This window comes from Eumetopias jubatus, unplaced genomic scaffold (genome assembly GCF_037043125.1).
Source record: "Eumetopias jubatus isolate StellerSeaLion01/CBP00866 unplaced genomic scaffold, mEumJub1_p1.0 scaffold_13, whole genome shotgun sequence".
Classification (NCBI taxonomy): domain Eukaryota; kingdom Metazoa; phylum Chordata; class Mammalia; order Carnivora; family Otariidae; genus Eumetopias; species Eumetopias jubatus.
The window spans coordinates 41,539,130-41,680,823 of record NW_028274819.1 but is presented as its reverse complement, the minus strand read 5'-3'; the positions used below and the strand labels follow the sequence as shown (position 1 = coordinate 41,680,823).

The window sequence follows — 141,694 nt, the reverse complement described above, 5'->3', positions numbered from 1 at the left end:
CTTGTCAAGTGCACAGAGAACATTCTCCAGGAGAGATCCTGTAATAAGTCACAAAACAGGCCTTAGCAAATTTAAGAAGACTGAAATCATACCAAGTACCTTTTCTGACCCCAATGATGTGAAACTAGAAATCAATAACAGGAAGAAACTGAAAAATTATCAAATATGTGGAAATTAAATAAAATACTCTTGGGGTGCCTGGGTGGCTCAGTCGGTTAAGCGTCCAACTCTTGATTTCATCTCCAGTCATGATCTCAGGGTCGTGAGATAGAGCCCCATGTCAGTGGGGAGTCTGCTTGAGATTCTCTCTCCATCTGCCCTTCCCCCTGCTCTCACTCTCTCTCCCTCTCTTTCTCTCAAATAAATAAATAAATCTTAAAAAATACTACTGGAGCACCTGGTTGGTTCAGTCAGTAGAGCATGCAACTCTTGATCTCCAGGTCATGAGTTTGAGCCCCATGTTGAGGGTAGAATTTACTCAATTAAAAAAATATATTTTAATAAATAAATAATATACTCCTGAACAAGTATGAGTCAAAAAAGAAATCAAAATAGCAAACTAAGGGGTGTCTGGATGGCTATGTTGGTTAAGCGTCTGCCTTCCACTCAAGTCATGATCCTAGAGTCTTGGGATCAAGCCCTATGTTGGGCTCTGCACTCTGCAGGGAGCCTGCTTCTCCCTCTGCCCCTCCCCACTCATGCTGTCTCTCTCTCTCAAATGAATAAATAAAATCTTTTTAAAAAAATAGCAAACTAAGCCCAAATTTAGCAGAAGGAAGGAAATAACAAAGATCAAAGTAGAAATAAATGAAATAAAGAGAGAAAAACAATAAAAAAGATCGGTGAAACTGAGAGCTATTTTAAAAAGATAAAATTGACAAATCTTTACCTAGACTAAGAAAAAAAGAGAAAAGACTCAAATAAAATCAGAAATGAAAAAGAGGACACTACAACTGTACAAATACAAGGAATCATAAGAGATTACTATGAACAGTTATATGCCAACAAATTGGATAACCCAGAAGAGATGATAAATTCCTAGAAACATACAAACTACCAAGACTTAATCATGAATAAATAGAAAATCTGGACAGACCAGTAACAAGCAAGAAGTTTGAATCAGTAATCAAAACTCTCCCAACAATGAAAAGCCCAGGACCAGTTTCCATGGTGAATTCTACTAAACATTTAAAGAAGAGTTAACACCAGTCCTTCTCAAACTCTTCAAAAAAATTGAACAGAAGAGAGCACTCCCAAATTCATTTTAAGATGCCAGCATTATCCTGCTACCAAAGCCAGATAAGAAGACTAAAAGAAGGGGACCTGGGTGGCTCAATCCATTAAGTGTCTGCCTTCAGCTCAGGCCATGATCCCGGGGTCCTGGGATCGAGCCCTGCATCGGACTCCTTGCTCAGCCAGGACCCTGCTTCTCCCTCTCTTTCTGCCTTTCCCCCCAACTCATTCTTGCTCTCTGTCTCTCTCTCACAAATTAAAAAAAACAAAAACAAAAACAAAACACTACAAGAAAGCCACAGGCCAATAGCCTGATGAATATATACATGCAAAATTTCTCAACAAAATATCAGCAAACCTAATTTAGCAGCACATTAAAAGGATCATATACCATGATCAAGTGGGATTTATCTCTGAGATGAAAGGATGGCTCAACATATGCAAATCAATAGATGTGATACACCACATATTAGAATGAAAGATAAACATTGGGGAGATTACACACACACACACAGTGGAATATTACACAGCCATAAGAAAGGATGAGATCATGCCATTTGCAACAGTATGGATGGACCTAGAGGGTATAGTAAGTGAAATAAGTCAGACTGAGAAAGACAAATACTATATAATTTCACTCATTTGTGGAATCTAAAAAACAAAACAAATGAATAAACAAACAAAAAGCAAAATCAGAACTATAAATACAGAGAACAAACTGATGGTTGCCAGAGGGGAGGGTGATGGAAGAATGGGTAAAATGTGTTAAAGGGAGTGGGAGATCCAGCTTCCAGTTATGGAATGAATAAGTCATGGGAATAAAAGTCACAGCATAGGGAATACAGTCAAAGATATTTTTTTAAAGATTTATTTATTTGAGAGAGAGCACAAGGGGGAGGGGCAAAGAGAGAGGGAAAGAGAGTCTCAAGGAGATTCTGTAGAGCCCAACGTGGGGCTCAATCCCACAACTCTGAGATCACCACCTGAGCCAAAACCAAGAGTTGGACGCTTAACCAACTGTACACCCAGGTGCCCCAAAGATATTTTAATAGCATTGTATGGTGACAGATGGTAGCTACACTTGTGGTGAGCATAGCATAATGTATATACACTTATTGAATCACTATGTAATATGTCTGAAACTAATACAAGATTGTGTATCAACTACACTCAAATAAAAATTTTTTTTAAAAAAATTAAAAGGGTCATCTAGCTGGCTAAGTTGGTGGAGCATGTAACTCTTGATCTTGGGGTTGTGAATTCAAGCTCCATATTGGGTGTAGAGATTACTTAAATAAAATCTTTTAAAAAATAAAAAATAAAGTAAAAAGACATAGGTAGTAAACAGAAGGAATGCCAGTCATAGTTCTAGAATAAGGCTCTGGATTATCCTACCTGATGATATCTTAGTTGTTGGATCCTAGGTAAGGTCTGGAAATATTGGGGGGAAAGACTAAAAGTCCTACACCAAAATCTTCACAAAGCAATTATCTTTGGGTGACATGAATATTCTTATTTTCTTTGTGTGTGTGTGTGTGTGTGTGTGCATACTTTTACTTTCCCTCAATTATAAAATGGACATAAAAAAAGAAAAAGCAGGAGCGCCTGGGTGGCTCAGTCGTTAAGCGTCTGCCTTTGGCTCAGGTCATGATCCCAGGGTCCTGGGATCGAGCTCCGCATCGGGCTCCCTGCTCCGTGGGAAGCCTGCTTCTCCCTCTCCTACTCCCCCTGCTTGTGTTCCCTCTCTCGCTGTGTCTCTCTCTGTCAAATAAATAAATAAAAATCTTTAAAAAAATAATTAAAAGACTTTTTAAAAAAAGATAAAAGTCATTTGACAAAGTACAACATCTTTCCATGATTAAATACTCTCAACAACTTAGGTACAGCAGGAACATACCTCCACATAATAAAGGCCATATATAACAAACTTATGGCTAACATCATACTTAACTGCAAAAGGTTGAAAGCTTTTCCTCTAAGATCAGAAACAAGACCATGGTGCCCACTTTCACTGCTCCTATTCAACATAACACTGGAAGTCCTAGCCAGAGCAACTAGGCAAGAAAAATAAATAAAAGGCATCCAAATTGGGAAAGAAGAAGTAAAACTGAACTGTCTTGTTTGCAGATGATATTATCTTGTCCAGAGAAAATCCTAAAATTTCCACCAAAAAAGAAAAAAAATTGTTAGAACTAATCAAATTCAGTACAGTTGCAGGATACAAAATCAACATACAAAACTCGGTTGCATTTCTATAGAATGACAACAAAATATCTGCAAAAGAAATAAAGAAAACAACTCCATTCACAATAACATCAAAAGCAATGAAATTCTTAGGAATAAATTTAACCAAGGAGATGAAAGATCTTTGCATTGAAAATTATAAGGCTTAAATGAAAGAAATTAAAGAAGACACAAATAAATGGAAAGATATCCCGTGTTTGTGGATGAGAAGAATTAATATCATTAAAATGTCCATACAACCCTAAGCCATTTAGAGATTCAATACAATCCCTACTGAAGTTCCAATGGCATTCTTCACAGAAATTGTAAAAACAATCCTAAAATTCATATGAAACCACAAAAGACTCTGAATAGCCAAAGCAATCTTGAGGGGGGACAAAAAAAAAACAAAGCTGGCAGAATCCCAGATTTCAAGCTATACTACAAAGCCATAGTAATCAAAACAGTATGGTATTTGCATAAAAAGAGACCAATGGAACAGAAGAGACTGCCCAGAAATAAACCCTCACATATATGGTCAACTAATATTTGACAAAATAAGCCAAGAATACTCAATGGGGAAAGGGTGGTCTCTTCAATGAATGGCGTTGGGAAAACTGGATAATCACATCCAGAAAAAATGAAATTGGATCCCTATTTTACACTACTCACAAAAATTAACCTAAAATGGATTAAAGACTTAAGACCAGAACCATCAAACTCCTATTAAAAAAAAAAAATAGAGATGGGGCACCTGGGTGGCTCAGTCGGTTAAGTGGCTGCCTGCGGCTCAGGTCATGATCCCAGGGTCCTGGTATGGAGCCCTGCGTTGGGCTCTGCTCAGCGGGGAACCTGCTTCTCCCTCTCCCTCTGCCTGACACTCTGTCTACTTGTGTGCTCTCTCTCTCTCTCTCTGTCAAATAAATAAATAAAATCTTTAAAAAAAAGAACATAGAGAAGAAGTTCCTTGATGTTGGTCTTGGCAATGATATTTCAGATATGCTACCATATGCATAAGCATCAAAAGCAAAAATAAGTGGGACTACATCAAACTAACAGCTTCTGCACAGCAAAAGAAGCAATCAACAGAATGAAAAGGCAACCTACAGAATGGAAGAAAAAATATTTTAAAATCATATAGCTGATAAAAGGTTAATATCCAAACTATATAAGGAACTCATACAAGTCAATAGCCAAAAACAGTCCAATTAAAAATGGGCAGAAGAGGACTCCTGGGTGGCTCAGTTGGTTAAGCAACTGCCTTCAGCTCAGGCCATGATCCTGGAGTCCCGGGATGGAATTCTGAGTCAGGCTCCCTGCTGAGCTTCTCTCTCTGACCCTCCCCCACCCCATGCTCTCTCTCTCTCTCTCTCTCTCTCTCAAATAAATAAAATCTTTTTAAAAAATGGGCAGAAGATATGAATAGATATTTTTCCACAAATGGCCAACAGATAACGTGAAAAGATGCTTAACATCACCAATCATGAGGAAAATGAAAATCAAACCCACCATGAAATATCACCTCACACCTGTTAGAATGACTCCCATCAAAAATACAAGAAATAATCAGTGTTGGCAAGGATGTAGAGAAAAGGGAAACCTTGTGCACCATGGGGGGGAATGTAAATTTGTACACTCCACTATGGAAAATAATATAGTGTTTCCACAAAAAATTAAAAACAGGGGAACCTAGATGGCACCGTCGGTTAAGCATCCAACTCTTGATTTCTACTCAGGTCCTGACCTTGGGATCCTGAGATCGAGCCCCATGTCGGGCTCTGTGCTCAGCGGGGAGTCTGCTTATGACTTTCTTTCCCTCTCCCTCTGCCCCTCCTCCCCCACCACTTGCGCTCTCACTCTCTCTCTCAAATAACTTAAAAAAATTAAAAATAGAACTGCCATATTATCCAGCAATCCCACTTCTGGGTGTATATCCAAAAGAAATGAAAACATAGAAAACTATCTGCACTCCTATGTTAACTGCATGAACTGTATTTACTGTAGCCAAGATATGGAAACAACCTAAGTGTCCTTCAACAGATGACTGGATAAAGAAGTTGTGAGACATATACAGACACAGGTACTATATCTGAGAATACAGATATATAGAGCGAATATATAGAATATCTATATAGAATATAGATATATATTCAGTCATAACATGCCACTTGTCACTTAATCTGCAGAATCTAAATTCATAGGTGAACTCCTAGAAACAGAGAGTAGAATGGTGGATGCCAGAGGGTAGGGGATATGGGGAGATGTCAAAGGGTACAAACACCAGGTTTTAAGTTCTGGGGATCTAATATACAGCATGGTGATTATAGTTAACAATAATCCCTAAAGTGGCTGAGAGACTAGATCTTAAATATTCTCACCACAAGAAAAGAAATGGTAATTATGTGAGGTGATGGAGGTGTTTACTAATGCCACTATGGTAATCACTTCACAATATGTAAGCATCAAATCAACACGTTGTACTTGTTAAGCTTACACAATGCTATATGTCAATTTTATCTCAATAAAACTAATACATAAATAAATGTAAATACAAATATATATAGTAGATGACAACAAAAGAAACAGGTAAAGTGATTTTTTCAGTGGTAGTGATGGGAAGAGACTTACTTTTCCTTGTGTTCTTTTTGTACTGTTTGATATTTTTTTCCCGTTTAAAACATATATGTGGAACTGGCAGTGAGCGGAGCCTGAGGTGGCTGAGGCTGGCTGGTGGCGCCTTAGAGGTGGACAGCCAGAGTCTTTACGATGACTACCTGGCGGTTTTCCTATCAGCCTGTTAGAACCGCCACCCTCCCCCCACCCCCTGCCCCCAGCAGGGATTCCCCCGCAGGAGAGGGTATGCCATGAAGCCTGCAACAATGAGTTGACCCGGTTTCTGCCCCCAATCATCACACTGAAGAAGCCCCCTGGAGCTCAGTTGGGATTTAACATCCAAGGAGGAAAGGCCTCCCTGCTAGGTGTCTTCATTTCCAAGGTGATTCCCAGCTCTGACGCACATTGAGCAGGACTTCAGGAAAGAGACCAGACCCTAGCTGTGAATGATGTCGATTTCCAAGAGATTGAGCACAGCAAGGCTGTTGAGATCCTGAAGACAGCCAGCAGAATGAGCACACGTGTCTGTGTCTCTCTGTACAAGTATCATCACCAGAAGGAGAGGACTGTGCACTGGAGAGTTGCAAGCCATCACCCTACACTTGGAATCTGTTGGGAAAAGCTGGCTAGGCCTCAGGGCTGCCGTTTGGGACACTACTCTTAGCCCATCCCTGGCAGAGTGGAGTGGGGAGGACAGGGAGACAGTGAGACCCTGCACTGAGCCAGCTAACTAAATGCATCATCCAAACTACTGTACAACATGTTAGTGCAATGGTTTTCCAGGTGAGCCTCATTCCTGGAAAGGAGAAGGATGATGATGTCTAGGTACAACCTAGCCTGTGGAGAACCCTGCTAGGAAAAGCAACTGACATTTACTAAATACCATGTTTTAGGCACTTAAATATATTTCATATTATTTTCATTAGGGTATAGAAATCAGAAAAAAGGGCGCCTGGGTGGCTCAGTTTGGTTGAGCGGCTGCCTTCGGTTCGGGTCATGATCCCACTGGGATCGGGTCCCGCGTTGGGCTCCCTGCTCGGTGGAGAGCCTGTTTCTCCTTCTCCCTCTGCCTGCCTCTCTGCCTGCTTGTGCTCTCTCTCTCTGTCTATGTCAAATAAATAAATAAAATCTTAAAAAAAAAAAAGAAATCATAAAAAAGAACCTTGGAGGCCTTCCACCCAATCTGCCTAGCCATCTCCTCCCATCTTTGTACTACCAGTCTCATACACTTTGGAGATTCCAGTGGGACCCTGTTTACCCCTCTTCTTCCTCCTCCTATTATCTCCCCCCAAAAAGGGAAATGTGACATTGGAGGAAAAAAAAGTATACGTATACTTAAGGATAAAATAATGCAATTCATCAAGAAAGCAATAAGAGATCCCATAAAATTATCTCAATAAATGCCAAAATATATATTTGATAAAATCATCACTGATTTTTAAAATTATGTTAGAATCTAAAATTAAAAATAGTGACAATGTCAAATGCTGGTGAATATGCAGAGAAACTGTATCTCTTACACTTTCCTAGCGGGAATGTGAAATCTTAGAGCCATCCTGGAAAATAGTTTTGGCAGTTTCTTTAAAAAATAAATATTCACTTACCATATGACCTAGCAATCCTACTCCTGGACATTTACCTCAGAAATGAAACATATGTTCACATAAAAATTTGTGAATGATTGGTCACAGCAGCTTTTTGTATTAGACAAAAACTGGAAACAAAATGTTCTACAATAGGTGAATGTTTAAAAAACTGTGGCACAGCGCTCACTTTAGCAGCACATATACTAGAGTTGGAACAATACAGAAGTGAGCGTGGTTGCTGCACAAGGATGACATGCGAATTACTGAAGTGTTCCATATTAAAAAACAAAACAAAACTATGGTACAGCTGTACCATGGAATACTACTTGTTAATGAAAAGGAACATACTATTGATACAACTTGAATGGACTTCCAAGCATTATGCTGAAAAAGCCAATTTGAAAAGGCTACATATTACTTGATACCATACATCCTCAAAATTAAAAAAAAAAAATTATAGAGGCAGAGAACTCACTACTGGTTGCCAGGCATTAGGGATGGTGGTGGGGAGGGGAAATATGTGGCCATAAAGGAATGGCATGAGGGAGGTCTTTGTAGTGATGAAACAGTTCTGTATCTTGATTGCAATGGTGGCTACGCAAACGGATAAAATCACTATAGAAATATACATTGTACCAATGTCAATGTTCTGCTTTTGTTATTATCCTGCAGTTACATAAGATATAACCACTGGGGAACTGGGTGGAGAGTTAAATTTTGTGTTTGCAAAATTCTGTGAATCCATACTGTTTTTGCAAAATTCTGTGAATCAATAATTATCTCAAAAAGTTTTTTAAAAGTATTAGAAAATTACAAATAACCAAAAAAATTTTTTGAGAGTCTCTCTCTCTCAGAAACGCTTTAACAGGGGCGCTCAGTTGGGTGGCTCAGTTGGTTAAGCATCTGCCTGTGGCTCAGATCATGATCTCAGGGTCCTGGGATCAAGCCCTGCCTCGAGCTCCTCATCGGGCTCAGGCTCCCCACTCAGTGGGGAGTCTGCTTTTCCTTCTCCCTCTGCCCCTCCCCCCTGCTCATGCTCCCATTCTCTCTCTCTCAAATAAATAAAATCTTGATAAAAAAAAGAAAAAGAGGGATGCCTGGGTGGCTCAGTCAGTTAAGAATCTGCCTTCAGCTCAGGTCATGATCCCAGGGTCCTGGGATCGAGCCCGACATCAGGCTCCCTGCTCAGTGGGGGAGTCTGCTTCTCCCACTTCCTCTGCCCTGCTCATGCTCTCTCTCTCAGTCTCTCTCTCAAATAAATAAATAAAATCTTTATTAAAGAAAAAAGAAAAAAGAAACATTTTTCTTTTTAAGATTTTATTTATTTGACAGAGACAGACACGGCGAGAGAGGGAACACAAGCAGAGGGAGTGGGAGAGGGAGAAGCAGGCTCCCCACCGAGCAGGGAGCCCGATGTGGGGCTTGATCCCAGGACCCTGGGATCATGACCTGAGCCGAAGGCAGAGGCTCAATGACTGAGCCACCCAGGTGGCCCAAAAGAAACATTCTTTAACAATGAAACATTTAAAGACATTCTCGTTAAAATAAGAAAACATTAACAAGAAAAGAACAAGCATACCTATAGTGATGCTATTATTTCATGTTGTTTTAGAAGTTTTTGCTAATATAAGAAGACCTGAAACAGAAATGAGATTTAAGTATTGGGAAGGAAATAAAATTATCTTTATTTGCAGATAATTTGGCATGATGCTTTAAATGTGGAAAACAACCCCAAAATCTTAGAATTATAAGGGAGTCCAGGACCAAGATAATATCACAAAATCAATAGCTCAATAATCAGTTGCTGAACTCTTCTCCCTTATAATAGTAGCAAATATACAAACAACTTAGGAATAATCCTAATGAAAAAATATATGCAAGACATATATGTATAAAACCTATATGATGGGGGCGCCTGGGTGGCTCAGTCGTTAAGCATCTGCCTTCGGCTCAGGCCATGATCCCAAGGTCCTGGGGTCGAGCCCCACATCAGGCTCCCTGCTCGGCAGGAAGCCTGCTTCTCCCTCTCCCACTCCCCCTGCTTGTGTTCCTCTCTCGCTATATCTCTCTCTGTCAAATAAATAAATAAAATCTTTAAAAAAAAAATCTCATTCATAATTGTGTTGATTACATGTTGAAATAATATTTTGAATGTATTGGGTTATGCAAAATTTATTATTAAAATAGTGGTTACTACAAAATTTTAAGTTGCATATATTTGCTCACCTTTGTGGCTCACATTATATTTCAGTTGGACAGCACTGTTAGAGCTTTTTCATTTCACACTTTCATGTACCTATAGACCTTACTGCCCATTAAAATTACCTAGTTGCTTTAATTTTTTTTAAAGATTTTTATTTATTTGAGAGAGAGAGAACAAGCTGGGAGAGGGGTAGAGGGAGAGGGAGAAGCAGGCTCACTGCTGAGCAGGAAGCCCAACACAGGGCTGGACCCCCAGGACCTTGGGATCATGACCTGAGCTGAAGGCAGACGCTTAACTGACTGAGCCACCCAGGCGCCCCTATCTAGTTGCTTTAAAAAGAAAAAAGCCCAAGGGTGCCTGGGTGGCACAATTGGTTAAGCAAGCATCAGACTCTTGGTTTCGGCTCAGGCTGTGATCTCAGGGTCGTGGGATTGAGCCCTGTGTTGGGTTCCATGCTCAGTGCAGAGTCTGCTTGAGATCGTCTCTCCCTCTGCCCCACACATGCATGCTCTCTCTCTCTAAAATAAATAAATAAATCTTGGAAAGGAAAGGAGGGGGAGGGGAGAGGAGGAAAGGAAAGGAAAAAAGCCTGGGCCCTACCCCCAAGAAATACAATTGGTGTTGGTAGCATTGGTATGATCTTCAATCTCCCTAGGCAATTCAAATGTACTCCCGAGGTTAATAATCACCACTATTGACCTCAAGCTATCAAGCCCTACAGAATTCTTTTTCACATTTATCATTTCATACAATTAAGGAAAGGTACTCACTAGGCTAAGAAGTAGCATTTGAATCTGAGAGCACAGATGTGGTGCCAGTTCCATTCCAGATAGATACCTCTTGTGATTGACAAAACAAGATGTGAATTTTTCCCAGTCTGTGGCCTGATCATGGCAAAATTTTCAGTTAATAAGAATGAAGTAATTGATTCTTTTTTTTTTCAAGTTTTACATGATTCTCAGAGCACAGTTACTAATATTTGAACTGGTTCTGAGAGGATGGAGTATATGATGGATTTAAAACATAAAGGTTTGTGTGCTTTCTCCCCTTTCTGATCACAGCATCTCTAGGAGGTGGGCAAGGCAAGAGCTTTTTTGTTTTTGTTTTTAGGATTTCACCTATTTATTTGTCAGAGAGAGAGCACAAACGGGGAGCAGCAGGCAGAGGGAGAAGCAGGCTCCCCGCTGAGCAAGGAGCCAGATGCAGGGCTCGATCCCAGGACCCCGGGATCACGACCCAAGCTGAAGGCAGACGCCCAACCGACCGAGCCACCCAGGTGTCCCAAGGCAAGAGTTTTTAATGCCCATTTTTAAATGAAGACATTGGGGCCCACAGAGGGCAAGTTGTGTGACTAGTTACATAACATAGCCTAGACTGGAACACACCTTTTGACACCTGTCCGAGGCCCTCCCTTTCCAACCAATTCATCTCAGGACAAATCACTACCACCTATGATAAAAGGAGTTTTTGTGCAGAGACTCTTTCCCTTGATCAGCCACAGTGAAGGACTTCAGTTTATACTAGATAGTCCTGATGTGCTTGGCACTAAGCCAGCAACTTAAATGCAAAATAGTTCATGCTCAAAGATGAATCAAAATGCAATTCAGTCAACCAAACACGTGCCCCCAAACGTTCAGCTTCCAGATCACCAATAATACATTATTCTCCTGTAAAAAGTCTGCTTTGCTATCAAGAAGACAGTACGGACTTTGGGGTCTGTCAGACCTGCGTGAGATTCTGGTGCTGGCCCTCACGAGGCTGTGCAGCCTTGGGCATGCCACTTCTCCTATTTATTGAACACCTATTGGCACTTCAAAATCCTAGAGCTTCAGTGGAACACACACCACGGTCCCTTCCCCTGAAGTATTCTCATTATGTGGAAGAAGTATGTCCTTTAAATGCTAGGAGACCAGAGTTGCTCTGGAGCAGCTGGGGGAGCATTGCAGGAGCCTGAAGGTAATGGTTCGGGAAAAAAATAGAGATATGTAAAGAAAGATAAAGGAAATGTGGCAAAAGGTTAACAATTGATGAATCTAGGAATATGAATATTCATTGTATATTTTGCAACTGTTTATAGATTATAACATTTACAAAATAAAAATTGGGTGGAAAAGTTAAAAAAACAAATATTAAAATAGCTGGCAATAAACTTATTAGAAATGTGAAAATTCAATGTGGAGAAAACCAACACATATATATATTTAAAATAGCGGTTACTACAAAGTTTATAAAACTTGAGTAAATGGGAGAGACATGCCTTGAGGAGGAAGACACCAAACTGGGCAGAAGGACAGGAATAAGAGATATTATGGACTGAATTATGTACCCCCCGAATTTGTATATTGAAATCCTAACCCCTAATGTGACTATTTAGAGATAGGGTCTTTAAAGAAATAATTCAGATTAAATGTGGTCATAAGGGTGGGGCCCTAATCCATTAGGAATGGTGTCCTTATAAGAAAAGGAAGAGAGGGGTTCCTGGGTGGCTCAGTCGGTTAAGCGTCTGCCTTCGGCTCAGATCATGGTCCCAGGGTCCTGGGATCGAGTCCCACATCGGGCTCCCTGCTAGGCACTCATGCTCTCTCTCTCTCTCTCATAAATCAATAAAATCTTAAAAAAAAAAAAAAAGAAGAGGAAGAGAGACCAGAGTACTAACTCCCTGCCCGCTCTCCGAACCCCCACCCTCCTCTCTCCATCTCATCTCTTCACAGGTACAGAGGAAAGCCTGTGGGAGGGCTCATGGAGAAGGCCGCCATCTGCAAACCAGGAAGAGAGGCCTCACCCTGCTGGCACCCAGATCTTGGACTTCCAGCCTCTGGACTGTAAGGGAATAAATTTCTATTATTTAAGCTGCCCAGCCTGAGGTACTTTGTTATGACAGCCTGAGCAGACGAGACAACAAGTAAACTGCTGTACCCAAGGTCAAGGTCACAAGATGAGGGCATAGTGGATCCTCGATTTGTACCCAGAACTATTTTTTTTAAAGATTTTATTTATTTATTTGACAGGGAGTGGGAGAGAGAACACAAGCAGGGGGAGTGGGAGAGGGGAAGCAGGCTTCCCGCTGAGCAGGGAGCCCAATGAGCAGGGATCCCAGGACCCTGGGATCATGACCCAAGCTGAAGGCAGATGCTTAACGGACTGAGCCACCCAGGCACCCCTCTACCCAGAACTATTTGGACCCTCCCCCATGTAGTGATTGTGTGAGTCAGGTCAGTGCTTCTCAAACTTTAGTGGGTATCAGAAATGCCCGGGAGGCGGGGCACCTGGCTGACTCAGTTGGAAGAACATGCAATTCATGGTCTCAGGATTGTGAGTTGGACCCCACGTTGGGTGTAGAGATTACTAAAAAAATAAATAAATAAAACTTGAAAAAAAGAAAAAAAGAATGCCCAAGGTAGTTTGTTAAAATCAGGGATTCCCTTATCCTGATTTTGGTGGTCTATGTGAAGCCTCAAATTCTGCATTTAAATAAGTGATAGCCCCACCGGGTGATTCTGTTGAAGGTGGTCCCAGAGCGTACTTTGAGAAATGCCACTCTAATAGCTTCTCGGCCTTTTGGCTAAGATCAAGTGGAGAAATGCCACTCTGATCTCAGCCCGGAGGTTCAAAGAGATATGGCAGGGAGCAGGTGACCCACAAAGGACATGCATATAAAAGTTCTACAAAGATATGCAAAAAACATTGTCAGCCTCTGAGGAGGCTTGAGGGTCAGGTATGAGAGGGAGGTTTATTTTTAATTTTTAAATTTTTTTGTATTTTTTATTTTACTTATTTAAAGATTTTATTTATTTAAAGATTTTATTTATTTATGTGAGAGAGAGAGCACGAGCAGGGGGTAGTGGGGAGGAAGTCAGAGGGGGAGGGAGAGGCAGGACTCCCCACTGAGCAGGGAGTCCCATGTGGGGCTCTATCTCAGGACTCCCCCATCATGACCTGAGCTGAAGGCAGACACTTAACTGACTGACCACCCAGGCGCCCCTATTAGTATTTTTTACCCTTAAGAATGTACTATTTTTCAATTAAAACACTAACTTGAGGGGCACCTGGGTGGCTCAGTCGGTTAAGTGTCTGCCTTTGGCTCAGGTCATGATCTCAGGGTCCTGGGATCTAGCCCTGCCTTGGGCTCCCTGCTCAGTGGGGAGCCTGCTTCTCTCTCTGCCTGCCACTCCCCCTGCTTGTGCACACGCTCTTTCTCTCTCTATCAAATAAATAAAACCTTAAAAAAAAACTTACTTGAAAAGAGAGATCATGAACTTAAAGAGCTTATTATTGGCATATTGCCTAACAAACAGGTGCTCAACAAGTAAAAATTCCTTTGTTTTTTGTCTTCCACTCAAACATTTGCCATCCCTTTCCTTCCCCCCTCCCCCACCCAACAGTATCTCCATTTGTGCATTTGATTAACAAATATTAATTTAATGTATATTGTATTCCAGGCACTGTTCTAACAGCATAGCTGCTCGCATAAAACAGACACAGTCCCTCCCATCCTGCACAAAGCTTAGTCCCCATCCTCACCTCTGGCAATTTTGACTTCTTAATTCTTGTCTCCCCAAGCTTACACAGGCCCTCCCCATACACAAACCGAAACTAGTGTTTCCACTCCCCTTCCTCAGAACCTGACCTAAATTCTCCTCTATGGAGCCTCCAGACCCCCAGTGATATTCTTAGCAGGGGGACTCCCAAGAGCCTTTGGGCCAGCTTCCTGCTGCCCGCTGCTGGGTCTCTTTAGGGCTCACGTCCTTCTTCAGGGCCTACCTCTTTGCACTTGGCATCTACTCCATCTTGGGTGGGTAGGCTTCAGGGAGGACATGTGCCCCCAGAATATACTGGCTTTTCCTGGCCCTGGTGGCTCCAAGCTGGGATCTGTGTGATCATAAGTCTGAGCCAGAATGTCCCTAAAGGGCTTAAAAGAGGCAATGCTGTATGGGCGGGCAGTAGAACGTGTGTGTGTGTGTGTGTGTGTGTGTGTGTGTGTGTGTGTGTGTGTGTGTGTGTGTAGGAGTGGAGAGGGGTGTGGGTCCTTCAGGTGAAATGCCTTTAATAGGATTTTTTTATTATTTCTTTTACTCTGTTTTTTTTTTTTAATCTTCTGCCAAAGGCAATTTATATTCCCTCAGAAACATCAGAAAACAGAGATATGAAAAAGATTTAATTTCACCTAGAGACCACTTCTGCTCATACCTGGAGCAGGAACAGAAGGGAAAGGTACTAGGCCAGGAGCCAGGACACTGGGCTCTAGTCCTCACTGTCCTCTCACTGTGTGACCCTGAGCAAACCCCTGTTTTCTTGGAGCCTCAACTTATCATACACACACAAAAAATGAGCATCCCAATAAAGTGCCTGGCTTTCCTCCTCTGAGATTCTTTTTTTTTTTTTTTAAGATTTTATCCATTTATTTGACAGAGAGACAGTGAGAGAGGGAACACAAGCAGGGGGAGTGGGAGAGGGAGAAGCAGGCTTCCCGCGGAGCAGGGAGCCAGATGCGGGGCTCGATCCCAGGACCCCGGGACCATGACCCGAGCTGAAGGCAGACGCCAATGACTGAGCCACCCAGGCGCCCCATCTCCTCTGAGATTCTAAGTCAGTGGCCCCAAGTAGTCCCCTCATCAGTTAGACCCTTAGGCTCTTCCAACTTTCAATCACTACAAATATTGAAAAGCAGTAAAAGTAGGCTAAAACAAATTACAAATACTTAGGGGGGAAAAACTCGGAAAAGTTCTGAAATGGACAAAAATGCTTAAAAACTCTTAGAGGGTTTGGAAATTGCCTTTTGGAGCATGAAAACAGCTGACACTATAGGAAAAAACAACAACCAGCAACTGGGGAATCTTTATTTTCAATCAAATCATTGTTTCAATCAAAATGCTGTATTCATGAGAATGCTTTCTGAAAAACTGCTTTCAGTCCCATCACGGATCTGTGTGAGGCAGCCGCAAGCCGGAGCTTCCGTCCGGCTCCCCCCGAACCTCGCGAGCAGTCTGAGATCCCCACTCTCGGAGAAATAAACATCAGACCAACCGCAGGCTTGCATGTAGCCGGCAAGCGTCTACCGACGCTCTCCTTGTCGGGCTCTGTGCCGGGCGCCTGGGATCCGGGGCGACCAGGCCAGCGAGGCCGTCCTCCTCCCGCGGGGGCTCCCAGCCAGCCTGACAGGGCAGACAGACATGTCCCCATGTCATTCCAATCAGGGTGAGACAGGCGAGAACTGGAAGTCACGGCAAACGGAGAGAGGCAGGGAGGCCACCGCCCTGTCCCTCCACTCAGCCCCCTCCCCCTCCTCAGTAAGGTGTTCTGGTTGTTTTTGCTGTGAAACACATTATCCCAATATTCAGGGTCTCAAAACAACCATCGTATTTTGCTCAGCATTCTGGAGGTCAAGAAATCAGAGGGGGCGGCAGGAACGGCTTGTCTCTGCTCTGAAACGTCTGGGGCCTCCGCTGGGAAGATCAGTGGCTGGGGGTGACTCCAGGCTGGGGGGCAGGAGTCTCGCGGAGGTATGTTCACCCGCGTGCCCCAAGGTTAGTACTGCCTATTGCCCGGGCTGTAACTGTGGCGGTTTTCCGGAGCGCCTACGCATGGCCTGGGCTCACACAGCATGGAGGCATCGGGGTCCCAGCTGCCCTGCGTGGCGGCTGGGGACCCCACACAGGAGTGTCCCAGGCAACAAGGCCTCTCCTGCCCTCACTACAAAAGTCCTCAGGTGTCACTTCTCAGAATCCTACTGGTTACAAGCAAACCACAGGCCTGCCAGATTGATGAGGAGGATTAGACGCCACATCTTGATTGGAGAAGAGTAGGGTTCCAAGAAGACAAGTGGGGCAGGGGGTTTTGTTGTGGCCATCTTTGACACCGTTTACCACACGCGGGGTGATCCAGGCACCCCATTTACTGCCCAGCATGGGAGGGCAGGCCAGAGTGGGGCCCTGCTGGGGGTGGGGTGGAGGTAAGAGAGGAAAGAAGCTAGACTCCTCTCCAGGGGCAATTCCATTTGACCATGGCTTCAGTTTCTACTCCTCCCTGTGTGTTCTTGTGAACAATGCAAGCACCGATACTCTGCCTCAAGCCTAACACATGTAATGCCCAGTAAGGGGTAGTTATTATTTGGCATGTCTGTGTGGCGATCTTAAAGACAGTCCAAACCCAGTGTCTCCAACACTGAACTCGTAATGTGCTGCCCATGCCTGCCCCTTCCTTGGTGTCCTCTACCTGCAGGAGTGGACCACCGTCCCTCCTCTTGCCCGTGTCAGAGGCCTGGAGGTCATCTCTCATACCTCACACTCTCTCTCTCTATCGCTCCCCACAGCCAACCTGACCCCAAGTCTTGACAGATTTACTTTCTAGATGTTTCTCTAATTTTTCCACTCTTCTCCATCTCTACCCTAACACTTAGTCCAAGCTTACAGTCATCTCTCCTTTGGACTCTGGCCTCCTTACTGGTCTTGCAAATTCACTAGGCCCTTCTAACCGCCCACATCCATTCTTCACACAGCAAGTTGACAGAATATTTTCAAAATGTAAAGCTGATCATGTCACTCCCCCTGATTAATGCCCTCTATCCCTGTTGCTCTAAAGCAAAGGCAGATCATTTAAAAGGCCCCCAAAGTCCTGCCTCAGTCCCTCCCTCCTGTCAGCCCCACTCTCCCTCCCCCACACTCACTGTGCTCCCTTCTGCCACAAGGCCTTCATATCCCTCTGCCAGCAATGCCCACTCTGTTCCCCCTTCCTGCAGATTAACCACTCAAGGGTCACCTCCTCAGAGAAGACTTCTCTGCCTACCTGGCGAGATTCACCCACCCAACGTTGGTAGGCTCTTGTAGCACCAGGCAAATCTCCTTTGTAGGACTTGTTACAGTTGGCATCAACATATGTATGGTGACTATTTGAATATCTTTCTCCAAAACCCTGCAGGCTCCATGAGGGTAGGGACTATGTCTGGTTTTGTTCACTCTTGTATCCTAAACCTTAAAACAGCACCTGACACATAGTTCAATAAATATTTGTTGATTGGATAGCTGGATGGATGGATGGATGGATGAGAGAGGAGAGGAGAGGGGCCAGGGCCATTGGAAGCCTTTAGAGAACGTTGCTGAGTGAAGAAATGGGCAGGCTGGGCAGAGCCCAGATGACTCACAATACACCTGATTTTCCAACCTTTAGGCAGATGCGAGGCCAGAAGGGCATCTGTTAGGCTGGAGGAAAAAGTGATTCCGTTAGGACTGGAAACACTTATTCTCCCTGCCCCAGGGCCTGTCTTCTGGAGGTGTTGGAGACTTGAATAGTTTTACCTGCTTCCAGAACTTAGCATGCCTACCTGGTCCAACCTCCTTTTCCAGATAAGGATCAGCCCAGCAATGAGACTTGGTCACCACTGGGAGGCAGTGCAGGGATGGAGAAAACTGGGCTTAGGCCCTGACAGACCAGGGGCCATCCTGACTGTACTAGTCAGAGACTCTCCAGCCCGGGCTCTTCCCCCTGGGGTAGTGGGACCTACGTCTCGCCACCTGAATGGCTAACTGACCACACTCCAAAGTCCCAGTTCAACTTCCTCAGTGACCTCCTGCGATGATCTCCGGATGCCTTCACACACCCACCCATGATGACTATGGCTTCCCTTTCCAGCCCCCACCCATTCTTCACCAGGCTTTCAGAAGTCGGAGACCTGTCCTTCAACAGGGTTGAGAGTGTCATACTCCAGGCTGCTTTGAGAAAATAAGAAGAAATAAGCCCTCTGTTTCTAAAATCTAATGTCCAGTCTTTGTGGCCTCATATTGGTCATGTGACCTTGGGCCAGGGACTTTATATCCAGTTTACAGGAGGAAACGGAGGCAAAAAGAAGTTTAATAATTTGCAGCACAAGGTTGCTATAAAGCTGCAGTGAGATTATGGAGGCAAAAGGTTTTATAATCCTGAACTCCCTGATTCTGAGTTAGGAGTGGTTAGTGCTCAGGGATGATTTGCATCGATGATGACATTTTACTTAAGAGTAGGGCATTAACAATTTACAAAACCCACACCCTTTGAAATCTGTGAACTTGTTAATAAAGAACTGTACTAAAGTAGGCTCTCAAATAATGTGCCAGACCCTCTAGGAAATGTGTGTGCCTCTCTGGTGATGGGTTTCAGGCACTGCAACAAGTTAGCTGGAGAGATCTAGGGCAATGGGGAAGGTTCTGATGACCTTCAAAAACCTACCTAATCAGTCTTCCTTAGGAGACCAATCTTTGAGCCTAAAGCCATATTGGTGGAGTGTGAGGGCCAATGTGACGGCTCCTGGTGAGAGGATCCCAGATCAGTTGAGACTAAAAGAGGAAATGCCACCAGAGCAGGACCCGCAGGATGACACAAGACTGCCCCACACCTGCACTAGATGGTCTCTCTGTCCGAAGGCCCCCCCTCTGCCCCCCGTAGGTAGGGCATACCAATCCCAGCACCATGGCATCCCCTTATGGGCACCACAAAGGCAATCCACGAGCCACAACCTCCAGCCTGTTGGTCAATGACTAAAGGAACACAGCCCCAAAGCAGCCTCTCCCCGTTCAGATTTCCCAGCTGGGCTCGCCCTCAGGCACACTGACGACCAGAACCAGAGAGGACAGTCCCTCGCAGAGATGGATAGCATGCTTTCTGTTTTTCCAAGTTCCTCCTCTTCTACCTCCTTCCCCCCTCACTGCGCTCCAGTGCAGTGGAGTTCCATGTGAGACCTAGTACACAAATGAGGGACTACTATCCAGCAGTAAAAACCCAAATCGTGCGTAGTGACCTTCCCATCCCTGGACGAGTTCAAGCGGACTCTGAGTAACCACCTGGGAAGAGCACTCCCAACCCAAACTCAAGCAGCTGCCGGGTCCTGTGGATTCTACTCCCATCTCCCACCTGCACCTGTCTCAGCAGGTCCCGTCTGTGCCCACCCAGGAGCCATTCCCCTGCCCTATCAGCCCTTACTAACAGCAAATAGCTCTTGGTCTCCTACAGAATAGTCTAGCAACTTGGTCTGGACCTGGGCCCTCTGGGAGTTGACGTAACTCCTTTTCCAGACTTTACTACTGAGTTCATCAAAGTAAAATACTTACTGGACCCTCACACTGCACACTCTCCACCCCCATCCTTTGCTCATGCAGTTCCCTCTGCTTAGGAGGCTCTTTGTCTGCAGTGCACCCACTCTCTCCTTGCCCATGTCCTTCCTGGCCCAGCTTAACTGCCATCTCCCCATCTCCTCTGTGAAGCCCTCCAAATTCTGTGATTTTTCCTTAACACTTACCTGCATCTCTCTTCTGAAGCTCATTTCTGTCTTGTGAGGTTTGCATACTTCACGGACAATGTGCCCCACCCCGTACTAGTCTGCAAGTCTCTTAAAGCGCAGGACCAGGCATGGGTCATCTTATCAGCATCTGGTGCATTCAGTGTGCATTGTGAATGAATTAGCGATGAATCCAGACCCCAGCTAGACTGCTGTTCACTGCTGTATGGAAGAATATTTGTCCCAGAAGTGCTCAGTAAGTATCTACTGAGTGAACAAACTGTTCTTAATAATTGTAGACCTCACAGAGACTTTTTATGTTGCACATACAAAAAGACAAAGAGACTATAACAAAAACCCCTTGTACCTAAACCTAGGTTAGAAAAGAAAGCATTACAGGGGCGCCTGGGTGGCTCAGGCGGCTAAGCATCTGCCTTCTGCTCAGGTCATGATCCTAGGATCCTGGGATGGAGCCCTGCATCGTTGGGGGTAGCCTGCTTCTCCCTCCCTCTGCCTGCCCCTCTCCCCGCTTGTGCTTTCTAATAAATAAAATCTAAAAAATAAAAATAAATTTAAAAAAATAAAAGCATTACGGACACAGGTGAACCTGTCTGCATGGCCCCGCCCACTCCTGCTCAGCTCCTCCCTACTAGAGAGGCACCACTCTCCTGATGTGAGGCTATCATTCCCAAGCTACCACTACATATGTCACTGTATTTGGAGCTACAGCAACACGCAGCAGTATGAGTGCAGGTGAGGTTGGGATGCTTGGCAACACGCTTGCTTGGAGCAGAAAGGCAACTCTTATCCTGAGCTTGGGAGAATGTGAATTTTTACTTATAGGTAACAAAATTAGAGAGAAACAATATAAAAGAAAGCAGCGCCTAAATTCACTTAGACATCTGGAGATTTTAAAAGTTGATTTCTCGGACAGCTGGGTGGCTCAGTCGGTTAAACATCTGACTCTTGATTTCAGCACAGGTCTTGATCTCAGGGTTGTGAGTTCAAGCCTGGCACTGGGATCCACACTAGGTGTGGAGCCTACAGAGAAAAATAAAATAAATTTGATTTCTCTAGTGGATATATTTCCATACATTAGGAATTAGCTAAAATGTTACTACTAATAATTTTTAAGTTGATTTGTCTGCAAGAACATGGATCGTTTTTTTTTTAAAGATTTATTTATTTATTTTGAGAGAGTGAGAATGAGAGAGAGAGAGAGAGTACATGAGAGGGGGGAGAGAGGGAGAAGCAGGCTCCTCACTGAGCAGGGAGCCCGATGCGGGACTCGATCCTGGGACTCCAGGATCATGACCTGAGCCGAAGGCAGTCGCCCAACCAACTGAGCCACCCAGGCGCCCCTGGATCGTTTTTTTTTTTAAACCTTTGTATGTATGTGTTTATTATTTTAACTAATCTCTATGTGCAACATGGGGCTTGAACTCAGGACCCCTATATCATGAGTTGCATGCTCTACAGACTGAGCCAGCCAGGTGCCCTGAACATGGGTCTTTATTATTTGCACTCCTCATAAAAACAAACAAAAACAAAACAAAACAAAAACACTTGAAAAAAGGATTGCAAGAGGCATCGAGATATAGTGATAGGAACACTAGACCTCCTAATGGTCTTGGTTTGAGCTACCTTTTTTGAACCTCAATTTCCCCATCTTTTTTTTTTTTAAGTAGGCTCCACACCCAGTGCAGAGCCCACTGTGGGGTGTGAACTCACAACCCTGAGATCAAGACCTGAGCTGAGATCAAGAGTCAGATGCCCAACAGACTGCGCCACCTAGGTGCCCCTCCCTACCTTTAAAATGGAATATATGTATTTTTGAATCTATGCCAAGCCTCCTTCCAAGAATATCTGGAGTTAACTTTTGGGAAGTTGTGAAGATCAAAGAAATAATAAATGTGAAAGCACATTTAAATTATACGAAGTTGCAGGTTATAGGGTAAGTGTTAGCACCAGCAACAACACAATATGTGCCACCTGGTGGCAAAAAAGAGTAACTCATCAGGGTACAATTCAAACACTATACACTATAGGCATCACAGTTCAATTTCTTGCAAGGACAACTGGATATTTGAGGAAACTCTCTAACATAAATGACAAACAAGCAAAAAAGGACCTCAGCAAAACCTAACAATGTAGAGGCAGAAAGAGTTGAGAATAAGAAATATCTATGAAACAACAGGTTTCTATTAAAAAAAAATTAGGGGTGCCTGGGTGATTCAGGTCATGATCCTGGGGTCCTGGGACAGAGTCAAGCTCCCTGCTCAGCGGGGAACCTGCTTCTCCCTTTCCTTCTGCCTGCCTCTCTGCCTGCTTGTGCGCTCTCTCTCAAAATAGTTTTTAAATGTGCAACTATAAGCACTTAATTTTATTTAAGATTTTTCTTTAAAGATTTTATTTATGGGCGCCTGGGTGGCTCAGATGGTTAAGCGTCTGCCTTTGGCTCAGGTCATGATCCCAGGGTCCTGGGATTGAGTCCCGCATCGGGCTCCCTGCTCCTTGGGAACCTGCTTCTCCCTCTGCCTCTCTCTCTCTCTCTGTCTCTTATGAATAAATAAATAAAATCTTAAAAAAAATAAAGATTTTATTTATTTATCTGAAAGAGACAGAGGTAGGAAGGAGAGGGAGAAGCAGGCTCCCCACTGAGCAGGGAGCCCGATGTGGGGCTTGATCCCAGGACCCTGGGATCATGACCTGAGCTGAAGGCAGATGCTTAACTGACTGAGCCACTCAGGTGCTCCTCAAATAAAGAAAATCTTTTTTTTTTTTTAAGATTTTATTTATTTATTTGACAGAGCGAGCGAGGCACACAAGCAGGGGGAGCAGCAGGCAGAGGGAGAGAGAGAAATAGGCTCCCTGCTCCACGGAAAAGGGAGCCCCATGTGTGGGACTCGATTCCAGGACTCCCAGAATCCGAGCCAAAGGCAGATGCTCAACCGACGGAGCCACCCAGGCGCCCCTAAATAAAATCTTAAAAAAAAATTAAAGGAACAAAAATGAGCTCTGAACAGTGGTGAACTGGATCTGGCTCATAAGGGATCACAAGAGCCAACTGTTAAGTTTTCAAGAATTCTGCAAGCCGGTTAAACACAGGCATTATTTAAAAATAAAATATATAAACTCAAAAGTAAATAAATTACATTTGAAACAAATATAATAAATACTCAAAAGCCATTATTTCCTGATTGTTTTATAGTTTTACTATTATACATGGTCTGGAAATCACTTACGTTTATCGCTTCTGTATAGGGAAAATCCTATATAATGGTCTACTACTGAGCATCTCTTCCCAGCTCCACATCATGATAGCCTGCTGGTAGCTTGAAATAGGCTATAGTGGGAGTTTTTACACCACAGAAGTAGTAAACACTACAAATCAGTGTTGTCATCTCCCTCACAAGAGTTAAACATTCGCCAACATACATGTATGTGTATGACACACGTGTACACCCAACATACATGCATGCACACATGTGTATACACACACAACATACATTTGACACTTAACAATATACCACTGGCATGGAAATTTAAAATATGTAGGAAAAGAGATGAACAATAGTTGGTAAAAGATGAAAAAAATAAGAGGATCAGTCCAGAAAGAGCAAATAATGAGTTCCAGAAAGATAACACAGAAAACAGTGTGAAAGAAACATTAAAGGAATAATTCAAGAAAATCTCCCAGAACTGCAAGATAATTTTGAGACTGAAATAGCTCACTGAGGGGGCGCCTGGGTGGCTGTCAGTTAAGCATCTGCCTTTGGCTCAGGTCATGATCCCAGGGTCCTGGGGTCAAGCCATCCATCAGGATCCTTGCTCAGCGGGGAGCCTGCTTCTCCCTCTGTCTCTGTCTGCCGCTCTGCCTACTTGCGCCCTCTGTCAAATAAAATCTTAAAAAATAAATAAATAAAACCAAGGTATTGTTGCAAAACTGAGAAAACTAAGCAATAAAGAGGTGATCCTAAAAGCGAGTCCAAAAAAAAAAAAAGAGAGAGAAAAGACAGGTTACAAACAAAGGAATGGGAGACAGAATGACGCCTGACTTCTCAATGGCAGTTTTTTAATCTACATATAATAATCACTAAACATTTTTAGGAAAAATTTCCCACCTAGATTCTATTCCAAGTCAGGTTCTCTATCAATCATCAATGAGGGTTGAAAAAAAGCCTTTTTCCAAGATCTCCAAAAATTTTTTCTACTCTCGTGTGCATTCATTTAACATTTATGTGCATTAATATTGAGAACCTAGGACGTACCAGACATTATACTACTAAACACTAGGGATATAGCAGTGAACAAAATAGGTCCTCGATCTAATGGGTCTTATAAACTGAAAATATCCACATAATGTGTCACGTAGTAATCGGTACTCTGAACTGCAGGACTGAGGGGAAGGAGTGCTGGGTGGGAGGGTGCCCCCTTTTAGATAGGGCCTATGATGTTACAGTTGAACACACCTAAAGGAAGGAACAAGCCACGTGGACAGCTGGGGTAAGAGCCTTCCAGGCTGAGGAATTAACAAGGGCAACGGCTCCGGGAAAAGTGTCTGAAATCATGCCACCAGCACGTGAACAGAGGTGGCTGGGGGAGGCCAGGGTAACAGGGGCCCTTTGTGCTGGATACTCTCTCATCCCTCCAGACCCACTCTCCACCCTTCTCTGCTGCCTGGGAACCTGGTGTTCATGTACTATATCAATAGGCCCCCTCGACCTCTGGCTTCCTGTGAGATTTGGCCAATGGAAAGCTCCTGCAATCAGTCAGAAGGTAGGAGTCCTTAGTGAGGCTCACAGCTTCTGTCAGGCGACCCTCCCCAGCCCTGAGTTCCCTTGCAGTCTTCAGACTAGGGGTGGAAATGCCTAAGGTCTCCCCAAGGTTGCTAGCTCAAGGGAATCATAGGCAGTATGCCCTGTGGCTTCCCTAAACCCCACTCACATCTTTGTAAAACGTTCCTTTAGTAGATTCTCTCCAAAGTCCTCAATGTGAGTGTGACATCTATCTGTTTTCCACCAGGATCCTAACACTCCCTTAGAGGGCAAGATGAGGATTTCCAATTTTATTCTGGATGAGATGGGAAACCACTGGAGGTTTTTGAACCTATGAGACATCATGCGACTTACATTTTATCTTTTAATAAAATAAAATGTGTGTGAGTAGGGGGCGCCGAGGGTGGGGGAGAGGGAGAGAAAGAATCTTAAGTGGGACTCCACGCTCAGCGTGGAGCCTGATGTGGGCTCAGATCTCATGACCCTGAGCCAAAATCAGGAGTTGGACACTTAAAAACAAAAAAAGAGCTGGACACTTAACCAACTGAGCCACCCAGGCGCCCCAATAACTTACATTTTAAAAGATCACTCTAGATGCTGGATGTACAGAATGCCTCAGTGGGGCTTACAGGTGGAAAGAGAATAGTTAGGCAGCTTTTAGTGTTCTAAGGGTAGAAAGTGACTTGGGCTAGGGTGGTTGTAGTAAAGGTCCTAAGTGCTTAAATGTCGGCATATGTTGTAAAGGTAGAGCTAAGAGAATTTGGTGATCAAGTATATGTGGTGTTGAGAGAAAAAAGTCAAGGACTTAGGTTTTTGGTCTGAGGTTAAGTTGCCATTTACTGAGATGGAGATGTCTGGGGGAGAGTGCAGGTTTGGGCTGCAAAAACCGAGTTGTGTTTGGGATAAAAAAAGGTCCAGGTGTTTATTAGAGATCTAAGTGGGGATGTTGAATAGGCAGATGCACATCTAAGGCTGGAGTTCAGACTGCGAAAGATTGTTTTTAGATGTCCTGTAAAATCTTACTTCTAAAACCACACATATGCATAACTTTGATAAAAAATAGTAAGGTGGGGGTCAGTAGAGCATGCAACTCTTAATCTCGGGGGTCCTTATGAGTTTAAGCCCCACGTGGGGCATAGAATTTACTTAAAAAAATATGAACAGCTGTCACTTGAAGGAAAGATGATCTTTAAGTTGTTTTTTTTTTTTTTAAAGTAAACTCTATGCCCAACATGGGGCTCAAACTCATGAGGACCCTGAGGTCAAGAGTTGCATGCTCTACCGACTGAGCCAGCCAAGCATCCCAAAGAAAAGACGATTTTTAAATGAAGAGAACAGCTGAAGGAAACCTTCAAACCCTAGCTGCTCACATATGGGCAGATATGGACAAATAGTATGCATATGCTGTTTCCAACTGTGTCAGAAAAGATACTACAAAGAAAAGACATTTGGAAACTTGTTTAAAAAGGATGAATAAATGTCTAAGTCTGAAAGGCAGGTGAAGACCATATTAAACAAGGGGAAGCAGGAAAAAAAATCAATTTAATTAGACTAATCCATTTTTTAAAAACAGATACTAGAAAAATCATTAGGGACAGTACCAATAAAATCTTAAACTTCTAAACAAGATGAAAAGACAGAAAACTAGGAAAAATATTTGTAGCACATGATAAAGGGTTAAGAATTCCAATGTTCCAAGAGACAAACTAGAATAAGGTATGAATAGGAAACGTAAGATATTCATTAATCAAATTAAGTAAAACAGTATAACGAAATAAAAACAGTATCATTCTTTCAAAACCAATTTTGAAAGAATGTGAAATGACATTCTCATGCACTTTTTTGAGAACTTTATCAGACTTTTGAAATACAGTTTTGCAAAATATACAAAATATAAAAGATACATGCCAAGTTCCCATTCCTGAGTTTCTGAGACAACTACAAGGCAAATTACAGTAGGTGACACCTATGGAATTGCAAAACAAGGACATAATCAGTAAAAAATAATGGAATGATACATGTAGTATGATGTCCATGTACCAAGAATGTCTTTGTGAATATCTAAACAGGTAGTTATCTGAAGGAATGTTCACCAAATAATGTTTATTTCAGTTCAGTTCATTTCAGTTCAAACGTTCAGTTTCTCTCTGAATGATTTAACTACTACCATGTATTAAGTACCTCATGTAATCCTCACAATAATTTAGATTCTTGAGATTTTAGCCCCCCTTTAAGTGGCAGGGCTGTTGCTGAAAACCTAAGTTTAGCCCCCTCTGCCCACTACTTAAAAGGATTGCATATGTTTTTACATTTACTATCAAGTATACTAATTTTTTAAGGCCTTAAAAACCTCCCACATGTGGTCGTATTTAATATTTGCAATAATTCTGTTGGCTTGATGGCAAGAATCACACACAAATGTTTTTTTTTTTTTAAAGATTTATTTATTTGAGAGAGAATGAGAGAGAAAGAGTACATGAGAGGGGGGAGGGTCAGAGGGAGAAGCAGGCTCCTTGCTGAGCAGGGAGCCCAATGTGGGACTTGATCCTGGGACTCCGGGATCATGACCTGAGCCGAAGGCAGTCGCTTAACCAACTGAGCCACCCAGGCGACCTACACAAATGCTTTTTTAAGTGGACTCCGTGCCTAGTGTGGAGCCCAATGCAGAGCCCAAAGCAGGGCTTGAACTCATGACCCTGAGATCAAGACCTGAGCGGAAATCAAGAGTCAGGACCCTCAACTGACTGACCCACCCAGACGCTCCACAAATACTTCAATTAAAAAGAAACCTAGATGCTTTGAAACATCAAATGCCCACCACCTATCGACTACTTTTTGGTCCAGAACCACTAATACCATTTGCATCAATGCAACATTTGCATAACTACCTAGGGATCGCAAAGGACCATGCTGGGAGTTACCTTGTTTTACTTGTTCATCACTCTTGGAAATGTTTGCCTTATTATTCAGTTTAATTCCTGGTTTATGATGGTTAGCCACTTCTAAGACATGAACACAAACACAAGGGATTTAAAAATCTAACACCAGGCAAAAATTAAAATACTTAAGACAGTTTCCCATTATTTGTGAGCCCATGAGGAAGGGGGGACTGAGTCAGCCTGCATACCCAGCACAGAGCACACAGTGCAGGGTAGGTGAATATAGGAAGTGCCCTGAGGAACAAGGGAAGTCACTTAGGGTCTGTACCCTCAAAGCACAGCACTCACAAGGCTATCAATGCTAGCTGATACTGGGCTCTTGAAAACAAGAGACTTTGTCTAATAGTGTGATTTCAAACTCGTCTGATTATTGCTTAGGGTAAAACTTAAAAGCTTTTTAGTCTACTGTCTTACAATCTTACTCGTTCAAGACTTGCCTCTTTAAAAAAAAAAATTTTATCTCAGGGCGCCTGGGTGGTTCAGTTGGTTAAGCGACTGCCTTCGGCTCAGGTCATGATCCTGAGTCCCAGGATCGAGTCCCGCATCGGGCTCCCTGCTCAGCAGGGAGTCTGCTTCTCCCTCTGACCCTCTTCCTTCTCGTGCTCTCTCTCTCTCAAATAAATAAAATCTTTAAAAAAAAAAAATATTTATCTCAGAGCAAGCGAGCAAGCATGAGCGGGGCAGGGGTACCAAGAGAGAAGCAGGCTCCTGGCTGTGGGGCTCGATCCCAGGACCCTGGGATCATGACCTAAGCCAAAGGCAGATGCTTAACTGAGCCCCCCCAGGCACCCCAAGACTTTCCTCTTTTAAACAGGGATACCCACATACCTCATGAGGTTGTTTTAAAGAATAAATACTCTGAAAACACCCAGATGAGTACACTTTAACACATCCGTAAGTCACAAGGCTCAGTCACCTGAATTTATCTCACAGTTCTTCCGGTTCCCTCTACTCCAGATAGAACTGTGCTTGTTACTACCTGAATTTCTTCTTCCTCACCTTTAAGCCTCACCAGCAAGACTGGGATCAAATACCAGTTCTTCCTGAGGTCCCTCCATATTAAAGATGCTCCTCCTACAGAGGAACTTTAGTATACTAGACTATACTACTATATACACTACCTGGATGACATTTATCACAGGTCCAGCTCAGTATTTTTTTTTTAAAGATTTTATTTATTTATTTGAGAGAGAGAATGAGATAGAGAGAGCATGGGGGGGGTCAGAGGGAGAAGCAGACTCCCTGCTGAGCAGGGAGCCCGATGCGGGACTCGATCCCCGGACTCCAGGATCATGACCTGAGCCGAAGGCAGTCACTTAACCAAATGAGCCACCCAGGCGCCCAGGTCCAGCTCAGTATTAATATCGAATGTTATCAAGAACACTTAGAAACGGGGCACCAGTTGTCTGACTTTGGCTCAGGTCATGATCTCAGGATCCTGGAATGGAGCCCTGAGTCAGGCTCTGTGCTCAGTTTGCTTGTCCCTCTCCTTCTGCCTGGGCTCTCTCAGTAACTAAATTAACATCTTAAAAAGAAATACTTAGAAACATTTTTGTCATGACATCAAAACAATTAAGTCACAACTTCCTTCTCTTCCAGTCCTGCCACCCCCCTCCCCATTTAACAACCACCCAAGAAGTTATGAACTGCTCAACTAGTTGAGCAGTGAAGGGATGAAAAAGAAGGGTGCTATCTCGTTGTTCCCTGTGGAATCACATGCTTCTCATTGTGCTAACACACTTCCACATCAAAAAAGATCAACACGTATGAGTCAATGATATGTTATTTTTAGGGAAAGAAATACAAAATATGCTTCTAGTTTGACAATAATTTTATTGCTTGAATACATAGTCAAATTTATGCGACCAGGGCAGAGGCTGTGGATGATTCGCTGAAAAGGAAGAAAGGGAGAAGAAGAGCTCATTAAAATAGGTCCTCTATATTCATTCACAGACTCACACCTAATGGAGCTACTTCCAAATAGCTAAAATAAACCACAAATATATAAAAGGCACGAAAATGCAAAGTTCCTGAATTAGTTCATTGTGCTCAAGCATAGGAATGAAGATGCCACTCATCTAAGGGAGAACTGGCTAACATAAGGGAAAGCCCTTCTGGTGGAAAACTGCATGTTCAGAAATTATTATACTGAGCAATCTATGCAAAACAGGACAACATAAACACAGGGAGCAGAGGTATGAAATGAAACTCTACCCACTATCTAGAAGTGAGTCAAAGGGCTTATCTGTGTTTTAAAAATCAGGGATCTGCAACCATGGCCCTTTGCTTGTCTTTGGAAATAAAGTTTCAGTGGACCACAACCATGCCCGTTTGTTTATGTACCGTCTATGGCTGTATTCCTCCTAATAATGGTAGAGTTGAAAGGGTAGCTGACCACATAGCCATGGCCTAAAACATTTACTAACAGGCCTTTTGCTACAGTTGCTATTCTATTTACTATATGGCTAACGTCTGTTCTTATTAACAAAAAAGGTTAATACATACTATTTCCAATTGGGGGGGAGGACTCGCTTAGTCTTGTAATATCGAGCCAACCGGTGAATACGGCTCTCGATCAGAATCAGTCGGAATTTAGCATCCTTGTCCTAAAAATAAAAATTGACAGAATTCAAGAAAACCACTCAAACATTATCAAATATTATTTTAACAAAAGAATGTATAGCTACCATGCACTCTAATGAAGTTACCCAATGCCCTGTAATAGAATCACAGACTAGGGTTCATGTGGCTAGAATTAAGTCCTTAAGGGAATTTAAAGCTTCCAGAAATCTTAACATGAATGATTTGCAAAACTCTGCAAATAAAATAAAAAAATAAAATAAAATAAAGCAACAAAACTCTGCAAATAAACACCTCAACATTTCCAACCAACTGAATATACTGCATCTAGTGGAGCAAAAGCCACTCCCCCACCCCAATTTCTTCTGGTACAATTTATTTCAAAGCAAGTGGAGTGTGACAAGTTTGTGCTTTATGCCTCTTTAGGTAGTTTTCACATCAAATGCACTATACTTTACTGAAATAAGTTCATATAAGCAATTCTATTCTCTTACCTTTCTGTTCCTCTCAAGATGCTTTCGAACAGCAACAGCTTTCTTAATCAAATGGTAAAGATCCTCAGGAAGATCAGGAGCAAGTCCTTTGGACTTAAGAATTCTCAAGATTTTATTGCCTGTCACAAAACGTACTTGTGCAACACCATGGGAGTCCCTCAAGATCACACCTGAAAAAGGAGTAATATAAATTCCCCCACCAAACACACAGCTGAAGCATGTGATGTCAAAGCTCTGAGATCAAGTCATTTTCCAAGTTTTCCTCTGTAAAATGGGGTTACTTATGTTATCACAGAAACTAACATGAGAATGCATGCAAAGTTCAGTCATCCAAGGTTGGTTTACCCAACACTAAGAAAAACCCTTCTGGAGGAAACTGTGAATGCTGGAAGACCATCATCATAGCAAACTTGCTGGATTATAGGCCACCAAAGAAATCAGTGAGATTCCTGCTATGTATATTTACTCAATAACTAAAACCCACCACCATTTATTAAGAAATTGTATCAGACATTCTTGTAAAAACTTCATTATCTTTTAAATCTCAGAATAGCACCATCTGAATACCTGACAGTCTATTACCTATTTCCTGTAGCATGTAATACCTCTGCTAGACTATATAAGCTCCAAGAAGGCACATATTTTTGCCCTTTTCTGGACTACTGTATTCTCAGGGTCCAGAACCACACAGCAAGCAAACGTGCTGAATGAAACCGCTTGCACAAAGTTACACATAACTGAGATTCACACCACAACGTAAGAGTGTGACAAATACTCTGAGCTGTCAATGCCAACTCCTCCACTTAATAGGTGAGTGATCTGGGGCTAGTTGTATAGCTGCTCCATGCCTCAGTTTCCTCAACTGTAAGATGGCAAAAACTTCGCATTTCAAAGTACAGCGGTCAGAACGAAATGAGGTCAGTATATATAAAATGTTTAGAACCATTCAGGCGGGAGAGCGCCAAAGCCCACAGTAAATACTCATTATTATTTTGGAAAGCATTTTACTAATTTTCTCCTCTTCCACATAAGAACTTGCACTAGGCCCCGATCATCAGGAATAAAGCCAGGGAAACGAGCAAAAGGTTTTCAAAGCACATATGCGGCACATTTCCCCCAGCGACTTTTCCAGCGAGTTGCACGAGGGCAGGCGGAAAAGAGCTACGTTACACAGAAACACCCACCGATTTGTGAGGGAGTCAGGCCCTTCTTGGCCAGTTTGTAGATCTGCTCCTTCACGTCGTCAGACGTCAATTTCAGCCACTGTTTATGGAAAAGAAACTGGCCTTAGGACGAGAAACCAGGGATGGTACCGAAGTTCAGCCGTCCTCGCCATCCTCTGCGGCGCTCCTCAGGCACACACGGCCCCACCCGGCACCGAGTCTCCCCTCCCCGACTTCTCCCGCGTCCCCGCACGCTACTTACGGTGGGGACGCTGCGGCGGTAAGGCAGAGCCGACTGGGACAGGCCCTTCCTGGGGAGAGAAAGAGTCTCCGAATGAGGGGGTCAGTGCCAACAGCCTAGAAAATCATCCTCTCGACTCGCTGCCCACACGCTCCCCATTCCTCCCGACCCCGCAGCCCAGCCCTGCAAACCGCTCAGAAACCCGAACTCACCCGGGAGCGTGCATGCGACCCATGATGGCGGCGGTCAGGCAGCGAAAAAGAGAGCGAGGGTAGGAACGCTGCAGGAAACCACCCAGCACACAGGAAGTGACCTCACACACGTCCGCGCTCCTCGCGTGCAGGAGGCGGAGCTATGCTGCGTGGCCCTCGGCGCCCGCGAGCTGCATATCCCGAAGTGCACTTCTTGTTTGGACTGCAAGAGGTCTCAATCCACAGGACTACACATCCCAGCATGCGTCAGTCTTTGAGGAGGCTCGTGGCCGGAGCGGAAACTTAAGACCGCGGCCGGCGGACTTTCTGGAGGAGCTGCCAGCGCTAAAATCGTGCAGGTTCGAATCACGGCCTGGGAGACAGCGTGGAGCCCCTACTGCAGCAGGGGTTGGTGGATTTGGTCCCTGCCCTAGGAAGGCCGTTAATGTGCGACACCGCCGCTCAGCGAATTTAGGTGCCTGAAGTTCAGCCACACACAATTGTTCATTCATTCACCAGCGCCAGGTCTTGCTTGGGACTAGCTACCTCAAAGCCTGTCCCTGCTCGTAACAAATGCACTGGTAAAATATCATGCTGATAAGTGCTATACTGGAAGTCATGGTAGTTACTGCCCAGCCACTGCTACGATTTCTTCTTCTTTTTTTTTTTTTAAGATTTTATTTATTAGAGAGAGAGCACGCGTGCCGGAGCCGGTGGGCGGGGAGGGACAAGCAGACACCCCGCGGTGCAGGGAGTCCGGTCAGCGGCTCCATCCCAGGATCCTGGGATCATGACCTGAGCAGACGCTTAACCGACTGAGCCACCCAGGCACCCCCCCCCCCCATTTCTTCTAATCCTAATTTAATCTCTTGGGGAGAGATTACAGACCACAGAGAAGAACCCAGGAATTTGAACTAGGCCGGGGCGAACCGCCTACCCACTACCTACCCCTCCACCTGGTAAACTTCCACCTTTCCCCTACGAGGGGCTGTGCGGCGCTTGGCTGGGCAGGGAGGCGTGTTGGGCGGATCCTCATAGGGCTGCGTTCCCCAGTGAGAGAGACTGGCTAACAGGGAAGAGTTTGGAAAACAAGATTGCAAAGGCAGGAGCTGGGTGTAGAGATGAAAGAAGGGTGGAGGATGAGAAAGAAAAACAGGTATTGAACTTCCTGGCAAAAGGGAACTGCCCCTGAAACTTTAAAGACTGACTCAGTGCTGGTATGGAGAACGAGTTGAAAGAGTGGGCAAATGAAGGGTCTTGTTCAAAAAGCAGCATGGCTCTGGGAAGGAGGGAAGTCAAATCAGGAAACATCTGTCAATGTTTAAAGTAACTGGTGAGACTTAGAAACTAAAGTACTAAAACACCCACCTCCACTCTTTCAACCTATCATTGATGAGTAATTTTCTTCTAAAGCATTAGGAATTCCATTCAAATTAGGTAATCTCTTTTTCCTAGCAAAGATGCATTCTTACCATTAGCCAAATTTACATCTTTAGTGCAAATATGGAACAGATATCTCAAAATGAACAAGGCTCCAATTCCTAAGCCCCGTCCCTTAGCCACCTGCTCCAAACCCCTTGATTTCAGTTAAACACGACCCATTAGCTTAAACCACAAACCTTGGAATCTCATTTTTTCCTTTTTGTCTTGTTCCCATTAAGAGTCATCTCAGCTTTACCACAAAAATATATCATGAATACATTCGCACTTCTCCATTCCTGCTGCTACTTCAATCCAAGCCACCATCATCCTTCATTTGGGCAACTCAGTGTTATCCCAGCTATTTGTGCTTTCACTCATGTGTCCACCTCAAACAAATGCAACCCATTTTCCACCTAGCAGTGATTTAAAAAAATTATTTTTTAAAATAATTTATGTATTTGAGCGAGAGAGCGAGCGTGAGCAGTGGTGAGGGGGCTGTTGCAGAGGGAGAAGCAGGCTTCCCACTGAGCAGGGAGCCCGGGGCCGCACTCCATCCCAGGACCGGCTCCAGCCCAGGACCGCGAGCTCATGACCTGAGCCAAAGGCAGAGGACGTTTAACCAACTGAGCCACCCAGGCACCCTTAGCAGTGATCTTCACAAATTGAGGTCGGCCTGGGTGGCTCAGTCGGTTAAGCTTCTGCCTTCACTCAGGTTGCGATCCTAGAGTCCTGGGATCAAGTCCCACATGGAGTCTTTGCTCAGCAGGAAGCCTGCTTCTCCCTCTGCCACTCCCCCTGCTTGGGCTTGGGCACTCTCTGTGTCAAATAAATTAAATAATAAAAACATAAATCGGATAATCTATTACTCCTCTGAGTAAATCACTCCTACGTTCTCTGCATTTAGAATAAAATCCAAACCCTTGATCTTGCCACACCCCTTGGTTCTAAACACTCCAGCCACATTTACCCCTTTCTGACCCTCCGAGGTAACAGGAGTGTTCCTTTACTCTTGCGGTTGCCACCACCTGAACTGCTCGTCCCCAAGCTCTTCTCAGGTCTGCCTTTCAGATCCTGAGCTCTAGGTCATCTCAAAAGAAGCCTTTCCTGAGGAAGACCATCTAAAGTAGTCCTCCCTTCCAACATAACATCCTATTATCTTCATAGTGCACAAATCTCTGACATTTTCCTTCTAGTTGTTTGGTTGTCAGCCTCCAAAAAAAACAAAACAAACAAAAAAACAACAACGCTGAGAATAGACTGACTATTCATTCCTTTTTCATTGCCTCCAGCAACCAGAACAGTGCCTGGCAGGCAGGAAGTTAGGCACTCAGTAATTATTTGAAGGAACCTAAATAACTTTTTCCCCATTTGAAGATGTCTAGACTACTAACTTTATTTCAGGAGGCAGAAAATAGTGAGAATTAAGATTTGGCAAACTAGACCAGATCACAATACATCTGTATGTGATTTGGATCAGGTCAGTTACTTAGTCACATGGGAGTTTAAGCCCTCAAACATTGCTGGAATGATTTGCCTTGAGGCCCAGACTTGCCATCACAGTTATGTCTTATAGTGGAATTGACTGAGGGATTGATATAACCAACAGTAATGCTAGATAGTTTTTTGAGAATGTCTTTCTGGTTAGAAAAAAGAAATCATTAGAATCAGTTGCTAAAAAGACCATATAACTTTTCTAATAAGGAATGTTGACTCAAATATTCATGGAATAGGAATTATAACTATTATTTCAGAGGGAGAAGCAGGCTGCAGGCAGAGGGAACAGGCTCCCTGGGGACTCGATCCCAGGACCTTAGGATCATGACCTGAGCCAAAGGCAACCAATTAACCGGCTGAGCCACCCGGGTGTCCCGTTCCACCAGTTTTTAATTCACCTTATCTGGCTGTTTGTAGATTCAGTAATATCAAAGGTAAAATGTGTGTGCTGAATGTTAATCAAATGGTGTTTACCTTCTATTATAGCATGTCCTATTGCCTTTATATGTGGCATACTTTGAGATCTTTTGTAAATCAAAACCTGATTTTTTTTTTAAGATTTTATTTATTTGACAGAGAGAGAGAGCAACAGCAGGAACACAAGCAGGGGGAGTGGGAGAGGGAGAAGCAGGCTTCCCGCTGAGCAGGGAGCCCGATGTGGGACTCGATCCCAGGACCTTGGGATCATGACCTGAGCCGAAGGCAGACGCTTAACAACTGAGCCACCCAGGCGCCCCAAAACCTGATTTTTTTTAGACAAGAATTCTATCTAAAAAGATCATTAACAATTACTAAAAAGGGGTTCAGTGATCAAATGGCTTTTAAAGATTGTACTTTTAAGATTTTATTTGAGAGAGACAGCGTGCGAAAGTGGGGGGAGTGGCAGAGGGAAAGGGAGAAACAGAATCCCTGCTGAGCGAGGAGCCCAAGGTGGGCTTGATCCCAGGATCCTGGGATCATGACCTGAGCTTATGTCAGACACAACCGACTGAGCCATCTAGGCACCCCTAAGGATTGAACTTTTGTTTTAAAAAAGATTTTATTATTTGAGAGAGAGAACACGAGCGCTTGAGCAAGGCGGGGAGGGGCAGAGGGAGAGGGAGAGAGAGAATCTCAGGCAGATGTCTTGCTGCTGAGCGCCGGGGGCCCGACATGGCTCAATCCCACGACGCTGAGCCGAAATCAAGAGCCAGATGTTCAACCAAGTGAGCCCTCCAGGCCCCCCAGGATTGAACTTTCAGGTTTTTTTTTGAGGTAAAATTCACATACTATAGAATCTATTTTAACCATTTTAAAGTGTACAATTCAGTGCCTTTTAGTATTTTCACAGTATAATTAATCACCACCAATTCCAGAAATTCTCATCACCCTCAAAGAAGCCTTGTACTCTTTAAGCAGTTAACTCTCCTGGCAACCACTAATCTGCTTTGTCTCTATGGATTTGCCTGTTCTGGACATTTCATATAAACAGAATCATACAGTATGTGGCCTTTTGTATGTGGTTTCTTCATTATCATGTTTTCAAGATTCATCCATGTTGTAGCATCTATCAGTTTTCCATTACTTATTTTAAGTAGGCTCCATGTCCAATGTGGGGCTTGAACTCAGGACTCTGAGATCAAGAGTCACATGCTCCAGTGACTGAGCCAACCGGCGGTCTCATGCTTCATTACTTTTTATGGCCAAATAGTGTTCCACTGCATGGATATACCACACTTTACTTACCCATTCATCAGTTGATGGACATTTGGCCTATTTCTACTATTTGGCCATCATGAATAATGCTATGAACAGTCACGTACAAGTATTTGAGTACGTGTTTTCAATTCTCTTGGAAATTATATATAATTATATTATGAATTGCCAGGTCATAGGGTAACTGTTTAACTTTTCTGACAACTGCCAAATGTTTTGAAGATCAGCTGCGCCACTTTTTCTTCCCACCAGAAATGGATGAGGGCTCCAGTTTCTCCATTTTTAATTCTAGCTATCCTAGTGGGTATGAATTGGTATCTCATAGTGGTTTTTTTAAAGAATTTATTTGTCAGAGAGAGAGCGAGCAAGCATGGGGGTGGGGGCAGAGGGGGAATCAGGTTCCGAGCTGAGCAACAAGCCCCATGTGGGACCCGGTACCAGGACCCTGGGATCATGACCTGAGCCAAAGGCAGATGCTTAACCGACTGAGCCACCCAGGCGCCCCTCATAATTTTGATTTGTATTTTCCTAATGACTAATAAAGTTGAGTATCTTTTCATATGATTGTTGGCCATTTTGGAGAAATGTCTATTTACAGTTCTTTGCCCATTTTTAAATTAGGTTAGCTTTCTGTTGAGTTTTAGAGTTCTTTAAATACTCTGGATACCGGAGCCTTATCAGATACATGATTTGCAAGTATTCTCTCTCATTTGGTGAACTTTTTTACCTTAACAGTAAAAAGTAGTAAAAACAGTAAAAAAACAAAAAACAAAAAAAAAAACCTTTGATGCACAAAGTTTTTAATTTTGATGAGCCAATTTATCTATTTTTCTTTTGTTGGTTGGGCTTCTTGTGTCATCCTTACGAAACTCTCGTTTAATCCAAGGTTACAAAGATGTACACCTATGTTTTCTTCTATGAGTTTAATAAATTTAGCTATGTTTAGGTCTTCGATGTGTTCTGAATCTTTGTATATGCTGTTTATAGTCCTACACTTCATTCTTTTCATGTGGTTAGCTAACTGTCCCAGCACCATTTGTTGAAAAACCTCTTTCCCCATCGATGGTGGCAGTTTTGTGTCTCTCCTGGTTCATGATGCAAACAAAAATAACCAAATAGTTGTTTTAGAAAATAAAAATACAACAACCAAAATTAAAAACTCAATGGATGAGTTAAACAGTTGAAGAAAGAAGTCGTTAATTGGAAAGGAAGTCATAATAAATTATTCAGAATTGAAGAAAAATTTAACAGCGAATCCTAAAAAAATAAGGATTTTTATACCTAGGCCCATCCTAGCTAATATGGATAAAACAAGATTAGCCCTAAGGTAATAACTATTGAAGGTATGTGATGGATTCATTCATGGAATTCATTACACTGTTGTCTAATTTTGTATATGTCTAAAATTTGCATGATAAAGTATTTCAAAAAAGGGTGAAATAAAAGGTTTTGTTTTTCTGACAGAAACCCAGTTTTTGATGGAGGTGATAACCCCCCCCCCCCCAAGAAACTAGCTCTAATTGTTTATTACTCTTTCACAGTCTTTGGGCCCTTTTGCATGTTATTTCTAGGGCCAGAGAACCATAGTCTCACACTGGTATCATTCTGGAATGATGGAGGTAAAGTATTAGAAGAATCTGCATTTCAGGACACCTGGGGGCTCAGCTGGTTAAGCATCTGCTTTTGGCTTAGGTCATGATCCCAGGGTCCTGGGATGGAGTCCTGCATAGGGCTCCCTGCTCGGCGGGGAGCCTGCCGTCTGCCTGCCGTCTGCCTGCCACTCCCCCTGCTTGTGCTCTGTCTCTCCCACTCTGACAAATACATAAATAAAACCTTAAAAAAAAAAAGAATCTACATTTCTCTGTTCTGTAGATACGTATAGAACATGTTCTTAGTATACTATTATAATATTTAAGTAAACCACCAAAGGCCAGGGACCATACTTACAGAAGTCTGTAAATGTTGCATTATTTCATCATTCTAATTATATGAAATGGTGATGGGGCAAAGTGGCAACCCAGAACCACTTTGTACGGTTTCAAAGAACCATAGGTAGAAGTCAGATTTGTCATTTTTAGGGGCAACTGACAGGCCAGCTTTGAAATTCAGGATTTGTGAATCTAATAAACTCCTGGGTGAGATACAAAGAACACAACAGTGAGCTCATATTAAAGTTTATTTTTTTAATTTTTTAAATTTAAGTAAACTCTATGCCCAATGAGGAGCTGGAACTTACAACCCCAAGATCAAGAGTTGCATGCTCTACCAACGGAGCCAGCCAGGCTCCCCAAGCTCCTATTAAAGTTTAGAACCCAAAATGTTAATATGTTAATAAGGAAAGAAATGATAGCAGAGTTCCTTTATTCCAGAAATAGTTTAATACAATCGTAGTACAGTTATGAAGTCACATTCAATCCACTGAATATATTCAAGATATTAATAAAAATATTATACATCTTTACTCACTATCTTAATATAAGTATTTGGTTCTTATAGATGAGACTATTTGCCATATTCATTCATATTTGCACTGCTAATCAAACAGCATGTAAATAAATCCATGGATTATGGTAGTGGGGCTTTTAGTCCTTTCTGATCTGAAATCTAAGTATCAAAATTGAATATATTTTTTTAAAATGCCACAATACTTGAATCCTAGAAAGAACAGTCAACCAATTTAAGGCAAGATATTGAAACTTTTATACAACTTTAATTTGAAAAGATAAAAGAATATCAAAGATCATACATGCCTTAACAGTTAGCTACCTATAGTTTTTTATAAAGTAATAAAAATGTCAGTGCAAGTTCTACATTGTGTTTCTCAGTAGAGAAAATAATAGGTTCTTGGAGTAGACTATTATTTTCGAATCCCAAAACACTGCAAGAAGAAAGAATTCTAATGCAGGACTTATATGTAGCATAATTATTTTTATTTGGTAAAGACAGGTATAAAACATTGTGATTATACATAAAAGTTAGTGTCTTGGCCAGTTTGTTTAAACTTTTGCTTCAGATGTACTTTAATGCAAGCTTTAAAAAAAATGTTTAAAAAAACTGACTTAAAATCTACTTAAAGTAGTAGTGCAAAGAGGCGCCTGTCTTTTTTTTTTTTTTTTTTTGGTAAGGGCTGAAGATTAGCGTTTTACAAAGAAATAACTTAAATATATGTAAAATATGTGTATTTTTTTAATGACCAAAGAAGGCACAAAATGAGTTAAATTAAGAAAAACATTACCACTTGTCCTGAACTCTGGTTAACTGTACAGTATTAATCATAATATACATTTTCAGATAAGAAATCCAGATTTCTTGTAATTGAAAAGTGACATCCCATTTTCTAGCTCTGTTATTTGTGCTAAAAGACACTGCTGTAACAGACTGCAAATAGGCAGTACATGCTGCGTCCCATTAACAATGACCTTTTACCAAGACAGGTTTGGGTTTTTTTTTTTTTTTTTTTTTTTTAACAGTGGCTAAGTGACAATTCATGGAATGGAATTAGGTCTCAAAAGCTTAAGTGAAAATATCTAACACTTCTTTATATCTGCAAAAGTACTTATACACTTAAAGGAAATGTTAACTGGATGTGGAAAAAGTAAATAAACGGTGGTGCTTTGATTTGCATTTTAATTAAATTATTAAATATACATTTTAACATTAAAAAAAAAAGACATTCATATATCATACTAACGGGCTTTCCTACAAATGGACCATTAGTGTTAGGCACCAAGAATTTCAAGTGTTTTGTTTTGTTTTTTTCCCCTAAACTTATCTCACTGATACATCCTCAACTGTTCTATTTCTGCTCTATAGGTTTCCCATTTACATCAAACATCTGCACAGTTCATAAAAATTATGTTGTGGGCAACTGAACTGGAGATTGTCCTTTATTGGTATTCTTCATTGCATATTTTGTCAGTTCTCTCACAGCAACTAGATTACTACAATCTCTATTACCATTTAAAAAGTGTCTGAAATTCCATTCTAGCCATGAGAATTAATATATCAACATATTTATTCAAACTAAACACAAAATTACGTGTGCAGCTGAATGAATAATAAAAATGAATTTTATCCTTAATGGTTACTGCAGAATAATTTCAATCATGTCCCTTATGATTCTGAATCCTGCTATATTAAGGAAAGTAATTCATGTAAATGTATAATGTTCACAAATATAAGACAGCTTACAAGACCAACTTTGCTATAAAAGTCTACATTAATATTCAGTCTGGACCCTAGAATTCTTGTCCTGGGCCTCCTGTGAAGAGTCTGCCCTATTCATGAAGTTCTACCAAACAGGAATGGGTACATGAGTGAACAATTTTCACTTGCTTAATGAGTAAGTGGAGTAGAGATACATGGAGGTGGATTACCAAAGTTTAATTCACACTCCTGGGAGCAAATGCAGGATTATAATGGAATGATGGCATTTAGTACACAGTTACATCGATGAATCTCATTCAGTTACGGGGCAACAAAACATAAATCAAATGTCTAAGTCACATGAGAAATAGAAAAAACTCATATTTCTGTGGGAAAAACATTAGTAAATGTACATAATTCTTTAGTAAGTTGGGAAGTTACTATTTATCAAGTCAGGAAAAAATCAGAATGAAGTGCCAGGAAAGCATATGAAGTTAAGGCACCAGTATTTACAACTTCAGTGATCGGCACTTATTCTGAAAAAGGTTTTAAAGACATGGGTGATAAAAAGCAGTATTATTTTCCCCTACTTCTATAAACTACGTAGTAGTTCTGAACATAACTATTATTTGTGCTTTGCTTTCGGCCCTATGAATAGCAGCTGTATTTTCTGATAACATCCTGCACCTTTCCTTTCCTTTGGTGTTTGTGAACACACACTGTGGTAAAGGCTATAAAAGGTGCAAAACAGGAAAACATGCTGTGTCTGTGTAAGAAACAATGCAAAATAGATGGCTGAATTGACATTGTACTATCAGACCAAACTAAAGCTATTATTCTGAATTACTCAAGAAAGGATTAAATCCTTCACCACCAACTCAGTCTTTTTCAGGACTCACTATATATTAAGTTTAGGGTTTATAGCATTCTATATGACTTTAAAACAGCAATGGCTTCAACAAGTTCATAAAAGTTAATTATGTGACTGTTGGTCCAACAGATGTATTGAAATGCAGTAAGTACATTTACTTTATAATTTCGTCCAAGTATAAAAATATTATACAAAGTTCCCAAGTGTGTATGTGTGTATACGTGTTTATAACTGTCCTTGCTTTCAAAGTTCAGAAATTCACCAGCTTACAAATAGGTTGCTGCAGTCAGCTGATACCACTTAACTGTCTCTTTGCTCAAGTTGAAATCTTTTAAAGGCAGGGTCACTCCACCCAGGAAAAAATTCTCCCGCAGAGACTCTGCACTGAGGACACTGAGTTGAAGTTCTCTCTGTCTTAGAGTTTCCTTGCTGTATCCACTGTACACAAGCTACAGCAAAGGTAAAAAGAAAACAGTAAATTACAAACTTTTTGTTTGTCTGGTTTCTTGGATTATTTTAAGTAAAAACAGAAGTGAGATCAGTAGTTAAAGAGATAATGACATTAATTATGCCACATCTGATAGAATTTGCCTCATACTTTAGATGCACATTTTGTATTTCAGGAGCCTTGGATTTTATTATCATCCTTCTGAGTGTCTGACATAGAAATGCACAGAGTAGAAAATTATTATTGGCTAAAAACTGAAAACAAGGATTTTCTGAGGTGGAGAGTGTGGGGAATGGAAAAGCAATTACAAGGCGGCGTGCCTTGAGATGATCTGATAACCTGGGAAAGAGAATGGAAAGAAGCATAAGTGGGGATAAACATAACCATTTTATAAAATATGGGGGATTAGAATTTCTTTTTGTTGTCTTTTTTTGTTAGATTTTATATACCATGAAATAATTTCTGATTATCCGTACTTCAAAGCAAATTCACCAACTACCGATACGGTTTACGGCCAATCTGGAATGCTAAAAAGCTGACACACCACATTCAACACTTAGAATTTTTTTCCCAACAAGGCCTCATCATAACTTCTGAGAAACATCTCTTTAATCTAGTCCTTTTCACTGTTTGACTAATAAAAACTAAAAACTGACTACATATTATTTCTTGGAAGTACAACACTACTAACTAGGAAAAAAGCCAATACTACTTTTTGAGAATAACACCAAGTTGTCTTCACCAAACACTGTATATGCTTTTCAAGAGCTAAAAGGCTATTTCTGCAGTTTTAACAAACTTATAACCCTGATGAAAATCCACATTTTCTTCCAAATCTCTATCCAGACATTTTTGTGTGGATGTAATGTTAATATACACAAATAATGTAGTGTTTATCCTAAAAAAGTAGTTGAATAAGGGTTAGCAGGTTTTAACAGATGAGTAAGTTTGTAAGTTGACCATGAGTAGCTCAGGAAAGTCACAGTTCTGCTCCATCCTATTCAGCTAATGCTTTGCTTACTGCTTTTAGTTTAGAGCACCCTATCTGAAGTGGATTGCTGACAGATTAGAATGAATTAGAAGGAGGATGATTTTGAAACTACATCCTATCAAACAAAGGTAAAGGTAGTGAAGACGTTTTAAAAGGATAACAGGAAGGGCTTTTGAGAGCTTCAGTTATCTGAAGGGCTGCTACACAGGAGAAAAAGAGTAAATTCTGTGTGGTTCCAAGCAGTACAACAGAGACCCACAGGTGCAAACTACAGGCAGTGAAGATTTCAGCCTAGTATAAAAAAAATGTAAGAGCTGGAACTGCCCAAAACAAAGTGGATGGACTGGAAGTATTTCAGCACAGACTGGACATCCACTTTTTGAAAATGTTGTAGAGAGGGTTCAAACACCGGAAAGGTGGTTGAAGATAACTCCTAAGACCTTTTTAAAACCTAAGGGTCAATGACGGCAGGTTTAATTCCGCAACATTTTGATAAATCATCACTGGATTGCTATTGATTGGGTTTACTAGTACAATAAATAGTTCTGCAACTGGTACCTAAAAATTTAAAGTGTTTAAAATTTAAAATCTCAAAAGAACAAATCTAGGACATCTTTAGAAATGATTTTAACTTACCATCTCATTGAATGTTGGATTCCGAGTTTTTCGTGAAATTTTGGTTTTCCGTTTGGATGTTTTGTGGGTATCTGGAAGTAGGTATGTTTTGACATATGGATTTGGGTCAGCTCCATCCTCAGTAACCTATAAAGAAAAGTTTTCCCTTAATAGTAATGCTTCCTACCAAGGTATCGGTTTTCTCTACAATCATTATTTATAATCACTCACAAGGTCTTTGATGTGCATCACCATGATGAAAAGAGTACCATTTCGGTAAGAGATAGATAATTTCACTGCTCCTCCAATTTGGCCTGGAGTAGGACTGAATGGACCTGCATCTGAAAGTATAAATACGTTCATCTTTATTTTATCTTGCTCCCAGTGGTACAAACTATGACAAAACAATTTTTGCTTTAATTCCAGGATCATCATATATGGGATAGGGAAAGGAAAAGGTAAATAACCTAGTAGGCCACTGATTTATAGGTCTTTAATAATCACATTCTATTAGGAAAATTATGTTTATCCAGAAATTGATGGGCTTAGAAGGAATACCCTCCTCTCATTCCCACTGTAGTATAGCCACCCCACTGTCACTCTACCACATTCATTGAGAAACGGTAACTTGCAAATCATAGGGAAGCCATGAATGATCGATAAGGAGAAAAAAATAACCTTACCTGCAGACCTAGCTATTCCTTCAGCTTTTTCATCACGAAGTAAAGGGTGGAAAAAAGTACAAACAAGATCACACTAAGATAGAAGAGAAAAAAAATTATTAATTTAAATATCATGTAGCACAAAAAATAGTATGTTCTTTTTCAATTAGGACAGTCACCTCTGCTACATCTGTTGAAGCACTCATCAAACTCTGTAAATAACTGTTTAACTCAATTTTCCTTTTGGCTGCTACATCTTTTATGTGTGTTCTTCCTAGAACCATCCTATTAGGAAAGCTACAAAAGAAAACACAAGTGGGATTTAAATTATTTCACTTGGAAGTATTTATAGAATTAAGCACAATATTTATTTAGAAATATATATATTTTAAAAATATATAAATACAAAGTGGAATCTTAATCTTCTAGAAAGTAAATTTTTGTAATTTCTTTTCAGAGTACTAGAGATGAAATAGTTCAAGTACCTGTTAGCCTTTTACAAACCTTGGTACAAAAGAGACACTATTTTGCTATTTATTACTTATTTTCTACTATTTTTTTCTAAAAATTAATCCATTCACAAATATTTTATGCATATCTTATCCTCCAAAATAATCATTACTCAATCAGCCACAGTTACTGTTGATATCAGTCCCATACCCTGTCAATACTGTGTCCGTAAGTGACAGAGGGCCCAAATCAAGAATAACCTTTTTTTTTTTTAAGATTTTATTTATTTATTTGAGAGAGAGAGTGGTAGAGAGATAGCATGAGAGGGAAGAGGGTCAGAGGGAAAAGCAGACTCCCTGCTGAGCAGGGAGCCCGATGCGGGACTCGATCCCGGGACTCCAGGATCATGACCTGAGCCGAAGGCAGTCGCTTAACCAACTGAGCCACCGAGGCACCCCAAATCAAGAATACTCTTAACTCTGCTTATTTTGCTGCCAATAAAAAATGATACTGCATGTGGAAATAAACTCTGATAACCACACTTTGTTGACTCTACTTCTGAAATCTAGTCAGAAGAATATGAGCAACCCGACACAGAAAATCTATTGGTCATTAGCTATGTTAAAAATAAGGGTTTTGAAAGGGTAACAGATACAAAACTAAGTACTAAGATTTTAACCAACGGTCTCAATGCCTCAGCTTATTATTTTATAGAGAGGCTTCGTATGGCTGTAATTATTTCAGCAGTGACTTAAAATCCGACTTTTCTAAAACCAAGATTCCAAATTATTATCTTATGTTGCAGACTATGGTAGAGACAACAAATTATAAGATTCAACTAAGTTCCTTGATGTCACTGTAAAGGTAGTTTAAGTAACGATTTACCTAACCTGGTATGATTTAAAAAAAAAGCTTCAACTGAAATTAGAAAACTAGAAAATCCCCAATTTTAAGTTTAGGATCTTGATCATTTATTCACTGTTTTTTTTTTTTTTTTTTTTTTAAAGATTTATTTGACAGAGAGAGACACAGCGAGAGAGGGAACACAAGTAGGGGGAGTGGGAGAGGGAGAAGCAGGCTTCCCACCAAGCAGGGAGCACGATGCGGGGCTTGATCCCAGAACACTGGGATCATGACCTGAGCCGAAGGCAGATGCTTAACGACTGAGCCACCCAGGCGCCCCCTATTGACTGTTTATTCATTCAATAAAACCTTATAGTTCCTTTTCTGTGTGTAGTACTTTTATCAAGCCCTGTGATACAAAGGAAAATACGTCACACATGGTCCACTGTATCCTACTAAATGCTTACACAAAGCTTTTGACCGACACTTGGTAAGAAATTGTTTCCTATAAAAAAAGAATTAATGTACAAAAATGGGAACATACCCTGGTAACTTCCAAAGTGGGAAAATAATACTGAGCTTATTGTGAAGTTCCTGAAATTCATCAAAAGTCCGGAACACAAATGATGGCTCTAACTGTCCTTCCCTCAAAATTCGGACTACATAAATCTGAAAAGAAACCACACCCCAAACATATTAGATTAAAACAAACAAAAAAAAACCTTTCCCGACAGAAAATTTACAGCTTGACCATTCTATGCAGTCCAAGTGCTTTTAACTTAGTAATGTATATGTCACGGAGAGGAAACAGCATACATAAAAGTCATTGTATTTATAGACATCTAACTGTATCTAAGAGTGATATTAACCACTGTAAGATATATAAAGAACTAGAAAGTGAAAGTCATTTATTTCCAAGATTAAATATAATAAATGGACTTCCTGAAATTTATGAATTTAGTACATTTCCAATGAACACATTAATAAGTTCATTTAAGAGTAAATGAAAAAGGCAAAATTTATGGTGGCAGGAGGATGAGGGAAAATGTGTCTTACTGGATATTTAAAGTATTATAAAGTCACAGTACTTTAGAGTAAAATACTGGTATAGAAAAAAGTCGTATTCATCTAGAGAAGACCTGAAATAAATTCACGGATACATATAAATTTAGTACATTTTAAATATGCTAACATTATAATATCTACAACATAATGTAATATACTATTATAAATCATTGGGAGAAGAATGGAATATTCAATAAAATGGTGTTAGGATAAAATACTACATAAACTTACAAAAATTGACAATAGGTGAAAATCAAAATAATACAGTTGCTTTCTAAAATATCAGTTTGTCAAAAATTTAAAGACTGTGCTGCAAAGTATTTCCAAATAAAAATATTAGCACAACGGTGAAAAACAATAATAAAACAGATAATAGTGCTATCCATGGGGTGGTGGGAAGCATACTAAAGATCTTATTTTTGTTCAAAGATGAATTTTATGTGTGTGGGTCTATTTAATAATACTTCATCCCCAGAAAGTGGAATGAGAACTGAAGACTTTATGTGCTTTTACACAGGTTGAATTTGTTACAATGAGCAAGCTTTACCTTAAGATTAAGAACAAATTGAAGAAAAGAGGAAAAGCAAAATAGCACCACCTGTTAAGCCTTGTCTCTGGAAGGAAGAATATCATTTGTCCCCCATGGTTTGGAAGCAAATTTACCAAGAAATAAATACCAAAAAACAATTAGGGATTCCTCAAATATTTATTTATTTTTGGACCATCCACGGAGGAAAGAAGTATGAAAAAAACAATAATGCATGCATGAGTCTCTACAAATACCAAAACCAAACTTACATAATGTTTATCTGGGTTGTATTTCTTATGATAAGTGAAAACAGAGACTTCCTTGATTCGACCATCTTGTCTAAACGAGTATGTTTTGGGTGAAAATGAAAGGATGGGCTCATCATTGGAAGGAAGACCAGAAAAACGCAACTGAGCCAGATTGTGAATGAAGAAGTTAAACTTTGTGGCAATGCTTCCCAAACTTGATTCGATAAGCCTACGAAATAATCAGAAAATATGTTAATAGTAAATATTCATGAGAAAACATGTTCAGTTCTTTGAACATAATAAAGGACAAAAATATTTCATTCCTTTTTAAAAAAATTTTTTTAAGATTTTATTTTTAATCTCTACACCCAATGTGGGGCTCAAACTTAAAACCCCGAGATCAAGTCGCACACTCCATCAACTAATTGAGCCAGCCAGAAGCCCCTTAAATATTTTTTTTTTAATCTATCAATCAAGATATATAAATTTTCTTTTAAAGTAAGCTCTAGGCCCTTGGGGTGCCTGGGTGGCTCAGTTGGTTAAGCATCCGACTCTTCATTCTGCTCAGGTCATGATCTCAGGGTTGTGAGATCAAGCACTGTGTCCGGCTCTGAGCTGGGCATGGAGCCTCCTTAAAATTCTCTCTCTCCCCATCTCCCTCCGCCCCTCCCTCCAAAAACAGTAAGCTCTAGACCCAACATGGAGCTTTAACTCACGATCCTAAGAGTCACATGCTCTACTGACTGAGCCAGTCAGGCGCCCCCATTTTCATTCCTTTTTAAAATATTAAGCAGATTCTCACTTTGCCAAGGATTTCCTTTGTTCTTCAGGCCAAAAACCCATGAAAAGATATTCCACCCCAACAAAAGAGTTTAGCACAAGAAAGTCTCTATTCCATCCCATCCCACTGTCTCCCAAGAAATGATGCTGTATTTCTTGAGCTCTGTGGGATCTAATACTAATATAAAACTATTAGGGATAGAAGATGATTGGAATAATGCCAAAAAAGATGATCATTTAATTCCCTTTTAATAAACAGGGAAGTTGACAACTAAACAAGTATAGAAGGAAGCATCAAAAGTAATCCAAATTTAACAAAATCTTTTCCAACAAATAGTAGTAGAATCTGGTTATCAGATTCCTTCTGATAATCATCATTTCCTTCAGTTGGAAAAAGAAGTTTTGACAGAATAGAGAGTTTGGTGGTGAGAAATCTGAAAAGCAGGCTTGGATAAAACATTTTAGGCATGCAAAAGAAACAATAAGTCTCAGAAGCAGGATAAAGAAATCCAGAAAGAGGAAAGAGATTCAAAAAGAAAAGTCTAGAACTTCACACAAAGGTTCTTGCTTTGTTATGGACTGAATATTTGTATCCTCCAAAATTCCTATGTTTGAGCCCCAACCCCATAGGGCCTTTATGGAGTCAGTAACGAAGATTAAATGGGGTTTTAAGGATAAAGCTCTGATCCAATAGGATTAGTGTTCTTATGAAGAGAGACAAGAAAACTTATGCTTTCTTGCTCTTTATCTCCTTCCTTCCTGTGCGGAAACAACAAGAAGGCAGTTGTCTGTAAGCTAGAGCCCTCACCAGGAAGTGAATGAGTTGGCACCTTGATTTTGGACTTCCCAGCCTCTACAAGTAAGAGAAAATAAGCGTCTATTGTTTAAGCCATGTCGTCTATCGTATTTTGTTATGGCAGCTCAAACAGACTAATACATGCCTGCCATATAGTTTTCCCCAGAGGAACCAATGAATCTCTTTTGAAAAAACAAAACCCATCAATACCTAAATTATCAGGGTTAGTTTGGAAGGCTATACAAAGTCAGCTTCCTTCAATTCAATTCAGCCCAGACTCTTGAGACTAGAGAAGTCCAGTCCAGTTTTCTATCTCTTTTCCACTGAGAGGAAGAAGGCAAGAAAAAAAAAAAAAAGAACATGAGCTCATGGGTCCTCCCTGCTGTGGCATAATAATGAGGTGGTACCACTAGATAGTGACCAATTTGGTCACCAGACTTTTAGAACGTATTTGCCAGGAAGATCTGCTTTTAAAGCAAAAATGACAAGTTCAAATGCCAAAAATTAGTATGTGTGTTTTAAGTACTACGTCATACAGTAACAATTTACTATAGCAGTGTCCCAGAGTTTGCAGTTTTAAATATTTATGGTATCCATGAAAATTGTTATGGCAAAATCCTGAAAAATAGATTAGTACAGATATTATTTTAGAAAAAAAAACAACCTGTACTTAGCACTATCGAAAATATGCTTTGCAGAAATAGTTCATAAATAGGATGTTTATAATTCAAGTCATATACTAAATAAAACGAGTCATTTTGAGGGAAATAAATTTTTAAAAGTGTCACTGCAAATCCTTTACATTTATTCAGTAAATAACCCTGACATAAAATATACTTTTGATAAACCCACTATTTGCTAATACCGTGAATCACAATTATTTCCTAAAAATCAGATTTTTTTTTTTTTCAAGATTTTACTTATTTGACAGAGAGACTCAAGTGAGAGAGGGAACACAAGCATGGGGAGTGGGAAAGGGAGAAGCAGGCTTCCCGCCAAGCAGGGAGCCCAATGCGGGGCTCGATCTCAGGAGCCCGGGATCATGACCTGAGCCGAAGGCAGATGCTTAACAACTGAGCCACCCAGGCACCCCATTAAAATCAGATTTTTGATATATAGCATTTGTTTAAACTAAGGAAAACAAATCAAAGCTCTGTGCCTTTTCTAATATATTTAAATATGCCTTACCTAGTAAAGAAAATTGTAGCTTCTGCATCTGTAGTTTGCGGTTGAAGTGCATCTCTAACATATTTCAAGTCTTGAATACTTGTAAGTTCTGGTAACCCTGAAGGAATCATCTATAGAAAGGGAAAAAGAGTTTGTGAGTTGAACTTTTTAAAAGTCTGTTCCCCACCAGTCCCTTAAAAGCCAGCCAAGTAATGAGAACTAAAGCAAATAAAACAAAGTTTTGAGGAATTTATATTAGTCTTATAGGGATCTAAGTGATTCCATTATAAATGAGAAAAACTGAGGTCAAGTCAGTCAATTGTTGGAACTCACAAAGCCAGTTTATGGAATAAAACCTGTGAAATACAGACCTTTTTTAGTCCTTTTTTTTTTTTAAATCAAGTTCAGCCACAATAATCCTAATAGAAGTTTAACTTTTAACATAATACATATCCAAAAAGTACAGAAATCTGAACACACCCAAATTAAGAAAATATGTTCCAGCATCCCAGATGACTCTCTCAGGGTGCTTTCAGTTACTTTTACTCCTCACCCCCATGGTAGATTTGAGTTATGTTTTGTATTTTATATAAATGGTGTCAGGCTTATTTTACATAGCAGCAATTTTTTAGTATTTTGGTAATAATATTTGACATTTGAAACTACAGTAAATTTTATTCCAAAATATCCTTTAAATATTGAAACACAGAGCATTAATGTAAATTAATTAAAGGCTTGTAAAAGAACACAGTTACCAGTGAAAGAAGGTTAAGAAAGAGGTTTGTCTGCTTTCTTATTAAGTTGTAGGCCTGACAGCAGAGGTCCACAAACAACTGGAAACGAATGGTAGGCTTTTCACCCCCATTAATGACATATGCCATATCCGAGGTCAGCACAAAAGGAGCCCGATCCCTATTTAAAAAGAAAGTACACAACACAGTATTATTTACAGAAGATATTCAAATAGTGTTTTTGTTACCACATGGTTATTCAACTAAGCTATCTGAGCCATAATAATTTCCAACTGGGAAATTTAGAATCAGGCAGGTTTGAATCTGCATTAAAACTTAAAAATTTTGCATTTTCAGGAAAGCCATCATATAATCAATCTCATTATTTAAATAGAACACATACATGAATTTTTCCAAGATGATATCTATAAGCCCATACATTCAAATAGAGATCAAACAGTAGTTACAAACATACAGAGAGAAAAATTTGGCACTCATTGCCATTATACAAATGGGAACATTTCTAATATGTACCACTAACTAGTTAAATATACCTTAATTCATTTCAACAAAGGTTACCACATACATACACACACACACACACACTCTCTTATCTACTACATGGTCAAGTCATCTCTTAGGGTCTTTTTTAATCCCTAATCATACTCAGTGGGAACTACAAGGCAAAGAACAACAAGAAAAGAGGCAAGTTTGGGAACATTAATTTGTGAAAAAGTGCCTTTTAAAAAAAATAAGTTGTGTCCAGGGGCACCTGGTGGCTCAGTCAGTTAAACATCTGCGGTTGGCCTGGATCATGATCCCAGGGTCCTGGATTGAGCCCCGCATTGGGCTCCCTGCTTGGCAGAGAATCTGCTTGTGCTCTCCGTCAAGTAAATAAAATCTTTAAATAGTTGTGTCCACTAATTAAAATCAACGTTATGGCTAAATGTGTCAAAAGAAAGGTTCCTCAAAATACACACAGATATCAATCTTCAGTAATATTCTGATCCTATGGAAATGAAAACATCTTTAGCATTACTTGAAATGACTGGACTTGAAATCAATGACCTCTTGAATTAATCTGAGAAAGCAAACCAACAACTTCAGCTTTCTTGGGAAGAAAAAAGTGGACAGAGAAGGAATACTTAGATTGTAAAGAGGTTGACATTAAAATCATCAAAAACTTAACCATTGTGTGGTAAGAGAAGTCTATTTGTTTCCTTCAAGGAAAATTATGGAAACTCTTCCAGATATATATATACACACATGATGGATGGATACAGATAATTTTATTAATACCTTTTGAAAAGTGATCCACAATGTGGAAATCTGCTTCAGAATTACCTGGAGTACTTGTTTTTTTTTTAAGGTAGTCTTCACACCAAAGTGGGGCTTGAACTCACAACCCTAAGATCAAGAGTTGCATGCCCTATTGATTGAGCCAGCCAGGCATCCCCTGGGGTACTTGTTTAAAAAAAAAATGTGCCCCCTTTTCTTTAGCAACAACAACAACAATATTAGTACCTTTTGAAGCTACCAAACATCTGTGCATGGCCCAAAAACTTTCCAAAGTCAATGTGAAACATGTGTCCTGTGCTTCGAAGCATTATATTATCATTGTGTCGATCACAGATGCCTAGAACATAGGTGGCTACACAGCATCCAGCACAAGAATATATAAAATTTTCAGAAGCCTATAATAAAGATATAAAATTATTTTAGAAAAAAATTATTTTTAAAGGAGGCAGGTTATAAAGATTATAATTCATCACCCTTTGAAAAAAGTATTGTAATTCACTTTTTCAACAACTTATAAACTGGGTTATGGTAACAAAAGCCAGCCTTGTCGTATTTCAAAAACAAAACACCCTTCTAAAGGTGGTTACTGCCCCATATCTCTAGGTATTGTCTTTTAACAGGCAGATACTGCCAGTCCCTACTTGGTACATGCTGCCTTTGAACATATTTTAAGAATCATCTTTGTGGAACTCTGCTCCTCACAGGCTCTGCTATTTAGTACAAGTTGTGGTAACACTGTGACAAAGATTAATCTGAATAAAAGAATATTTTTCCCTTTTTTGGCTTATATAGGGAGGGCATGTATGAAGAAAGTCAGCCTGTATTTTTAAACATACAATAATATAATTAATGTGTTTTGTTGACTACTTATCTCCAAGTTTTTCAAAGCTGGAGATCTTTCACTTCAGTCTTTTCACAAATTAAATTACTAATACAGTATCATATAGAAGGATGCAGCAAGATGTATATAATGAGTATTTTTATCTAAAGCATGTGCATTTAGTTTATTTTCAAGAAACTACATTTCTGAATGGAGCGGTCATATGGCTCTATGTGTCCATGTTCATAACTCCCCAGAAATCATCACTGATGATGGTAAGAGCAAATGTTTACACAGCACTTATTACAAACCAGGCACTACACCCTTTCTACACACCTATACACACACACACACGCATGCATATGCACACTATATGACATAAGTCTGATTATGATTGTCATTTTACATGAGGGAAACTGAAACATAGAAGTTCTTTGCCCAAGATCACGTAATTGTTAAATGGCAGACCAAAGATTCACCCCAAGCAATGTGACTCCTTTATGTTATATTCTCTTAGTAAAGGGCATTAAGAGTCAAATGCATAAAAGGCACTCAATGTGTGTTACTTGACAATTATTTTGCGTCAAACCACTTTCCCAGAACCACAAAAGAGCCAACATTACTATAAACAAGTATTGGCTTCTGCTGCATTGCTTTCCCCACACCACAAGTAAGAAAAGGCAGTGATCTTAAACTTAAACAGTTTAAAAGACTAACAAAGGGCAAAATACCTCTACTTTCTTAGGTTAACAGACAGAACTGGTATGTATCTGTAATTAATGACCTGACATATAGTAGGCCGGCAAATGACATTAAAACCGAGATCTCCTTACATTGCCATTGAAAATGTTCTTGGGGAAAAAAGTGTTCTTGAGTCTTTCTTAGGCCAATTTAGGATCATTAGAGGCCTTAAGTCCTAAGAGATTTCCCTTTCCCTTTTTCCCCCATTTTTTTTTCTTAAGTAAACTCCACTCCCCACCCCACCCCCCACTGACATAGGGCTCAAACTCACAACCCTAAGGTCATGGGGCACCTGGCTGGCTCAGTCAGTTAAGTGTCCAACTCTTGGTTTTAGCTTAGGTCATGATCTCATGGGTGGTGGGACTGAGCCCTGTATTCGGCTCCACACAGTGGGGAGTCTGCTTAAAGATTCTCTCTCTCCTTCTCCCTCTACCCTTCCCCCCCACTGGGGCACTCACATGCACTCCCTCTTTAAAAAAAAAAAAGGCACACACTATGACTGAGTCACCCAGGCACCCTGAGATGCCCTTTCCTGTTAGAGAATTCAAAAGTATGCTAAAACAAAAAACTGACACTTCTAATAACAGCTATCAACTACAGAATTTACTCTGTATAGGGCTTTCTATATAAACTCAACTAATTCTCACAATAGCCTTGTAGTGCTATTATTTTTTACAGCCATAATATGTACTATAATACCAAAAAAAATACTAAAATACTATAATGTATACTATTTCATATCCCAGGTCACTGAGGCACAAAAGAGGTTAATAATTTGCCTAAGGCTCAATACCTGGTGCTAAGTTCAAGATCAGAGAGTCTGGCCATAATTTTCCTCTAACCTCCACACAATGCAGCCACTCTTACTCATTTCCATAACTTTTCCCAGGATCTATGTGAAATATAATATTCTGGGTCATAAAAATACCCCTATTTTGCTGGCCTCTAAACGCATGCTTGGAATGTTTTGGGGGTAATTTAGCATTGGTTTCACTCAAGATTCTTACCATTAAATGCACTGTTTATATATAAACATATATATAATTTTTTTTTTTTTTAACTTAGAGAAAGACACTGTTTTCACAACTTAAGACTACATGGCTAGTAACCAGAGCTGGAAAATGAAAGCACTTATGACCTATGTAATACATTTTTGACAAAGTTATCTGGAACAAGGAGACTTGCCAATCACCTTTTCATATTCCTCTTCAGAAGGATTATATTTCCTCAACCACTCTGCAAGTGGTTTATCTTTAAAGGATCCGGTCACACCATATTCCACTTGGATTTTCCTGAGGGTATCTGAAGCAGGAACTAGCTCCACCATACCTTTAACAACAAAACATTAAGCTATGCAAAAATATCTCCCCAAAAGTAAGCCTTTAAAAAACTTACAGCTTTCAATCTTTGAAATAAGATATCAGTTAGGAGTTATTAAAAAAAAAAACAATCAAGTCTGGCAGCCCATGCTAGAAAATTTGAGCAATCAAAATTTTTTATTTTCAGAAGTACCCAAAATATAACAGTTGAATTTGACTTTGAGGCTCCATAATCTATATAACCATGTGACTACACCCCCCCAAGAATAATTTTAATTACAAACTAGATGATACTGACTTAGTTAATAAAGTTACATAGTTAATAAACTTACTCTGATCATGTATTTGGGCAATTATGGAGTGTTTCAGAGTACACTAAGCCCTTTCAAAGGGAAGAACAGATTAAGATTGCCCCCCCTGCTGCCCCCCGCTAGTGCTTTCAGATAAATTCTACTACATGCTACATTTACTATGTGCACGTATTTCTGTAATTAAAAAATTAGTTTTATATATTTTCAAAATCAAGGAGATGCACTGGTGTCAAAATAAAAGATAAGGACACAGAGACCTGCTTCAGCCAAAGGACTGGAAGAAACCAAGTTGGCCAAGGCCTTCAGACCACCCCAAAAGAAAGTATGCAGGGCCAGGTTATAATCCTAGTCGTCTGGTCACACAATGAACAATGAATTCATTTGGATCTTTTACGTTGTTTTGGTTGCATCGTCTAGTTTAGAGTTCACAGTGACATCCTTTTTCAATGAGTTCCTGTACCTTGATTCTATGACTACGTTTAATCAAATTTTTAATATACAGACAAGTTTTAATTTCATAATCAACTATGCATACATATAAATTACTATGTGCTAAAACAGTGGACCAAAGTTCATAAAATATACAATATACTACTCGCTATGTAAGATATGGTCCCTACCCTGAGGGAATTTAAAATCAATCCGGGGTGGAGGGTGGGGAGATACACCAGTAAATGTCTGGTGAATATTTAAAGACAATCATTAAGCCTGAAAAAGTGAGGGATTACTAGAAACACTGAAATACTAGTAAAAACTTCACAGAAGACATGGATGTGATTTCATTTGAAAAATAAGGATAATTGTGAGATAACACAAATGAAAAGCTTAGGCCAGGGCAAGACACAAAGCAAGCACTCAACCATCAGTTAGAAACAACATAAAAAACAAGAGGAATCTGATTGCCTCCAAAGTTACATGGAATGCCGTAAGAAGAAAGAGGATGTACAACTATATGAAATAAGTGTGGTGACAGAAAAGGCAAGCTAATGAAATAGTAGGCTCTCAATGAGGAATGTTACTTAATAAAACAACTTCCATTTACAAGATTTATATGAAAAACAACCAGCAAGAATTTTTTTTTTAACCAGCAAGAATTCTTTCATTTTTTTAAAAGATTTTATTTATTTATTTGACAGAGAGAGAGATAGCAAGAGCAGGTACACAAGCAGGGGGAGTCGGGGGGGAGAAGCAGGCCTCCCGCTGAGCAGGGAGCCCGATGTGTGACTCGATCCCAGCACCCTGGGATCATGACCTGAGCCGAAGGCAGGCACTTAACGACTGAGCCACTCAGGCACCCAACCAGCAAGAATTCTTAAGGTTTATTTATTTTAGAAAGAGAGAGCAAGAGAGTGCATGCATGTTGAGTGGGGAGAGGGGCAGAGAGAGAGAATGTTCAAGCAGAGTCCCTGCTGAGTGCAAAGCCTGATGTGGGGCTCCATCCCGCAACCCTTGAGATCATGACCTGAGCTGAAACCGAGTCAGGGGCCCAACCGACTGAGCTACCCAGGAACCCCCAACCAACAAGAATCCTTTTTTCCCAGCAAGAATTCTTAAATTGACCTGATTTCCTTTTTGACAAGATACATCCTAAACTGAGACAGGAAAGTGATAAGGCTCTCATACTGTCCTGATGGATAAAATGGAGAAATGTGGAGTAGTTGATAACACAATGAAGTACCCATGTACCTAAAGATTTAGCAATCACCTGAAAGGAAATCTCACGTCTCTAGTGACATGACACAAGGGTTGGTCCTTGGTCCTCTCTCTCTCTTTTTTAAAAGATTTATTTATTTTAGAGAAAGAGAGAGAGCACGAGAAGGGGGAGGGTCAGAGGGAGGAGCAGACTCCCTGCTGAGCAGGGAGCCCGATGTGGGACTCAATCCCAGGACTCCAGAATCATTACCTGAGCCAAAGGCAGCGGCTTAACCAACTGAGCCACCCAGGCGCCCCAGTCCTTGGTCCTCTCTTAGTAAACATATTTTTTCAATGACTTAGCAGAAGCTACAGAATATATGTTCTTCAAATCAGTTCATGACACAAACTAAGAGGTTCAATGACAGATAACAAAACTCAAATTTTAAAAAGAATCCAAGAGGCTGAAAAATAATGGATCAAATATAACAAGAAAGTTAATAGGTAAGGTCTAAGATACAAAATGTACAAGTACAGAATGGCCAAGACATGATTTAGCAGGAGCTAGTATGATGGTTTTATTTGTGAGTAAGTTCTGTGTGTGCAACACTTTGCCTACTTTGCATTCTACAAAATTCAGGTGCCATTCTCAGAGACTGGATCACTTGAGCCCTTTACAATGGGAACAATCAGATAATAAGGTAATCTAAAGTCATATATGAGAAATGGCTGAAGAATTTAGAACTCAGGATCTGAGGCCACAATATTTGTCATCACAAAGAAGGATTTGACTGAATTATATGAAAGTCTATTAAAAGAACTGGAACTGATGGGTAGAAGACATCAGTTAGGAGGAGTAGTAGGTAGGAGTCAGTTCCCGTTCATCAAGAAAAAACTCTACAGCCATCAGAGCTATCCAAGATAGAAAAGACTACATTGAAATGCAGTAAATTTCCTTCGGTATAGGCAGTTAAGCATAAAATGAATGGCAAATACTATAAGGATGACTAGATAATTTTTCAGGTGACTTTCTAGTGTCTATGATTAGAATCTGAGAAGCATTTCTCATTTCCACCAACTATAAATGATCTTTCCCTCCTTTAAAACCCCATGGCACTGCCTTTGTTAATTCTCTTAGAGCTCTTAGGGACTCCTGGGTGGCTCAGTCAGTTAAGTGTCTGCCTTCGGCTCAAGTCATGATGATCCCAGGGTCCTGGGATCAAGTTCTACATCAGGCTCCTTGCTCGGTGAGGAGCCTGCTTCTCCCTCTGCTTGTGCTCTCTTTCTCACTATCTATCTCTCGTTGATAAATAAATAAATAAATATCTTTTAAAAATTCTTAGAGCTTTTAGCTTATTAAGCATCTTCAAATTACATGTCTTTAATTGCTTCCCTCTAAATATAAACACTACATGTTATTATCATTTTGTAGATTGTAGATCAACAACAAACATTTGTTGAATAAGAGTAATGATAATGGTTACAATTTATTGAGTATCTAATACATATCACATACTGGGGTGTTTTACATTCATTATCTTTTAATTATCACAATATTTCTGTGTGTAGTGCTTTTACTATTCACACTAAACATATGTGGTAAGGAAGAAAACTTATTCAATAAAATAATAAGATGAAGCCCGTGCTAAAGTAGAAAAAATTTTTGAAACCATTATTTTATTTTGCAGAAATGAAATCAAAATTGGTTTAACTTAGACATCTTAATTTTAAATTAAAAGGTAAAGACCATAAAATCCTCGTTCAGTCAGTCAATGGGAACCTCTGGTTACTGCAAAGCATTTATTAGGGCTACTCAATGAGTTATTCAATTGTGAACAAATAACTCAGTAAAGTAACACTAAATTAAAGTAAGAAACAACTGAGATCATAGTGTACCAGCAGCAGGACTCCCTCAGGACAGGTATACTCTGAGCTAAGTTCATAGAAAAGAAATAAGACACCAAGACTGAGCCGAGAGACTTACCTCGATCTCTACCAGTTGAGAGGCATTTGAAAATTACCATCCTCAGATCTAGTCCTTCTTTAAGCCAGATCTTGTCCATAATTTTTATCATCTGTAAAGCTAACATATCTTGCCGAAGATCTTCACCAACCTTGAAATCAAGAAACAAAGTGAAACCTGTACCTTTCCAAAAGACTTAATATGTTACATATTGTAAAGGCAGGAGGAAGGGGAAATGGTGGAAGGAGTGAAGAATGAGATGAAATTTTTCTACAGCATTCCAGAGGAAATTACTTTACCTCTTCATGTCTCAGTTTCTTGAACTACACACTTTTTAAAAGGTTGGATTTTGTGGTATGTGAATCATATTCAATTTTTTAAAAGGGCAAACGGAGGATCTTTGTCATGATCAAAATATTCCTTACCTTGACTGTATCAATGCCAATATCCTCATTGTGATATTGTATGATAGTTTTGCAAGATGTTACATTGAGGGAAACTGGGTAAAGAATACCTAGGATTGGGCGCCTGGGTGGCTCAGTCGTTAAGCGTCTGCCTTTGGCTCAGGTCATAATCCCAGGGTCCTGGGATCGAGCCCCGCATCGGGCTCCCTGCTCGGCGGGAAGCCTGCTTCTCCCTCTCCCACTCCCCCTGCTCGTGTTCCCTCTCTGTGTCTCTCTGTGTCAAATAAATAAAATCTTAAAAAAAAAAAAGATACCTAGGATCTCTGTATAATTTCTTACAACAGACTGAATCTACAATTATCTCTAAAAGTTTACTTAAGGGCGCCTGGGTGGCTCAGTCGTTAAGCATCTGCCTTCGGCTCAGGTCATGGTCCCGGGATCCTGGGATCGAGCCCCGCATCGGGCTCCCTGCTCCATGGGAAGCCTGCTTCTCCCTCTCCCACTCCCCTTGCTTGTGTTCCCTCTCTCACTGTGTCTCTCTCTGTCAAATAAATAAAATCTTTAAAAAAACAAAAGTTTACTTAAAAAAATTTTTTTTAAAAAGTTAACCCTCCCAAAATGAATTAATTGTAACTGGAATCACATCAATTTTTCATTTTCTTTTTTAAATTGGATAAAATAACCTTAGAACACATAATGATGAATATATTTTTTGAGACCAGTCAAGAAAATTACAAAAAAAAAAAAATTAGGGGAGATTAGCCCTAACAAATATTAAAACTTAACATATAAAATTTCTGTATTCAAACAGATGGTATGGTTTTAGGAAAAGGCAAATACATCAGTAAAATATAGTCCAGAACCAGACTGAGTTATGAGAACGTGCTATATACATACACACACATATATAGAATATACCTACATACATACACATTTATATGTATTCATAAAGATATCTTCTCTTGAGCTATCTTTTATATGTGTGTATATATATATATATATGAGCCTGCACTAACTGAACGCATTGAATTAACTGAAACTCTCCATTCTTTCTTAAAAATATGCAAATTATGATCACAACACACAGAACTTTGGTAATAGGTTACTCTGTAGTATTCCACTCCTACCGCTTCCCACAGTAAGTTATATGTTTCCAAACACCAGTGCCATTGCTCATGGTTTTGCAGTTTAATGCTGCACAACTCTAGGGGGTACCATTCACATCATAATCTGTGTGAAAGGCACTGCCTGCTGAAGTTACGACTGCCATATGTAGCTCAACCAGCATGGCCATAAGTAGCAGCTCTAGCCCAGAGTTGCATTTGTTCCTGGGAACAGTTTATATCAGCAATAATTTTTCACATTATTCAATTTAATTAAATATTAAATAAAACTACATTTGCAATTTGGAAAAGGAATTTGAGAAAATAATTTTTAAAATACCATTTAAAAATAAAGTAACCTTGGGGTGCCTGGGTGGCTCAGTCAGTTAAGTGCCTGCCTTTAGCTCAGGTCATGATCCTGGGGTCCTAGGATGGACCTGCATTGGGCTCCCTGCTCAGCAGGGAGTCTGCCTCTCCCTTTGCCTCTGCCCCTCCCTTCCACTTGTGCTCTCTCTCTCTCAAATAAAATCTTAAAAAAAGTAAAAAATAAAAACAAAGTAACCTTATTTTGCTCACCTTAAACATGACGTTAATTTCTTCCCCCATTGGATCAGCATTTACCATTGTCACTTTTAGGGGCACAGCATTAGAACTGAAGAAGGAACATGACTACAAATATAACACGCTATGCATTAGAAAGGTAACACTGGAATAAAAATGGGTTTAAGATTTTTTGTCCTAAGCATTTCTCCTTTCACTTGTTCTTCTGAACTGTGGCAAATGAAATAATACATGTGAATTGCTTTTTAGATCATCCAGCAGACAAGAGGTATTTAAAAATACTTTTTGAAACTTAAACATAGCATAAGTAAAATATCTACTACTCTCTAGATGAGAAGCAAAACCTTAAAAATTTGAGACAAAAGTTATTAGAAGTTTGAGCTTTAAAAGCATCTTAATTCCTCAACAGAGCACAAAATTCTGTATATTCTTCTCTTTCCTCTAAAGCAGTATGATCTGGGATGAGACCTCTACTTCTTCTATATTGGTACTCTTATAATTTATAATTAGCCATGCAATCAAATAGTGACACTAAATTTAAAAATTTCATTAGCAAAGATCAAATCTTATTTTAAAATGAAACTGGTTAAAAAAACTAATTTAAGATAGACCAATTAAGGGAAACAACAAAACCCAAGGAGAAAATGTGACCCCGTGGCCCCTGCCAATGACACACAACTCAGGCACCCACTGTTAAATTTCAGGAAAGAGAAGCCATATATCAACTTAAAAAGAAATCAAAGACTCCTTTATGGATACTTGTACCCTAGCCTTTCAAAACCACAAACACTAATGGATGAATTAATTGGTTGCTTTTGCTGAATTCATTAAGAGAAAATCCACTATTTGTATAACTACTGGCCCCGTTTGAAATATAATTACTCAATGCTGATGATTCAACTACTTTTTGATGGCTCTAAAAAGTGTTATAAACCTGGGAAGAGTCTTGACCATTCACATGGGAGGAAAAGAAAATGCTATCAGTGACTGGAATTACAACATATGCCTACAAGGTAGCTATTATACCATAGTAAAAAATAATTTATTTTGAGACAGCAAATAATTTTATATTTTCTTCTTCTTTCAGGAAAGGTGATTAACTAAAAATATACTGAGGTAGGGGCGCCTGGGTGGCTCTGTTTTTTTTTTTTTTTTTTTAAAGATTTTATTTATTTATTTGAGAGAGAGAGAATGAGAGATAGAAAGCACGAGAGGGAAGAGGGTCAAAGGGAGAAGCAGACTCCCTGCTGAGCAGGGAGCCCGATGTGGGACTCGATCCCGGGACTCCAGGATCATGGCCTGAGCCGAAGGCAGTCGCTTAACCAACTGAGCCACCCAGGCGCCGCTCAGTTGGTTAAGCGACTGCCTTCGGCTCAGGTCATGGTCCCAGGGTCCTGGGATCGAGCCCCACGTTAGGCTCCCTGCTCGGCGGGAAGCCTGCTTCTCCCTCTCCCGCTCTCCCTGCTTGTGTTCCCTCTCTCGCTCTGTCTCTGTCAAATAAATAAATAAAATCTTTAAAAATATATATATATACTGAGGTAAATATGGATCTTACACAGACATCCAAAATACTTATAACCAACCTATGCAGATGTTATCCTCATTTGCCTTAAGTATATCAGCCCATCTGCTTTCTTCCTACATTTCTTTCCAACAAATTATTCTGAAGTGTAATATGAACTTAGTATATGTCACCTTAATATTTAATTCTTTTGCAACAAGACTTGGATTGAGAGGAAGACGGCATTTATTTCTTAGAAAAAAGGACTGTACTCGTTCCATACTCCTTTGAAGGACAACCTAGGAAAAGAGAATAATACTGTAAGTACATAATGGAAATGAAGACCTATATTTAAGACAAAAAAATTATGATGTGGACCAACCCAAATTTTAAAATGCCCAACTGTCAAATGGTCAAAAACAAGTTGTTACTAAAGAGTTAATTTTTACTATAAAAGTGGAATTAGAATGGTGAAAGGCTTATAAACATGGGGGGAGTACATATGGTCCATTTAACATATTAATTAAAACTCTAACAGTCAAATAAATAGAAATTAAACAGAAATGAGATGCAATTTTTCATCTAACAGATTAAAAATTTAAGGTAACACCCAGTCCCAGCAACAGGGCAGGAAAAGATATTTTGGTAATATATTGATGGAGAAAAAGATATAACTAAAAATATACACAGATCTTGACTCAGCTATTTAACCCACAGTAATATCATATAAGGAAGTAGTAGCAAAGGGGCAAAAACTTATTCACTATAGTTCATTGTAGGACTGGAAAAAGAAAAATGGGTAAACAACCTACACAGGTAATGATTCACAATTTACGCTACAATACCTTGTAATATTATGTATCCATTAACATGAAGTGTAACATGAGACATGAAGTGAAGTGTGACATAGGTCTTCACATAACTTCTCTAAGATGAAGTAAAAAAAAGCAATTTGCAAAAACAAAAACCCACAAAAAAACACATAATTGCTGAAAGAAATTAAAGATCTAGATGAATGAAAAGACATCCTGTGTTCATGAACTGGAAGACTTATTAAGATTGCAGTATTTTCCAAATTAATCTACAGACAACACAATTCTTTTTTTTTTTTTTAAGATTTTATTTATTTTTTTGTCAGAGAGAGAGACAGCAGAAGCAGGTGGAACAGCAGGCAGAGCAGGTCGAGGGAGAAGCAGGCTCCCTGCCAAGCAAGGAGTCCGATGCAGGACTCGATCCCAGGACCCTGGGATCATGACCTGAGCCAAAGGCAGATGCTTGACCGACTGAGCCACCCAGGCGTCCCTCTTTTTTTTTTTTTTAAGATTTTATTTATTTGAGAGGGAGACAGAGAGGGAGAGAGGGAGGGAGGGAGAGAGGGAGAAAGGGAGGGAGGGAGGGAGAGCATAAACACAGGGAGCAGCAGAGGGAGAGGGAGAAGCAGGCTCCCTGCTGAGCAGAGAGCCCAATGTACGGCTCCATCCCAGGACCCTGGAATCAGGACCGGAGATGAAGGCAGATGCTTAACTGACTGAGCCACCCAGGCGCTCCACAGACTGAATACAATTCTTATCAAAATTCTAACTTCCTTTTTGCAGAAACGTACAAGATGATCCTAAAATTTAGACAAAATTGCAAGGGACTTCTGAACAGACCAAAAAAACAAAAACCTTGTAAAAGGACAAAGTTAGAGGACTCATACTTCCTGATTTCAAAACTTACCACTAAGCTACAATGAAAACAGTATGGCATAAGGATAATCTTATAGATCAACGGAATAGAATTCAGAGTCCAGAAATAAACCTATATGTCAATGGTCAACTGATTTTCATCAAAGGTGCCGAGATCATCATGGGAAAGAACAGTCTGTTCAACAAATGGTGCTGAGAGGTTTTGAAGATGCTGCCCAAGGGAAAAAGCAGTTCTGGAAGAGAGGGGAGGTGGGGAACAGCCTCTGGGAGTGACAGTTCTGACAGAAGTCTCAGCGTGCCAAAGGTGGTGGCAGACACATTCTGTGTGGAAAAGCATGGGAAAATCATGGAACCTATGGAAAAGTTAAAGTCTGGAATGAGATTAAATAAAGTGGTTGCACATTATAGTGAAGATAAAGTGATGTGGGTTGGATGACCAGAGGTTCCATGGTGGAACCACTTCAGAAAGCAGCATTTGCCCTGCCTTTAAGTGGGCTGGATAAGCCAGTGTTTACAGACCCTCCAGTTAAGACAAAATTTGGCTATCATATCATTATGAAGGGAGAAAATTGTGACCAGGAAGGAATTCATAAGCATGGGAATCAAAAAACACTAATTTTCTGAGTTAGGTTGTAAAATCTTTTCCTATGGTTTTAAACAACCTTTGAATTCATCTGCTCAAAATAGCATACGTATAGTTAGAGTCTATTGGATGCCTATTGGTAAAGAATAGTAACTCATCAATACTGTAGAGATCCTTTAACATCAAAATATTTATGTTCCCTCTTTTGGGTACATACCTGTCTGGCTGATCCACTAGCCTGCCTTACTTTTTCTGCTACTCCTCCTAAAAGTTGTACAAGTTTTGTCTGCTTCAAAAGTTCTTCTCTGAGTCCTTTTCCTCCTACTGAGAGGAGAGCACCCAAAACATGTTCGTATCGGGCACCAAACTGCGCATCATGCAGGGCATCCTTGAGGAGCCTAATACAACAAAATATTTATGTCAGCCACTTTTTTTTTTTAAGATTTTATTTATTTATTAGAGAGAGAGAGAGAGAGAAACAGCATGAGAGGGGAGAGGGTCAGAGGGAGAAGCAGGCTCCCTGCTGAGCCGGGAGCCCGATGTGGGACTCGATCCCAGGACTCCGGGATCATGACCTGAGCCGAAGGCAGTTGCTTAACCAACTGAGCCACCCAGGCACCCTATGTCAGCCACTTCTGAAAACTGGATGCATGTCTCTTGAATATCAACTTAGGTTCATTTTATGGTATCCAGGAATTTATTTTAAGCTATATAAGAACTCATTATTATGGAGCTCTAACATGCCAAATATCTTTGCAATAAAGAGTTTTGTTATTTTTGGTTTTATTTCTAAGGACATAAAAAAATGGCTTCTTTATAATAATGCCCTTAATCAAACATCTGGTATTGATTATAAGCAGTCTGAGCATACCATTTAGACTTTCAGAGTATATCATCTCTATAAATACTAGGAATGGAAATAAATGACTTAAAAAATAGTTTAAATCTTACCAATATAAGTTGTGTGCTATGTGTATATTTCCCAATGCCCTGGACAGAAGGAAGCGCACTAATGAACTGTTCAAGTAAATTTCGTATTTCAAAGCCTACACATAAAGGAAAATAAGAATTACTAGTGGTCAAACCCATACTCCACTATGAGGAAAGAGAAAATACTGATAAAAATGAAACGAATTAACTTATATATGTTATGAAATCAAGCAGAAAAGTGTAGATTTGGGAATAAGATTCATTAGCTATGTTTAAATGGCTAGTAAAGAAAAATCAAAGAAAAGTTCAAGTCTGATTTGTTCTGCGAATCTAAAAATGTGAGAATTAAAAATCCAGGTACATATATATAATACTCAAGTGGGGCAGCTAACAACAGTGGGAAAAAATTCATACTACATCGAAATGTAAGGTACCTCAACATTCCCACAAAAGTACTTTTAAAACAGAATGGGGATCCTTTAGCAAGTTCCCTACTCATAAAAAATGGGTGGAGTACTGTGGACAGGTAACCTAGTAAAAAACTCACCTGTACAAACTGTGGAAGAAGATCAGTTAGTTCATCATCACTTATAGCCTCAATCCAGGTCACAGCTATGGACCTCACTTCCTGATCAGCAAATCTAGAGAAGTACCACAAAAATGAAGATTTGACGGTGATTTCTTTCTAGTGAAGCTGTATTTCCTAGAAACACAATTTTCATCTATACCTGACAAAGAATATTCAAATAGCTCTTTATTCAAATGCAATGTGTTTCTTTCTTTCTTTTTTTTAGGAAGAAAAATCTTACTGTACTATACAAATTCAACTTCAGGACTGTTCAGAAATCTTAAGCTTATGAAAATTTTGAGCTACATCATAAAAATATAACAGATTATTCAAAATTTAGAACTTAAATCCCTCTTTAGGTTAGTTGTTTTTTTTTTTTTTTAAGATTTTATTTATTTATTTATTTGAGAAAGCAAGAACCAGAGAGTGAGAGCCAGAGAGCACGAGCAGGGTGAGAGCGCACAAGCAGGGTGAAGGGCAGAGGGAGAAGCAGACTCCCCACTGAGCAGGGAGCCTGATGCGGGGCTACATCCAGGGACTCCAGGATCATGACCCGAGCTGAAGGCAGACACTTAACCAACTGAGCCACCCAGGTGCCCCTTTAGGTTAGTTTTTAAATGACATGTCATCTCTATTCTTTTTTTTTCTATTCTTTTTCTAATTTGCTTTTAAAAATAAACTCTACACACAATGTGGGGTTTGAACTCATGACCCACTGAGATCAAGAGTCCCATGTTCTACCAACTGAGCCAGCCAGGCGCCCCCTGACATCTCCTTTTAATAACCCCAGCACAAAAAGTATGTTGCATTGAATCGCTATGTATGTTGCATTATATTGCATTGAATTGCTTTCATGTTAAAACAAAGGGAAGTATTCCTGCAACATAATACACCTTACTGGAAAAACTGGCAACAGTAAAATAGAGCAAGTACATTCAGTCATGGTTAACTTACTTTGAGTCAAGTAGTTCCAGCGCAGTCAGTGGGTGCAATGGAGGCCACTGCTGAAGCAGTGAGTAAGTTTTGGCAAGATTAACCCATTTCCAGTTTGGGGCACTTGCTAGTACTTTAGGAAGACAATTTGGGTGTTTGAGGCAATAATAGCGTTTCTCCCACAAAAAGGCTTTATCTTCTTTAGAAAGTCTGCATATATAACAATTAAATTCCTTCTCAATGATATATCATAATGAGTTATAATCTCAATGATTAAAAATACAAACAAGAAATTTATTCATTTTAGGACAGCCACTTCTTGGTAGAATCATTAATACTAATTTGGAATAGAAAAACGCAATGTACAGCAAACACTACTAATTTACTCTAATTTGGGGGATAGAAAGAAATCATTCTGCCTTGATAAAAGTCTTAGTTATGAAAATGAAGGCTAATTCAGTATAATAAAAATTTATTGGGCTCTAACCAGATGCCAAGCACTAGAAATCAGAGTTGAATAAGCAGAAACCACCCTGAGATAGCAAGGATTTCATCCATTTTATACAAGTAAAACAAATGTCATGCAAAAAAAAGAAATGCTATTACATTTTAGAAGATGAGTTTAGAAGATGATTGTACAGCTCAAATGAGGAGCATTCAAAATAAGTATTTGTTTGGGAGACTCTAATTTAGTCTTAATGACAAATGTTTATGTGAATGAAACAGTCACTATTTTACTACCCATCCAACTACTTTTGTGTATAAATACATGCACTGATGCATTCATGTCATGTGGAGCCCTGAAAAAAATTCAAATATTGCAAAAAGGTGCACAGTTAAGTCTCTCCTTCCAGTTTCCCTCCCAGTGACAACCGCCTAATAAGACTGCATATCCTTCCAGAGATAGTCTATTTGTATAGAAGCATATACATAGGTATGTGTAGATTCTTTTTTCTTTATGTAAATAGTAACACACCACATAAACTATTCTGCTCCTTGCTTTCTTCATTTAACATCTTACATATTAGTACATATAGCTATAAGTTCATTCTTAATAGTTACATAATACTCCACTGGATAAATGTACCATAATTTAAACTTTCCTGATGGACATTCCCTGTCACTTTTACAATAATCCTTTACTCTATAAGCAAATATGAAAGGTTTTCTCTAAGATATATAATTAAATGGAAATATAACTACCAGGTTACAGACTATGTACATTGTGACCTTTATCGATTTTGCCAAATTGCTCTCCCAGAGCTCCTTAGCCAACAGTTTAATTCGCATTTTTCTGTATCCTCATCAACACTTTATATGACATTTTAATTTTCAACCAAGTCGTGTGTCAAATGTTATCTTGTATTAATTTTCCTTTTCTTGATTACTGAGGGGTCAAACTTCTTTTCAGATATTTAAAAGGCACTGTATTTCTTCTCCAAAATATTATCTAGTCATATTCTTTGTCTATTACTAAGTTGTTGGTTTTTCTATTGATATAAAAAAGTTCTTTATATACTTTTAAAAAATATTCATATTTACTGTAAATTTAGTTCTCAATGTTGTTTTTTTTAAGATTTTATTTATTTATTTGACAGAGAGAGATACAGTGAGAGAGGGAACACAAGCAGGGGGAGTGGGAGAGGGAGAAGCAGGCTTCCCACTGAGCAGGGAGCCCAATGCGGGGCTTGATCCCAGGACCTTGGGATCATGACCTGAGCCGAAGGCAGACGCTTAATGACTGAGCCACCCAGGCACCCCTTTGTTTGCCTTTTGATCATGTAAAAGTTTGACTTGTACAAATTTTGAAAGTTTTATGTAGTTATATGGCTTTTTTATAAAATTAAAAACAAATAGAAAACTTACCATACCAAGAAGATTACTAAATCATGAACTAAATCAGGGCATATAATAAACTATTAACTTGAGATTTACAATGTAAGAAATACCCAGGCAGAACAAAAATCAAAGGAGCATACCCAAGTGACGAGTCTCTATGAAGAATATCAAGAAGTTTCCCTTTTGTATCATTCCCCAATGTTTCTAAGTTGTATTGCTGTATAATGCTTCTGTCAACTTGAGGAGTAGTATAAATGACATCAAATGTAGGAGAAGGAAAATCAACCTTAAAAATTTAACAGAGGTTGATCAGATTGCAGCTAAATAGTCCACATATCTACCACATTAATTTGTCTCTGAGAAAACGGATTCTTAGCCATCAGGGTGACTATTAGATTGAATACTGAATTAACGTCCTTTAGCTGAAAGTGATTACCATCATTGGTAATACACATATATTACATGGGATGGATACAAGTTCATTTTTTTGCTATTTCTCAGAAATAGGAAATGGTTTATTAACATTTAAATTGAAGGCAGGTCCTAAGATTAAACAAGATCGATTAGGCTTCTTTAATTTTTTTATTGTTATGTTAATCACCATATTTTACATCATTAGTTTTTGGTGCAGTGTTCCATGATTCATTGTTTGTTCATAAAGGCTTCTTTAGTTAACAATCCAAATCATGGAATACATATACATCTTAAAAATAAATTTCAACCTCCCCATGTATCAAGAAGTACCATTACCTGTAACACGATTCTTTCCATCACATACCCTTTTCTGGGTACTGTTCCGGGAACAGGATTTGTATGTGACGAAGTCCAAAGATACAGAAGCTTAGTTCCACATGTTAAAAACCTTCATGGAGACAGAAGAATACTGTAGCTTTCATTTTATTTATTTTTGTAGTTTTCATTTTAAAAATTGTCTCAAAACTCACATCACACACACACACAAAATAAAAAACTCACGTCACATGTTATGAATTTGAAATGTACTTCCAAACATTTATTAAGCATCCATTAGACAAAAAGAGTCCCTCTCCATAGTGTATTAATACTTCAGGTAAATGTACTGAAGAGTGGGGGTTGGGACAAAGGGAGGGGAGAATGAAATAATGTATCTTGGGAGGAATGGGGTTGAGGATAGAATACAAAAGGGTAAAGACTCAGAGTCACTTGTCCCCAAAGCAACTTTTAAAAGAGATCAAGAGTAGAACGCTCTTCCGACTGAGTTAGCAGGCGCCCCCACCCGCAAGCAACTTTTATAAATAGGAAGGTGAAGAATAGTCTTTGAAGATCATCTACAATGGAATACATCTCAAGGTAATAGTTTGGATTACATAACTCCTCACTGACTTTCACCTTAAGAACAAACCACATGCCAAGGAAACCAATACCCACTTTGTAGCAAAACACTAATCATTTCAGATGAGAAGTTGTGTCTGTGTTCTAAACCAGGGGTCAGCAAATCTTTTCTGTAAAGGGTCAAATGGCAAATATTTGGGGCTTTTTGGGTCAATCTCTGTTGCAGACTCAACCCTGCTGTTATACTGCAAAATTAGCCATGAACAATAAATAAATAAAGGTGTACTGTGTTCTAACAAAACTGTTACTTACAAAAAACAGGCAGTGCACTGGAGCATGCTGACCTTTACCCTAGACTACCAATTTATGGTCTACTTAAAAACATTTATCAATAAGACATTGATATATCTTTACACAGAATAAATTTCTGAAAAATAACATGAGATACATAAAAGCAGGAAACTATAAACTTCAAACTTTATTCATTTTATTCAAATAGCAAATATCCTTTCCAAAACTAGACTCTAGTCTTAATGTTTTCTCTTGAAGGTTAACAGCCTTTAAATCTTCAACACATTATATTCTTTTCAGATCCACCCTCACCCCCAACTGGATTTTAAGGCAAATTCTGTTATTATCTCATCTGTAAATACTTTTATCTCTCTCTAAACAATAAACACTGTTTTATTTTAAAACAAGTATACCACCATTATCACTCCTAAAATAATTAACAATAATTACTTAAAATCATCAGTTATCTAGTCAGTATTCAAATTTCCCTGATTGTCTCACAAATTTATTTACAGTTGGTTGTTCAAATAAAGATCCAAGCAACTTCCAACATTGCATTTGGTTGATGTCTTTCTAAGTATATTTTAATTTAAGGGCCTAACTGGAGGCCTGTCACCTGGTTTTGTAAATAAACTTTTATCAGAAGGAAGCCATACTCATTTACATATTGACTTTTGTTGCTTTTTGCCTTCGCTTTTGCGTTTGTGAGAGAGATTACAGTTAACCCTTGAATAACACCCCTGAACTACACAGGTCCACTTGTACGAGGGTTTTTTCGATACAGTACTATAAATGTATTTTCTCTTATGACTTTAATAACATCTTTTCTCTATCTCACTCACATTATAAGAATACACTATGTAATACATATTAATATACAAAATACGTGTTAATCAACTATGTGTTATCAATAAGGCTTCTGGTCAACAGCAGGCTAGTAGTTGAGTTTTTGGGGAGTCAAAGTTATTTGCATGTTTTTGACTGCATGGGGGGTTGGGTGGGGAGGAAAGGCACTGCTAACCCCCATGTTGTTCAAGCATCAACTGTATTATGACCTGCAAAGCCTGAACTACTTCTATCTGCTCCTCTTTACAGAAAAAGTTTGCTGACTGTTATTTTTACCTATACATTCTTCCTTTTTATCCCTGCCATTTGTTGAGAAAATCAGGTCTTTTGTTCTAAGAATTTTCTATATCCTGGATTTTACTGATTGCATTCCTCTAGTGTCATTTAGGATGTCCCTTTATCTCCTACATTTTCATAAAGTAGTAGTTAGATCTACAGGCTTGATCTGATTCAGGTTTAGTTATCTGGTAGGAATAGTTAATAAAGGTAGAATTGCATACTACTTCCTATTATATCAATCAAATAAAAAGGCACACTGTTTGGTTTCTCTCTCTTTCTGTGAAGTTAAGATAATCAGTCTGTTTGGGCCCAGTCAGTCTAAACTACCCATTATAAAGTTCCAGAAAAGTTAATCACTTAATGGTGTTAAGCAAGCATTGATAATCACTGCTTAAATCAATGGTTTTCAACCAGGAGTAATTTTGCCCCCAGAGGACATTTAGCAAGGTCTGGAGGCACTTTTGGTTGGTAACTAGGGGGTACTATTGGCAAATAGTGGGCAGAAGACAGGAATGCTGCCAAACATCCTACAATGCACAGGACAGTCTCCCACAGCAAAGAATGATCTGACCCAAAATATCAATAGTGCCAAGAATGAGGAACCCTGCCCAAATCTATTATTTCAGTAGGGGTTACAAAATTGTGATAGTCTATCATTTCTTGAGCATCTATTAGCTGGAATTTTTCTATCACCTTTCTCACATCAATTATTTGGTAACCCTGAATACAACTGTAAAGGAAAGGCAGGTTAAATGCTTGATTCTGTTTATTTAAAAATGAGTTAAGAACTCATTTGTTATTGAAGCTGACTGAAATGCCTCTAAGTTTTTGGCTTCCCTCTGAGAGTGACTTCATCAGGTTGTATGCAGGTTGCACCTTAAACATAAATTATTTTTAAGATTTTATTTATTTGTTTGAGAGAATGAGCGAGCGAGAGAGAGAGAGAGAGGGAGAGTGCGCGCGCGCATACAAGCAGAGGGAGAGGGAGAAGCGGCTCCCCGCTGAGCAGGGAAGCCCAACTCGAGGCTCCATCCCAGTACCCTGGGATCATGACCTGAGCCAGACAGACACTTAACTGACTGAGCCACTCAGGTACCCCAACATAAGTAATTTTTAAAAAGAATTTCAAGATCGAGCCCCACACCGGGCTCCTTGCTCGGCAGGAAGCCTGCTTCTCCCTCTCCCACTCCTGCTGCTTGTGTTCCCTCTCTCACTGTTGTCTCTCTGTCAAACAAACAAATATATTTAAAAAAAGAATTTCAAGACCAGGATTTCTGATCACTATACTACAGTAAACTAAATGAATTAAATCATTAACACTTTATATTAATGTTTAACCATCTTCCCTCTGAATATTTTTTGAATGCTAAGACCTAACATGACCTACCTAGATCAACTGCACTACTTGGCAAAGTCTCAAGCTTAATGCCATCTGCTCACTGTTTTAACAGCAGAGTGCTGGATGCAAACTATTTGTTTAACAAAAGTCAACTGCCCTTCACCTTACTCTCTTGAATTTTTAAAGAGTGTTATATCATTCATCAAAAAAACAAAAAATAAAAAACAACAACCCATTTATTACTAGACAATAAAAGTGGCAAAAAGTGATGGTACATCTTTAATGAAGCAAAGATTCCTGGTGCTTTCAAGAGTAAGGTTTTCAGAACTGACTGACTTATTTTTTAAAAATTTGAGAGAGAGAGGAGGGGGGGAGAGAAGGAGCAGGGGGAGGGGTAGAGGGAGAGGGAACAGCAGACTCCCCACTGAGCAGGGAGCCTGAGGTGGGGCTCGATCCTGGGACTCCGGGATCATGACCTGAGCCAAAGGCAGATGCTTAACTGACTGAGCCACCCAGGTGCACCCCAGAACAGACTTATTTATAAAAATTAATGATAATGATGCAATTACATTTAATTTTCTCACATAATTGCTCCCGGACACTAATTTATCACAATTGAGAACACAATTTCCCTCCTTCACATAGCATAGCATAAATGCTATGCGTTTGTCGTTATAGTAATACTGTTATTAAACACAATAGGCTTCTTGACTGCAGAACTTTAGAGATACTTTAATATGCTAATGTGCTATCACTGGGCAAAATGTTACTATGTACTATACGAAACATATCTGGAGCTTACTCAATTGATTTTTTTTTTTTTCCATTTAGATAGACACTTGACAGTCTCATGGAACATACTACTACTTAAAACATAATTAAAATAGTCAGTTGAAAGGCCAGATAGATTACACTACCCCAGTGGCTATGAGACACAAGGCTCAAAAGGAATTCCTTACCCCTAAAGATCAATAAGGTTTTGTACATATGAGAGACTTTTGGAGATTAAAGGCCAGGGGCCCACAGCAGTAAGGGTTTATCAGTCAGGTAAAGAGAAGGAAATAATGTGTGCAGTTGTAGACTCTGAAACTGGAGAAGAATGGGGAAAAGTATGAGAAGAGGAAAAATGGCAGTTGTTTTACTGGTATCAAGGAAACTTATAAGACCATGACTATTATATCAATAACATAGTTCTTTGCAAAATGACAGAGAGTGAACTGGCTGCTGCTTTTCTCCTGGAATGGTGAGTGGCAAACAATCCTCTAAATACCCAGACAGGTATGTTCAAACTATAGCAAAATAACTCTGTGATTTCTTCTAATCTGTGTCTATGAAATAACCTCCTTTTATCACACTGGAAAAACTGAGGTAGCAAATTATGTCACTGTTCCCCACGCCATTCTCTAGCCAATTCTGATGTTGCAGATGTGTCCACAGTAACTCACCATCACAACTCAGTAACACTTACCGTTTAAAGTCAAAAAGAGGTAAAGAAACTTTGCCCAAAGCTTCTGGCCCCTTTCTCTGCTTATTAGAATCAGGGGAACTTCCACTGCTCTGATTTAAAATTCCAAAAAGAGTAAGGTGAAGAAGTGATTCTAATGGCAATTGTGATATCTGGATGGGAAAAATGATTCTAAGGGGGGAAAAATGTATTAATAGAAAAAAACAAATTAGATCAAATAAGAAATTTAACCATTTAATGAGACTGACAATTTTAGGTATTTCATTTGACTTATCAAAAAATCTTTAATCCCGAGTAACTTTTACGTAAGTAGCAAACTTGGCCAATATGTACTATAAAAAAAATCTTAAATAAATTTCATTAAAATTTCAAATATGTAATATTTCTTAAGAAATTTCTTAATGCCTTTACTCAAGACTTGATAATATCAATTTCTAGGCAAAATAATAGTCATTTTTATTTCCTTTAGGAAAAACTAGATGACTATTTCTGATTCAGATATATATGTATATATGTATATGTGTGTGTATATATATATACACATACAAGCAGACATATATGTTTATCTTTTTAAATTTTTTTTTTTAAGTCTGAAAGGATACATTGGGTCAAAAGTGGTCACACTTTCTCCAAAAGTGTTGGAAATAAAATGACACCCTTTTTACCCATACATATTTTCGTATTATTGTTTTCAAAGATGCATCATTTTTGTTATTTAAAAAGACAAAAGAAAAATAGGAAAACACTTAATAAATGCAGAATAAAAAGTTCTGCAATTACATACCTGCCTAAATAGTGAAAGCATTCCCTTAGTTTAAAAAATATTAACAGTGCAAAATATATTGTACATGGATTTAATTTTCTAATGTTAACCAAGAACTAGGCTTCATATATACAGTATTACAGAATACTAAACTAAGCAATGTTATAAAAACCATTACTTCTATGGTTTGTATGTACAATTATATGTAAATTTACAGTTTTAACTTGACAAAAGTCTAAGAATAATTAATGGCATGTTCTGTAATTTAATATGTAATTTTTCAGAACAGTATTTCAGATTTTTAAATGAGAATTTGTCTCTTCTATAGAGTACCTAGTAGAGACCTTAAGATGTAAGAATTTAGTGGATTTTAATGGAAATTGTGATAAAAACAAAAACTAGGATGCATAAATGGAAAAAAGAGGGCATACTGAAAAAAATAAAAAGCCAAAACTTTCACTTACAGTTCATCCCATTTAATAAGATAGAAGAAATTCTTATAAGTGCCAACCTTCTTTGATTGAATAGGTTTAAAAAGATCCTTTCCATTGTGAGACAGGGAACATATCAAGTAGTATTTTTCATAACTGAGAAAAGAAAGATTTTTTTAATTGAATACAAATTCGTTAACTAATACCAAATGCATTTCATTAGCCATTCTTCTCTAAAAGTGACTATTATCTGAAATGATTTGGTCACCATTCATTTGAATTTTTGGAAAGCATCTGAAATTGAACTATTGCAAATTCTACAAAAATAAAGAAAAAGTATAGCAGAGGCAGTACAGAAGGAAACATATATCCCCAGGTGCCAGTCTAAGGGGGCCATGCTAGAAACCTGATCACAATTTTGTGCTCAGTTAGTTACTAGCTTTAGATTTTAGCTGAATGGCACTAAATAATTACTTATTTCTAGGTAAATTCTTAGAAGAAAAAGTACAAACATTATCTTCTGTAGGTGCTATTTTCCTTTGCTAAGTAACTGAAACAGAGTCAGTTAAGCATATTAATGGTGCACGGGCCTGACTTGCACTGAGCCCATCTTTCTAATCTATTAGGAGGCTTCTATCCATGGAATACATGCTGTTGTATTCTCATTAGACAGCAACGATTTAGCCCCTAATTGCCACAAGTACAGAGCTGGTTAGATACTCTCAGGCAATCTTGCAGGCTAGAAGCCTTAGGTTCAATAAAACTGTGTTCTCCTGGATTCGAACTTACTACTAGGCTTACACATTAACCATTTTGTTCCTATATACAATCTATTAATCATTCGAAATATATTTTAAATCTGATCTCACTGGTTCACAAAACACCTCTAGCTAACTACTTGACTACTTTTCAACCGCATTCTATTTGTCCCTCTTCTCTTCAGCATTTTACTTTCTTTCCATCTTAATTATCACTGCAATTTTCTGTACTGTCTTCTACTAAGTATTTGTTTTCCATTAGTATCCCCAAATTTGTGTGTGTATATGAATCTGTATGGAGGATGTGGAAGGTATTATCCCTGTAACATTTAAAAGAATCAAATATCTTCACATAGTAGTAGTACCCATTTAAAGCCAAGTTCCAAGAGGGCAGAAATTTTTTTGTTGCCTTGTTTACTGCTGAATCCCTAGTATGAGGAACACTGCCCAAAGATGGTATTCATTAAATGAGTTAATATATCACTTTCAAGTAATTATGTATTCTATTTTATTAATCTAAAGCTCAATTTAAGCAGAATTTATGTTCGGTATCTCTTCACTAGTCTTTATTTTACTTTATAGCGTTAAGTTATGAAACTATTTCATTACAAATATTCATACTTTTCAGTTTATATCAGTCATTTCATAAACTGAAGTTGGCAAACTTTGTGGCACTGACAAAAAAAATCAAAAAGGAAAACCCTTATTAAAAATTCAAAAGAAAAAATATACTCTTGCGACTTCAAAGCCTAGCAATCAGTAAATTGTAAACTAAAGAGGAAAAAAAAATGTGCTAGAGCCTAGTGCCATCACACTGTTTCAGATTACCCTCATTCTAAAGGAAAGGCTGGAAAAGTCATAATTTATTAATTAGCATTTGCCTTTATAAGTTTAAACATATATTTTCCTGCCTGTTTTTTGCATGTAGTTTGATATTTTTTATTGCAACAGCTTCAAACATCTCTGTAATTTTTATGAAAACCACAAAGGTATCTGGTCATTCTTGTATCATCCATTTAAATATTAAGAGAACAATGGATGGCTGACATTTTATAGAATTAGAACAGCTTCTGGGTAAAGCTGTACATATTCTGGTTTAAACAGTTACTTACTTTGATACCCAATTACTTGAAATTCCATGTGCAGCAAAAATTGTAAACTGAAGCTGTTCTGTTGTTGTCCATGCTTCCTTGATGTTCCTATTACTTTGGGCACAGTTTGCAGGACTCCTACCACAATTTGCATGGAGTCTGAGAAGATCATAAATTGCTGTAGTTAACTGGTCCATGCTTACTTGAACAGGATTTTCAGGATTTAGAGATCCTAGATTTAAAGAAATTGTTAATATAATTCCCTGAAAAACCAACAGTTATTGCTAAAATTTAAAGAACTTAAAAGACATACCCCTAGATGAACTCTTACTAATATCTCCTTCTCCAGACACTGAAGTCACCTGCATACACACATACAAATTAGTCAGAAAACTGCCCATGATGTATTGAAATTAAAGGTAAAAATTAAATGCTATATAAGGAAACCTCCCAAAAATTTCTGTACAATAAAACAAAAAAATGCAAGAAGAAAGTGAAAACCCCAAATGAAATAAACAGATGATTTTTAGTTATCAAGAAAACCAGAATAACTGAAAATTAGTGCACAATATAGAAACTCAACAAAATCTGTCTCATTAAATCAGTCTAGTAATTAAGATTTGAAACCCAAAAGTGATAAATACACTAATATGATAGTTTATATTCCATTAGTTTCTTTACTATTAATATAATAATATCTTTGGGGCACCTGGGTGGCTCAGTCGGTTAAGCGTCCAGCTTAACCCCTGCCTCTCTCTCCCTCTCTTAGGGGAAAAAAAAAAAAAAAAGAAAAAAGAGACCCAAATTTCTATATACCATATAGATAGGCTCTCTGTGAGAATGAATGGATAAAGCTATCTCTTAGATATCTGTTGAAAGGCATACCATCACCATAACTTTTCCTTCCTTTAAATTTATTGTCTTGTAATCCACCTTCTCTCATCCTTTCATCAGAGCTATGAACAACCCTATGAACAGAGGTAATTAAATCCCATGGAAATACCATAGGGAGAGCTTCCTACTAAAAGCAACAGTATGGTATCAAGAAAGGACTCCCAATCTGGCTGTTTCTGAGGTAATAAGTCACTATTAGTGAGACTTCTGGTTATTTTCAAGAGGAAGAGGTATCACTGAGGTAGAACTTCTCCCATGGGCAGTCATGGACGTTTCCATCCAGGATGACAAATGGTAACTATTACCACTCAGGTTCTGAAGCTCAGTATCCACTCTGAACCCTCCAACCAACTTTCTTATGCCACAGTTCCTCCTCCACACATAAAAGGTTCACAGTTTGACATCCGTGTATTCAGTATCAACCCTCACAAGCTCTTCCAAAGCAGCCCATTTCTTCTTAGGAGTTCCCAACTTTACCAAGTGACCAAATCAACTCAAAAGTGGAAAGCCAAGGCTAAAATAACACTTTGTCTGGAAGAAGCAAAAATCTCCCAGTTTATGTGATAGATACTCACTGAAATACATATTTTCATTTAACAAAATGCTAATTACTAAAAGAATACTCACATCAGCACTTTTACTCCTCGGAAGATTAACTGCTCTCTTTAGCTTCTTTACTGATTCTGTGATGGCAAGAGTCTCTACACCATCTAAAGCACTACAGATTTTTCTTACAGCTTTAATTACTTGATCTACCGCTCGGTGCTGGTTCTTTAAAAATAAAAAGTAAAAGTCAGAAATTAGACATTTTAGATGTGCTTAAGAACAGATATCCTTTCCTCTTTTGTGATGAAAAAGAAATAACCTTTTCAATTATCTATTTTATTCTGAATAGGAAAAATTGGGTCTGATTTTTCACTTTGCCTTAGACAATTATTCATACACAAATGCCATTAATTTCATATTAGAATAAATTATTAACAAATTACTAAGTCATTAAAAAAACTGGAGTTATTTTTTACTCTCATTTGAGATTAAGTTCCACATTAAAAACACCAATCCTGCCTGCCAAAAATTTGGTATCAAAAACCAAGTTCTTCAGAGGTTGGCCACATATTAATAACACTGGGCAACAGTTATGAGACGTAATCAACTTTTAAGTATCGTCTACATCTGTATAACCATCACTTTTTAAGTTTTGTCTGATGAAAAAACTTCCCTGAGGACAATTCCTCCATAGTATTCAACCACAGTTGATTTCACCATGTTTCAAAAATGTACATGTACAAATATATTATAAAATCATTTACCTGATGAGAATATTTAAAACTCCCTCCCCATTCCTCCAGCATCATTTTAAAGTATATGTCTCATTAAGAAACATTCTTACATAATGAATTAATTCATCAAACATTTAAGCCACATTTATATGCCAAGTACTGTTAGAATGGGCTGAAACTTAGTACTGTACCATCCCTTAAAAATTTAAACTTTTCCACCCTTGAGGCTTGGCAACCATAATCTAAATGCTCCCCGTACCTTCATGCTTAAATGAAACTACCTCATTTTCTCAAACACCCAAATTACCTTCCATTCCTCCATAGGCCTAAAAGTCTATTTTCTAGCTCCCCATTTTTGCTTACATAACTTATATTTCTGCTTACTTTTACTTCTACACCTTCATGCAAAAACTTTTCCAATTTTGAGGCTCAGGTCAGGTCCCCATCATTTTTTACATGCCAGTTATCAATTTATTGTCTATCAATTCCAAATCTATCCTTCTTTGCTCCACTTTGTGATACTGAAGCTAGGCCTATAAATATTTCTCCTTTGCCAGCTGACACAATGTTAGGTTTTGTCACTAGAGGGCACTGAAGGGACGCTCACGCACCAGCAGCATGAAGACACTGCTCATCAAAGTTCTAGTCCTCCAGTTTTTACTTCAGCTTCAGATCACAGTGATCCTCAAAGATCAGCTTCAGCTGCCCCCCCAGGCCATGGTCTCCCAATCTGACAACTCTATCAAGTTTCTTTGCTATAAGCAACCTATGTGTTCCTGTAATAGCCAAACCTTCTTAGCAGAGGCTGGGTTTCAGCCTGAGGTTGGAGGGGAGGTTCTATCATATAATGCCTCAGAATTCCTTCACTATCCATTGTTCCTCAACCTAGAGTTGACAGCTGCTTTTACCACACCTATTACTTCTGGACCCCTCAGAGCATGATTGGCAAACTTTTTAAAGGCCAGAGAGTAAATATTTTAGGCTTTTTGGGCCATACAGTCTCTGTCACAATTCAACTCTGCTATTATGGTGCAAAACAGATACAGATAAAACATGAACCAATGAGCATGGCTGTGTTCCAATAAAACTTTATTTACAAAAATAGGCAATAGGCCAGATTTAGCATGCAAGCCATAATATGCCAAACCCTGCCTTAGAATCCTTTCTTACCCTTTAGAGTAATCAACTACCTTTTACTAATTAATGACTCTTTAAATTTCCCTGTTCTACTACTGTGTTTTCTGTCTTCTAACTTTGCCTCTGATGGCCTGATCTGCCTTGCAACTGACATGTGGTCCTTTCCCCCATTGTACACCCTATTTTTGCTCTGGATATTCACCTGACTTTCTACCCTATATCCTGTAATAAGCCTCAGTTATATAAATGTCCATGTGGAAAATTCATAGCATCTTTGACCCCAAAACTATACCCTATCAGAATCTTAACTACAATATCATACTCTGATCACAATCTCCTTTGTTCTCACACATTCATTCTGACTAAACCAAGTCTTTGAGCTCAGATTCTATTCTCTGCCTCTTCTACCAGGTAGTTGAATACTTTCAAAGAAAATCTCAGAGCTGTACAGATTCAACATTCCCTAATTTCAGCAGGAACCTGCATGCCACTTAACATTCCTTTTACTTGTTCTTGGTCAGTTCTCTTCCCCATTCTTCTTAGAATAGGAAGCCAAACCATTATTCCTTGGTTCAAAACCTTTGCTGCTACCCTAACTTCATTTTAGTAAAATAACACCTTATCTCTAGAAAATTAAGGCCAGTCAGAATCAAAACTTCTGCAACTTCCTGACCTCCCCTAAAACCTAATTAAAATGTACAAAGACTTCTACGTGAATGTTTATAGCGGGATTACTCATCATAATAACTAAAAACTGTAAACTGTCAAAATGTCCATTATTTGGTGACCAGATAAACAAAATGTGGTATATCCATACAATGGAATTATTTAGCAATAAAAAAAAGTAACAAACCATGGATACACACTACAACTTATATACAACATGGACAGAGCTTAAAGACAGTATGGTATGTGGGAAAAAAATCAGATGTAAAAGATTCCATAGGGTATGATTCCATTTACATGAAATCTCCATTAAAGGCAAATCTATCAAGCTAGGAACCAGATCAGGCATTATCTGGGGGTGGGTCTGGGAATGGGGAATGACTGCAAAGTAGCAAATGGAAACTTTTAGGAGTGATGAAAATGTTCTAAAGAACTGGATTGTGGGGATAATTATACAACTCTATGCATTTACTAAAAGAAATCACAGATTTATATACATCCAATGGGTACATTTTATAGTATATAAATTATACCACAATAAAGCTATAAAAAATGTGGGTAATAAGTGATAGTCACTATTTTAAAAAATTTATTTTTTAGTCACTATTTCAGATAAGATGGTCATGAAGACATCTGTGAAAAGACATTTGAGTGTAGACCTTAATAAACTGAAGGGTAAGCCATGCAAATATCTGGGGGAAGAGCATTAAAAGTAAAGGGAACAAAGAGGCGCCTGGGTGGCTCAGTCGGTTAAGTCCGACTCCTGACTTCATCTGACTATTGACTTTGGCGCAGGTCATGATCTCAGCGTTGTGAGATCAGGCCCTGCATCTGGCTCTGCCTACTTAACATTGCTATTAAGGTGAATGAAAGTCATCACAAAGATAAAGTCCAAAATTAAGTTCTATATCTTCCACCCAAATCTGCTCTTCTGTTGGTTTCTCCCTCTCCCACCCCTCTCTCCCCCACCCACCTTCTGTAGCTAGCAAAACATCTTCCTAATTGATTTGTTTCCATTCTCTCCTCGCTTCTTCACTCTAGCTAGAACGATAGACCTTATATATACCAGGCACCCTCCTCCTCCCCTCGATAACCAGATAGCTTCTTTCTCTCCTACAGTTCTTTGCTCAAATTCATCTTCTCAATGAGGTGTTCTCTGAATAAAATGTTGAAACTGCAACATTACCCTCCTTTATTTTTCTCTGTAGTGCTTACTATCTGATGTAGCATATGTTTTGCTAGTTTTATTGTCTGTCTCATCCAACTAGAGTGTAAACTAAGAGCTGGGATTACAGTTTCATGTGCTCACTGCCATATCCTCAGCACCAACAACAGGCCTCACAATGAGGAGATATTCAGCAAATATTTATTGAAAAAATGTCTATATGCAAGAATGCATTAGTAGCTAGAAATGTGAGAGTCATCCTACACTATTTCTTCTCTTATATCTCATTACTTACAAAATTTTACCAATTTTATCTCCTAAATATTGTTAATCAGATCCCTCCTTCTTGCCTTGGCCACACTCGTTATCTTTCACTTGGACTACTATAAAAAACCTTCCTAAGTAGTCTCCCTGAAACCAGTCCTGCCAGAACTAAATCTAACTTCCAAAGTATGGCCAGAGTGATTTCAAAGCTTAAGACTAAACAAGTCACCCACCCCATTCCACCCCCTATCCTCAGCTAAAAATATCTTAAATGGCTAGAGCAGGGGTCAGTAAACCTTCCCTATAAAATAGCAAATAGTTGGGGCGCCTGGGTGGCTCAGTCGTTAAGCATCTGCCTTCGGCTCAGGTCATGATTCCAGGTCCTGGGATCAAGCCCCGCATCGGGCTCCCTGCTTGGTGGGAAGCCCGCTTCTCCCTCTCCCACTCCCACTGCTTGTGTTCCCTCTCTCACTGTGTCTCTCTCTGTCAAATAAATAAATAAAACCTTTAAAAAAATAAATAAAATAGCAAATAGTAAATTGTTTAGGTTTTGCAGAATATACAGTACCTGTCCCAACTACTCAGCTCTAGTATTAGAGCACAAATGCAGTCACAGAAAATATGTAAACTAATGGGTGTGTCTGTGTTCCAAAATCGGCCCTCTAATCTAGAGGACAGAATAAAAGTTAACATGGATTGTAAGGTGGTAACTCATATCCGGGATCTCCAGCGTCCTCTCCTAATCTTCCTGTCCCACACCGTACTCTATTACAGAAGTGCATACATTTCCACATACGTATCACACCCGTGTGCTTCTGTTCACATGCCCTTCCCAACTATCTTCTAGCTAACCCATACTGACGACTTGGCTCAGGTAAACACCCTTCTTAGAGGCTTTCCATGAACTCTCAAGTTGGAAGAAGTGCCCTTCTTTGATATCCCAAAGAACCCAATGTGTACCTCCATGCTACATTTACTATACTGTATTGAAATTTGGTTTAAATCCATCACTAGTTTTAAGTTCTTGGCAAGTGGGGACTAGGTCTTTCATTTTCATAACTCCAGCATCTAGCATATGGTATACATTCAGTTAATGCTTTTTGAATTGAACTAAAGGCTCCTCTCAGTAATGAAGCTGAAGTGAAGTGAAGTGCTGACTCAGGCAATATTGAGAATTTTGGTTAACAAGATGGGTCAGAAAAAAAGTCATCAAACATCAACATCAAGAATATAGTTTAAATCATCCTTCTAAGATATTTCCTCGAACACCACACTAATATTTAAGATAGAACAAAGACAAGAATCCTTAAGTCATCATGCCAAAATGTGAATTAAGACTTACTTCAATTTGAAGAGCCAGTTCCACTTGGTTGTGATAAGAATCTAAAAGTTCATCAACAGGGTATCTGAAATAAAGAATAGTTATTATGACTGAAGGATACTATACACAAATGATTGTTTTATTCACCAAAATAAAGTATTCACATCCAAAAGCAAAGTTTGAAAACCTGGAATTAATGCTTTAGATGCCACACCTTGTCAAGACTTCTCTATAAGGTTTTTCCATTTGATGCAGGTGTTTGTTTAAATCCACAGGTGTTTTATCATCTTCTGCCTAAAAAAACATATGTATACACACATTTTTAGCAAAAAAATAAAATCCATTCTTTGGTCTTTCTATTGCCAAATTAAATATGGTTAAGCGTATGATAAATTCTTGAAACTAAAGTGATTTTTCAGAACAGAGGCTAAAATATTATCAGAATTAAATACTAGGGCGCCTGGGTGGCTCAAATGGTTAAGCATCTGCCTTCGGTTCAGGTCATGATCCCAGAGTCCTGGGATCGAGTCCCGCACTGGGCTCCCTGCTCAGCGGGGAGCCTGCTTCTCCCTCTGCTTCTCTCTCTGTTTCTCATGAATAAATAAATAAAATCTTTAAAAAAAAAAAGAATACTATTTATAACTGAGGAAAAAAAAATCAATATTCTGAAAAATTTTATAAGTAAAAAAAAAATGCTTTTGTCTAGTTTCTGATATATAAGTAGCTCCCAAAGTAATAACTACTTCTGTTCTATAAGGAAAGAAGAGAGAGCTTTAAAAAACAAAACAATTTTTATTTTTTAAAAAAATTTTACTTATTTGAGAGGAAGAGAGCGCACAGCTGGGGGAGAGGCAGAGGGAGAGGGAGAAACAGACTCCTCATTGAGCAGGGTGCCTGATGTGGGGCTCGATCCCAGGACCCTGGGATCATGACCTGAGCTGAACGCAGCTGCTTAACCGACTGAGCCACCCAGGCGTTCCAAATCAAAACACTTTTAAAGATGGCTGGCAGCCAAATGAAAATGATGGTGAGGTTGGAGCAGATGGGGAAGAGATCACCTGAATGTCTGCATTATTTTTCTAATGATAATCAACTGTCCCCCAACCTTACCCCCAATAAACAAGGTACCAGTCTCTTCTACCATACTTAGTATGTAAATATATTCAAAAACATCATTCCTTAAGAAACTGAAGTCACTAAAGATGTACTGAATTTCATGAAATAGTTTTCACCCAAGTGAAATAAATTCTATGAAACATAGGAGCAAAACCTAAGAAAATAAAGTAGAAATGACTGCTATTTTTCCATCCAAGTTCTACCAAATGAAGAATAAAGATTAAAATTTATCAAGCGTTCATACAGTAATAAAACAGCCTAATTTCCTGCATTCTAATTTAACTTCAAAAGAAAGTACTGTATTTTAATTTTTTTTAAGATTTTATTTTATTTATTTGAGACAGAGAGATAGCACAAGAGGGGGTAGGGTGAGAGGGAGAAGCAGACTCCCTGCCGAGCAGGGAGCCCGAAACAGGACTCCATCCCAGGACTCCGGGATCGTGACCCGAGCCAAAGGCAGTCGCTTAACCAACTGAGCCACCCAGGCGCCTGAAAGTACTGTGTTTTAAAAAGAGAAGTAGTTTTCATTTGGTGCAGAATGTATTTTTCTCAGTTTGATGCAAAAGTCAACGTGGATCTTTTCTTCCCCCAAACCATATTTAGTATTCAAAATCTTTCCTCCTTCCTCATTTCTCTTCGACCCCAATGTTTTCATTCTCGTAAAATGAAAATGTAAAACCATTACAATTAACTTTTATTGCCTCCACTTTGATTTTCAAATATGCCTCCAGCTCAGAGTAGTATGTTACCTAAGACTCCATGATTGAAAAGCTCCTCCCATCTGTTTTAAAACCCTTGTTGTGGATAGAATTAGTTCATCATTCCAATCCATTCACCAGTCCAACCCAGATATCTTAGAGAATGTACAAACTGCAAATTGGCTAATTAGCAGAATTACTCAGATTCAACCAAATGCAAATCAGTTATAAGGTACATACTTACTGTTCGGGCCAGATTTTGGCACATTGCGCTGAAGGTCAAAAGTTGTAGTTTAATCTCTGTGTCCCATTTTCGGCAGTTTTGAATATATTCATGACTTCCAAGGCAATGGTTACTATTAAAATATATTAATTATTCATCAATGTTATTCTCAAACTAGAAATTAGAGGTAAGAGTAAAATATAACTTGTATCTGCATCAGAAATTGAAGAGAATGGTAAAATGTAGAGATAGTTTTTTAACCAAGTGTGGGCACTTAAATAAAAGAATAATTCTACATGAGAAGAGTCACAGCACAGAAAAAAGAAGATGAAGATGAAAAAGAAAATAAGAAAAATAAAGGCAGGGCATTTTAAGTAACCTAAAATAATGAAATCTGTAAAATAACTAGACTAAAAGCTAGATGCAATAAATTATCTGGTTCAGAAAAAAATTATAATGATTATTTCAAGCAATTAAAAGGAAGTCACAGCTGACCAGTGTGAAAAGTACTAGTACATGCTACAAAAGGAAAATAGTCTATAATGATGTGACTATCAACTCTTAGCAGAAAGAAAAAAGCCATTAAATTCACTTATCAACCAATTACCCACCATTCTTCCCATTTAAGACTAAGCTTAAAGGCAATACCATGTCTTATTTATGTCTGATAACCCTTCACTGTCTTAAACACATCTTAAAACAAAGTATATCTCAGTATAAGCTTACTGATCCAATGAATCAATTTAGTAGGACCCAACGTAGTCTTAGATTACAAATTTAACTTGAAATTTTTCTCATTTAACTCCTTAAAATTAAATTTCCAAAGATGTTGCTTAGTAGTTAAATGAATACTTACTTCTGCAGCACTTCCTCTTGACCACAAACTTTCAGAACATAGCTGCCAACATCTACTTGATTCAAGTCATCATGTACCCAGCAAAGGGCTTGCATTATAATGATTTCTACAGTAGAACTCACTGTAAAAGAGGCATCATTTTCATTTTGCTCATTTCACTCTATACACTTTATTGAGAATGTAATTCTTATCATTTAAGAGCGTACTATACAACAGAAATATAATGTAGGTCACATATAGCATTTAAGATTTTCTACTAGCCAGATTAAAAACGTAAAAAGAAACAGGTGAAGCTAATTTCAACATGTTTTATTTAACCTAATAAATCCAAAATGTCACTGCAACATATAACCAGCATTTTAAAATTACCAATGACACATCTTATTTCTTTTCAAATTGGGTCCTTGAAATCCACTGTGTATTTTACACATACAGCACATCTCACTCTATATTAGCCACATTTCGAGTACTCAATAGCCACGTTGGGCTAGTGGTTAACTGTATTAGATAGGGCAGATCTAAGCTAAGAAAGCCACCTCCCTATTACAGACTCCTCCAAAAAGGTTGACATTTAGCAGTATCTAGCAAAGGATGATTTAAACCAAATCATAAGGAAAAAAAAATCACCATTTTAAATGTTTGACATGTTCCTGATAAATTTTCCAATGAAGAATAAAAATACAGCAAGTAGAAGTATTGTTCAATTATCATTCTTGACAATAGCTGGATCCTAAGATTACAACACATTTAGAAAACTTAAAGTAACCTTTTAAAGTAATCTATTTCGTACTTAGAGCTCCTATGTTCAATTTAGAAGACAATTACTAAGTTCAGACTTCATGAAAATCAACAGATTGGCAGAAAAGGCCATAAAATATCCAATGCAATGGGTACATTTCTGAACAGTCAACTGTATGGTAACATTTATCATTTGGACACACTTCTGCCATAATATGGTTAAGTTTCTTAACAGATATATACATTGTAAATGTACACATTTATGAAGAACTGAACAACAGGCATTTTGAGATATTTTCTCGAAAAGTAGTATCTTGATACATCAAGTCAAAATTTGATACAAATTAAAACATCTGTCATTAATGCTTACTATTTCTATCAAGGGGCCTATTGACCTTTCTTTACTTCAATTTTAGTAGTAATTCTTACAACATATGGGTTTTAAATAATTCCCCAAATCAAAATTTAAAGTATGCTTTATAAGAATAGTTCTTCCTTTAGAAACTAAAAGAATGATTGTTATATAGTTGGCTAACATTTTTGTTTCAGATTCCTATTTTTTTCAAAGAGCCTTGAAAAGTGCAAAGCTACAAGAAAGTATCCAAATATTGGACATATTCCTAGTCATGACCATTACAGAAAAAAAATGACATCATTTTTAGGCCAAAGTACTGTAGAAATAGAGGCTCTTATTCTACTGTTGGAATCTCATTAAAACAATATATGTCATGAAACTCAATAAACTATGACAAAAAATTTCCTACAGACTTTAGGATACATTTCTAGAAAGGATATCCACACCAAATTTGGGAGAGAGAGTTAGAACCAAAGGAGAATTATCTTCTTAGAGGAGCTTAGCAAGATACCTGGAATTTCAATTTCACTGACAGCTCTTTATAAACAAGCATTCTTTTTGCCATAAAATGAAAAAAAAAAAAAAGAATTGGACTATAATTAGCCTTTCAATCTCATGCTTTGGGACCTTGGCCAAGGGCCACCAATTAATCAAAATTACTCAGCATTTTTCAGAGAAATATGCAGTAATAAAGGTAAACTATTTTCCCACTAGTCCTAACCAGAAAATTATCCAAATGAATGCCAATTTTTTGAAAAGGGTAACTTATGAATGTTAAGTATTTAACCACACACACAACACAAAATTTTTAAAAAGGATACCTAATGGTAACAGGGTCAAGAATGATTAAAATTAACATTTTAAACATTTCTCCCTAATCAGAGCAAAACAAGATGGTTGGGAAACTATAAACCTACCATCACATGTAAAAGTAACTGGCAGTTGAAATCCTTCAATTTCAATGGAGACCTTCACGCTAGCATTTTCTCCACATATGTTTCTTTGTACTGTAACTGGACTTAACAAATAGCCTGGATTTGTGCAGTGATTAGTATATGGAAAGTTGGTCTTCAATCTGTTCACAAGAAAGAATAAAAAAAATTTTTTAAAGCTGCATTTGAGAGCCCTAAACAAAACTTTGCATGCTTATAGCCATTCAATTCTGTGTCTTTGTTCAATTCTAGAGCAGCTCTTGAGAACTGTAATGAATGGACCCCAGTCAAACTCCAAATACCAGCATTTGCCTTTTATTTATTTATTTATTAAGATTTTTATTTATTTGATAGAGAGAGACACAGGGAGAGAGGGAACACAAGCAGAGGGAGTGGGAGAGGGAGAAGCAGGCTTCCCACTGAGCAGGGAACCCAATGCAGGGCTCAGTCCCAGGACCCTGGGATCACGACCTGAGCCGAAGGCAGACGCTTAACGACTGAGCCACCCAGGCGCCCCAGCATTTGCCTTTTAGATAAAAGGAATCCAAGAAAAGAGATTAAGTACTGCCAGGATATCTGTGGTAACATTATCAACATTAACCAGGCATACACTGGATACAAGGCATTAAATGAGGTTTTCTGCTTCAGATTTTTTGGCTATACAGTATAATTATAAAAAATGTATACTTTTAATGAATCCACTGAGAATATAGGCAAAGTAACCTTCAACTGCAATTGTGAGAGAGATAAAAAGTTTGTTGTCTTTTAAAAATCTTTTTCTTAGAGCCTTTCCCCTACATTTTGGGGGCAGAGGGTTGTTAAGACAACGATAAAAAATCATTATCAGTTTTTACAGTGCTATAGGCCTTTTTTGTCTCAAAGTGATTCTAAAACTTAGGGAATGGCAAGAATTGCCTTGAAGGTATTCATAGGAACAACATAGTTGGTAAACTGAAATACAGGAGTACGGTATATATGGCTCTTCTCCAGACAACACTTCTGTTATCAGAAAACAAAGGAAAATTTGATGCCTTATTTAAACTTGTAGCCTTCCGGGCGCCTGGGTGGCTCAGATGGTTAAGCGTCTGCCTTCGGCTCAGGTCATGATCCCAGGGTCCTGGGATCGAGTCCCGCATCAGGCTCCCTGCTCCTTGGGAGCCTGCTTCTCCCTCTGCTTCTCTCTCTCTCTCTCTCCCTCTGTCTCTCATGAATGGATAAATAAAATCTTTAAAAATAAATAAATAAATAAACTTGTAGCCTTCCTTTAACTGACTTTTTTTCTGGAGGTTAGAAGACAAGATCAAATCCTCCTATTTGCTTTTCATAGGAATATAAATGGAGGGGCGCCTGGGTGGCTCAGTTGGTTAAGCGACTGCCTTCGGCTCAGGTCATGACCCTGGAGTCCCGGGATCGAGTCCCGCATCGGGCTCCCTGCTCAGCAGGGAGTCTGCTTCTCCCTCTGACCCTCTTCCCTCTCGTGCTATCTCTCATTCTCCGTCTCTCAAATAAATAAAATCTTTAAAAAAAAAAAGGAATATAAATGGAATGAATGCTTGAAGTATTGTGTATTTGCTTCTACAGAGATTAAAATAATCAAGTCATAGGAATAGAATAAAATAGTTTGAGTTGACAAAAAAGAAAAGGATCAGGAGAGGGATACCTGGGGGCTCAGCTGGTTAAGTGTGTGACTTTTGGTTTCAGCTCAGGTCATGATCTCAGGGTCCTGAGATTAAGCCCCTCTACTGGCTCCATGCTGAGCATGGAGTGTGCTTGAGATTCTTTCCCCCATCCTATCCCTCCCCCTTTATTCTTCCCCCTGCTTGAGCTCGCTCTCTCTCTAAAATAAATAAAATCTCGGGACACCTGGGTGGCTCAGTCAGTTAAGTGTCTGCCTTCAGCTCAGGTCATGATCCCAGGGTCCTGGGATTGAGCCCCTCATCGGGCTCCCTCTCTCCCCTGCTCGTGTTCTAGCTCTCGCTATCTCTCTCTCAAATAAATAAATAAAATCTTTAAAAAAAAAAAAAAAAAAAAACCTGCTGGGGCCCCTGGGTGGCTCAGTTGGTTAAGTGTCTGACTTTTGGTTTCAGCTCAGGTCATGATCTCAAGAGTCCTGAGACTGAGCCCCTCGACTGGCTCCATGCTGAGCATGGAGGGTGCTTGAGCGCTCTTTCTAAAGTAAATAAGATTTTGGGATGCCTGGGTGGCTCAGTCAGTTAAGTGTTTGCCTTCAGCTCGGGTCATGATCTCAGGGTCCTGGGATCAAGCCCCATATTGGGCTTCCTGCTCAGGGGGAGCCTGCTTCCCCCTCTCCTTCTGGCCCTCCCCACCGCTTGTTTCTCTCTCTCTCTTTTGCTCTCTCAAATAAGTAAAAATCTTAAGAAAAAAACTAATATAAGTAATAAGCTTACATTGATATTGGAAATGCAACTTTATACATGGACACAGTATCTTCAGATATTTGATTGTTTTCAAACTTACCCCTCCATAACATAATACCAAGACCTTCATTGGACCTTGCCTAAGATTCTTGTTTCTTATTTACTAGGTATTCTCTTGTTTTCTACAGTATAAAACAGATGCTCATAGCAAATCACATAATTAATCCATGAAATATTAGAGAATTTTGTCTATATCTAAGCAAGATTTCAAGTTTCAGAAATCCTTAAAGATAATGAAAGGATAATCAGAAATTCCTAATAGCTCAGAAAAATAGCTCAAGAATTTAATTAGACAAAATTTCAGTGATAAAAGTTATATTCAATGAATTTGATTTGGTAGGGGGGAACCCTTCATTTCCTTTCCTTAAAGTGAGTCCTTTTTTGAATACATGCCCCCCAGTGTTTATAGCAGCATTATCTATAATAGCCAAATTATAGAAACAGCTCGTGTCCACTGATACTTATATGTGTGTATGTATGTGTGTGTGTGTGTGTGTGTGTAAAACGGAATATATAATGGAATATTACTCAGCCATAACAAAGAATGAAAGCTTGCCATTTGCAATGACATGGATGGAGCTGGAGAGTACTATGCTTAGAGAAATAAGTCAGAAAAAGACAAATACCATGATTTCACTCATATGTGGAATTTAAGAAACAAATAAATGAGTCAAGGGGGGAGGTGAAGAGAGAAAGGCAAACCAAAATACAGACTCTTTTTTTCTTTATGTAGGTTCCATGCCCAGCATGAAGCCCAGCATGAAGCCCAGCGTGGAGTTTGAACTCATGACCCTGAGATCCAGACCTAAGCTGAGATCATGTCAGACCCTTAACTGACTAAGCCACCCATGTGCCCCCAAGAAACAGACTCTTAACTATACAAAGTGATGGTTACTAAGAGGAGGTGGGTGAGGGAATGGGTTAAATAGGCGATGGGAATTAAGGAGTGCACGTATCGTGATGAGCACAGGTGATACATGCAAGTGTTGAATCACTATATTGTACACCTGAAACGAATATTGTACCTATATGTTAACTAACAGGAATTTATTTTTTTAAAGATTTTATTTATTTATTTGACAGAGAGAGACACAGCAAGAGAGGAAACACAAGCAGGGAAATGGGAGAGGGAGAAGCAGGCTTCCCGCTGAGCAGGGAGCCCGATTTGGGGCTCAATCCCAGGACCCTGGGATCATGACCTGAGCTGAAGGCAGATGCTTTAATGACTGAGCCACCCAGGCACCTCCATTTTAGTCCTTTAAACTAAGAGACTCTTGAGATCACTAATCCAACTCCCTAAGTTCACACAAGAAAAAAAAATGTCTCAGAGTCTGTTATACAAGTAATCTTAATTATAAACAAATATCCTGACAAATCTTTCATAGCTGAGTTAAAATGACTAAATGAATCATTTTAGGAGATTTCAAAAAGTAAGGAGTTTAAGGAGTAAGAGTGTAAATTCCAGTGCAGAAATGGCCATACTGGAAAAAAAAGAGCCATTAATTTCTTCAAGGGACACCTCCTGACCCCAATCTCCAAAGTCACACGGGAAGAAGAGAGGAGCCTAGAACATGGCTTCAAAAACACCTCTGTTTCTTCTCTGAAATATTTGTTGCAATCACTCTCTACTAATGGAAATAAAATTACAAAAAGACATTCTCTCCTTAGTTCATCTGGGGTTTCAGATTACATAAGCCATCGTGTGTGCGCATAAATAAAAATAATCATTTTAGCTTAGTGGCAGAGTCTGTAAATAACTCTAAGATTCAAATGGGGAGAAAAGGTAGATCTCAGCCTAATTTCTCCATCGGCAAAGCTTAAATGCCATAGTCACTCAACACAGTCTAACCGAAAGCATACAGGGCTTATTTAGTGAGAAAACTGAAGGAACTAGATAAACACATAACAGATTACTTCCAAACAATTAAGGCAAAAGAGTATTTCCAAATTATTAAACACACACACACAGTATAATCACATGAAGGCATAGGTAATTTAAAATACACGTAATTTGAATACTAAGTCACCTAAATGTCTCTTCTATCTTAAATGCCTGCTGAAAAACAGGATTTTATAAATCCAGTTAAGAGTAACGTTTGCAGGGAAAAAAAAGTGGCTCTACTGATATTTTTCTTCTTTTTCTCCCCTAAGGTATTCTGAAGAAAAGAAATGCTGGTTAAGAGGTAACAAAGACAGAATTTTAATGAAATACTACCAATAGTCTAGAAAATCTAGTTAATAAGCTCCTCAAACATTAAAATGATGCATATACTCAAAAATGATTTGGGAACCCCAAACTCTGTGTTGCTTAAAGCAGACCACACTGAGGAAAATACTGAATTCAGAATAAATCCCTCAGTGGTGATATACTTTCTTTTGATAATAGATTTCAACCCCTTGGCCATAATGTTTGTTATTCCACTCTTTCCTTCCGTGGGATTTTTGTATCTGGTGCGGGCTAAGAGGACTCCCTTTCCTCTCTGATAGCAAGACCATTAGAATATGAAGTCTAAGCTATCAGTGGCTATATTCCCTGCCTTCAAAACCCCATCTGCAGTAGTCAAAAATGAAGCCAACACGCAGGAAGGAAGGGCAGGAAGAAGGAAAGGATGAAAATGGGAAAGGGGAATCCAAAGGGAGGAGGGATCAATTCAAGTGTGTGAATTCCAAGATCCTGCTGTCACTGAGTTCTGCTCCATCCTTCCTCTTTCTGCTATAGGGGTTTATGAATCAATATATGACTGTTCTTGATTTAAGCTAGTTTAAGATGGGTTTCTAGCACTCACAACAGAAGTCCTGACTAATACAGTGATATAATGGAAAGAAAACACACTGACTCAGAAGCAAAGGAGACCTGGCTTTCTACGCTGCTGGCTAGCTGAGTAAATTTTAGTAGGTAACTTCTCTGAGTCTCAGTTTCCTCATCTATAACAAGTATTAGACATATTTAAGATAAAAAGAATATTTTAGAAATACATTTTTCTAACCTTCAGAAAATGTATTTGCTCCTGTATCTCCTAAAGCATCTCTTAAAGGAGGACAGTATTTTCAATGTCAGGAAGTTTACAGAAAATTGTCTCCCTAAAACAAAAACAGGCATTTTCTAAGTGTACCAAAACTTATATATGTTTAAGTCATGTTTTCAATGGTTAATAGTGAAATTAACTGTCTGACCTCAATTTTTTCTTCTAAATACTCACAAACTAAACAGGTAAAGATACAGGTTCAACTGCAGTTGGTGTTAATGTGTTAATTAATGGTCTCGAAATTTTAGCCACAGGGAAAACAATTAAAATTTAAAAAATTTTAGAATTATTAGTATTAAGCTTGTTTTCAAGTTAACTTTTTCAAAGGGAGTATTTAATAATAAAATCTTTAATTTATAAAGAAAAGTTCCTTACTTTGTAATGGACTGACAAAAAGCTGCCACTTCCTCATTCTGTACTTCAATTTCTTGTAGAAGAGAACTTCCAGTTGACAAACTACTGGTCCCATTTGGGTCTTTCTGTAACCAAAAAGATGTTTTTATTTTAAAAGTAAAAGATCCCCAAATGCTAAATAGAAGCACAGCACAAACCCATTTTCACAAAAGTATGTACAAAGATATGGAGAGAAAATAAATCATATCAATAACAAAGTTTTATATTATAGATTTCTATCTTTGTAAAAGTAATACCAGCTAAGCCTTGAAGTTCATTGGTTTTACTTGCTCAAAAGTAGAAGTAGGCTATACTCTGTATTGGTCAACAAGAATGGAATGCTAAAGGTATTTCCATTCAAAATCTTCCCCAAATAAATGCTTCAGAAAGTCAACAGCTGAATAAAATTAAAGGACTACACTGTTTTAAGAAAGTGGAAAGATCAGGCCCATTTGGGACTCCTCTAGTAACCAGGAGTTCTATTTTTTTCAACTTTGGCCTCAAATTCCAAGAAAGCAGCTGGTTCTTTATGTAAGAGAATGAGTTTTAGGAGTTAGCAGGCATTTTCCATGTTAATAAAGTTATGCAAACATCCTGACAGTCCTTTAAAAGTTTATGTCTGATCAAACTCTGTGAGCAATGCTTTAATGAGATAAATTCACTACCCAACAGAGCCAAACAGCAGAGTCCATTTGGAAGTGTCTTTTTAAAAAAAGATTTTATTTATTGAAAGAGAGTGCACGTGCAAGTGCCTGAGTGGGGAGGCGCCGGGAGTGGAGGTGGGGGCCGCAGTGGGAGCAGAGGAGGAGGGAGAGGAAGGGGGAAAGAATGGTAAACGGACTCCATGCTGAATGCAGAGCCCAACACAGGGCTGGATCTCACAACCCTGAGGTCACAACCTGAGCTGAAACCAAGAGATGCTTAATGGACTGGGCCACCCAAGGCACCCCCATTTAGAGGTGTTTTGACTTATTACATAAAAATACTTAGTCTGACACAAATTTCAAATGTGAATTTCCTTTGAAATTAAATTGAAAATTAAATTAAAATTGGAATATTCTCAATTCAAAATTAAGTGAATGAGAATACAGTACATACATTTCAAGAATTCTAATGGAGTTCAATGACCATGGCACACAAAAAGACCTTGTCAGAAAAATTACTGAAAATTTAGGGCAACAATTCCTTTATGAATTTCCTTCTTTTAAAATGTGTCAGAGCCCTTTCTCCTAGAATGTGATATGCACATTTAAGGGGAGAAAAAAAAAACAACACACACGAAACAAGCCGTGAGTTCTAGAAAATCACAACTAAAAATAACACAGCTCATGGGAAAAAACAGAGTTAAGGCAAACTATTCAAAATCAGCGAAACTTTGTAATCAAAGCCTCGACTAAAGTAACAGGTCCTTATAAAAATACCACTTGAATTTGCACTTAGCATCATGGTCTTAAATCCTCTGAAGCCTTAAACCCTGGAACTCCTGCTGCCTCGTTTGTGATATGGATTCTTGAGGGCATCTGCTTCTAGTCAAGACCAATTTCAGTGAGGTTAAAAATATAATCTAGGAACTTCACGAAAGTTCTTAAAGCAAAGAGAAAGGTCTTCACACTTTCTTTGTCTGCACTTACTGCTTCACCAGAGAGCTTAACACTGTGGAATATGGAGTTGTTCTTGAAGCCATTCATTCAACCACCACCTTCACTAAAAGACAACACTTCTGCAGGATTTCCAATGTTTTCCTTAATATTTTCTCATATTACTAAGGCTTTCTCTTTAATTGTGAGAAACTTTGTTCTTGATTGTTTTAAAATGTTACATGCTGTAAAGATTATGTTTGAACTAATGCCACTTCTCATTTTACTGACATCAAGCCAATATTTACCAATTATGTAAGTTAATTTGTGTTACAGAAACGAGCACTGTAGCAAATAAACCATACAACCCTGAAAATGGGATTTGATATTTCTATAAATTCTCTGGTCTGACATATCAAGTTTGCCATAATCTAATCCAACTGCATTTCCCAGAATTTACCAAATGATTTCTATGTTCCAATTAGCTTAAATCATATCCTGTTCCTATAAAACACAAACTGAAATATCCTGCCTCTGAATCTTTTAGTCTTCAATGCCTTCCTCCTAACCTGCCCTCACAACCCAAGTCAAAATGTTATTTTTTAAGGCCCAACAAAATGCTACTTCATCTGCAGTGTCCTTTATTACTCAGCATGAAACAATTCTCCCCTCCTACACTTCTAAGTACTTAGTCTGAACCAAACACCATATCATCACATTGTTTTATATTTGTCGTAATGTGAAAGCCCTTTGAAGATAATCTAATTTTATTGAATGTTACATTCTTGTAGAATTTTATATCTAGTTCAGAAGACACCCAATCATTGGTTCAATTTGGGAACAGGAGAATAGAGTTATTAATAACTATAGTTTTAATTTTATAAGACAAAAAGTTATGGGGATGGACGGTAGTGATGGTTGTACAACAATGTGAATGTATTTAATACCACTGAGCTGGTACACTTAAAAATGGTTAAGATGGTAAATTTGGTTTGTGTATTTTACCACCACCACCCCCAAATCTAGCAACTACTGGGCATTTATTACATGTCAAGCCCTGCTATAAGAAATTTACAAGTATGTATGTTTTATTTCTCAGAAACCTCTAGTAGGTAGATATTATAATCCCCATTTTACAGATTAAAAAATGAGGCACAGAGAAATTAATTAATTGACACAAGGTCACATAGCTAATATAATCAGAGTTAAGATTTCAAACCAGACAGCCTAGCTTCAGAATCACATGTTTAATCACTCTGCCATTCTAACTTCTCAAAAAAGTCTCCCTAAAAAAACTTAAAACACAATGAGAAAAACAACACTATGACCTTTGCAGGAAGCAATGCTATAGAAAACTTGTATTTTTGTTTAACCCAATAATCACCTTTCCTTAATTCTTTTTCATGTTTTACTGATAAACAGGTTTTGAATCTCCTTAGTGGCATTTACAGATTTTTTTTTTTTTAACCAAAAAAACTATTATTCAGAGTGCCTTTCATGAATTAGGTCTTTCCTTTCAAGAAGGTTATAGATCATAGATCACACAGATCATTTAATTTCTGCAATTTTCTATATGTTTCAACTGACAGTGACAGAAATAGACAATAACTAATTCTCTAGTCATACATCAAGATAAAAACAACACCTGAAAAGTTCTGTTTTTATTTTGTTTTTACAAAGTAAAAAACAGTTGAGTTGCCAATGTGTCATCTTATACAATAACATTAGGTTTTTTGTTTTTCTTCTTTTTTTTTTTTTTTACATTTTACACTTTAGGGGTGCCTGGGTGGCTCAGTTGTTAAGCGTCTGCCTTCAGCTCAGGTCATGATCCCGGCATCCTGGGATCGAGTCCCACATCGGGCTCCTTGCTTCGCGGGAAGCCTGCTTCTCCCTCTCCCACTCCCCCTGCTTGTGTTCCCTCTCTCTCGTCTCTGTCAAATAAATAAACCTTAAAAAAAAAAAAATTTTTTTTTTTTCCACTTTACACCTATTCTCTCAACTCTTGGTCCCAATCCCTCCCTTAAATTCCACTCAAACAATCGAGGCATCAAATCATCTCCTTTCTCCATTGATTTTGCACAAACCTTTATGTAGCATTCAAGGCTTTCTATTTTGTACTGCAATTATATGCACACACATGGTGTCTCTCCCTTCCAACCCAAGTTCTTTAAGGATTAGGTCTGTGAATGATTAATCTGTAACCCATACATTGTATCCTCAAATATTTTTCAACCGATGAAAGAGACAAATAAAAAATTGCTAATGCTGTTATCTAATATATATAACAAAGAAAGAAGTCTGTGGGGGGAAGACAGTGAGGTTTCTAGTAAATATTTTAGGTTTGTAAATTCATGTAGTTGTTAGGTTACCATCTAGAAGTATTCTATTCCAGAGCTAAATGCATAGATTTGAAGATCATTTAATTTCTGCAATTTTCTACTGGGAAATTTCTCTCTGCTAATGGCTGGAGGCATCCATTAAGATCAATGAGAGAGCCATATCCCATATATACACATATGTAAAGAAATTTACTATAAGACATTGGCTCCTGTGATTATAGAGGCTGACAGGCTTCAAGATCTGTCAGCTGGCAAGCTGGAGACCCCGGAGACAATGGTATAGTTCCTATCTTAGTCCAGTAGGCTCAAGACCCGGGAAGAGCTGATGTTTCAGTTGGAGTCCAAAGGCAAGGAAAAAAAAAAAAAAAAAAACCATGTTCCAGCTCAAAGGCAGCTAGGCTGGAGGAATTTCCCCTCATTAGAAGTAGGGTCAGCTGCTTTGTTCTATTCAGGCACTGAACTGTTTGGATGAGGTCCACCCACATTAGGGAGGGCAATCTGCCTTTACTCATTCTATGGATTCAAATATTAATCTCATCCAGAAACACCCTTACAGACAAACCCACATTAATGTTTGACCAAATGTCTGAGCACCCCAAGGCACAATCAAATGGACACATAAAATTAACCATCAGAGCCTCTCAACCACAGAGAACGAAGGAATCAAATCATTGCAGGAGTGCAGACCAGTAGCTTTCAAACTATCTTGGAGACTCAAAATAAAGCACCGACCAAGAGAGCACAGGTAAGAAATGTTAAAGACAACTAGAACAAAACCTTGGAGAAATGCCTATGTTTAGAAGCTAGACAAAGGAAAAGGAGTCAAAGATTACAGGAGGGAAACTAGGAAGTAGATTTAACTAGGGCCACAGAAGAGAAATTTCAAGGAAAGGATGTAGTCAACTGTTGCAAATGAAGCAAAAGAGCTGGACAGTGAATATGGTCACTAGATTAGCAATCAGTATTCATACCGGAAACAAGTTTCTGCAATATGATGAAAACAGAAGAGGATGGTGAGAGACTGGAAAGGCAGTAACTACAAATTCCTCTTTAAAGAGTAATGGTAGAAAATACTCTGGGGAGACAAGAACAAGAAAATAAGTGAAAGAGTTGTTTCGAAAAAGTGAAGGAATAGCTCTTCCATCCAAACCAGAAGGAGAAGAGGCAAATCTGAGGTGGGAAAGTGCCTACAAAAAACGGTCTTAACCTCAGTAGTAAAAAAAAAAAAAAAAAAAAAGGTAGTAAGGTCATCCACCAGAGAAGGTGGAAAGGGTGGATTAAGGATAGTGATGAAGGTTTGAAATAATTCACAAAACTCTACCAGTATATACTTTGTAAAGCATTTTTTTTAAAGATTTTCTTTATTTGGCAGAGAGAGAGGAGAGCATAAGCAGTGGGAAGAGCAGAGGGAGAGGAGAAACAGGCCCCCTGTTGAGCAGGGAACCTGATGCGGGGCTTGATCCCAGGACCCTGAGATCATGACCTGAGCCAAAGGTAGATGCTTAATGACTGAGCCACCCAGGTACCCCAAGCAGTAAAGAATATGGGAAAGCTTTACACCTATAGATGCAAGGTTCATGCCATACTTTCCCAGAAATTAGACTGAGCACAATACAAATTTTCAATAAATGTACTTTAAGTGTTATATGTATATATGTGTATGTATATATATGTATATGTTATATATATATATCAGTTACTATTTGGAACAAAGTTCATTACTTCCTTATTTGAATTTTTAAGCAGTTTTACAAAGAGACTTCACTAAGCTATTCAAATAGTTTACTACGTTCAGCTAGACAATGAAAATTATTTTGTTCAGTATTCCCTTTTGTTTAGGGGCACCTGGGTGGTTCAGTTGAGCATCCGACTCTTGATTTCCGCTCAGGTGATGATCTCAGGGTCATGGATGGAGCCCCAAGATGTGCTCCAAACCCAGAGTGGAGTGTGCTTGGGGTTTTCCTCTCCCTCTGCCCCTCCGCAACGAAATAAATAAAATCTTAAAAAAAAAAAAAGATTCCCTCTTGTTTAAAATTAATTATAGACATTCTGCCAATGGGGGGATATAAATGTTTATAATGTTAATACAGTTAACTTTTAGAAAGAACCAATACCCACAGAACTTTGCAAAGCCAGCTCTATTAAAATAATTTAATTCATTACTAAAATCTTTGCAATCTGCTCAAAGTAGTTAAATTTATAGCCATTAACTAAAAGTCTGATTTAAACTTAAGTTGCCGTAAGAGAGTTTTAAATTCTATGCTGCCTTTTCCTGGTATTGGTCACAAAAATTTGAACCAAAGCATTTAGATTATTATTAACAAAAGACACTAGAAGGAAACAGGAAGTAAGCTTGCTGAGTGAGAAGAAAAACACTCTTTTAACACAAAGCATAAAATTCTTATAGGAAATGAATACTTAAGCATGTAAAGTAATTATAAAGAATAGGCATTGCAATCTTATTTTCAAAAAAAACTATGAATCTCAGGGAAAAGTTTTTAAATAACTTTACAGGAACCATCATTATTAAATGGCTATTTGTAAGTTCCACTGTCAATATTTAACTATAGTACCTGCCTCCTTGAATTTTCTTCCTCATTGGTCCTTGTTCTATTTTCTGGAACAATGGACTTTATTTTTTTAAAGATTTTATTTATTTATTTGACAGAGAGAGAGAAAACGAGAGAGGGAACACAAGCAAGGGGAGTGGGAGAGGGAGAAGCAGGCTTCCCGCTGAGCAGGGAGCCCCGATGTGGGGTTGATCCCAGGACCCTGGGATCGTGACCTGAGCCGAAGGCAGATGCTTAACGACTGAGCCATCCAGGTGCCCTGGAACAATGGACTTTAAAATTAAGTTATAACTTGAACTTCTCAATTCACATCGAAAAATATAAACAGGATTTGATTAATTTTAACCTTTCTATAAAACTTTCAGCACCTGCTACCACTTGTCTGTTATAATCTAGCACAAGATGCTACTTACTGTAGCACAAAGGTAACATACTTTAATATACTGTGAAATTTAGTACATCACTATTTCATCTTTTTTAAAAGAATACTATCGTTTTCAGTTATTCTACTTCCTGAATTGGTTTGAGAAACTATGTCCAAAATACAAAACTTTAATTTTTTTTTAAAGATTTTATTTGAGGGGGGGAGGGGAGGGAGGGGGAGGGGGAGGGGGGGAGGGGGGGAGAGAGGGAGAGAGGGAGAGAGGGAGAGAGGGAGAGAGGGAGAGAGGGAGAGAGGGAGGGAGAGAGGGAGAGAGGGAGAGAGGGAGAGAGGGAGAGAGAGAGGGAGAGAGGGAGAGAGGGAGAGAGGGAGGGAGAGAGGGAGAGGGGGAGAGAGAGAGAGAGAGAGAGAGAGAGAGAGAAGAGAGAGAGAGAGAGAGAGAGAGAGAGAGAGAGATCATGAGCAGGGGGTAAGGGTAGAGGGAAAAGCAGATTCCCCGCTGAGCAGGGAGCCCGGTGCAGGACTCAATCCCAGGACCCTGGGATCATGACCCGAGATGAAGGCAGATGCTTAACCGACTGAGCCTCCCAGGCACCCCCAAAATGCAAAACTTTGAAAGAAAAAAAACCACTTCCTCTTACATGGGAACTTTCCAAACTTTAATTATTATTCCTGAAAGGAATCCCAGAACTCATCCAGTCTAACTGATGAGGGACAGAAGCAGAAAAATGTTCACCTTCAGCCCAGAAGGCTGACCGATACCTGCAGTTTTGATAAGATTGCTACATTCTTAAAGGGTCTCATGACTGCCTGTAAATCTCACCGATAATTAATATCAAACTGAATAAGCACCAGAGAAATATTATTTTTACGAGTAGAAATTCAAAGACATCTATGATTTAATACTCCCTGCATATCCCCTCCCCCTTGAGCACTAAGCATATAACCACCGGCTTCAGACAAGCTCTTTTTGCCCATGGGTCCTGTCCCCGTTCTAATTAAATAAACTAAGTTGCACCATGAAACATCTCAAGAATTCTTTCTTGTCACTCTCAACGATCCCACAACATAACCATCTTTATTTCATAAATGAAGAAACTCAGATCCAGAGAGTGACTAATCTCCAATTAATATTCTCTTCAAAAAAAAAAAAAATCTCTTCTCAGGCAAAACATTTCCAATCTTTTCAACAGTTCCTTAAAGGACATAGCTTCTAGATCCTGAAAACTGCAGTTGTCTCTTTTCAAGACACACTCTAGTTTGCCAGTGGCCCCTCTTAGAATGTGGTGCTCAAAATTATTAGATGGGATTTTAATAGAGCAGAATATAACGGAATGATTAACAACTGCATTCCTCAGCCAGGCTGCAGTTAAGACACCTTTAAGCCTGGGAAGGTAGCCTAAGCCACCTCAATTCAGAAATTGTGCCATTTAGCAAAGCTGTTGACATATACATTCTAGTAATCAAGCTCCAATCTGACTACTCAGCTGATCAAGTCATGTTATTTTTGCTTACCTGGCTTTGCATACTCATGTTTCTCATAAAGTTTGCTTACTCCTTTATCCTTACCCCCCCATACTTACACTTTTTATTTTTTTAACTAGGCTCCACACCCAGCTTGGAGCCCAATGTGGGGCTCAAACTCATGACTCTTAAGATCAAGACCTGAGCTGAGATCAAGGGTAAGACGCTCAACCGGCTGAGCCACCCAGGTGCCCCGCCCCATACTTAAAGCAAAATCTAACAGGTTTTTTTAAAACTGATGCTTCAAAGCCTAGTTAATTCTTAGAGTCTGAGAAACTAGCAGCTCTCTGCAACTTGCATGTGATCTGATTTCCCAGCTTGCTAGGGTAACTTCTATCTTTAGGAAACTACCTATCCTCATTAGTCCTGCAAGATATTCTCTGAAAGCACCACAAATATGGAAAATATCAAGATGGTAATATGACAAGTATTAAAAATAAGGAGAAGATGTATGCACAGAGACAACGAAAGGTACATGGGTATCACAGTCCTGTCCCCACCAAAAGAAAGGGTGGAGAAAACAGGAGTTGAACTATAAGAGACCGGTCTAAAGAGGGGAAAAGGGAAAGGAAGCGGGGTTTTGTAACAAAAGTATTAACAACCTAAGTTGCAAAGAAACTATTTCCAGGTATTTTATTTTTATGTTTTGCTATTTGTCTTGTCATCTTCCCAATTTCACAGGCTCCTGAGGTATGAAGAAACTAAATTTAAAGTTACCTAATCAAGAGGTTCTAAATGCCAGTCCAAGAGAACAGGTTAGCTGCATCAGAATCACTTAGGGAAGGAAATTTTTGAAAAAAGTTATCTTTCCCCTCAAATTCCAAAATCTCACCTCCTCTTCCCACCCCCAAACATACAAAAATCAGGATTGAATAAGCCCAAACTCCTCTGCAGAGCACTGTGACATACAAGTTTGGGAAGCTGATTATTTCACGCATGTCTGACTATCTCCTGTAACAGGAAACTTATTACTTCCAAAATAGCATATTCTATTCATTAAGGGGGAGAAGGGTAAGAACGATTTTAGATTTTAGAGTCATTCGGATCTGAATGCCAGCTTTTCTTCTTACGAATAGTTCTATGGCCTTCTTAATTTCTAATGTATTATTACGGAAATTTTCAGACATACAAAAGGAGAGAGAGGAATATAATAAACAACCACGTATCCAACACCAGCTTCAATTATCAACATATAGCCAATCTCGTTGCATCTATAAGCACCCTATTCCCAGCTCCTCAATCTATTAAAACTATAAAGTAATTTATTACATTTCATTTGCAAATTCTTCAGTATACATCTCTAAAACATAAGAGCTCATTTAACTGCAATACCATTATTACATGAAAAAATTAATAATTCCTTAACTTTATTTTTTTTTAAAGATTTTATTTATTTGACACAGAAAGAGAGATAGTCAGAGAAGCAACACAAGCAGGGGGAGTGGGAGAGGGAGAAGCAGGCTCCTGGCTGAGCAGGGAGCCCGATGCAGGGCTTGATCCCAGCATCCTGGGATCATGACCTGAGCCAAAGGTAGATGCTTAACGACTGAGCCACCCAGGCGCCCCAATTCCTTAACTTCTTTACATTTCCTCAATTGTAAAATAGGTATCGGTTTTTCTGTCCTCATAGGATTCTTAGGTACTCTCTACTGTCTCTGTGACTGTTAAAAAAAAAAAAAAAAAGTGCAGTTTGAACATCTACACACAGATAAAAAGAATGTAGCTCTTTGGTTCTCAGTTCTGATCTTGGATCAGTGGACAGTAAATAATTCCAGTGGTCCAGAAACCTTAATTTAAGATGATAACCACAATTCATCTAGAATGGTAATCCCAGCTCAGCTGGAATAATGTTTCCCTTAGTGGATAAATGATTTTCCAATCCTGAGAAAGTTAGAATTTGAGACAGATAATGAAATAAACCAGTCATTTATAAATATTTTATTAAATTCAAGGTAATCTACGTATTGTGGTCACAATGCATATATTGTAGAGATGTGAATACATATGTACAAAGGTGTGATGCAAGGAGGATTACTGAAAGTAACCTGGATGCTCATTCTGAACTGAATGGACAATCAGGGGCTGTCTTCTACCAGTGGGAGGACTGAGCCTACACTTACCTCCCTACAGGACTATGAGCTTCCTTTTCTCTGATAGCAGAGACTGCAACTTTCCATAGCTCCAAGATCTCCATACATCTCCAAGTTCTAGGCAATTGCCCTTCCCAAACAACTCCTGAAAACAGCTGAAATCCCTAATTCAGACTACATGGTGTCAGGCACCATGCTCTCATGCTGTGATGCTTTACTGGTAAAAAGGAGACCCATACTTGGGGAGGGATCTCTCCATTGGAATACTGACCCAAATTGAATCCAGCAGTGACCTGACCTGAGCAAGATGGGAGGATCAGGTGAACTAGTGCCTTTTTTTTTTTTAATTGAGGTAAAATTCACAGAACATAAAATTAGCTGTTTTAACTATTTAAAAATGTACAATTCACCGGCTTTCAGTACATTCACAATGTTGTGTGGTCATCACCACTATGGTAAGAACACTGAAATGGTCTAATTCTAGAACATTTTCATCATCCCCCCAAAAGCAATCATCCTCATTCCCACCTTCCCCCACCCCTAGAAAATACTGATCTCCTTTCTTTCTCTATGGATTTGCCTTTTCTGGACATATGATAAAATGAATCATACAATACATGGTATTTTGTATGTGGCTTCTTTCATTTATATTTTTAAGGTTCATCCATGTTATATACCAGGACTTCACTCTTTTTTTGTAGGTAATATTCCACTCATTCTATTCATCAGTTGATGGGAATTTGGGTTGTTTCCACTTTGGGGCTATTATGAATAAAGTTGCTATGAACAATCCAATTTTTAGAATGAGCAAAATGACTTAAGTAGACATTTCTCCAAAAAAAATATACAAATGGCCAATTAAGCACATGAAAAGATACTCAACATCATTAATCATCAAGAAATGTAAATCAAAACCACAACGATACCGTTTCATATCCATCAGGATGGCTATAATCCAAAAAAATGGAAAATAACAATGGCTGGCAAGGATGTGGAGAAAGCAACTCTCATACATTGTTGGTGGGATGTAAAATGGTGCAACCACTATGGGAAGCAGTTTGGTAATGCCTCAAAAAGCTAAACATAGAATTACCAGCAATTCCTCTTCTAGGTATACTCCCCCTCTGCTCCTGCCCTTTTTTTTTTTTTTTGATGACTCATGGCTTAAAGTTTCCCCTTCTCCTTTTAAATACTTTAGAAAATGATTATTTTGTAAAAACAAAAACCACAAGATGACAGAAATATTAAGAGAAAATAATTTGACATTATATTTAGGATTCCAATTTAAAATGTGTAATTAACTTGTGATTTTTGAAAGTATTAAGAGATGTGACTAAATTTGTAAATATTGAAAAGCTTAAAAGAACATATTCTTAGTGTGAGCTGTAGTCAAAATACACTTATAAAACACTGTATTAGTTAAGATTTTCCTCTTTTCTGATATCATCCAAAAATATCATCATCTATTTTTCTAAGTCTCCTTACTACCTGCTTCTTTCACCAAAATGGCTTTTCAAAGTCACAAGTCAAGATATACCCATCAAAAATCATGCAAAATTCGATTATTCGTGGGTGGGGGGAAGAAGATAACTGGGTGATGGGCATTAAGGAAGGCACGTGATGTGATGAGCACTGGGTGTTATACGCAACTGATGAACTGTTGAACACTACATCTGAAACTAATGGTGTACTATGTGTTGGCTAATTGAGTTTAAATTAAAAAAAAAAAAAATTCGCTTCTCCTTCCCTAAAGGCTAGTTGATTCCTAGTGCCTAGAGAGTAGTTAAGTGCTGATCTAATTAGCTGAATGCTATAATTCACATTAAGGGGAGAATGAGGCTTAAACATTCCCAAGATCCACAGATATTATAAGAGCAAAATAGAAAACTGCAATGATATACTGTATTTGCAAAGGAAAAGTCTAAACCCTGCTGCCTTTCTTCTGAGGGAAGAAGACATCCTTTCTCAGCTACCCTTAACTAATTTTTACAGATAGTAAGACAATATGAACTCAGCAACTACACCACATAGGCTATAGTTACATTCTTGACTTTCATCAATATAGGTGTTTAAAGAGAGTCCTCTAATGGCTTTTATTTCCCTCCCTCCCTTTCTTCCATTCATTCATTTATTCATGGTTAAAATCAACAAAACATTATATGGGAAAATTTCCATAATGGGGTTAAAACCCAAAATTCCTTGTTTACCCTGAAAAATTAAAGAGATAATGAAGGGAAAGTAGGACCATATATAATGAGAGGACATGGAGAGACAGATAAAAATTATCTTAAATGCCTATCAGTGACAGCCAGATTCTTGATTAGAGGTTTTTTTAAAATTTATAATCCTATTAAAAATATTAATAGCAACTAATTGTTCAATTGACCTAAACACATTTAATCCTTTCCCACACAATCTAAGATTCAGAGCACATTTAAGAATAAAGAAAACAAGATTCAAAATGAAAAATAGTTCTTTTACCTAATAAATTATATACTTAAAACATGAATTCTGTGTTATAATACTAAGTTTGAGAAGTTAATAAGAAAAGACTATACCTGAGATATTTGGCCCTGGACTTTTGTAAACTGAGTTGTTCGAATATTTAAAGACTGGCTTCTTGTTACTGTTGCCCCAGAAGATTTTCCATTCACCTTTCTTTCAAGGTGACAACTTGCTGGTGATCGCTCTTCAAGAAGAACAGCATCCCAAGGATCCTCTGCTAGTAAACCTGGAATATTTTTCTCTTCTTCATGGTCTAATACCTCCACATTGTCCACCTTAGGTTTACTTAGGGGATCCAAGTCTAACCAGTCGAATTTACTTATATCTTCAGACTTTGGAGATACCTGTAGATTGCTGACTGTTGCTTTTGAATTTGTGATCTCCAAATCAGTCCTTGCTTTTCCATTTTTTAAAAATTCTGATGTACTAGCTATTTTGTCAAACAGCTTTGCCATGTCAGGACTGACTACTGGATGATAGATAGGTAAGCTTCCTTGTGGATGAAAGGGTGTGGCAGGTGTCAAAGGGTATGAAAAATATGGAGACTGTCCTGGAAAAGTTAAATATATAGGTTCCGTGGACGGAAAAGTAGGCATTCTTGGATTGAAGCCATTTTGGAATGCAGTCTGTTTACTGCTATAAGTTGACTGATAAATAGAAGGTAAAGTATAAGTGGAAGGCCCAGATAATCCAGGTGGCCACTGTCCTCTCTGAATAGTAGGTCTAAGATAGACCTGTGTTGAAAATGAAGGGCTCAGAACAGGAGTAACTGGCAGAACAGGTGTTTTCCTAGTCTCGAAACTGTCATCCAGCAATAGTTTCTCAAGTTCAGCTTGGGTGAGCTTTTCTACATCAATATCTACTGCTCTTTTTTGGGTATCCGATTCAGGAAACACCATGAGATCATAATCCTGTTTGTTATAAACTTGTGCTTTCTGTCTGGTGTTGCTTGACAACTCAAAGCCTCTCTGATTATCAGTCACTCGTCTATCCTTTTGCAGTTTTGCTAAAGCCTCTGCTTCCATCTGTAATGCTTCTTCTTTGTCCACTTCTTTTGTTCTTGTTGGTTCCAGATGTGATGAACATTGCTTAAATCCATTATTGCTGGATATCTGAGCCATGTCCATTTAAAAGACCAAACCTTCCCTAATCTATTTTTTCTTGAAGCTTCCAAAATAGCAAAACCTATACATAAAAATAAACATAACACTCGATTAGATTTTTTTAAACACAAATAAATTTAGTTTGTAACTTACCTATGATTTAGGATTTAAAGCCACTTACAAATAAACAACCAAATCAAGCTAAAATGAACAGCTGTGGGAAATCTGGGTGAAGGAACATTTTTAAAATATCTTATACACTGCTGGGTTAAGGGATATGTTTAGACATACATGACTTTACCTCATTCCCTGACCTAACAGGAAAGCTAGCACTGTAAATGAACTCAAGAACCTTTCGGGGTGCCTGGGTGGCTCAGTAGTTAAGCCTCTGCCTTCAGCTCAGGTCATGATCCCAGGGTCCTGGGATCGTGCCCCACATCCAGCTCCCTGCTCAGCAGGGAGCCTGCTTCTCCTACCACTCCCCCTGCTTGTGTTCCCTCTCTCGCTGTATCTCTGTCAAATAAATAAATAAAAATATTTAAAGAACCTTTCATTTCAGGTGTCACAATGGCTGCTGTTAACCAACAGCACTTTTGGCAGGACTCTTGGCACAAAATGGCTAAGTGCTAGTCACATATTTTCAAGAGTCTGAACAGGGTTTACTGTTATGCAAACAGCAAGTCAAAAAGGTTTCAATCTTTTGCTATTTGTTAAATAACTCATAAGCCAATTAGCAATAAAAGTACTCAATATCTAGTCAATGAAATCAAGGAACTATTATCAAAACATCATATGAAAAACTGATTAAGGGTTTATAATATTCGACAACTATTAATGTATAATGTAACATAAATTAGAAAAATAAGAGTGTTAAAGCTACAAGAAGCTGCAATACTCCAACTCAAAGGTTAAATTACGGCTGAATTTGTCACAGTTTTGACCATGCTTCTATTGGATTATATGTAGTTAAGTCATTAAACTACTGGGGTACCTGGCTGGCTCAGTTGGTGGAGCATGCAGCTCTTGATCTCAGGGTTATGTGTTCGAGCCCCACATTGGGCGCAGAGTTTAAGAAATTTCTCCTTTTTAAATGGCTAAAATATTTATTTATAAATCAGAATAGTTCATTAAGCTTTCTCATTGATCAGTTCATAAAAATTTGCAGTCTTCTATTTAAGATAAACACAATTTAGATCAAAATTACTCTATGAATCAAGATAACCAATTAAAGGGTTAGTTAGCTACTGTGTAACAAGGCATATTTCTTGCTTCTAATCAGTATGATTCAGGGGTTAATTTTGGGTTCTGGAGTCACATCAGCTTGATTTAGGAAGCTATACGAGCTTGGGCAAGTGAAAACATTTCCACAAGCCTTAGTTTCCTAACTTTTAAAATGAAAGTATCCATCTCTAATATTATAAGGATTAAATGAAACAACGCAACTAAAAAGTGCTTATCATTGGCTTTGAGCATAAGCATTAAATAAATCACATTATTAATCTAACTGATTTGCGATTCACCTAGTTTGAACACCTAGAAATCAAGGGAGCTCCTACTTACATCCTTTTTCTAGCACAGTGCTTGTCTAAAGTATATAAGAAATAAAAGTTTAATGACAGGAGGTAGGGAAACACTCAAAGTGAATTCAAATTAATGTAACACAAATGAAAATCCTAAGTGTTGAGGTAATACTAATGAAAAAATTATTAGTGATGAGGACATAAAGAGATATTCAAGGAAGACAGCCTTTGCAATTCTTTTATACGACTATAGTTGAACTTCTGAGGCATTTCACTGAAAAGCTTTTCCAAATTTTTCCCTTCTGTGGGAGACTGCAAAACTAGGCACAATGTACACTTAAAATTTGTATACTTCATTGTATGTAAGTATTTCATCTCAAGGAAAAACTGTAAACATACTTTTACTAAATATACACAAACTACTTAGAGGAAAGTACTGATGTCTACTATTTACTCTGAAATTCATCAAAAAATAAGTTGGGACGCCTGGGGGCTCAGTCGTTAAGCGTCTGCCTTCGGCTCAGGTCATGATCCCAGGGTCCTGGGATCAGGCCCCGCATCGGGCTCCCTGCTCAGCAGGAAGCCTGCTTCTCCCTCTCCCACTCCCCCTGCTTGTGTTCCCTCTCTCGCTGTGTCTCTCTCTGTCAAATAAATAAAACTTAAAAAAAAAAAAAAGTTAATTAGCTGAGAGAGGGATAGATGGGTAAACAGGATAAAGCAAGTACAGGAAAATATTAATAGAACAATCTCGTTGGTAGGCATATAGGTATTCACTTTGAAATCCTTTCAACTTGGCTGCATGACTGAAAATTTTCATAAAATGCTGGATGAGGAAGAAGAGGTACAAATTCCTCCCATTCCAGTACACACTTCCCCTTTATAAAGTTACTTTGCTTCTCCTCCCATAAAGGGGTGGGGATTTTTGCTATTTCTCTACTTGATCTGAGCTGGCTCTGCGACTTGCTTTGACCAGTAAAGTATGAAAGAAGTGACACTGTGGGAGTTCCAAGTTCATGAGAGCCTGACTGCTTCAGTTCTTCCTTTTTTGAGAGCAGTCACTGCCATGTGAATGCTCACAGAGGATGAGAGAGCACTAGGAGAAAAAGGTCCAGCCGACTGTCATCACCAACCACCAAATGAATGAAGCCACCACCTTAGACCATTCATCCACAGTCTAAATGACCACATCCACATTAGTGACCCAAGGCAAGACCAGCAGAAGAAACCACCTAGCCTGAGTTCAAGCCAGACTGCTAACCCACAAAATCATTTTGGAATGGTTTGTTACATAGCAACAGATAACTGGTCAACCTTTTCTTATTTTTAGAAAGCAAAACTGAAGCCACTTAGCAATTTAACAGTAAATTTGTTTTAACTTCCAGAGCCACTACTACCATCTTCCTTCAAGTGTCCTCAGAGAATGAACAGTTCCCTTTTCCTTCCTAAATCTGTCCCCTTCTACATGATCCTTAATCCTGCTGAATTCCCCTACTTCTTTATCAGTGATTGCCTCCTCTCCATTATTTTCTCTTACTTGCTTCCGCTCCGCTGCCATAAAAATGCTCAAATTTTCTACATACCGAGGTGGAAAAAAATCTTAACATTCCTCTTTAGACTCCAGTAGCTTCCATTTTAATATTCTCCTTTCACTGCTAAACTTCTCAAATGAGTGACCCAGAAAGTCCTTTCTTTACTCATTCTGCCTTGGAAAAATTGTAACTGTCCTTCAGGGCCCAATTCAAATACAGCCACCTGTCTGAAGCTTTTCTTAAGCAGCTATTAGAAACTATCTTTTTAGCTCAAATAAAACTTTTATCTTAATTTTCATAGACTTTACGCTGTTTTTACCTCGTCAGTATCGTTTCTTCTGGTAGTAGAATCTGGAACTTCCTTTTCGGAACCTCACCTCCCTTTTGTCCCGTCTAGTTCAAACAGGCCTGGAACATCCTACTCCCCACTCTCCCACCCCCACCACACCAGAGGATCCAAGTCTGGCCAATTAGAGTTAATCCCAAGACTTCTGAAACTATCTGGAAAGGAAGCCTATCATTGAAGCTGCTAAACTTATGGGATGTAAGCCTGGCATTGTTGTGGCCACCTTTGCCTCCACTCACTGAAGAAGATGCTGCCCGAGAACGGATTCAAGCCAGAAGAGAGCAGAGCTATGATAAATAAAATGAAAAAATTTCTGGATATTACATTAAGTGTCTGGATCCAACCCATGTCCAAGGCCAGTCTTTTCATTTATGTAAGCCAATAAATTCTTCTCTTTGCTTAAGCTGGTTTTTAAAATTACTTTCTCCCATAATAACCAGAAACCTCTTAACACAGACTCTATGTCTACCCAACAGACGAATAAGCTTCTTAAGTGCAGAGACCTACTTTCTTTCTTCCCTACATTTAAAAGCACCCAGCTTAATTAATATGCAGCTTAATTTAGTGACCATGTGTTTTAAAGAAGCGAGTAAGAGCTATCAGACAACTTTGAAGAGATTTCAGATGGCACATGACTGGAATATATGATGGGAGAAATTAAGTTTAACTGCCTATTATTGAACGTCACAACACAGTCTATTTTTCACAAAATCAGATGGATTGGAACAAGACAAATTTTGCAAAGGGAAGAAGATACTGAACTGCAATTCATCTTCCACAAGCATATTGCCAATTTATTTAACCATTTTCCTGGCTACCATATTTGGTAATGATATGACATTGTTCTGAAAGAGGGAATCTGGATTTTTTTAAGTGAGTCTGAGATACAGTTTGTTCAATAGCAAATACACTTATTCTGAATATTTCAAATTAATGTTACCTCTTTACTGACAAAGGTTTAAATTGTTTGAAAAATACTTTAACAGTGAATGTGGCATTTTTTCACATCATCAATTCATTTGCTTGCTCTATTCCCAGTATCAACCCAAAGCAGTATATGCTAAAGTAAATTCAACTCTAAGTAGTAAGGGTAAGCTCTCTGTTAACAGTTGAATTACCATATTTTAGCTTCCCAAAAGATTATTATGCATGTATACTCAAATGGTATTAAAGGACTTAAAAGGTTGTCCAAAAATAACCCAGTGCTTCGGCTATTTTTCTGAGGCTGCTACACTGACATGCTCCGTTAATTTTTTGAAATAAAACATCATTTGATGACAAATATTTAGCAGGAAATAATTTCACACATGCTAATTCAAATGCAAACTTCAATGCTAATGTTCTCCTAATTCAAGCTGAGAAGACAATATAACTAGTTTTTGAATGATGATTGTATGCCATCTGCCAAAATGACCCAACATAGAGTAACCCAGTGATGATCACAAGGCTGGAGCTACTTTTAAATTCTTCAAAAGAGGGCAATTAAATTATTCAGTTAAACTTTGGGATACCATTTGCAGACCCAAAAGAATTAATTTAAAAGCTCTTGGCTTCTTCTGTGGTAGACATTCATTTACAATTTAAATTTAAATCTCAGAAAAAATACAAGTCAGTCCTGTTTCCCATCTCAATATTTTCTGATCTTAAAATTCAAGATAAGTAAAAAAAAGAGAAATAATTTGAGTTCAACAATGCAAATATTTCTCGTCTAAAATGAAAATGAATCTAAAAGAAAATTAAATAATGGCACCCCATGGAACTGAATACTATGCCACCATTAAAAATAAAATTATTAACACTGCATAACCATGGAAAATATTTGTTAAAACTGTAGCAAGTTTCTACATATCTCTATACATACACCTACACCTATATATGTTGTATGCATAGAGACATGTAGACACTAAATGCCAAACACTGCTTAAAGCAATGTGTTAATTTAATCCTCATAAATTATATTAAGTAGCTATTATCTCTAGTATACAAATGAAAAAAACTTCATACAAATTATATAATTTGCCCAAGTTCATAGTAGCTAGCAAGTGGTGAGAGAACTCAAATCCAGGCACTGCTAATTTACTGTATTTTTATGTTAACAGTTACCTTGAATAAGTGTCTAAACATACCTTATCCTGTATAAATACCAACTGTCTTCCTCAAGGCTAGTTACCTCATTCTGCATTAATAAATTTTATTGTTGTTTAATTCTATCATGAAGCAATTAATGCTAGTTATAACATGTGCCAATTTATTAATTTATTATCACATGACTAGCAAATTTATCATTTCAATGAGGATATGAATTCTTATTTTATTCTTCCTCTTTTCTACTCTACTGTAGTTGTTGAATGAATGTCTCAACAACTAGGGAACTTAAGACACTGTTCTTTTTATCAAAGAGAAGCTCAAATTCTGCAACAAACAAAAAAACAGACTAAAAGAGCTTATTTATTAGTAAGTCTAAAACTGGGACACCTGGGTGGCTCAGTCAGTTATGCATCTGTCTTCAGCTCAGGTCATGATCCCAGGGTCCTGGGATTGAGTCCCACATCAGGCTCCTTGCTCAACAGAAGGCCTGCTTCGCCCTCTGGCTGGCGCTCCCCCTGCTCGTGTTCTCTCTCTGACAAATAAATAAATAAAATCTAAAAAAAAAAAGCAAAAACTAAAACTAAAACTGAAAAATCATCTGGTTGAGTTTTGAATAAACAAGTGGGGCAGAAAAAATTATCTTGGAAACTAGGGGGTAGATGGCAACAGAAAACTAAAATTAGGAGAGGAGGAGGTACCTGGCTGACTTAGTCAGTCGAGTGTGTGACTCTTGATCTCAGGGTTTTGAGTTTGAGCCCCATGTTAGGTGTAGAGATTAAAGCAAAACTCTCAAATAAAATAAATAAAAATAGGAGAGGAGCTTCATCTGTTCTAAAAGGAAAAACTCCAGTAGACAAGATAATAGTCTCCTATCTCTATGATTCATGGAGGGAAAAAATTCATCTGACCAAAGTAACCAAGTACTTTGGTATTAGGCACTATACAACTTTGTAAAAAAAAGATAGTATGGAAGGGGTGCCTGGGTGGCTCAGTCGTTAAGCGTCTGCCTTCGGCTCAGGTCATGATCCCAGGGTCCTGGGATCAAGCCCCATATCCGGCTCCCTGCTTGGCGGGAAGTCTGCTTCTCCCTCTCCCACTCTCCCTGCTTCTGTTCCTGCCCTTGCTATCTCTCTAATAAATAAATAAAATCTTAAAAAAAAAAAGATAATATGGAAGAATGTCCAGGTGTTTGTTGCATGAGATTAGGTTAGCACTATTCAATAGGAATGGAATGCAAGCCACATACTGAATTTAAAAATTTTTACAACTACATTAATGGAAAGAAACACATGAAATTAATGATATACTTTATGTAATCCAGTATGTTCAAAATACTGTCATTTCTATAGGTAACCAATATAAAAATATGAATGGGACATTTTATCTTGTTTTATATTGTCTTCAAAATATGTTATATATTTTACATTTACACATTTCAAACTTAGACTTGCCGTATTTCAAGTGCTCAAAAGCCAAAGGTAGCTAATGGACAACTTACGGTTAGAATTTATAAGGAAAGGAACAAAATGCATTGTGAACAAACTCATTAATTTCTGGATGGTAAGGAAAAATTTATCTTCCCAAAGGGAAGTCATTTCTTCCCTCAAGTCAATAAAATATCTCTAATGTCTATTAGTTAATCTTCTGGGGAAGAAAAATTTTGTTTAAGTTCTGTAGACGACATATAGCCTTTTAACAAAGGTCTGCCTTACCATTCTTGATAAATTTTTCATTTTTAAAGTATACAATTTCTAATTTTCTACAAATAGCAAACTGTTAACATTTCATAGATAAATGTGTTTACAATCGACCACACAGGATTACAAAATTACAAAAAGATTAACTATTTAAGTATAGAGGGAAAAAAAAAGAATCATAAAGCCAAAATAACCTGTGGAATTCCTAGTTAACCTCAGCATAAAGAAGGCCATCCTAACAGGATTCAAAAGCTAGAAAGAGAATATACAAATATGTATATTTGTATATACAAAAAAAATTGTTTTTGGTAAACAAGCACCACATAATTTATTCATTTCTTCAATAAATATTTATTATTGGATGTATACTAGATGCTGAAAAGCAAAATAAAAATAACTTAATCATTAGGGGTGCCTGGCTGGCTAAGTCAGAAGAGCACATAGCTCTTGATTGCAAGGTCCTGAGCTGGAGCGACAGACTGGTGTAGAGATTACTTAAATAAACTTAAAAAAAAAAAATTAACCATTAAAAATATCAATGAAAAACAATAAACTTGGGGTGCCTGGATGGCTCAGCCTGTTAAGCGTCTGCCTTCAGCTCGCTCAGTTCATGATCCCGGGTTCCTGAGATGGAGCCTACATAGGGCTCCCTGCACAGCAGGGAGTATACTTCTCCCTCTGCCTCTGCCCACCCTACTCATGCTCTCTCTCTCAAATGAATAAAATCTTTAAAAAATAAAATAAAATAAAGTTATACCTAATATACCAAATTGATAACACACAGAGAAAGAGAGAAAATACTCATCACACCAAAACTTGTAAAATACAGTAAGTAAAGGAAAATTTAGTGGTTTTTTTTTTTAAGATCTATTTATTTATTTATTTGACAGTGAGAGGGAGAGAGGGAGAGAGCACAAGCAGGGGGAGCAGCAGGCAGAGGGAGAGGGAGAAGCAGGCTCCCCGCTGAGCAGTGAGCCCAATGTGGGGCTCCATCCCAGGACCCCAGGATCGTGACCTAAACCAAAGGCAGATGCTTAACCAACTGAGCTACCCAGGAGCCCCGAAAAATTTAGTTTTAAATGATACTAGAAAAGTGGAAAGGTTGAAAAGTGAATGAAATAAGTATCCATCTCATGAAATCAGAAAAATTACAGCAAAATAAAAGCAGAACAAAAGGAATAAAGATTAGAGAAGGAACTACTGGCAGAGGAAATATACAACAGAGAAGATTTAAAAAGCCAAAGTCTGGTCCTTTTGAAAATACCAGTAAGATATCTGGTGATGCTGATCAAGAAAAAATAAGACAAGAATAAACAATATCAAGAATAAAAAAGGGATGGGGCGCCTGGGTGGCTCAGTCGGTTAAGCAGCTGCCCTCAGCTCAGGTCATGATCCCAGGTTCTGGGATCAAGCCCCACATCGGGCTCCCTGCTCAGTGGGGAGCCTGCTTCTCCCCTGCCTGCCATTCCCCCTGCTGTGCTCTGTCAAATAAATAAATCTTTAAAAAAAAAAAGGAATAAAAAAGGAACATCCAAAAGATGTGGCAAGCATTAGAAAGATAATTAGGGGATGGCTCCAAGATGGTGGAGGAGTAGGAGACCTAAATTTTGTCTGGTCCCAGGAATTCAGCTAGATAGTTATCAAACCATTCAGAACACCTACAAACTCAACTGGAGAACGAAGAAAAGAATGGCAGCAATTCTATGAACAGAAAAGCAACCACTTTCTGAAAGTGTATATTTTTCTGGGGTCGTTGTTACCCTTTTAGCATTTTGTTCTCTCATTCATCTATTCTCCTTTGGACAAAATGACAAGACAGAAAAACTCACCTCAAAAAAAAAAAAAAAGAATAAGAGGCGGTACCGAGAGCCAGGGACCTAATCAACACAGACATTAGTAAGATGTCGGAACTAGAATTCAGAAGGACGATTATAAAGATACTAGCTGGACTTGAAAAAAGCACAGAAGATACTAGAGAATTCCTTTCTGGAGAAATAAAAGAACTAAAATCTAACCAAGTCAAAATCAAAAAGGTTATTAATGAGGTCAATCAAAACTGGAAGCTTTAACTGCTAGGATAAATGAGGCAGAAGAGAGAATTAGTGATATAGAAGAGCAAATGATGGAGAATAAAGAAGCTGAGAAAAAGAGAGGTAAACAACTACTGGATCACAAGGGGAGAATTTGAGAGATAAGTGATACCATAAAGCGAAACATAAGAATCATTGGGATCCCAGAATAAGAAGAGAGAGGGGGGCAGATGGTATACTGGAGCAAATTATAGAAGAGAACTTCCCTAATTTGGGTAAGGAAACAGGCATCAAAATCCAGGAGGCACAGAGAACTCCCCACAAAATCAATAAAAATAGGTCAACACCCCAACATCTAATAGTAAAACTCACAAGTCTCAGAAACAAAGAGAAAATCCTGAAAAGAGCTTGGGACAAGAGGTCTGTAACCCAGAATGGTAGAAAACACTAGACTGGCAGCAGACCTATCCACAGAGACCTGGCAGGCCAGAAAGGACTGACATGATATATTCAGAGCACTAAATGAGAAAAATACGCAGCCAAGAATACTATATCCAGCTAGGCTGTCACTGAAAATAGAAAGAGAGATAAAAAGCTTCCAGAACAAACAAAAACTAAAATAATTTGTGAACACCAAACCAGCCCTACAAGAAGTATTGAAAGGGGTCCTCTAAGCAAATAAAGAGCCTAAAAGTAACAAAGACCAGAAAGGAAGAGAGACAATATACAGTAACAGTCACCTTACAGGCAATACAATGACACAAAATTCATATCTTTCAATAGTTACCCTGAATGTAAATGGGCTAAATGCCCCAATCAAAGACACAAGGTATCAGACTGGGTAAAAAAACAAGACCCATCGATATGCTGTCTGCAAGAGACTCATTTTAGACCCAAAGACACCTCCAGATTTAAAGTGAGGGGGTGGAAAAACTTTTACCATGCTAATGGACATCAAAAGAAAGCTGGTGTGGCAATCCTTATATCGGACAAATTAGATTTTAAACCAAAAACTATAATAAGAGTTGAGGAAGGACACTATATCCTACTTAAAGGGTCTATCCAACAAGAAGATCTAACAATTTTAAATATCTATGCCCCCAACATGAGAGCAGCCAATTAATAACAAAATCAAAGAATCACATCGACAATAACACAATAATAATAAGGGACTTTAACACCCGCCTCACTGGAATGGATAGATCATCTAAGCAAAAGATCAACAAGGAAATAAAGGCTTTAAATGACACATTGGACCAGATGGACTTCACAGATATATTCAGAACATTCCATCCCAAAGCAACAGAATACACATTCTTCTCTAGTGCCCATGGAACATTCTCCAGAATAGATCACATCCTGGGTCACAAATCAGGTCTCAACGGGTACCAAAAGATTGGGATCATTCCCTGCATATTTCTGGACCACAGTGATTTGAAACTAGAACTCAAACACAAGAAGAAAGTTGGAAAGAACTCAAATACATGGAGGCTAAAGAGCATTCTACTAAAGAATGAATGGGTCAACCAGGAAATTAAAGAAGAATTTTAAAAATTCATGAAAACAAATGAAAATGAAAATGCAACCATTCAAAATCTTTGGGATGCAGCAAAGACAGTCCTAAGAGGAAAGTAGATAGCAATACAAGCCTTTCTCAAGAAACAAGAAAGGTCTCAAATACACAACCTAACCCTACACCTAATGGAGCTGGAGAAAAGAACAGCAAATAAAGCCTAAACCCAGCAGGAGAAGAGAAATAATAAAGATCAGAGCAGAAATCAATGAAACAGAAACCAAAGGAACAGCAAAACAGATCAACAAAACTAGGAGTTGGTTCTCTGAAAGAATTAAGATTGATAAACTCCTGGCCAGACTTATCCAAAAGAAAAGAGAAAGGACCCAAATAAAATCATGAATGAAAGAGGAGAGATCACATCCAACACCAAAGAAATACAATTATAAGAACATATTATGAGCAACTATATGCCAGCAAATTAGATAATCTGGAAGAAATGGATGCATTCCTAGAGACATATAAACTACCAAAACTGAAGCAGGAAGAAATAGAAAACCTGAATAGACCCATAACCAGTAAGGAAATTGAAGCAGTCATCAAAAATCTCCCAACAAACAAAAGTCCAGGGCCAGATGGCTTCCCAGGGGAATTCTACCAAACATTAGAAGAATTAATACCTATTCTTCTAAAACTGTTCCAAAAAATAGAAATGGAAGGAAAACTTCCAAACTCGTTTTATGAGGCCACCATTACCTTGATCCCAAAACCAGACAAAGACCCCATCAAAAAGGAGAACTACAAACCAATATCCCTGATGAATATGGATGCAAAAATTCTCACCAAAATACTAGCCAAGGATCCAACAGTACCCTAAAAACATTATTCACCATGACCAAGTCGGATTTATTCCTGGGCTGCAAGGTTGGTTCAACATCTGCAAATCAATGTGATACAATACATTAATAAAAGAAAGAACAAGAACCATATGATCCTCTCAATAGATGAAGAAAAAACATTTAACAAAGTACAACATCCTTTCTTGATTAAAACTCTTCATAGTGTAGGGACAGAGGGTACAAATCTCAATATCATAAAAGTCATCTATGAAAAACCCACAGCAAATATCATACGCAATGGGGGAAAACTGAGAGCTTTTCCCATAAGGTCAGGAACACAGCAGGGATGTCCACTATCACCACTGCTATTCAACACAGTACTAGAAGTCCTACCCTCAGCAATCAGACAACAAAAAGAAATAAAAGGCATCCAAATTGGCAAAGAAGAAGTGAAACACTCACTCTTTGCAGATGACATGATACTTGATGTGGAAAACCCAAAAGACTCCACCCCAAAACTGCGAGAACTCATACAGGAATTCAGTAAAGCAGCAGGATGTAAAATCAATGCACAGAAATCAGCTGCATTTCTATACACCACCACCAAGACAGAAGTAAGAGAAATTAAGAAGTCGATCCCATTTAAAATTGCACCCAAACCCATAAGATACCTAGGAATAAATCTAACCAAAGAGGAAAAGAATCTATACTCCGAAAACTATAGAATACTCATGAAAGAAATTGAGGAAGACACAAAGAAATGGAAAAACGTTCCATGCTCATGGACTGGAAGAACAAATATTGTGAAAAAGTCTGCTACCTGGAGCAATCTACACATTTAATGCAATCCCTATCAAAATACCATCAACTTTTTTCAAAGAAATGGTAGAAATAATGCTAAAATTTGTATGGAACCAGAAAAGACCTCGAATAGCCAGAGCAATGTTGAAAAAGAAAAAGCAAAGCTGGTAGCAACACAATTCCAGACTTCAAGTTCTATTATAAAGCTGTCATCATCAAGACAGTATGGTAATGGCACCAAAATAGACACATAGATCAATGGAACAGAATAGAGAGCCCAGAAATGGACCCTCAACTCTATGGTCAACTAATCTTCAGCAAAGCAGGAAAGAATGTCCAATGGAAAAAAGACAATCTCCTCAACAAATGGTGTTGGGAAAATGGGACAGCCACATGCAGAAGAATGAAACTGGACCATTTCCTTACACCACACACAAAAATAGACTCAAAACGGTTGAAAGACCTAAATGTGAGACAGGAATGCATCAAAATCTTTGAGAACACAGGAGCAAAACATTGCCAAAGGCAAGGGAAGCAAGGGCAAAAATGAACTAATGGGACTTCATCAAGATAAGAAGCTTTTGCAAAGCAAAGGAAACAGTCAACAAAACCAAAGGACAACCGACAGAATGGGAGAAGATATTTGCAAATGACATATCAGATAAAGGACTAGTATCCAAAATCTATAAAGAACTTGAACTTGGATCAAACTCAACACCCAAAGAACAAATAATCCAATCAAGAGATGGGCAGAAGACCAAACAGACATTTCTGCAAAAACATCCAAATGGCCAACAGACACATGAAAAAGTGCTCAACATCACTCGGCATCAGGAAAATCCAAATCAAAACTTCAATGAGATACCACCTCACACCAGTCAGAATGGCTAAAATTAATAAGTCAGGAAACGACAGATATTGGCGAGGATGCGGAGAAAGGGGAATCCTCCTACACTGTTGGTGGGATGCAAGCTGGTGCAGCCACTCTGGAAAACAGTATGGAGGTTCCTCAAAAAGTTGAAAATAGAGGTACCCTATGACCCAGCAATTGCACTACTGGGTATTTACCCCAAAGATACAAATGTAGTGATCCAAAGGGGCACGTGCACCCCAATGTTTATAGCAGCAATGTGCATTATAGCCAAACTATGGAAAGAGCCTAGATGTCTATCAATAGATGAATGGATAAAGAAATGGAGTATGTATAGACAATGGAATATCATGCAGCCATCAAAAAATTGAAATCTTGCCATTTGCGACAATGTGGATGGAACTAGAGGGTATTATGCTAAGCGAAATAAGTCAATCAGAGAAAGACAAGTATCATATGATCTCACTGATAGGAGGAATTTGAGAAACAAGACAGGATCACAGGGGAAGGGAGGGAAAAATGAAACAAGACGAAACCAGAGAGGGAGACTCTTAATCTCAGGAAACAAACTGAGGGTTGCTGGAGTGGAGGGGGGTGGGAGGGATGGGGTGGCTGGGTGATGGACACTGGGGAGGGTAAGTACTATGGTGAGTGCTGTGAATTGTGTAAGACTGATGAATCACAGACCTGTACCCCTGAAACAAATAATACATTATATGTTAATAAAAAAAATTTAGAAAAAAAATTTTTAAAGAATATTAGGATATTAACAAGTTTAAGGAAATAAATTTTAAAATGTACACCAATTCCTAGAAGACAGTAACTTACTAAAACTGACTGAAATAGAAACATAAAGTTGAATAATCTTATAACCACTAAAGAAATTGAATTAGCAGGGGCGCCTGGGTGGCTCAGTCGTTAAGCGTCTGCCTTCGGCTCAGGTCATGATCCTATGGTCCTGGGATCGAGCCCCACATCAGGCTCCCTGCTCAGCCAAGAGCCTGCTTCTCCCTCTCCCACTCCCCCTGCTTGTGTTCCCTCTCTAGCTGTCTCTCTCTGTGTGTCAAATAAATAAAATCTTTGGGGGGGGGGGAAAGGAATTGAATTAGCAGTCAAAAATATTTTCAAGACGGCTTCACTGGCTTTATGTAAGGAAGAAACAATAATCTTTCACAAACTCTTCCAGAGAACAAACAAGAAGGTATGCTCCCCAAACTTTTTATGAGACTACTATAACTGATAACAAAACCAGGCAAGGAGAGAAAATTACAAACCAATCTTACTCATGAAATACATTATACAAAAAGTCCTAAACAAAATAGCAAACCAAACTTAGCTGTAAATACAAAATTCAATTTACCACATCAATAAAGAATTAAAATAGAAAAAGCATATGTTCATCTCAATAGATATTCTTAGCCAAGTACGAACAGAAGGGAAGTTCCTTATTTGACCGTGAGTAGCAACAAAAATCATACCTAATGATAAAACCTTGAAAGCTTCCCCCTTTGACCATGAACAAAAACAAGGATGCCCACAATCACTTCTATTCAACACCTGATAGACTCCTAGACAGCACAGATAAGAAAAAGAAAACTTAGGGTCAAAAGGAAGAAACAAAACATTATGCAGATAAAGTAAAAATTCCAAAGAATATGTAGATAATAGCAATGCTAGATTTTAGCAAGATTATTGAAAATGATTCTAATATATAAAAATCAATTGTATTTCTATACACAACAAATGGTTAAAAAAGGCCATTTTCAACATGATAATATTTACAGTAACACACAAAACCCACTAACGCAATACATGTAAGAAGTTGTGGGGGAAATTATAAAACTTTACTGACAAATACTAGGAGTATCTGAATGTAAGGGATATTTTTCCATGTTTACAAACTTGAAAACTTAATTTTATGAAGATGTCACCTCTCCTAAAATAGATCTATAGGCTTGATGAAATCCCAATCAAAATTCAACAGCTTTTAAAATAAAATTTGACAAGGTGATTCTAAAATTTATTCAGTAACCAAAATGGCCAAAATAGCCAAAACCCTCTTGAAAAAGAACAAGGTGGGAAGATTTGCTCTACCCAATAAAGACTTATTATAAAACTAATTTTATTTAAGGTAATATGGTATTTATGCAAGAAGAGATAAATCTAATAAAGAACAGGCTAAGAGGTCAAAAACAGAAACACACCTGCACAGACACCTGATTGAAGACAAGTGGTGTATCAGAGCACAGGGAAAGAACTGTCTTTAACAATAAATGAAGCTACGACAAATAAAGGGAATATGAGATGGGTTCCTACTTCCCTCCTTAAGCAAAAATCGACTCAAGGCAAACCAAACGTCTAACTGTGAAAGGAAAAACCAGAATTAGAGAAGGGAAAAATTTCTTAAGACAGAAAGCACTAACCACAAGAGAAAAAATAAATCTGACTATAATCCACAACTTTTATTTATCAAAAGACACCAAAGAGGATGATAAAAACAAGCCACAGAAAGGAAGAGATCTTTAACACATAACCAAAGGACTCAAATCCTAGATAAATAACTTCTACAAATTAAAAAGAAAGATAATCATAAGAACCTTCAAATAACATTACCCACCACAGTCCCTAGTAGGAACTAACCTGGAAGTAGTCATTAGCTCAATCTCTAATTCCGCTCTCATCTCCAGAGGTTGGGGAGGTGGGGGGTGAAACTGAAGGTTCCAATCCTCTAAACATGCCTCAAGTCTTTAGGGTGACCAGCCCCATTCTGAAACTATCTAGGGATCTCTGACACTATTAATCTCATTAGCATACAAAAGAAACTCTAGAAATTCCAAGGGCTTTAGGAGTTGCATGACAGGAACCAGGCACAAAGACCAAATATTTATTTTTTATTACATCAGAGTTCCTTCAGTGGAATTCTATCCAGTAATGCCAATGAACTACAGCTATAAGAAAAAAATGAGTAAAACGCAGAAACATGACAAGCACATGGACACAAAAATACATACAATGATTCCATTCACATAAAGTTCAAAAACATGGGCGCCTGGGTGGCTCAGATGGTTAAGCGTCTGCCTTCAGCTCAGGTCATGATCCCAGGGTCCTGGGATTGAGTCCCATATCGGGCTCCCTACTCCTTGGGAGCCTGCTTCTCCCTCTGCTTCTCTCTCTCTGTCTCTCATGAATAAATAAATAAAATCTTAGGGAAAAAAAGTTCAAAAACATGAAAAACTATATTGTTTAAGAATGCTTACATAAAGGTAAAACTGTGAAGGAAAGGAAAGGATTCTCAAAAGTTAGGACAGTGGTTACTCATGGAGGGAGGCAGAGATTCATGACCAAGGATAAGTACATTGGGGACTTCTGGAATACAAGCAATGTTCTAGTTCACTACCTATTGACTGATTACACAAGTGTTTATTTTACAATTACTTGTTAAATAATCATATATGCTTTATACACTTTTCTGTGAGTTATTTCATAATAAAAAAAGAATCCACTACCCACATTTTAAATTTAAGTAGTTTAAATATTTTCATATCATATTAAACATGGTATGTGAAAATTAACACCACCTGCAATTAACAGTATGTGGGGGTTTTTTAAAATTCACATGTGGCAAATTATATGAACATAAGAAGCTCAACTTTTTAATGTCATAAAAAATACAAATAAGAGCAATATTGTCCCTTTTCTTTGCCAATCTTTAGGCTAAATTAAGGACACTACTCATTCATTAAGGGATATGGAGAAAGGGTAATTAAGACTGCAAAAGAAAACAACAAATTATGGTTTCCCAAATTTTCACCATCTGTGAATCACTTAATGGGCATTGCACATATGATTTATGTCAAAAAAAATTCACTGCATTTTAAAATACAACATTTAAAATAGATACTCCTACCAGCGAGATGACTGCACACCCTCACCATTGTATGTTAAAAGAAAAAAAATAAATTTGTTGGATATAAGATTTTTATTTATTTGAGAAACAAAGATAGCGAGAGAGAGAGAGAGAGAGAGAGAGAGAGAATGAGCGCACATGAGTGGGGAGGAGAGGGAAAAGCAGGCTCCCCAGTGAGCAGGGAGCCCAACGCAGGGCTCGATCCCAGGACCCCGGGATCATGACCTGAGCCAAAGGCAGATGCTTAACTGAGCCACCCACGTGCCCCTCCAGCAAATTTATTTTATTTAAATTGAATTAGAAAATCCTAATTAAAAAAAAAGAAAATCCTAATTATAGCTTGTCAAGAATGCAACAATGTTTGATGGTAACTCCAGAGATAGTTATTGATATGTACATAAAATCTGATAGGCTCCACCTTCAAATATTTCTTGAATCTGAGCATTTTTTCTTTATATTCCTACTACCATCCTATACCAACCATCATCTGTTGCCTGGATTATTGGAATAGCTACCGAATCTGTTTCTGCAAACCCTCCACCCTCCACCTTCAGACTACTCTCAACACAGCAGACAGAGTGATACTGAAAAACCTCTATCTTCTTACCCCTCCACTCAGAACTTTCAACAGTTCCTATCTCAGAAAAAAAGTAAAATCCTTATAAAAGTCCACCAGGCACTCTAATATCTGCTCCCCCTATTACTTCTCTCCTGTAACTCTCCTCTCTGCTACTGTCCAACTAGCCTCCTTATTGTTCTCAAATACATTATACTTCTCACTGAGAGGCTTTGCTCTTCAGTTCCCTCTAGACTGCTCTTCCCCTGAATAGCTGAATGGCACTCTCTCTCACCTTCAAGTATTCACTGAGGAGGTGACATTTGAGTAAAGTCCTCCCTGATAATCAAGTTAAAACTGCAACTTTCTCTAACTCCACTGTCTATGCACTTTACTTACCTTTTCCTTAGTAATTAGTACCATCCAGTGTACTATAGCTTTTACTTATTTTATTGTCTAGCTTTCCCCCTCTAGACTATAAATTTAATGAAGCTGGGATTTAACTGTTAGGCTCACTCCTATATCCCCAGCACCTAGAACAATCCTAGAACAAGCAAGCTTTCATTCAAATGTTTGTTAACAAATGAAATTTAATCTAATACGGACCAGATTAGGAAGCAATTCTTCATTGTAGAGTGCCTCTGGTACTAAGATACTTAAAATTACATAAAAATATCTTACTCGAAATGAGTACTGTAAACTAAGAGATACCATAGATTTTAGTCCACTCTTGCTGCATTCATTTTCATTTAAAGTATCTGGAAGTCATCTTAAATGTGCCAAATTATAAACCATTAATTTCTTTCTCTGAGGGAATAAAATTATGTGCGTTACTCTCAGAATTGTTCTTCAGAGCCACATGGTCCTTTCTAGTCAGACCAAAAGACATCACTATTTTGAAGTTTGTGAAAAATGTAGTTCATGTCTGCTTGTTGATTAGAAATATAGGCCTTGGGGTCAACAGAGCAATTTCGCTAGAGATGAATCTTGAGGCTTTACCTATATAAAACTAAAGACCTGAAGTCATGAAAGTGGTTGCAATTGCCCTGGGAGAATGTGTAAAGTGAAGAGAAAAAAAAGAGACAAGGAGGAAATCAGAAGGGCCACTAATACCTAAGGAGGAAACAAAAGGTCAGAGGAAAATAATAGGTATGAAGACTGGTATCAGAGAAATAAGGGAATTCAACGTCCCTTTAAGGACACGGTTAGTAGTGTCAGAAACTACAGAGAGGTGACACAGGATAAGGGTTGAAAAAGAAAAAAAAAACTCAAAATCTAAGAGCTCATTTTTGATTATTTTAATAAGTTTCGAGATATAATTAACATAAAATTCACTCTTTTAAAGCATACGATTCAGTTGTTTTCATATATTCAGAACTGTGCAACCATCACCCCTAACAAATTGCAGAATATGTTCATCACCCCCAAAAGAAACCCTTTACCCATTAGCAGTCCCTCCTCCTTTCCCTACCCCACAGACCCTCAGTAGTGATTTTTCAGAGAGAACAATTTGGAGAAGTGCAGAAAACTGAAAGAGTAAGGAATTGCAAATAGCAAAGGCATATTATTATTATTATTTAAGATTTTATTTATTTGACAGAGAGAGAGAGACAGCGAGAGAGGGAACACAAGCAGGGCGAGTGGGAAAGGGAAAAACAGGCTCCTGGCTGAGCAGGGAGCCGGATGCGGGGCTTGATCCCAGGACCCCGGGATCATGACCTGAGCCGAAGGCAGATGCTTAATGACTGAGCCACCCAGGCACCCCAAGGCATACTATTCTTTCAAGTCATTGACAGTACAAGGAACTAAGAGAGACAGGAGGTATCAGGAATGGCTGTTTAAAAAGGTTTAAAAAGGCCTTCAACGTATAGTAGATTGAAGACAAGAATTCAGGGTACAAAGACAGAAAGACACAAGACTGGAGATTCACACGAGCTTAGATACTGGGTACAGTTGGATATGAATCAGAAGCATACATGAAGGGTCTGTCTTGAAAAGGAGAAGACATTTTACAAAACAGAGGTGATAAAGGTAAGGAACTACTAGGTCAATAACTAAAAATGGAAGACTGGGGGAGCCAATGGTGGAAAGCAGATTTTCGCTATCTAAAGTTTGGTAGTTTTAAATACTTCATCATTTGTAAGCTAAGCTTTACTATTTTAAAACAAAGGTAGGGAAAGGGCTTTTCCTGTTATTAGGATATACAAAGTGGCAAGATACTGTCTCACTTCAACAGTGAAAAGCAAGCTAAATAAGCTTTAAACAAATATTTTTAAGAGACATCAGAGAGCAAAGGACACACATTAAAAACCCTAATGAAGGGGCGCCTGGGTAGCTCAGTCGCTTAAGCATCTGCCTTTGGCTCAGGTTGTGATCCCTGATCCTGGGTTTGATCCCTGGTCCTGGGTTTGAGCCCTATGTCAGGCTCCCTGCTCAGTGGGGAGCCTGCTTCTCCCTCTCCCTCTGCCCCTCTCCTCTACTTGTGCTCTAATAGATAAGTAAAATCTTAAAAAAAAAAAAAACACCTTAATGACTTAAATTCCCAAAAGTGATAAACTTCTCATAGGAAAGGCGGGTCCATTGTTATTCTCATCCCTGGTACAGAAGAGCAGGAAAAATGCACTGCAGACAGGGATACGGAAAAACACATTAGACTTCTGATAAACACTTTTAACAGCCACGTGTAGGCTACCATTACAGATTAGAATTCTGAGGCGTGATGGAGGTAAAGGCCTGGATTAAGAATTATAAGGAGCAAAAAAAAAAAAAAAAAAAAAAATTATAAGGAGCCCCAGGCATGGAACAAGTCTGTACCCTTCCACCAACTCTTGCCCTCAGGTCTTCACGAAAGGCATAGGTAGCACACTGAAAGCTGGGGACAGGGCAGAAGAGCTGAAAGAGATCCCCCCTTGAAGTATGTGGGTCTCCCTGAAGTATAAGAAATCCACTTGAGGCACTCCAAGCTTTTAGCTACCAATGGCTGGGGACGGGGCAGGAGAGCTGAGAAAAAAGCCCTCCAAAGCATTCTAGGCCTTTATGAAAGATAGGCACCCTCCAGAGGCTGGGCTAAGGGCAGCAAGGCAAAGATCTCCCGAGACACAGAAAGCCAAGAACAGAGAAAGTAGAGAACAAAGGGACTTCCCAGCAACCTTAAAAAAAAAAAAAGCTAGCAGCTAGGCTACAAAACAAATCTCTAGAATCAAGTCAGTGGGGGCGACTGGGTTGCTCAGTTGGTTAAGCAACTGCCTTCAGCTCAGGTCATGATCTCAGGGTCCTGGGATCAAGCCCCGCATCAGGCTCCCTGCTCGGCGGGAAGCCTGCTTCTCCCTTCCTCACTCCCCCTGCTTGTGTTCCCTCTCTCGTTGTCTCTCTCTGTGTCAAATAAATAAATAAAATCTTAAAAAAAAAACAGAATCAATTCAGTGTTCAGATCCCAAATCCTTCTGAAGAGAAAGTCATCACTGCCACCCAAAGTACTTCAACCCAGTGGTAAACTGAGTCAAATTAAAGTTGCAACAAAGCACAGACCCATCTTACTTATAAATCAGCTTTCTCAGTTCAGTGGCCTGACAGAATAAGGCATGTTTAAGTTGTGCTAATATATAATCCAAGATTATGAGACAAAGAAAATGTGACACGGAGCACCTGGGTGGCTCAGTCGGTTAAGCATCTGCCTTCAGCTCAGGTCATGATCCCAGCATCCTAGGATGGAGCCCCACTTTGGGAGCCTCCTTCTCCCTCTCCCTGCCGCTCCCCCTGCTTGTGCTCTGTCAAATAAATCAAATAAATAAATAAAATCTTAAAAGAAAATGTGACCCATGGTCAAAGAAACAGTCAAAACAAGCAGATACAGTGATGGCCCAAATGTTGGAATTATCGAACAGGAAATGAGGATGAAACTACTAATTAGGATGAAAATACTAAATGATCTAGCAGAAAAAATGAAGGAGATGCATGGAGGGAGGGGGTGGCAGTTTCAGCAGAATGATACAAATTACAAAAAAGAATCAAACAGAAATACTAGAAAAATAAATCAGAAATGAAGAATTAGATCGACTGAAAGCATTAGAAAAGACTAATAAACTCGAAGACAAATCAATAGGACACATCCAAACTATGACAGTAAAAAAAGGAGAAAGATAAATCAGCATGCCTGTGGGACAATTTCAAATGGTCTAACATTTATAACTGGAGTCCCAGGAGAGGATAGAAGAGAATAAAAGAGAAAAAATATTTGAAAAGAAAATGGCCAAGAACTTTCTGCAAGTGAAGAAAGACATCAACCAAACAAATCTAAGAAGTTTAGAAGCCCGAGGATAAAAATATACTAGAGAATGAACCTAATGGGATCACAGAGTAATGTAAACAACTACTTGGAAAGAAGTGGCTTCAGTTCTTACTAATATTTGTGAAGTCAAATGAATCTAATATACAGAGTCTAGTCCTAAAGAAACCAGGGAGGTTTCTATAATGATTTGTAGATTTTAACCTTTTCTCCAAATTTAGATATGTTAGATATACAGCTATATTTCTAGCTTATTTAAGAAACTTTCTTATTTAAACCTAATTTTAGGGTATTAAGGAGGGTACATGTTGTGATGAGCACTGGGTGTTATATGCACCTAAGGAATCGTTGAACACTACATCAAAAACTAATGATGTACTATATATTGGCTAAATGAACATAATAAAAAAATTAATTAAAAAATTTAAACCTAATTTTACTCTGGATTTTCAGCGAAACTTTTTTCTTTGGGTTGGAATGTTTTCTGATAAAAATTGAAAATAAGTGGGGCGGGGTGCCTGGGTGGCTCAGTCCCGTTAAGCATCTGCCTTCAGCTCAGGTCATGACCTCAGGGTCCTGGGATTGAGCCCCGCATTGGGCTCCCTGATCAGCAGGAGGCCTGCTTCTCCCTCTCCCACTCCCCCTGCTTGTGCTCCCTCTCTCACTGTCTCTCTCTGTGTCAAATAAATAAATAAAATCTTAAAAATAAATAAATAAATAAAAATAGAAATAAGTGGGGCACCTGGGTGGCTCAGTTAAGCATCTGCCTTCGGCTCAGGTCATGATCTCGGGGTCCTGGGATCGAGCCCCACGTCCAGGGAGTCTGCTTCTCCTTCACCCCCTCTGGCCCGCTCTCTCATGCTCACTCTCTCTCTCAAATAAATCAGTAAAAAATCTTTAAAAAATTAATAAGCTAAATCTCCAAACTCAATTATCAAAAATCAAAAATATTCTCAAAAAAAAAATCTAAAACCTACACCAATATGAACTTTCTATAATTAAGTATTTCCAAGAAGGAAAAACACTAGTATATTCAATTATTAGGTGTGATAGGAAAAAAAAGGTGTCAGAGACAGTCAAGTGAACTTCACAACGTTCAAAGATATCTATCTGCTTTGCAGAAAAAATATATAAGGAAAACCAAAGTGGAAACCGGGAGACCAATTAATAACTGAAAAAATCTAGAAAAGAACTAGTAATTACTTGAACTAGGTTGGCAGCAATGGAAATATTAAGAATGTTTTTTTTCTTTTTTTTTTTTAAAGATTTTATTTACTTATTTGACAGAGAGAGAGCGAGCGAGCGAGCACAAGCAGGGGGAGCAGCAGGCAGAGGGAGAGGGAGAAGCAGGCTCCCCACCAAGCAGGGAACCCGATGTGGGGCTCGATCCCAGGACTCTGGGATCATGACCTGAGCCGAAGGCAGCCACTTAACCGACTGAGCCACCCAGGCGCCCCAAGAATGGTTTTCCTTAAACAAGCAAACAAAAACATTAAGTTTAGACAGTAAATGAAATGAGGGGAAAAACAGTGATGTGATAAAGAACGATTTAGTTGTGGGGAGGGGGATACTATTTTTAATGGTATAGTCAGGGAAAGATGAAATTGTAGTGATAACCTGGACATGAGGGGTGAGTCATGGGAAAAGCCACGACTTCCTAAGATTCCTAAGCTTCACAAGTTTAAAGATGGGATAAGTCTAGCCAGCTCCCACATTCTTTAACCTCCACACCACACTTTATAATTATGCTTTGCCCAAGTACTATAAGCAATTTAATAAAGGGCTTGATTCTCCCTGACAGTCATGATACTACTTTCAGCTCTTAGGAGCAACATTCTATACATAAAAGATTCACAACAGGGCATTCATCAAGAATGCATTCTATATCTGTATATATGTATCACTGTTTAGGAGGGGGGACATGGAGGGGGGAATACAGTTACAGCAAGAGATTGCTGTTGAAAAGACATTTTACTGACAAAGCAGTTTTCAATCTAACTCAAAATCCTAACAGTAGCATTGCTTTGTGAAGATAATTACTGAACTTTGAACCACTTTATTGTCCATTCATTTAACATGAATCATTAAATATACTGACATTACCCTAATTCCAACATGACAAATAACAGTAAGCTTTTGTGTTAAATGTTATGGTATATGCCTCCATTTCCAACATAGCTTAAGATAGGAAAACACAAAACTGAGTTACAACTGAGAACCCCCAAAAAGGGAATGAAAAGCTGACATGAATTATTTCTGGAATTTTCCCCCAAAACTCCCTAATTTCTATGGCTAACAAAATCTTTTCAAATGACACCAACTGCATTAAATTGGTAGTTTTATAGAACAGTGATAACAAAGAAGAGAAAATGATGTAGTAGCAAGACTTGAGGCTCAAATATCAGACCTCTTAGTAACTGCGTAATCTTAAGCAAGCTACTTATCTCCCTTTGTCTTAATTTTCTCATCTGTAAAAGATCGTATCTGTGTTGTCAGGCTTAATATATATAATGACTAGTTTATACAGACATCTAAAAATACATAATATGTATTACATCTTTCCAATTACTGGAACGACCATCAATATATTCATACCACTAAAAAAAGGCAGCTTATTGGGGTGCCTGAGTAGTGCAGTCAGTTGAGTGTCTGACTGGCTTCAGCTCAACTTGTGATCTCAGGGTCATGAGAATGAGCACCCCCCACCTCACCCAGCCCAGCTTTGGGCTGCGTGCTCACTGTGGAGTCTACTTGAAATTCTCTCTCCCTCTCCCTCTCCCACTTATGCTCACTCTCTCTCTAAAATAAATAAATAAATCTTGGGGTGCCTGGGTGGCTTAGTCAGTTAAGCATCTGCCTTTGGCTTGGGTCATGATCCCGGGGTCCTCCTTGGGTCATGCTCCCTGCTCGGGGGGAGTCTGCTCCTCCCTCTCCCTCTACCCCTCCCCACTGTTCGTGCTCTCTTTCACACTCTCTCAAATAAAACCTTTTAAAAAATAAACTATTTTAAAAAAGGAAGCTTATCACCAATAATCACATGGAAAGATGTTCAATATCATTACTCATCAAGGAAATGCAAACAAAAACCACAATGAGATACCACTTCATATCTACTAGAATGGCTAAGATTTTAAAAATGGAGAGTAAGTGTTGATAAGGATGTGGAAAAGCTGAAACCCTCATACTTTGTTGATGGCAATATAAGACGGTGCCGCCACTTTGGAAAACACTTTGGTGTTTCCTCAATAAATTAAACATAGAATTTCCCTATGACCCAGCAATTCCACTCCTAGATACGTACACCCAAAAGAATTAAAACAGAGTAACTGTACACTAATGATCATAGCAGTATTCACAATAGCTAAAAGGTAGCAGCAGCCCAACTGTCATCAAAAAATGGATATACAAAATGTGGTGTTTTATTGACTCTCAAAGCATTATGCCAAGTGAAAGAAGTCAGACTCAAAGGCTGAGGCACCTGGCTGGCATGTGACTCTTGATCTTGGGATTGTGAGTTCAAGCCCCGCGTTGAGTGTATATAACTAAAAACAAAAACAAAAACACCTTAAAAAAACAAAAAACGGGGGAGGTATGACCTCCCCGGAGTTGCAGATGACCATTTGTTTTTTAAAAAAAAAAAAAAAAAAAAGGCTGAATACACCGTATGATGCCAATTTACAGGACTTCTGGGAAGGCAAAACTATAGGAATAAAAAATAAATCAGTTGTCTGGAGGGTAAGTGAAAGAGACTGATTATAAAGGAGGATAAGGATACTTTTTGGAGTGACAGATTCTGTATCTTAATTGTGGTGGTGGCAGTTAAATGCTGTCACTCTCTTCAACTCCTAGAGCTGAAACCTAAAACAAATGAATTTTACTCTAAGTAAATTATATCACAATAAACCTGATTTTTTTAAAAAAAAGCTCTAAATAGTTACAGGTCATGTCATACATTTCAATACAGGCAGAATTCCAGTCTGATAAATGTCATTATGAGATCCAGGCTACATTCCCTGGAGCCAAAGACCACCTTTTCCCAACTCAGCACTGTAATCTAAAACATACGTACACACTAAACTAAAAAGAGAGGTCAGAACAGTTATAAATCACGTTATGAACACATATAAAGGGACTTAATAAATCAACTTGGTTATGGATACTCACAGCACTATGGTATACTTGGGTCTCCTTTAGAGCTTATCTTGGGGAGAAAAATACATGCTTTGCATAATTCCCTAAACTGCAAATAAAATATCTGAAAAAATGTTTTCCTGTTTCCTAATTAGACAGGTGTTTTTTTCCACGTCTATCACTCCAACATCCACATTCTGTTCCCACCTCACCAAGAAGGCAAAGTACCTGCACTGATTTCCCTCTATTGTCTCCTCTCATTTTCCCTGCCCTTTAATCTTGAAAGAGGTTTTTGTCTTTGCTGTTCCCTCTCATTCCACAGAACTTTATTAAATAGTTTTTTCTTTTAAGTAGGCTCCACACCCAAAATGGGGCTCGAACTCACAACTCCAAGATCAAGAGTCAAAAGCTCTGCCTACTTAGCCAGCCAGCCCCCATAACAGAACTTTAATACTTAATGTCTCCCTGCCACCACTGATTTTTTTTAAATGTTTTATTTATTTATTCATAAGTCATTGAGAGAGAGAGAGAGAGAGAGAGAGAGAGAGAGGCGCAGAGGCAGAGAGAGAAGCAGGCTCCCCGTCTAGCAGGGAGCCCGATGCGGGACTCGATCCCAGGATCCTGGGATCATGACGTGAGCCGAAGGCAGACGCTCAACCATCTGAGCCACCCAGGCGCCCCCACCATTGATATTTTCTGAAGATAAACTACCAACTTGTTTTTATAGGAAAATACTTAAAAAAAAAAAAGCCTGTTTCAATTAGGATTTCCCATACTGCAAATTTTTTTAACCAATATTCTTAACACTGCCTATTCTTTTCTCTTCTCATACTCAAATTCCTTATCAAATCCCTACTCATTTCACAACAGGAACTAACATTACTCTGCTGCTCGTTTATAGTCACCAACTTCTCCTTCAGTTCTCTTAACCATGTCTTCCTCGCTACTCAAGCCACAAGTTCACAGCCTGTGCTAAAATTTCCTGAATCACCCAAATAATATAAAAGTTCTGACCATTGGCCTCTACGTTCTTTATTGCAGAGGTCTACTTATTCTCATCTCTTACTTCACCTCTGTCCTGTCCTTACTTTTTCAAATAGAACTCACAAATCCTTCCTTAACCCTGTATTTTACTTTCTCTTATCTAAGGTTTTCCCCAAGTTGTTCCCTGTGCATTGAAATAATTCTGTCCCTGAAACCTCATCACCTTCTTCCTACAGTAACAGTTTAAGATCTAAACTCTACTCAAGGGACACCTGTCTGGCACAGTGGGTAGAACATGTAGCTCTTGACCGCCCCACGTTGAGTGTAAAGATTAAAAAAAAAAAAAAAAGTTGCTAAGCCAATAATAATTGCTTTCAAATCTATTAAAATCAAGAGTGTTTAAAAATCCCATACACAGCCAGCCAGCATGGAACAGAGAAGCAAAACAAGGGGCTTGACCCCAACATATTGGGGTTCAAAACCAGCTCTGCCATTCACTAACTGTAATCATGATGCAGCTGCCTAGTCTTCCTGAGCCTAAAATTCTTCATTTGTAAAGTGAGGACAATAAGTTTATTTAAAAAAAAAAATCCCAGGGGTGCCTGGGTAGCTCAGTCGGTTGGGCATCGGCCTTCGGCTCAGGTCATGATCCCAGAGTCCTGGGATCGAGCCCCGCATCGGGGTCCCTGCTCAGCAGGGAGCCTGCTTCTCCCTCTCTCTGCCTGCCGCTCTGCCTACTTGTGTTCTCTCTCTCTGTCAAATAAATAAATAAAATCTTTAAAAAAAATCCGACTTGCTTTTATACCCAAATAGCTAAATTAAAAATTTTAAGAAACCCAAAAAGTAGTTTAAAATTGTACAAATCTTATTTTTTTTAAAAGATTTTATTTATTTGACAGAGAGCAGGAGAGAGAGCGAGAGAAAGCACAAGCAGGGGCAGCAGAGGGAGAAGCAGACTCCTCGCTGAGCAGGGAGCCTGATGCAGGACTCAATCCCAGAATCCAGGGATCATGACCTGAGCTGAAGGCAGACGCCCAACCGAGCCACCAGGCACCCCTACTCCTTTTTAACGGCCTAAAAGGTCAATGTGCACTCTCCCATTGTGTTTTTAATCCATCACTTGTAAATAACAGATTGCAGACAAAAAGAAGGGATACAACATATACATAAAAGCACAAAATAAAGGTATCAAAACTGTGACTCCAACAGAGAACAGGGAAAACCATTTTTCTTCTAGTCTCAACCTTAAGCCTGTGAACAACCTAAAAGATATCCTATAGCAATCATTCCCACGTATGACCATAATTCCAATCAAAAAAAGATTCATGTCTGGGTGCCTGGGTGACTCAGTTGGTTGAGCGACTGCCTTTGGCTCAGGTCATGATCCTGGAGTCCCGGGATTGAGTCCTGCGTCAGGATCCCTGCTCAGCAGGGAGTCTGCTTCTCCCTCTGACCCTCCCCCCTCTCATGTGCTCTCTCTCAAATAAATCAATAAAATCTTAAAAAAAAAGATTCATGTCTGAATACCATCAAAATTATAAGAAATTATCAATTACCGGTAATACATTTCTCATAAGAGTTGCCTTTCCTTTTCAAGCAGGAATCCAAGATAGAAAAGCAGAATTTTCATACTGTATATTTGCATTGTTCAATATCATAGCTACTAACCACTAGCAGCTATTGAGTGCTTGAAATGTGGCTAGTCCAAAGTGAGATGCGTTTTAAGTGTAAGATGGACACCAGATTTCAAAGATGTACCAAAAAAAAAAAAAAAGCAAAATATCTTACATATGTGGCTCTCATTTAGTATTTCTACTGGCCAACATTTAGATGTAAAATCTCAAATTAAAAAATGGATACCAGAGTAAGCAGCTTGCTTAATATCTTACTATCACAGGTGATACTTTTACCTGCCTTAATTTATTCTTGAAACATGAGAAATAAAATGGATAATTTATGTTAGCAAATTAAGTAACAAGTTACAAAGCATTAAAAAAAGTGCTTTGCACAGCTGCTCTGAAAAGTTTGGTTTGATGCTCTGATAAGAACTCTGAACTCTTGGAAAATTCAACACCCTCGTTAGGTGTAAGTTCACTTATTGAATGTGCTTACAAGTGCAAAAACACTGCGCTAGATTAAAGAAAGATTCCTGGACATGGAACTGATGGGACAATCTTCAAGTGAAAATTTTAGAACCATTCATGGCACAAGGGAGAAACAAAGAACCAGTTACTTAATATACAGCTAATTACTTATAATTTTATAGTTTATATATAAATATTATAGTTTCTAACTCCTAAATGCAAGAACATCAACTTTGATGTTGTGAAAAGGTTGTGAAACCTATGGATGAAAACATTAAAATACACTGCTTGCCAAGAAAAACTGCAAGCAACATGCATACAAAACAGATTTTCATAAGAAAAAAAATGCTTCAGAATCTATTAATTCAGGGAAAATTACTTGTAGATGTAGCTCAATATATATATATGCTTGGTAGCTATATAAAATCACTTTTGAATTAAGTTTGAGTTAAATAATAAAATCTATCTATTCTCATAGTGCTTTTCAGTACTCAAAAACGTTCTTAGTATTAAACTAGGAATTATCTTCAACTGTATAGACCTCAATTAGGTCTAATTTGTCATGGTGAATAAGAGCGCTAACACCAAGTATGGCACAATGCTAAAAGGAGTCTCCTGGGGAAACTTAATCACAAGCCAAGGAGGCAAAGGTACAAAGTCTCTTCTGGAATCAGCATTCCCGGACCTCCAAACAGGCTTCCCCTTTATACTATGTCTTCACAGCTCTTCTAATAGCTTTCTTTTTCCTACATCTCTTCTAAGCTGTGGCTTTGATACTCCAATATATTAAACAATTTTCCCAGCAGAGCTTTTCTGACACCCACCTGGAAAGATTTTAGGGCACCTCTTTAATAGGTAATCTTGTTCAAAGACGAAGACCTCCTTCCTTCCTCTCAACACTCACTGTTCAAAATAAAAATATAATTACAACCTCAGCTTCTAACAGGCTAATTAACAGAAGGGAAGGAACTACCACAGGCTCTCTCTTCCACGTTCTTTATCCCCAGACTTTCCTCCTCAGTCTTCTTCCTCATTTCCCTCCTCAATCCCTACTCCCCCTGAAAAAATTTCCACAGCTAGAGAATCTCCTTTTTAAAGCCAAACCATTTAGTTAGGAAAATAAGTATGTACTTTTTTCTTCAATTATGTATTGTTCCTCTGTCACTCAGGAAGAGTTAAGCAAATATTTTTAATCTGACTGCACTCCCGGAAAGATGATGCATTAAACACACAATTAATACTGTTTTCCCGAATCAAGTGGATTGGCGGCAAAAAGGCAAACCGGGAGAAGAAAAAAATCATTATCTCAAAAGCTGGAGATGGGACAAGGAGGTGGGGGGGGTACACAACTGAGAAGTGCAACACACTTCGCCAGAATCTAACAATTCAACAAGAGAATAGGACCGGCCACAGTGACTCCGGCCCCGTACTGAAGGACAAGGGGGTGGTCTCCCCTCCCCCTTGGGACAAAACTAACTCTCAGGCGCACCACCTCCCAGCCTCCGCTAAGAGGGGCCTAATGGGGGCGCGGGCCCCTCGCACCTTAGGCGGGGCTGTCAGAAACGGTCTGGGTGGAAGTAAGGCCCGGGGAGGTGAATCCGGCTGGGGAAACGCCAAAAGTACCAGATAGGGGGTCAAAGGCGGACACCCGGGGACTGGGGGCCGCAGCAAGGGACCCTCCCAGCCGGGCTCCCCGGAGTCCCTCGCTGCCCTTGGACAGCAGGGTCCCACATACTGGCCCCCGCCGCACCCACCCCTCCTCACCTCACGCTGCCCGAGCCTCTGTCTCCACCACAAACCGAGCCGCCGCAGCAGCCGCGGTCCGAGCCATTTCCCTCCCAACCGCCCCAGCCGCCGCCAAGAGTCTCGGCGGACTCCGCGGCCAGCCAAGCAGAGCACGTCACTTCCGACCAGAGAAGCACCGCCCTCCGCGCCCAGGCTTCTGGTGGATTGGCTGGTACAGACGGCCTACCTGAGGTAGTGGGCGGGGCTTGGACGCGTCCCGCGAGGCTAGAGCTCGGGGAGTGGGGGCCTGGCTGACGCTTCCCCTGGGTAGTGCCGGGTGGCCTCAGGACGTTTTTCCCTGTAGCACCAGACCAGGGGGTGGGGGTGTACTTTCGGGGACCCCAGCCGGCCACTTCTCCGGCCGGGTGTCCGCCAACCACCGAAGTACTCTATTGTTCCCGTGCCCTCTCCAGGGACTCAGCAGTCTCCTCCAGCCTGGCTGTGGTTCCCAAATTCGTGGTTTTGGCCCCAGGCCACGGCGAGATTTGTTTGTGACTGGAAAACTGAAAGGAACAGGCAAGATAGAAAATCATGCACTCCAGACAGCATTTACCGACTGCTCACGGTGGATCAGGTGCTGTGGGGCGTGTAATTAGCCCGTCACGTTGATTGCGTAAAGCTCTTTCACATCGGTGTCTCATTTAATCCTCAGCAGCCAGGTAAGGAAGATAGCTCAATGATAACTCACAGCTACACGGCTCTTCTCTACATTACAAAATATCTTTACGTACAATCTCCAAAATAATACCTGCCTCATGAGAATTGAATGAGATTATGCTTGTAAAGTTTAGGCTTTAAATGTCCGATTTTAAAATTACATAACCATGTCAAGCAGATAGAAAAATTATCCCCATTTACAGGTAGTGAAGTTGGGAGCAGGATTCAAACTCAGTTTTGACTCCAATCTGTAGCATTTTACAACATACT

General features: G+C 38.8%; 2 protein-coding genes, 1 non-coding gene and 1 pseudogene across 4 annotated transcripts; 2 read left to right on the top strand and 2 right to left on the bottom strand.

Moving 5' to 3' along the window:
* The first annotated feature begins 7,834 nt into the window (after positions 1-7,834).
* LOC114219435 (U6 spliceosomal RNA) lies at positions 7,835-7,938 on the top strand. The gene has a single exon (XR_003611375.1). It is a non-coding gene; the product is annotated as a U6 spliceosomal RNA (small nuclear RNA).
* A 21,693-nt stretch (positions 7,939-29,631) lies between these two features.
* RPS13 (ribosomal protein S13) lies at positions 29,632-32,603 on the bottom strand. The gene is made up of 6 exons (XM_028116827.2): positions 32,509-32,603; positions 32,318-32,366; positions 32,077-32,155; positions 30,893-31,062; positions 30,324-30,424; positions 29,632-29,709 (listed from the first exon to the last, which is right to left on the bottom strand). Exons 1-6 carry the CDS (start codon positions 32,529-32,531, stop codon positions 29,676-29,678), a joined length of 456 nt encoding a protein of 151 aa, XP_027972628.1. The 5' UTR covers positions 32,532-32,603; the 3' UTR covers positions 29,632-29,675.
* A 6,854-nt stretch (positions 32,604-39,457) lies between these two features.
* PIK3C2A (phosphatidylinositol-4-phosphate 3-kinase catalytic subunit type 2 alpha) lies at positions 39,458-140,846 on the bottom strand. 2 transcript variants are annotated; one of them, XM_028116865.2, is made up of 34 exons: positions 140,747-140,846; positions 139,807-139,885; positions 108,752-109,883; positions 95,694-95,797; positions 89,840-89,997; positions 87,830-87,950; positions 86,995-87,106; positions 85,151-85,230; positions 84,958-85,021; positions 79,731-79,874; positions 78,523-78,571; positions 78,231-78,441; positions 76,394-76,516; positions 75,170-75,337; positions 70,386-70,497; positions 69,776-69,921; positions 67,818-68,006; positions 66,843-66,936; positions 66,317-66,411; positions 65,583-65,763; positions 63,289-63,393; positions 61,609-61,701; positions 59,547-59,676; positions 55,493-55,629; positions 52,965-53,134; positions 51,465-51,621; positions 50,731-50,840; positions 47,988-48,195; positions 46,669-46,793; positions 45,011-45,128; positions 44,853-44,925; positions 44,401-44,510; positions 44,191-44,316; positions 39,458-42,564 (listed from the first exon to the last, which is right to left on the bottom strand). In XM_028116865.2, exons 3-34 carry the CDS (start codon positions 109,823-109,825, stop codon positions 42,382-42,384), a joined length of 5,070 nt encoding a protein of 1,689 aa, XP_027972666.1. In that variant the 5' UTR covers positions 109,826-109,883; positions 139,807-139,885; positions 140,747-140,846; the 3' UTR covers positions 39,458-42,381. The 2 variants fall into 2 exon arrangements, with proteins under 2 accessions (XP_027972666.1, XP_027972667.1); XM_028116866.2 differs by lacking the exon at positions 139,807-139,885.
* On the top strand, positions 64,991-65,406 carry LOC148162634 (peptidyl-prolyl cis-trans isomerase NIMA-interacting 4 pseudogene; annotated as a pseudogene).
* Positions 140,847-141,694: the final 848 nt, after the last annotated feature.

Bases quoted from the DNA above. Each gene is read 5' to 3' on its own strand.
- RPS13 (XM_028116827.2), bottom strand. From the start codon at position 32,531: ATGGGTCGCATGCACGCTCCCGG. The intron at 32,156-32,317 runs GTAAGTAGCGTG...TTCCATAAACAG, and splicing joins ACCGCCGCAGCGTCCCCACC to TGGCTGAAATTGACGTCTGA. The intron at 30,425-30,892 runs GTAAGAGAATAG...TTTTATTTTTAG, and splicing joins ATCTTGAGAGGAACAGAAAG to GACAAGGATGCTAAATTCCG.
- PIK3C2A (XM_028116865.2), bottom strand. From the start codon at position 109,825: ATGGACATGGCTCAGATATCCAGCAATAATGGATTTAAGCAATGTTCA. The intron at 70,498-75,169 runs GTAAGTGTTACT...GTCTCCATGAAG, and splicing joins CCTCTTTTTGACTTTAAACG to GTTTTTAACATGTGGAACTA. The intron at 51,622-52,964 runs GTACTAATATTG...CTTTTTAAATAG, and splicing joins ATGTTTGGTAGCTTCAAAAG to GGATCGGGCTCCTTTTGTGC.